Below are 144,179 nucleotides of genomic sequence, written 5' to 3' on the forward strand. Positions count from 1 at the left end.
ATCTGTAATTGGAATATTTTATTTTATTAAAAAATAGACCTAAAGAAAATGATGTACAAGTGTATATAAGCATTGCTGGACTATTCTCTATCTTTTTATTAATGCTTGAGATACTTGGTAATTAAATATATTATAGTGTTAGTTTACTTCTTCACAAAGAACACTGCATTTCCCAGGCTCTTATTTTTAATTCCCTTCATTATTCAATTTTTAGCAAAAGCTTCTATAGCTCTTAAAACTACAGTTTCACTTAATTATGCAAGTCTTTTTTTGGTAATAGTTAGACCTAGTCCATATATGTTATGAATTGATTTTACAAGATAAATATGCAATAATCCCATTACTAAAATATTTACACATGTTAATTAATATAAATATTTTGATAAGTACAGAGCATTGGCTGTAGAAAGATCATTGTTCCATCAAAAAGAAAAACAAAAAAAACAAGTAGCATAGGACATTCAAAACAAGAACTGAAGGGTGCCTGGGTAGTTCGGTCAGTTAAACATCTGGCTCTTGAGTTTGGCTCAGGTCATGATCTCACAATTTGCAAGCCCTGTATTGGGCTCTGTGTGGGCAGTGTGGAGCCTGCTTGGGATTCTCTCTCACTCTCTCTCCGTCCCTCTCCTGCTCTGTCTCAAAATAAGCAAATATTAAAGAAAGAAACAAACAAAAATTTAAAACCTATGGTTTTCAACCTATGGTGAAAAAGTATTTCCTTCACAGCTTCCCATGGTGCCTGAACTGTGCATAAACTCCATCTCTTCTATATATTCTCATTTTGGTAGCCTTTCTGATAGACAAAATAGTCTCTATGGATCCTTCTCAGAACTTGTAATGAGGGGTTTGCTTCATTCAGACAAGGAGTTGGCAAACATTTCTATGATGAGCAAGATAGTAAATATTTTAGACTATGTGATACATATGACCTTGGTCACTATACTCAACTTTGTAATTGTAGGGCAAAAGACAAAGGCATAAACAATATGCACATGAAAGTGTGTTAGAACAAATAGGTGATTGGCTTCAATTTCGAGCTCTGAGTCTAAGTTTCTACAGTGACATAGTCAGACTTTCATACCTTATCAGAGACCAAGGAGAGGTCATTACTTTCCTTTTAAAAGATACAGCGGAATAGATTGTGGCAGTGCTTTATTCCAGAAAACCAACACTATGTTGAGTTGTTCCACTTTGGGAAGTGCCCAAATAAATCCATATTAGCTATGGACCTTATTAACTAATGAATAAGGACCAAGAAGAAAGGTTAACTATCCTTAAACCTTCTGGTCACTGAATAATCTCTGCATCAAGTTTCTGACAGATTCTATTTTTTATTGCTACCGGTGAGAATATACCAAAATATGATCCTTTCCAAGTAGTCGAGGTAGTCATTTTTTATTACACCTATTGCTTGGTGGAATGGCCTAAGATTATCTCTGACCTTGGAAATGAATCCAAATAACCCCATTCACTGATATCTAAGGACTTCAATGTTGATTGTCCCAACAATGATTTTATTTAAACTAGTGGTCCACGAGTTCATCTACAGCCCTTTACATGATTACACAAGCTGAAAGCCTATGCTTTCCACTCGTTCCATTCTCAGCCATGCTCACTCATCCTGCCATCAGTGTAAGGCATCAGTTGTGGCACTGTTGGCAATTTTAGATACCTATCTCTGTGAAATTGCTATGGCAAAATGTAGGGAAATTCACACACTGTTTGTTTTCTTTTTAAATGTTTATTTATTTATTTTTTGATCTCAGAAACTATAAGATCATGACCACAGCCAAAATCAAGAGTTGGAAACTTAACTGACTATGCCACCTGGGCACCGCATACACACACTTGTATAGGATAAAAGACAAACTGCTAACCATTCCAGTAAAAACAAATTGCCTCAAAGGGTCTAAGTATATAAGAACCAAGATAATTGATTAACAGAGTTTATCGCTGCATGTTGTAAAGGAGATAATGTGCTTTAATGCAGTTATTACATAAGGATTACAGCAATGGTTGAGATACTGGTAGTCTATATTACTCTTTAGAGTGTATCTGTTCTTTGATTTGGTAATGAGGGAAGTAAAGTGGTGATAACAAGTCACTTTTCTCCTCGATTTCTTTATTTAATATGATGACCTCCCTAGTTTCACCAACACAAGTGGATTTACAGTTTAGAAGTTGACTGAAGATCTGTGGGCTTCATTTGACTACCAGTTGGTGAGGTTCTCCTGTTCTATGTAAAAGGAAAAAAAACTGAGTAAAGGTTATCATATTCTTCCCGTATCTGAACATTACCCAGTAAAAATGTGATGCCCATAAAATAGCACTATTATTTATTCTGCATTTACTATGAGTCAAATAGGTGCATACCTAAACAATTTATCTGTACTCTCTAACAATTCTTATAACTATCTTTTGAGATATAGCCTTTTTTTGTTACTGTTTTATAACTGACAAATCTGGGAATTAAAGATATTCAGAGAGGGGTGCCTGGGTGGCTCAGTCAGTTAAGTATCCAAATTCAGCTCAGGTCATGATCTCACGGTTTGAGAATTTGAGCACCACGTTGGGCTCTGTGATGACAGCTCAGAGCCTGGAGCCTGCTTTGAATTCTGTGTCTCCAGCTCTCTGCCCCTCCCCCACTTGCTCTCACATGTGCTCTCTCTCTCTCAAAAATAAATAAAAATTTTAAAAAAAGATATTCAGAGAAATATTTAGAACTAGTTCTTCTGACAAGCCCAAGATCTTTACCATTTTTTTCATACCATCCCTATTAATCTTTTAGATGAAATAAAATCTGTTTTCTGTATTATTCAGGCATGCGAAGAATATTGACTATAAAATAAATGTGTTAATGAGAAACAAAATATGCCTCTGAAAGAACTAAGCCTTTGTCAATCCCCCCTTCAGCTCTTGGGACAGTGAGTTCTCAGACATTTAGTTCACATTATACCAGTTGAAATGTCAGTTGTGGGCTTATGAATAGAAAAACAGATAGGACAGAAAAAAGGGTCAATTAAAACTAGTAAGACCTGATGTAGCAGCCAGATGGCTGACCTTTCTCTCAATATCATCTCAGGGTACCCAGATTCTAATGTCCTGGTTTATTGTCCCAATGGCAAGGCATTAGCATGGTTGGATCAGCCCACAGCAAGCTGATGCACTTACAAACTTTAAGCCAGCTGGAAAGAGACACTTATACTTCTGGACCCAAACTCTGTGCTCTGAGTCAAGCTGTGAAGTCAAGCTGTGAAGCCAAGAAACTTCCTGCATTATGACCTCTCAGTCACAAAGGGAATACATTTCTTCTTGCAGCATTAGTAAGCTGTTTTCTCATCCACAGGTATGTGTAATGTTGTTGGGCATGGACAGGACGTCTATTCATTGAACATGTCATCAGACAGAAAGAAATGGTTACCAGCTTGGATTCAACTTGTGGGTTATCTAGGTTTCCTGTTTCTTTTGTTTCTGCTCTTTTTTGAATGATGTTTTTGACAAGTCTTCAGTGTTTCTCTATCACTATTAGAATAAGAAATTTTAACTTACACAGGTCCAGCATCCATTAGAAAGAAAGAAAGAAAGAAAGAAAGAAAGAAAGAAAGAAAGAAAACAGAAAGAAAAGACAGATGGAAGGAAGGAAGGAAGGAAGGAAGGAAGGAAGGAAGGAAGAGAGAGAGAAAGAAAGAAAAGAATTTTTAGGCAGATATGTAGTGAAGAAAGAACTTTACCCAGAGAGGTTTAGCCTTAGTTCTGGCTCCTGGGAGGTAATTTCTAAACCCATGGAATTCCCCAGAGAATGGAATGTCTTTGTTATTCATAGTGGACCTCTGGGGCCACAGCTGATAGTTTATGCTAACAAGATAATAGGTAGTAGGCTAAGCTCCTCAGACCCCAACTGATTATTTTGCTAAAGAGATGACCCCACTGTAGGGGCTGACCAAGATCCAGAAATACCAACCCTGTGATCAGAGTTAGGCTATGTGAAATCAGTCAGATTTCCAGGGCTGGGACTAGAGACTGAATTCAACATGCAGGCAGTATATCATTCTTGTCAACCTAATGAAGCCTCCATAAAATCTTGGGACAGCAAAGCTGGAGTGAGCATCCTAGTTTGGCAGAATTTCATGCACATATTGTTACACTTCAGTGCCAGGAGGGTAACATACCCTTGGGACACAGAAACTTTGTATTTGAAACCCTCTTCCCAGTCTTACACTGTGCCTCATGGGTGTTTCTACATCATGTTTTTTTCCTATAATAAAACTAAGAGTAAGATAGTGCTTTCCCGAGTACTGAGAGGGAAATTATTAAATGTGAGGATGGTCATAGGAACCCCCACATTTTTAGCCAGCTGATCTGAATTCATGCTTGAAACCCCTAAACTTGTGAATGATGTGTAAATTCTTGGGTAGACTTGGCAGTCTGGAGGACTGTACCCTTAATCTTGAGTTTGGTCTAACTCTGTGTAGCAAATCTTATCAAAATAATATTCCTCTAATAAAAATGCACAAAAAATATACATAACCTTTTATACAGTAATGTTAATGTTAAAAATTTGTCCTAGGGTAGTGGTATATAACCATAGTTATAAAATAAAATACAATAATAAAATAATGACAAAAATAACTGAATAGTTCAACTCTTTCTCTCATCAACATTTTATATGGTATTTATTATGGCCTGGTCACTGGGTTAGATACCAAACATAAAATATTGAAAAAGATAGACATACTACTCTATTGTGTAGCAATAATATATGGAATAGTAGTTTATTCATTTAGATGGATAGAAAATTTTAATATTCTATGATAACTTCCTTGATAAGAGATGTTCTATGATGGGGCACCTGGGTGGCTCTGTTGGTTAAGTGTCTGACTCTTGGTTTTGGCTCAGGACATGATCTCACAGTTTGTGAGTTTGAGCCCCGAATCAGGCTCTGTGCTGACAGTGCAGAGCCTGCTTGGGATTTTGTCTCTCTCACTCTCTCTGCCCCGCCACTGCTCACTCTCTCGGTCTCTCCAAACAAATAAAAAAGCTTATAAAAATTTTAAAAAATTGAAAAAAGAGATGCTCTATGATAACTTCCTTGATCAGGGATGTTCTATGATAAGTTCCTTGATAAGGGATGAACACTTTGCCATTGAGTCACATAGTAGTGGCACTGAGCCCAGACCTGAGTCCAGAGTAGTTTATACAAAGGAAAAGATCAAACTAGAGTTGACTATAAATAACTAAATATCTTATTAGCAGTGGTTTACAAATAAAAATAGTTATTAGATCAACAATAATTTAATCACAAAGTAAGAGCTAAGCAATACTAGATTTGGAACAAAAGCTCAACTTTATCATCAAGGACCCAGTGATATCATCACATGTGTCATTCTCTTTCTCCTGCTCTGCCATCTTCAGCATGCTGGCCTTTCAATCCTGGGTAAGGATGTTTCCTGCAGGTCGATGCCATCACATTCAAGGAAAAAGCAATGGAGTAGACCCATGGTTTCCTCCTCAAGAAGTTCTGCCTTTTCATCAGGAGTATAGACTAGAGAATTTGCCAAAATGATGTCATAGGCCTCATTAGTGAGAAGGTCATAAAGTGAGGCTCTGATGTAAGAGAATGGGGCTTCCATAATTAATTTCATAATGATTCATAGTCTGGTACTGGTGGAGGAGCCATATCCGTTCTGAGACCAGGGAACGTCCACCCTTGACTAAGATCAAGTAGGATTTGGCGAGTGGGTAATTGGCAGTATCTACCATAAGAAATAACCTATAACCTAAGCCATGGTGGCTGATTAGGATTAGCTAGAAAAATATGGGGATCAAAGGGACAAAATGAGGAAAAAATTTTCAGACCGAGTAACACGTAATATTTCAGAGACAGAAATCTTGATAATTGTACTGAAATACCAACAATTTATCACAGCGTAAAAGGTGATTATTGAGAAATGAGATGATAAAAACTAAGAAAGAACAAAATAAAAAAATACCAAAATTACCTAAAATGAAATGTTATCAATTAATCAAATGGATAATTAAGAAGTTTATATGAAATAGACATACAGACATACCTGGCAGTTATTACAGGTTTTGTTCCAGACCACTGCAATAAAGTGAATATCACAATAAAGTGAGTCAAATTAATGTTTTAGTTTTCCAGAGCATATAAAAGTTATGTTTACACTAACCTGTAGTCCATTAAGTGCTCAATAGCATATGTCTAAAATATGTACATAATTAAAAAAACATTTTATGCTGAAAATGCTAATCATCCTCTGAGCTTTAAGTGACTCATAATCACTGATCACAGATTACCATTACAAATATAATAATGAAGAAGTCTGAAATATTGTAGAAAATACCAAAATGTGACATATAGACATGAAGTGAGCAAATGTTGGAAAAATGGTGCTGATAGACTTGCTTAAGGTAGGCTTGACACAAAAGTTCAATTTGTAAAAAATATAATATCTGAAAACTACAAGAAAGCAAACCACAATATAATGAAGTATGCACATATTTATGGATAATGTTAAGGAAAATAAAACAAATATATGTACTTGGTAGAAAGTATAAATAAGTATGATAAATATTTAATGTATAAAACAGTTATAATTATGAAAAGATGCTAGCTAGGATTATGGATACTAGATGTTCAATTAATTTATATATGAATAATTTAATTGATTAAATTAAAATGCTGATTAGTTTCCTACCAGCACAATGTTTGACCTTACTGTCAATTTACAAAATAGAACTGTCAAGTGAAATTTTATTTTCTTCAAAGTTCAAGATGCCGCATGTGGTTGCATAGATTGTGCACTGCACAAGGTCACCCAAGAGTCAAGTGTTAATTCTGTTTGCTCTGCCATTTGTCTTAGTGCAGGGCTATACCTGGAGAGGTTCCATTTTTAATTCCCAAAAAGTTATCAAATGAACTAGCTGCAGCACTTGCTCATGGTGGAAGAAGACTTCAGTATCTGCAATGAGATTTGAAGATACTCATTTTCCATATTCTCTTCTCTCTCAACTAGCATGGCTATTCAAAGTTAACTGTAAAACTCATGAACTCACAAAAGGAATGTACTTGAAGTTACATAAAGACAGAACAGTAGCAAAGTTCATGGAATAATGAATACCAATATTCTTATTGGGAAATGAGAAATCTTCTAAAGAAAAAATATATGTCAGGCAACTGTGGTCCCTTGAGTGACCTCTGGGGATTCCTATAGATGCTCTGTGCAGAGAGCACTTTTTCTGTTCGTTATTAAATTATTTCCTAAACTTCCTTCTATTCTTTATGGTGCCGTTTGACCTACAAAAAAGGTATTGAAATAGAAGTTTCTTTTCCCTTCTGACCAAATGAGAAGGGCAAGATTTGTGGAAGTTTTTCAAGAAACGAATGAGCTTCTTATTACAGTGAATTATGTGAGGGAAAGGGCCAAAATATAATTTGGTTTCTGCTCTCCCTATTTAATCCTATTAGTTTCAGTCTTTGTGACATGTCTTCTGTGCTTTCCTGAGCAGTCAGAATCCCCCTTTGGTTTGAGCTGGTGGCATGACCAGCTGAGCACAGTTATAACACAGGGAAAATTCTTTCTTTAGGGTTCATGTAACAAAATAAGAACAAAAAGCTTTTGTCAAGTAGAATGAAAAATACCTTAGAGGGTGTGGACGTCATTGTTCCTGAAGCAGATGCTTTTTCTCCCAAGGTGGTCCTTACCTTATAAACCTGCCTGTACTATTCCTAGAGGGAAGTTTTAACCAAGATGTCCTAATAAGATCAACTTCTTAGGCGATCTGAATTAGAAATTTTCAGAGACTGGCATTTTTCTTAAAGCAATTTAGATTCATCTCAAAAGTCAGCAATCTGTCTAATGGCCTGAGCCAATTCTGTCCCCATATGGAAGAACTAAAAACAATAATTACTACATTTACTAAACAATTACTATGTGCTATGACATATTTGAGTGCTTTACATGTATTTACTTACTGATACTCACAAGACACCATATGAAGTAACTAATATTGTCATCTACAATTTACGTATGGGAAAACTGAGGTATTGAGAGACTAAATAATTTATCCGCAGTTAATGAAATCCTAAGTGATGAAGTTAGATACAAGCCTGGGAGCCCAGCCCAGAGTCCTGACCTGTAACTTCTCTGTGGCGATGGCTCTGTTTGATCAGACTGAATATGATAATCAGGACGAAGAATCATAGAAATGTATAAATCATCAATGTCCATATGCTAACTAGTGCTTGAATTATGTCTGCATTAATCCCACTAAGCATACAGCATCTCCAGAGATGACATATCCATTGTCTTGTAAATCTGGACATTTTAGACTTGGAAAAAAATTTTAAGTGGACTTAAATTTTAAGTGGAAAAAAATTTTACCAGTGGACTGGTAGCTGGTGTCTGTTCTTTTAAATGAAGTGAAAAATTCCAGCAACGTGCTATCCAATTAAATGGCTGCATTCATGCAGCACTTCTCATCCAGATGAAAGGTTTTGTTTCATTATTTGCTGAAAACTTTATTCTCCAAGGCTGCACAATGCTCCCATGTGCTTCAAGTGGTATTTGTGCCATGGGAACAATACCTTGGTTAAAAGACTAGGTGAAAACTCTGATTTTCGTAGGGAAAGAATAAATGATAAGGTTTCAAAACCTATCTGAAATATGAGGTAACTTATGAATTAACGGGAATGTGGTGCTATCTGTAGAGAAGCATGTGCCAGTAACGCTTTTTCTTAATCCTAGAAAAGGGCCTTGATGCCAAGCAGATGGCAGCTATGTTATTCATACTGAATGGAGAATGTGTCTTTTCTTAAATCTCTTCTTCAGAAAGCGAATACAGTTACCTAGCAGCAGTAAGTATGCAGTTTTATCACAGGTATTAGAGTGAGTGGGCAAAATGAAACCCCACATAAGGAAATACTCCTTCCAAAACACACACATGGACTTAAAAGTTAATTTAACAATTTCCCGATTGTCAGTTTCTGTTTTCAATCATCATCTTCCTTCCTTTTACATGGGCTAGTATAACAGCCATCCAATTGAATGTTCTACCTGTGATTTCTGTCATTAAATCCAGCTTCCACACATCTGAGTTGTTTCTGAGTCATGTATCTTATCTGATCGTTTCAGTGCTAAACACTTCCTGTGGAAGCTTGATTGCCTGATACGATCCCACGTTTTTTCATACGAAAATCAAGAACCCTTATTTTTAGCTCCAGCCTTCTCCAGTCTTCAGTATCTAAAGATTCTGAAGGTAATTTTCTTCACTTCATGATTCCTCCAACAATATAAAGGTAGTAGGTAAAGGTTAAGTGTACCAATACTCCTGAGGACCACCACCCAAGGCTGTATGATCACTCTGAGGTAAAAGTGGTTAAGGGGACTTTTTATAGGTAGTGAGTCACAGCAGGATTATCAAAAATTAAGAATTATTGAAAAAAAGTTGAAGGGCCATGAAATTCAAATATAGAAACATGTCACCAGAGCATTTCATAATCAAACATACTTTGAAAATTAGAAATTCTCTATGAATTAACTGACAACTACATGAAACAGGTGATGTCTTTAGGTGATGTCAAAGAGTTCTGCAAAGCTGTCATTTACAATCCAGGCTGGAAGACGTCCAAATAATGAGTTTTACGATACTTTAAAAATCTTTATCTGCATGAAACTGTAATGACTTTTGAAGAACTAAAATGAGGATTGTTTCATTGCCTGCAGATGCTTGATGCACTAATCAGTGTAAAGACTTTTAAGGCTTCATTAGATTTTTATTCAATAAATGTTAAACTTCAATCAAAACAAACTTTAAAATATCAATGGAAAAGTCAACGTTTCATTATTTTGAAACCTTGTCATGTACAATTAAGTACAACATTGATTGCCCTCCATAGAAAATAGATTGATATCCATCAACTCCAGCAATGTTTCAGTGGTCCTATTTCTACACATCCCCCTGAACATAATGTTTTATCAAATGTCTTGATCTTTGCCAATCATACACCTGAAAAATGGTAGCTCTTGACCATTTTAACTTCAAACTTTCTTAATATGAATGATACTGAGCACATGAGGTATACGTTTACGATTCATTTATATTTATATTCTGTGTGTGCTGTTTCCTCATCTTTTGCCTTTTTTGTTTTTAGAGGAAGAATTTTTATATAGTAAGATATTAGTCTATTGTCTGACATGAGTTGCAAATATGTTTTTCTATGGTCCATTACTTGTCATCTTTTTTCGGGTTTTGCCATGTTTATTGTTTTTCTTTAATTTTATGCGGTCAAGTTTATTACTCTTTTTAAATTCTGGGTTTGGGATAATAATGAAAAATACATTTTGACATCCAGATTAGAAGATTTTTCTGTATAGTTTACTTTTCAATAATTTTATGGTTTTATTACTTTACATTTAAATCTTTGATATCTCTTGAAATTTTTATGGTCCAAGGAAGGGGTTAGAAAACTGTACCCCATGAGCCAAACATGGTTCACCGTGAGCCAAATCCAGCCAAATCAATTATTCATGCTGTCTACAGCTGCTTTCACACTGTAACAGCAGAATTGAATAGTGATAGAAACCTGCACAACCAAAAATATTTACTATTTGGCCCTTCACAGAGAAAAACAATAAAAACCACCACAACAAAACATTTGCTGACTCTTAAGTCATGTAATGCCAAATACTGCATATATTTTCTAGGGAGTTAAACACTGTTTATGTCACTTTTATCCACTGCTCTGAGAGTTACTTTTATAATATACTAAATTGTAAAAGATCTTTAGAAATGAAAGACAAACACAATAAATACAGGCACCTAAATTTTAGAAAGTCAGGTTACATGGATCTCTTGTATTCTCTTATATGAATGAGTTTTGTATGTTTCCTTCCAGGAAGGAACCCTGGCCTGACTAGCAAGAAAATGTCATAAAATTCATGTTTTATTGATTCTTCTTCTCATATTAGGAAGATCCCAAATGTTTGTCATGAAGTCTTATTTTCCTTCTTCCTGTAATTTATCAGTAGGGGAGTGTTTAATATATATAATGTATGTATAGCACAGATACAAATGGAAGATTGTATCTCATATATAATGTATCCATCTCATTGAACACACATTATTAGTGTCATTAGCTTTGAATTGAGAGGATTGTATTTTATTCTTGCGTGTAAAAATGAAGGAGGAGTCATTGTTCTCTAAGAAATTTTGTCAGTAATCTTACTGGATTGACAAAGACTTCTAATTATTTTGCCAGTGGCCTGATTGGATTGACAAAGATTTTTTTTTTAATTTTTAAAGTTTATTTTGAGAGAGAATGAGAGAGAGTGCATGTGTGACCTCATGTGAGTGGCGTGGGCAGGCAGAGACAGAGAGAGAGAGAGAGAGAGAATCCCAAACAGGCTCTATACTGTCAGCATAGAGCCCAATGTGGGACTTGATCTCATGAACCATGAGATAGTGACCTAAGCTGATATCAAGAGCCCGCCACCTAATTGGCCGAACCATCTATGTGCCCTTGGATTGACAAAGACATATTAATCAGCCTTCCTCTTGCTCCTCTTGAGATCCATGACATCTATTGGTGATTGTGATTTGAATACCTGGATTTGAAGATAGAGTTGGTCTGTGATGGGGGGAGCATTTTTCTCAGTGCAGCGATGTTTCTCATGAGATACTTCAGAAAGATGAGAAAAAGGCATATGCACATATGGTGAATCTTATATACACAAATCTGCATGATAACCAAGTGAAGATGTCACTTGCCAATCAATATTTGGCCCACTTTTTATTTTTTATTCCCTACAGTATTTAAATAAAATACACTTTAGTGCCCCTGTGACTTAGGGTTTTGACAAACTCACAAACAACTCATTCATAGGCACAGCAAGCCTCACCTCTAGAGGCACTAAATGACTGAATGATGCCCAAGCACCTACTAAATGTCCAACATAGACAGAAAACGGAAGACTGGTAAGTGGACTGACACTGTAAGGCAAAGAAAGAAGACTCTATGTCAAGTGAAATTTAGTTCTTTAAAGGAACGGTTAAATCTGTAGTTTTCAGGTAGCCTAGGAAGTTTTAAATGGCGGCTCATTGTGAGAAACTCATTTCGAGTACATTTGAAAGGCAGAACATCTAAACGTGCGGTGGCCTTTCCACCTCTCAGGAACTTTGATTGGGCCCTGACTGCGAAGGAGAATGCAGAGAACTGAGTCACCAGCACAGCTTCTATAGCACCCTGGGGTCCTTTGGAAACAACTCCTCATCCAACCTCAGTCTAGGATGGGTTAGAACAGTGACTCCTCCAGGCAGGGGTCTGAGATAAACGACCTCCGGAGTCCTCGCTCTGCCTCGCAAGTCTTTGATTTTGAACTGACGAAGTGCAAGCCGACTTTAAGTAGGTCATCCAAAGAGCTCACATCCTGGCATGTAGTTGGCATTCACTAAATAATATGGCAGAGAGAGAGAGAGCGAGAGCGAGCAATGGACGTTTTTTAAAAGCAAATCTTTCTACATAATTTTATTTTTCCTAAGGATTCTATAGCCCTCTTCCTTCTCTGGGAAGGTGTATCTGTGAGTAGTAGCACCAATTAGCATAGGCATGAAGATGAAATTGTATGTGATTGTTCATGGCACCTGCATTCACAAAACTACTATGGAAAAATTAAAATAACAATGCTTCTGCCTGGTCATGTAATTGGTTGGTGAAGCAGGTGGCATTTGGGTGATTTTTACGTTTCAAGCCCAATACGTTTGAACCGATGCAATACATTGCAACCTGTAATTATATAACTGATTTTTTTCTTAATGCATGGGTTTAATTAACCCTAGGACCTTAGCGACTGGTAACCTCTCCATCACTTAATTCCTTGACCTACCAGCTTCTCAGCTCTTGCTCTCTTTCATCTTCCCCACAAACCTTCATATTTACTACGATCTACATTATATACCATAATATAATGTAGAAGAAAAGTCAGATACAGCTGTAGGTTATTGATATCTATGTAACTTCTGTGACCTATATAATTATGCTTCTTTAGTAACTTATATAACCCATGGAATCTTAAAGTTACAAGAGACCTTTGGGACCATCTAATTCAATGCATTCATTGGTAAAAATGGGGAATTTGAGATAATTGTCCGTTTTTCCATCCCATCTCCCAAAGTCAATGTCGTTCACTTAATAATAAAATGTAATAATAAAATGTACTTCTCACCTTTATTTCTGATAAATCATTTTGCCAACACAATTTCTTTTCAAAGCAGAAGATTAGGACAATTTCTTTCATAAATGTTCTTCATGATAAAAGAATAAAGGATAAACATGTTCACCACAAATCAACACAGTTATTTGAGATGATTATTTTTACTATAAAAAATAATTTCAAAATGATGCACCTATTCTGTATTTTCCTTTCCTTTTTGTTATACGTTAGCGAGAGTTGACTTGAGTTGAGCTACTCTCTGAGGTTCTTTCTGAAAGAGAGCAAAGCTCACTGCTCTCTGAGTCAGTATGAAACTCATTTCTCTGGTCTCATTATCTCATTCATTTAAAGAGTCATAGAATCTGGAAATCTGGATCTTCATCTTTTTTTTTTTTTTTATCTCTCACTGACCAGCTGCACTTTGATGACTTTTCCAGGCACTTGACTAATAATGAATATTGTGGCTGACTTCTGGCTGGCTTTCTTCTTATTTGAGCTCCCGTACTATTTGCCTCAATGTGCATGTATATTGTGTGGGATGGGAGAGGCCCCGTCTGCATGGCTGATGTAAACAATAAGCAACATTAAACCAAATTCACACAAACCAATAAATAGGAGAAAGGATTTATTTACAGAGTAGAAAATATCCCTTTATTTTTATTGTAAGATGTTTTTAAAGAGAAGGAAATACAGTGGTTTGGTTCATTTGCTTTTGTTTTCTAGATGTACACAAACAATTTAAGAAAGTTCAGAATTTTGTAATTTGATAGTCTGAGTGGCAATGCATAAGCAAAAATAACATTTAGATTGTTAATAAAACAGAGTGGGATTTAATATGTTTCTTACTTGAAAAAGATTCCATCTATTTAACTGTAGTGACTCTGATGAGGCTTTATGTTTTTCATTTTCTCATTATAACATGTACTTAGAAGTAACAAAATTGTTCCTGAATCTACGTGTGAAATATGTTATCAATTCAGTTAAGTTATTCAGTTAAGTCAAATGTTGTGAAGTAGAGGTGATTTTTGGTAGATCACCTGTCTGCTGCTCATATCCTAAACATAATTTCTTAGAATTCTAAATCCTATTAGTTAATGACGGTGAGAAATAACAAAGTTGAAGAGAGTTGCCCTTCAAAGATAGCCAGCTGTCAACCTACTCATAACATTAGAAAAAACTAGCTTAAGTCTTTTTCGCTTGAAATTACTAAATTCTATTTAAATGATTTTGACTATTTTTAAGCATTTTTTTTGTTTTGACTAAATTTATTCCTGTTGGTAAACTTTAACTAAAAGTTGTATAACCCCCATGAAGACTATCTTGAACAATATAAAGAGCCAAGCTTTCTCCTGAATGAAATAACAGAAAATGTGTACCCAACTAACACATGTTTTGTCTTGTTTTATTGGGTTTTTTTTTTGTTTGTTTTGGTTCAGAAGTGCCAAAGACATGCTGTTTCATGTTTTGTATCTGTGTCGTAACCAGTAGACACATGCTCGCAGAGAAGGTCATTGCCTCCCCCTTACTCATAGTATAAAGATCCCTTGAGAAATACCACAGGGGGGTAGTGAAACTGCCAACAGATACCAAAATCACTTTGTTACTATTTTAATTATAAAATGCGATCAAAAGCCCAAGCATTTGAATATTCAAACCGAATCATTACCATGTGTATAGGCAGCACATTTGGCAAATGCTGAAAAATTGAACACTGAGGATTTGTGATAAACTAGGGTTACAACAAAGCTGTTGGAATTAACGTTTTAATTCATGCTTGCGGGTATAAAGTCATAGCTTATCATGCCGGCCAGGCAGACTTGCTGAGTATTTCTGTTTCTGAACTCTTTTCATTGACATTTAAAAGCTCTTCCAACATGACGATACAGTTTCTCCTTCTGCTATCTATTACATGCTTAAGCAGTGAGAAGAACCCTTTAGGATGGATGATTGATACACATCAATTCACATCAAACAATTTGAGAAGGAAAGAAACCAAACGAAGTATTCTAAACAAGAGAGTAAAAGAAACTTGCACAAATAAAATAGAAATGAATTTTTAAAATGGCTGATTGTTGCCCCAAAACATATTAAAATTCTGAAAGAGAAGGCAAATATCTAAATTCTTTGAATACTTTAGTTTATCCTTCTCAGGTGTGATAACACCTGCAGAAAGAATCTTTAATTCCACAGAGGACATTTGTTGAACGAATTTACGTTAAAACTTACCTATGTGTCAGGTTTTTACTGGGCACTGGGGAGAAAATAGTGAAAAAACACAGTCCTCAAGGAGCTTACACTTTAACTAAAATGAAAAACAATGAGGTTGACCTCAACGAAAAATAGTGTAGTACATACTGTCAAACTACCAATCAGTGGCTTTCCCTGGTGAATAAAACTTAAGAGAGCCGTCAAAATGAGTAGAATTAAGAAGAAGAAATGGGACTATGCTTTGTCTTTGAATCCTGCCTGCCTAGCAGAGGTTTTAGGGGATGTTTGCTGAATTGAAGTAAACTGAAACCATAATGATGAACAAGATAGATAAAATGTGGGTTTTTTTAATTCCCATATCAGATGAGTCTTTAAAGAAAAAAAAATTATACTTATTTATACTTATTTGACTTCCTAGAGCCCAGCATTATTTTTATAAAGTCAGAGGTAAAAGTATTGAACCAAATTGGAGAGGCATGTGAGACAGGCTCAGAGAAAAGTCACAGTTCAATCGTGGGTCATTAAAAAATGGATTTCCCTAGTACTTTGGTTTCACTTATTCCGTAAATCTGGGAAAACTAGTTTGCATGTGATTTTTTTGCCCAAGTCTCCAACGTGGTGGCAGTTCTTGCTTTTTAGAACCAGCAGCAATGCAAAAGAATCCTTTCAAACAGCTTGTAAATATTGCTAGAATTCACTGTTCTTAGATAAAGTCTGAATACATTTGACTCATGCTCATTAATTAAATCATGTAAGAGTAACTGCACTGGAGACACACATTCTCTGTAGGAGAAACAATAGAAGTCAATTTACATCAGAATGGAGCCCTTTGGGCTCAAGAATCAAAGCACCTTAGTTCATTTTGCTCTTGCTCTAGGAAAACACTTGAAGATGTATGTTTAGCTGAGATTACAGGTAAGAAAGAATCTTTTGTCATTTCCTCTCCCTTTTTCATTCTTAGAGGAGCAAAATAAGATAATCAATAGTTATAATTACAATTTTCTTTTCATCAACCTTGCAAATGCCTCTTATATGTCATCCTTACCTTTAAAGATTACAACCTCTGCAAATCCGTGAAACATTTTCCTTATTCTCTGACAAAGTATTTATTATTAATTCCGGTACTCAAATGCTACACAAAATAGCAAAATGGTGACAGTAGTTATAAATAAGGTTTTAACAGTCATTGAAAGAAAATCATTTTACGCAAGGTGAGGATAATTGTTTCAATGCAGTAATTAAAGGTAAAATAATTTGGAATAAAAATTATTTTTTTTTATTGTTGCTTTATTAAAAACAAGATGTTGGATTCTGATTGTTAATTAAGCAATTCATTTTATGCTTCCCAAGTCCTAGTTCTTTTCTTTTTTTCTTTTTTTCTTTTTTTACATTTATTTATTTTTGAGAGAGAGCACAAATGGGGGAGGGGCAGAGGGAGAATGAGACACAGATTCCGAAGCAGGTTCCAGTCTCTGAGCTGTTAGCACAGAGCCCGATGCGGGGCTTGAACTCACAAACCTTGAGATCATGACCTGAGTTGAAGTCGGATGCTTAACCTACTGATCCACCCACGTGCCCCCCTAAGTCCTAGTTTTTAAACACCTGCTGAGAATAGATGAGCTGGACAATGTAAAGCATGACATAGGACACCACATGAGTGGACACTGAGAAATTACTACTTTTTAAATATTTATTTCTCTTCAATATATTCTACCTAACGTGAACACTTACTCATTTATCCATTTCGCTAATATTTATCAATATTGCCTATATTTCAAGTATTGGGCTATGTACTTGAGATTCAACAGTTAGAAAAAATGAATTTGTCATAGTATTTACTAGCCAAGTTGACATCCACATTGTGAGAAGAAGCTGAACATATTGAACCTTAATGGACTCTGATAACTATTTTGTAATTGTAATATTTATCAATGCTGACACAAAATGCCAAAATTATTGTTGGGACTATATTAATGAAAACCATCCATTTGATGTAACTCAAATAAAATATGTAATTACTTGAGTCAGCTTTTTACTTAATTCCTGACCGTTTGGGAACAATACGTAGCGAGGTGTATTGTTGTTATGAATAGCTCTGTAGGTTAATTATTCTAGGTACAGATATCCTCTTTGGGAGGAAGAAGACTTATTAGATAATAGAATGTTATAGATGAAAGAGGTCACAGATAATACTTGTCCAAGATGTAGATAAAGGCCTCAAATATTTGAGGTGAATATCCCTTGTGATCAAGCCAGTTGTTACCACATGCAAACAAAACTCCTGGCTGTCCTGTACGGCTTATTCTTTTGTGTATTATTTAGTTGCTAATTCTGAAAGACTATTATTGTCTGTATTTGCATCTATCTTTTCCAGATTCTCCATAGATAAATTCATTATGCACTCCTGCCAAATTAAATGTGGACCAGAATATCTATATGAGTGTGTTACCTATTAATCAGTATTTTGTGGACTTCCTTATCAGAGCGGTTTCTTTTTTATGTTGGGAAATATTTTTAAAAGCACAGCTCTTAAATGACTTTTTAAATGTTTGGTATTTGAAAATGTCAGGTTTTTAAGCAAATTTTCCTCAGGAATGAAGTGCTAGGAATCCCTGTTAAAACGGAATATTTTTACTGGGCCAGTCACGGAACTACCACTGTTCCCATAGTAACTCGTTCTTAGATGAACAATGAAGCAGAGAGACTAGTATGTGTATTGATAAATCTGACCCAATCGTATTTGATAAATCCTCACTCATATCTAGGATGAGACAGTGTTTTTATCAGGGACTATAAACATATTGATCAATTGTACAGACAGGGAAAATTAGCAATTGTGAGGTATGCTTTTACCTTGTGTCTGAATTTTCACTAGATGACTTCTCTATGATCAGGAGAATTTACAATTTTGATGTAAGGAAGAAAAAAATCCCGTGGAGTATTTTTGCAGAAATCTTCAGGATTTTGGTAATGTCTGGAGTAACTTTTCCTTATTGACACAATTTTACAAATACTGATCAAAAGTCTTGAATATAGCAAATGATTTGATGGATCTACACCAACATTTGGCTCTTTCAGCAAGACTGGAATCCTTAGAGAAATGAGCCAGTTAAAGGTCAGATGCTTATTAATCTGTTGAAAAATGAGATGGGTAATTGTCATCCATCATTTAAAAAGATGTATAAAAACAAAATAATAAATAAATAAATAAATAAATAAATAAATAAAATCTATTGCTTCTGAAGTTTGTCTTGCAAACACCTTAAAGATACTCTGATGTCTGAATATGCCTAGAAACCCATGCCTCCATCTCTTGCAATCTTTTTTGCATTTTTTTAATGTTTATTTATTTTTAAGAAAGAGAGAGAGATACAGAGTGTGAGTATGGGAGGGGCAGAGAGAGAGGGAGACACAGAATCTGAAGCACATTCCAGGCTCCAGGCTCTGAGCTATCAGCACAGATCCTGGTGCAGGGCTACAACCTAGGAACCATGAGATCGTGACCTGAGCCGAAGTTGGATGTTTAACCGACTGAACCACCCAGGCCCTCCCATCTTGTAATCTTTTTTGTTCACAGAACGTTTTTTTTCTTAGAACCAGCATCAGGAAATGCAATATTTAAAAATATTCATTGTCTTGCATCAACCCCTAACTCCCCAATAGGCTTTATTTATTTTGTGCCCCTATTAGACATAGCATCAGGTTTCTATTATCAAATAGGATACTTTTCAACTATATCAGTTTAATTATACAATTGTCAATTATTCTGGCCCTAATTCTTTGTTTATACATTCAGAATGACCTTCCTGTACTTATTGGTGTGAAGGCTTGACTCTCCAGTAGATTTGGAACCCCAAGTGGTCATGAACTTTACTTTCAAACCCCTGGTCATAACACCTAGAACTCAGTACATGCTCAATATGATTCTTGGTGGGGGAGTTGGGCTGGGAATGGGTTCTTGCTGCTTCATAGCTAGCAAGTAGCATGGTTCTCACTGAAGGTTTATGAATGTCAGCTAATGAATGACCACAGATTTTACCATTTTATATAAAAATATGTATGTATTTTGCAAAACAATACATTTTAAACAAACAATTCATTTTGATACTTGTATTTTCTTTCCCAAAACATCATTTAGAATTTGTCATATTTCTTAAGTGCAGTGGAAAGTTTACATCACTGTACTCAAAGAAAAGGAGATAGACTCTATCAGTGAATTCAGGTGTTTGGATTTCATCAAGTAAATAAAAAAAAAACTTTAAGGAAATTGCTGTGTGTGTGTTTGTATATGTATTTATTTACACATTAAAAGGAAAAAAAAACATTTTAACACCAAAAAATTTTGGAAGGATCTAGCTTAGTGCTTTAAGTTTGATACTTCGGATTTCGTGTAAAATCTCATCACATTTTCCTTATTTTTCTTATGCTTCTCTGAATTGATGAAAATGTTTAAGAATAATGCAAACCAAAATATAAGTACCACAAATTCTGGCTTTCTATTAAGAAAATTTCCATAGAGGCACCAGATGGCTCAGTCGGTTAAGTGTCTGACTTTGGCTTAGATCATCATCTCACAGTTCCTGAGATCGAGCCCTGCGTTGGTCTCTTTGCTGACAGCTTGGAACCTGGAGCCTGGAACCTGCTTTGGATTCTGTGTCTCCCTCTCTCTCTGCCCCTCCCCCGTTCATGCTCTGTCTCTCTCTGTCTCAAAAATAAATAAAACGTTAAAAAAAAAATTAAAAAAAAAGAAAATATTAATGTTCAAAATTGATGTTGAACTGTGTATCTTTTTCTTTTTTTAAAGATATAAATTTCACATAAATTGTCCCTTGCTTTAACTATCATTCTTTTCACAATATCTGTAAGAGTTAGTAATATGTTAAGGATATTAATTAACTGCAAGATTATTCTTTATTTATCAAAACCTCTTCAATCAGGACTGCCATGGAAACGGCCTTAAGTTGATGATCAGGTAGATTGACTGGCACACAGAGATTTGAGGGTATCTTTCGCAGGTAGGTCCATGGGAAAATAGTGCATGTCTAGCCTAGTCCAAAATTTAAATATATGACTAGCTTAGTCCAAAAGTTAAATAAGCAGTAGGATCTGCCTATTAGTTTTAGACACCGGCACTGACATTTGTACCATCATCTGCAAAATGAGAATAATATTACTAGCAGAATTGAATGAGTGAATATAGGAAGAATTTTTAGAATACTGATTGATATAAAATAAGTGTTTAATAACTCTTTGATAGACTTAATACTACTAGTGATGGTAATCTTGTACTTTAGGCAAAGTACTTTTACTTCTGTTTCTTTTACATGTTTCTTTTTCTGTAAAATAGAGATATTGCTATTACTTATTTACAAGTTTGTTATGAGCATTAAGTGAAACAATGCATGTAAAGTGTTTAGCACATTGCCTGACATATATAATCAATAAATGTTAGCTTTATTGCTATTTTAATCAGTACATAAATTCTTCTCTACCATACTGCCGCACTTACTCAAGTTATGAACAGCTTGTTTGAGGCTCTGTCCTGTGTGTGTGTGTGTGTGTGTGTGTGTGTATTCTTTTGAGGGAGAATGTTGGTCTGTTCAATCCCAGTTCAGCTCTGTAAAAATGATGGGGGAGGGAATCCATTGTGTGATTCATTTGTCCTGGTCTCCAGATCCCTGGGGCGGGAGGGGGGGGGGGGAGGGAAGGAGGGGAGGTGGGAGGGGGAAGCCCAGTGCATGGACAATAGCATTTTCTCACAAAAAGCATTTGTCCCTCCTTCCCCAGTCTCCTTTTTCATGCACAGTCCTCTCCCAACTGTTGCTACTGTTTGGCTCAGGTTCAAGATAAACAAACATTGTTATCGATTCAGAAGCCTCCTTCTGATATTTGCAAAGACAGAAAAAAAGTGTCTAGATCTTGGTGTGTCAGTTTATTACTTTTAAAACAAAATTGCTTTGCACCATGGTACTTCCCCATCTATTTATTTGAAATTTTCAATTTCTTTCTTTCTTAGACAGTAATTACTCACCACTCATATATGCAGTCATTGACAGGATACTGATTTATTCTCCATTACACCTAGGGGTCTGCTGCTTTATTTTTCTTTCTTTATTTTATCTATAAAAGAAAGTCTATGCTTTAATCTTCCTTGAACTGTGTCCTATGCTTAGTTCTTCCTGCGGGAAGTAATTCATTCCCTATGTGCCCTTACTCTCTGGGGTTTTTCCATTCTAACTTTTTTGTTTTGTTTTGTTCCTTTTTTTCTTGTTTTTTTTCCTTTTGTTTTTGTTTTTGTTTTTGTAATGGGCCCATTTTAACCCTTTCATAGTTTAGATAATCTTGCTTTGATTCTTTGATTACATAATTCAGGCATAAATCCTATGTCTACTATATTATTTCAAATTCATGAACATAGTCCTTTATTATTCCCCCCTCTTTTGCTCCTAAACCACAGAAGAATATTTCAGTTCTTCCCAGACCCACCCTACCTCCCTGATGATGCCAACCTGAAACAGAGTTCTGCCTCTTTCTTTTGCTTCTGAAAGAATCCAATGCAGCTTGACCATGATTTACTAAAGATACGGCTTTAATTGGGCAGGGGCATCACACTGCAATGCCTGTGTCTCTCAGCCATCTCACATACCCACACTTCATGCAGTGCTCCAAACCACTCTTTTTTCCACTTGTCAAAAGCCATCATTCCCCAATAACTCTCATCAAGTATACACAGCCTCCTACAAAGTCTAATAAATTCTATGCCATCCCTCAATTTGCTCTACTATAATCCAAGAAGGTCAAATAATCCTCTAGCCAGACACAGATAAAGTTGTACCTTCTCCAGTTAAAGGTGGTGTTAACCAGCAAGCAAGATGACCCACAAACCTTGAGTTGCACAATATTCACATGACTAGTGGTCTTCTATTATTTGAATATGAGCACAGACGCGTGTCCCTTTCTAATTGTACTTTCACAGGAGCACAACCAGCAACAGAACTGGTTCATCATTCATCTTTTTACAGACACGTTTTACGACCATTCAAGAGATCCAACATAAAACCAGTCAGTACTGCTTTACCACCTCTCTCGAATCACCAGCTCTCACAATCCACAGCTAGTCTGCCTCTCTTTCCTCATCTGCTCTGTCCATTCACTAAGCATTTTATACTAACACCCAGCTGGGGCTATTCTTTTGCTTCCCCTGGTTTTTCTAATAATAGAATCATTAAAGGTCTTCCTTTCCTGATTTTTTCCTGTATATTCATCCTCACCTTCCCAATCTCAAGGTGGCAGGGCCAGTTCACTCCAACCAGGGCAAATTCTCCCAGAATCTACAAGCCTGAGAATATGGTTCAACTTTACCCATGTGCTGAATAGAAGCAAATCTTTTCCTCTTCTAGTCTGAGTCAGACCTAATTTCCTGCTTGAGAATGACAGAAAGAATTCTCATTCAAATGAAATCTCATCCTCACCACAACAGTATGTCATGGCCCCGTGATGGGGACAATTGTGTGCTTAGGAAGTCTAGATTATTCACTTTTAAATAGCACCTGGACAGAGATGCTTGTACTATAGCCCAGGTGACAACACAAGCCAGAGATTTCATTTACTTTTTTACATTCTTTTCTTTAGCTGGAAATAGAAACCAGGACTGCACCTTCATAAACTATCACTGGCTCTGGAACGTCTTGCATAAGAAGATAAAGATATATATCTTGTGAAAAAATAACCTTTGGGCAGAAAAAGAATAAATCTAGATCTAGAAAAAAAGTTATTTAACTTGCATGAGTAAAATTCCACTAAAATTAGTCCATTTTTTCTATTTCTATGTAGAATATTATATCACAATTAAAACAATTTATTTTAGATGTCTTCATTGCTCTAAGGCAAAAAACAAACACACAAACAAAAAACAGTAAATACGTGCCTTCATTTTCACATCTACAGATCCTGTTAAAGTGATACCCTAAAAGAACAACAAAAATGTCAAGATTATGTCAATTGATCAGGATTCCTCATGCCTTGAATATTCAGATGATGCTGTGAATTTCATTAGACATCAGTGCTTTCTTGACCCCTTCACCCAAACAATCTCATAGCAGTCAAGGTATGATTTCCTTCTATCTAGTTGATTTTATAGTTATATGTATTAACTATATTTTATTTATATATTTACACTTACAGTTCCATTATATATACTTATGCATTTGAACTGTTGTGTTTATATGGTTATTATGAGTATGTATACATGTATACACATATTTAAATGTGTATTATGTGTTTATATATACATGTTTGTGTGTATATACACATTTATATGCATACTCATACATACATATGCATATTTGTATATTTACTTTTACACAGTTACATTAAAATGTCATCTTTTTTAGGACATATTATAAAGCCCTCAGTTATGCTTCAATTATCTCTCACATCTTATCAGTCACAAAGAAATACCTCTTAGGTTAAATTCCATTTCTTATTAAAATGATTTCTACTGAGGAAAATTAGATGACTTTTGTGTTCACTATAAACAATTTCCATTTTGATGGGTACTCTACTCCCTAATGCTGCCTCCAGATTCTAGGGCTGAACCTTCTTTGGTATCTACAGTGACACCATGAAAGAGACAGCATTTCTGCCTCCTATTCTCCTTACCCAACAATCAGCCAGAAAGCCAAATGTCTTCCCACCCTCTTAATCACAGATCCATGGACGAGGCAGACGTCCAAACTGCCTGATTCTTTTGTCTAGAATTCTGGGTGCTGGTCCAGCCCTTCCCTTTGGCCCAAGGCTGTCTTTTGTTTTTCTCCATCTGCAGGATTCCTGGCTTATGGCTATCCAGATGCCCACAGTGACACCACAGTCCAGGCTGAGCTCTTACTATCTTTGATGTGCTGTAATCATAATTGAACACTCAGTGTGTTTCCTCCCTTAAAGGGGCCTTTAAAGAAACAGTCATGGCTCAGGAAGGCATGCCATCAGATTTTGACAGTATCCCAACCTCCGTGTTTCTAGGAAGCCAGCAGGACACCCCCTGGGTGTTCGAAGAGACTTCATCGTATTTCCTTTGATCAAATTTCTAGCAAGGATTCAATTTTATAAAGTCATAACAAGAGCAATAAGAGAATATGGCTGTCAGTGGGTTGTCTTAATTGAGCTAGGTCAGTTACTTATGCAGTTTCGGCTTAACATGGTCCTGTTTCTTTGCATTTACTGGTGTTTTTGAAACCTAAGGCAAATCTCTGGACTGGTTATCAATTCCATGACATATGGCATATTTTAAGTAGTAGTTGCTGGAAAATAAGGAATTATGTGTGGGTGGAATTAATCCTTATTTCACCAATAGCATCCTCTTCACTGTCTGTAAAAGTCATCCAGTAGCCAACAGGCTTTCCTGTGCCTTTTGAATAAAACAGAAGCCCACACTAGCAAAATGTAAACGTTCTTACAGTCTACCATCCCTTTCTCCCAGAGTCTCATTTTCCCATAGCTGAGTTAAAATTCTAGACCAAGACAAAATTTTTCTATAAGGGAGTCTAGTAAGATATAAAGTGTCTCCTTGGGAAAAAAAAAAGGTCTTTGTAGATGTCATTAAGGTCAGAGTCTTAAGATGAGATCATTCTGGGTTATTCTCCAAATCCAATGACAAGTGCATGTTTTACAGGTGGAGAATACCCAGGGCACAGGCCACGTGAAAACCAAGGCAGAGAATGGAGTGATGCATCCACAAGCCAAGGAATACCTGGAACCACCAGAAGTTGAAAGACGCAGAGAATGGAATCTTAGAGCCTCTGGAAGTAGCATAGCTCTGATGAAACCTTGAGTTTGGACTTTTAGCCTCTAGGACAGGGAGAAGATAGATTTCTGTTGTTCAGGCCACCAAGTTTGTGATAATTTGTTACAGCAGTGCTAGGAACCTAGTAGAAAGTCTAAATTGTACATATTTTAGATTTTATGAGCCTTGCAGTCTCTGTAGCACTTTGCCTCATAGTGTAAAAATAGCCACAGACAATATGCAAACAAATGACCATGGCTGTGATTCAATAAAACTTCATCTATAGAAACTGAATTTTCCTATGTCAAAAAAATATATTCCTTCTTTGAGCTTTTTTTTAACATTAAAAAAGCAAAGATTGTTTTTGGCCTGTTGACCATGCAAAAAAAAGCAGTAGGCCAAATTAGGCTTGCAGATGGTAGTTTGTTAATCCTTGTCCTAGAGTATAGTAGAATAATGACAAGTGTAGGTGGGACAGCATTGGGAATGCAGATTCTACTCAGTCTGGAAACTGGTTTCAATGTCTGACCCTTTTCTTCTTTGGAGATGCCTTGTACCTCCAAACCCAATTTCTCAATGGATCATCCCAAGCAACAATATGTGGATCCCTGCTAAGAGTCTTAATGGTGCCTGATAGTACACAAAAAATCTTTGATAAACTTTGGGCTCAGCTCCCAGTCTCCTTCATCTCCTATCACACTGATACCCTTGGAAGCCTGGGTGGCTCAGTCAGTTGAGCTTCTGACTCTTGGTTTCGGCTCAGGTCATGATCTCACAACCTGTGAGTTTGAGACCCACTTCCAGCTCTGCGCTGACAGCGCAGAGGCTGCTTTGATTCTCTCTCTCTCTCTCTCTCTCTCTCTCTCTTTCTCTCTCTCTTCCTCCTTATGCCCCGCCCCTGCTTACAATCTCTCTTTCTTTTTCAAAAATAAATAAATAAACATTAAAAAACCTGATATCCTCTTCTCTTTAATGTCCTGGAATAATTGTTTTAAACCTTGCTTATATATTAAAACCATATATGATTTTATATATTAAGATCAAATATTTTATAAATACATCTGTGTGTGTGTGTGTGTGTGCACGCATGTGCATACCTAGGTCTTATCTCAGAGATTCGTATTTTGCTATTCTAAGGTGGACCCTCAAGTATGGGGATTTGTAAGTTTTTTCTACTTAAGAATGGTTACATCAATCTGACACTGAGACTTATTTGTTCCCAAAGATCCTAAACCTGGGATCGTAAGCTTTAACCATCAGCCCCATATGTGTAGCTGCAGAGAAATTTGGTCTCTTGCCTTTCAGAATTCTTATAAGGCCCATTAATTTATCAAAATAATATTCTAACACAGTGTCTTTCCAGTGTTCCGGAAGAGAAAAGCTACAGCTGTCAGAAGTTTGACAGACTGTTGAAATCAGCTATGGAAATTGGGAATTACAAAATGCCATGGGGGATTTTCCTGTGACACTACAGAAATAGCAAACTTTTTATCATGGCTGAAAATTCAAATAGAGAAGAAGTCTAAGTGGTAAATGATGTAGAGGTCTACGATACCTCATTCAAGAATCTGTCCCCTCCCTGAAACATTTAGTCACAGTTTGCTCATGCTCCCTCATGAACCTTCCCCCCACCCAACTTGCTCATATCTCACACAAGGAAAGCCTAACAAGAATCAGATGGGAGATTTGACTCCTCGAGGAAGGAGGCACACCTTCTGAGGCTGTCTTGTTTGTTCATTTTTAATTCCCATTTCTTCCTGCTCTCTTTGTTCTGGTTCTCTCTACCTTTCTCCCAACATATACTGCCAATTTCTGTTAACCTTCTCTTGGGAGTTTTTTTGACAAGTATGGTCGTGGAGAATGGCTTTGAATAAAATATTTATTCAATACTTGATATTGTCTTAGACCTTAGGCCTAAGGCCTTTGATTCCCCTATTTCCCATACATCTATAGGAGGGAAATTAATAAAATTGATAAAAAACTTAGGTAAGCCACTGTTAATTTTTGCAAAGATATACATGTATGAAAAATAAGCATAATCATTTTTTATTATCAGAAATATTTTTGAAGCCATACTTTTTGTGCTAAAAATGTATTCTGTGGCCTTTAATTTGTCCCTTCTTCAAATTTATCTAAGAGATTTTTGGTAAAAAGACACCCCAAACCTATATCTACTGAATGGACTGTGTATCTAGGAGTGATTTAAAAGGATGTACCTAATAGTCACTGATTCTGTAGCTGTCATAAACCAAAATAATAATAGTAATAGTAATAATAATAATAATAATCAACATATCAGTAAAATCAATGACCTTGAGACACCTGGTCCCCCCTCTCTGTGACTAATTTATAATCACTAGCTTCACTAATGACATGAAATAGCACATATCTAGAAAGGATTCTAGACATCAATAATATATTTTATCAAATATATCAAACGTATTTGTTTATTGATTTCTTTATAACATGTCAGCTTTAGTAATAATGATTTATACTTTCAAATAAGCTTTGTAAGTGTATTCACAATTTACTGATTTTTTTTCACCAAATTTTTTGCCTTTGGAGTAGCCATAAAGATTAAAACAATTTAATAGGTAGGTAAGTAACAATATTTTTCACAATATAAAATATGTCATCTGTTTTATATTATGCTAAAAGACAGGGATCATTTTACTTTTTTTCCTCCTCAGTATTCAGAGCTCAGGACAGTAGAAGTTGAATCATGTCAAGAAACAAAGAAGGGTTGAAAGAGGATACTTTTGAGGTCTGAAAGGTATGGATTCAGAATCTTGCCTTGTTACTCTTTTTCCTTTGTAATTTAAGAAATATCATTTGATTATGCATTGATAATATTATCTGAGTATGAGTTTTCTCTGTAAAATAAGCTTAATCTCCAATTTGGGTAGTTGTTGGAATTTAAAAGAAAGGACATAACAACCCATTTGTTGTTTTGGGTACAGAGTAGACTCATCTATAACCTGGGAGCTAATAGTATTCTCACTTTTATACAGTGCATACTTGGGTTTGATAACAATAATAAGGTTCCTTCCCATTTATTGTTCACAATGTTCACTAACAAAGGCAAAATCAATATTCTTCCACAACATGTATGACTGTCCTTTCTCTCAAGAATGGAGAAAAGTACATAACTGTGCTTAAAAAAAAAAAAAGCCAGAAGATAAAATGAGCATCTAACCAAGAAAGAAGAATAAGACAAATTATCATAGCAGAAGAGGATTCACCATTACTTATCTTAGATAAGATAATAAAAGGATATTATGAAAAACACTATGCCCTTAAATTTGCTAAGCTAGACAAAATGGACCAATTTCATGAAAAATACAATCTATCAAAACTCACACAAAGAGAAATAGACAATTTGAACAGGACCACATTAATCAATAACTAATGAGCTTCAAAAACAGAAAGTACTAGGCCTAGACTGGTTCACTGGTGAATTCTTTAAAACATTTAGGAAAAAAAATGCAACCAATTCTCCATAATCTCCTGTAGAGAGTAGAAGCAGAAGGAATACTTTCTAACCCATTCTATGAGGCCCATATTACCCTAAAATCTACTAGAAAATCTAATATCTAATATCTCTCATGAATATAGGTGTAAAAATACTTAATGAAATTATAGCATATCAAATACAATGTATAAAAATAATTATACACCATGGCCAAGTGGGATTTGTCTCAAGTATACAAGTCTTGTTCAACATATGGAAATCAATGAATACAATCCATAATATCAATAGATTACAGAAAAAAAATCATAGGATCATATTGTTAAATGCAGAAAAAACATTTGACAAAATCAAACACCAATTCATAATAACTCTTAGCAAACTAGACATAGAGGGGAACTTCTTTAAATTTATAAAGCACACTTACAAAAAAATCTACAACTAATAACATACCTAGTGGTGAGAAACTAAATACTTTCACCTTAGATTGGGAATAAGGCAATGATGTACCCTCTCACACTCTTTTTCAACATTGTACTGGATATCCTAGCTAAAGCAATATGACAAAAGGAGAGAGAAAGAGATAGAAAAGAAAGAAAGAGAAAGAAAGAAAGAAAGAAAGAGAAAAAGAAAAGAAGAGCATACAATTTGAAAAGGAATAAATAAAATGATCCACTTTCACATATGACATGGTTGTCTATGTAGAAAATCTGAAAAAAAAAAGACAAAAAGCTCCAGGAACTACTTTGCAATTATAGTAATGTTGCAGGATACAAAGTTAATGTATAAAAGTCCATCAATGTCTCATATTCCAGCAATAAACAAATGGGATCTGAAATTAAAAGCACTTTACCACTTACATTAGCATCCCTGCCTCAAACTAAAATACTCAAGTATAAATATAACAAAATATGTACAAGATCTATATAAGGAAAAGTACAAAACTCTGATGAAAGAAATCAATGGAGAGATATTCCATGTTCATAGATAAGAAAATTCACAATTTTCAAGCTGTTAGCTTTTTCCAAGATCTATAAATACAGTGCAATTCTACTCAAAATTCCACCAAATAATTTGTCACTATTGTCAAACTAATTCTAAAGTTCATGTGAAAAAGACAAAAGACCTCAAATTGTTAATGTAACATGGAAGAAGAACAAAGTTAGAGAATTGACTCGACCTGATTTTAAGGTTTACTATAAATCTATACTAATCAAGATAATGTGAAAAATTAAAAAAAATAGAAAAAAATAGAACAATGAAACAGAATAGAGAGCCCAGAAATAAACCCACAAATATAGTCAACCAATCTTTGCCAAAGAAGCAAAGACAATTCAATGGAGGAAGTACGGTCTATTTAAGAAATAGTGCTGGAACTACTTTTCATCCTCATGCAAAGAAAATGAATCTAGATACAGGCCTTCACAAAAATTAACTCAAAATGGATCATAGAGCTAAGTGTAAAACAAAAAAAAAAGCATTATTTTTAGGAAAAAAATCTAGGTAACCTTAGGTTTGACAGTGACCTTTTAGATATAACACCTAAAACATAATCAATGAATAAAATAATTGATGTTACACTTCAATAAAATTAGAACTTCTAAATTGCAAAAAAAAAACAAAAACAAAAACAAAAAAAAAACATGGTTTAGAGAGTGAAAGACAAGCCAGAGAGTGAGAGAAAATATTTGCAAAACATATATGTGATAACAAACTTGTATCTGAAATATACAAAGAAATCTTAAAATTGAGCGATAAGAAAACAATTCAATTTTTAAAAAAATAAGCATAGGATCTGAACAGGCATGTCACCAAAGAATGTATACAGATGGCAAATAAGAATATTAAAAGATGTTCAACATCATATGTCACTAGGGAATTGCAAGTTAAAAAAAAAAAAAACAAGGAGATACCATTATAAACTATTTTAAATGGCTAAATCAAAAAAAAATCTGATAATGCAAAATGCTGACAAGGATGTAGAGTAGCAAAAACTCTCACCCCCTGATGTTGGGGATACAAAATGGAAAAAGCATTTGGATGATAGTTTGGCAGTCACTTATAGAGTGAAAGATAGGCTTACAGTATAATCCATCAATTATGCTCCTAGGTTTTTCTCTAAATGAGTTGGAAAATTTTATCCACACAAATACCTGCCCATGAGTCTTTACAGCAGTTTTATTCACAGTTTCCAAAAACTGTAAGAAATCAAGATGTCCTTCAAAAGGGGAAATGGATAAACAAACTGTGTTGCATTCCTATAATAGAATATTATTCAGCAATAAAAATAAATCTATTAAAGCTATAATAAAACAGGGAAGAAGCTTAAATGCATATTGCTTAATAAAAAATAGTAAAAATGATACATATCTTGTCATTCCAACTACATAACATTCAGGAAGAGGTAAAACTAGAGACGGTAAAGAGATCCGTAGTTATAAAAGGTTTTAAGGAGAATAGAAATGAACAGTTGGCACACAGAGGATTTTTAGATCAGTGAAACTATTTTGTATACTACTGTACTGGTAGATATTATGCATTTGTCAAACCCATAGAACTGGACAACACAAAAAAATGAATCCTATGGACATTCTGGACTTCAGCTAATAGTGTATCATGATTCGTTCACCATTTGTAACAAATGTATTTCAATAATGCAAGATATTAATAAGGCAAAGCCTGAGAGGGGAGAGAAGGAGTATATGGGAATTCTTTGCACTGTTTGTTCAATTTTCTGTAAATACAAAACTGCTTTAAAAATAAAGACTGTTAACTTTTAAAATAAAATAAAACAAAAGCATGGGGGTCCAACCAAAGGCCCAAGTTGTTAGTATATCATAGTCTCATTTCTTCAAAAGAACATGGTTTCTTCATCATGACACTCAGTTACCACGGTTAATCAATACTCTAATGCTACACTCATCAGAAGAGCATCATTTACTAGGAGACCAATACTTTGAAGTGAGTAGAATATACAAGGACTCTGACAAAAAAAAATTATAACATTCTATTCTTTGTGAGATTCCTGCCATGAAATAATTTTCATTTTTAAAGTTCATTTGTTTTGAGACAGTGAGAGAGATAGGGAGGGTCAGAGAGAGAGAGACAGAATCCCAAGAAGTCTCCATGCTCTCAGCAGAGAGCCTGATGTGGGGCTTGACCCCACAAATCGTGAAATCATGACCTGAACTGAGATCAACAGTTACACACTTAACCAAATGAGCCACGCAGGCATCCCGGAAATAATTTTAACTTTTAAAATATTTAAAATATAACCAGGCAAGGAAATAACTTCAAGTCCAATGTAGCTTGAGGTCAGTGCAAAATTACTAGTGGCAAGACTGATTCCAATATAAATTTCAGCTCAGGTCATGATCTCACAGTTTGTGGGCTCAAGCCCATATCAGGTTCTCTGCTGTCAGCACGGAGCCTGCTTTGGATCCTCTGTCCCCCAATCTCTCTGCATCTCCACCACTCATGCTTTCTTTCTCAAAAATAAATAAACATTAAAAAAAACTTTTTGTAGACATAAAGTGAATCACAACATTATGCTGGAATTCTTAGAAACCTCAAGTGAGACAGATGCGGTATACATTGTTAGGTTTGTTTGTTTTTTTTTATCTTCATGAGGACATCTCTATTACCCTGATACAAAATTTAATTAGATGAGCAGTGTTATAAGATTAAAAGCAGATATGCGTGCACATAAAAATGCACATTCCTAGAGACCAACTACTTGCTTTTCAAAGTGACTCAGCCTAGGATATATGTCTCTGGAAAATAGCAGCAATTTGATATGCACCTCATGCACCGCCTTTTATTTTTCCCTATGGCATAAGGACAGTTGTCAGGTTGGAGACCTTGCCATAATGCACAGAGCGACATTAGTATCTGACTTATGTCCATCAGTGATAGCAAGTGAGGTTCCTTTTTGATTTCATTCAAGAAGAGTCTATGTTATTTAGTAGGAAAGTTTCATAGCCTGAGAGAAGAGCTTTCTTAGGTATGGCTCTATATATGCTATCAAGTCTCACAAATATTGCTATCATCTGTACCAAAGGGTTGAGGGCTAAAAAGAAGTCAATTAATTATTTGGCCTCCCTGACCCCTAATTTATAAATTATGATTTTCCTAATGCTGTCCTAGTTTTTAGAGAGGCAGCGTTAGTTAAAAATACCATATAAATCTAACTTAGTTTTATAGAAATAGTCTGCAGTAGAGTTGACATCTGACCTCTTTAGTCTGTAAACTTCTGTAGTCAGTAAGTGTAGTAAACTACACTTTCCCCAAAGGAATATAAAATGTACTTAGAGAACTGGTAAAGCATACAAGAAGAGATGGCAAATACTTGGGATGCCTGTAGTATGTACACTAAAAAGAGAAACTACAGCCAAAAATTATCTCCTGCTTTTTTTAAAGAAAAATAAGACAAATTATAACATTTAATGTGCTCCTACAAAGTATTAGGCACTGTCACATAATTTGCCTCAATTAGAGCCTCAGTATTCCTGTGGAGAAATATCATCACTATTTTACTGTTGAGGAAGCTCAAGCCCAGAGAGATTAAAGAAAAAGAAGAAGAAGAAGGAATAGGAGAAGGAGGAGATTAAAAACAAGATGAAGAAGGAAGAAGAAGAAGAAGAAGAAGAAGAAGAAGAAGAAGAAAAAGAAGGCAGCAATGGAGTAGGAGAAGAGGCAGAAGGAGAGGACAGGTGAAGTGGAGGAGGGGAGGAGGAGGAAGAAGAGGAGGAAGGGAAGGAGATGAAGGAAGAGGAGAAGAAAAGGGAGAAGAAAAAGAAGGAAAAAAAGAAGAACAAGAACGATCATTATTACCACCTAAGTGTGAAGTCTAGATGTCATCTCTTATGAATAAACCACACTGCCTCTGAATGGCATTGAATTCCCAGTCTTCTGTCTTTAGTATCTCTTCAAGATCTAGTCCTCATTTCCTATTAGCCATTTCCTTTGAATTTATTTCCCAGACCCCATTTTTACATCTTTTACTCACTAGGAGAATGGGGTTAGGCCAGTTAATCTTGATCTACTCATTGTCTTAGAGAGGTGACAGGTAAGGGGGACAAATAGAAGGCAGGTGACCAAGTCTAATCTCCTTGTCATCTGGACCTTCAGGTAAATTGACCAATGATATTCTCTAGGAAGAAGAGACTTATGTGGGAAATGCCCTTAATATGATCTCTCTGGATACATATTATCTTTATTAAATAGGATGAAAGAACTATGAGGCATGGCGCTGAAGAGAATGTTGTATAAGCCTACACTTCTCTTTAAATGCCTCCTGCTGTCTGAGGAACTCCATGAACCTGACTTAGAAATCTCATCTTTTCTGGGCCTGAAGCACATTTCCAATACAGGAAGGAACTACGTGGGGATCTGCCTTTGAAGTTAAAGATTTCTTTCTGCTTTGTGTGAGCCTCTTGGTAGCAAATATTCTGGAAATTTTAAGTAAAACTTAATATACATTTCTAATTCGTGTCTGGGTTGGTAATCTAAACCCATGTATTATCTTACTCACCAAATTGACTATTACTTACATATACCCATAGTTGGTAGAGTATAATGGGGAAGAACTAGTAGATTGGGAATTCTAGAGTAGTTGTACAAATTCTATAATTATGGATGACTGGTGTGTCTGCATCTCTGTTTCCATGTCATCCTTCGACACCAAGGCTGGGTCTCTGAAAATTCAATTTATGTGATTCTCTACAGTAGCAACCATTGGATTGTAGGCTGGTAGACTAAGTAAGGGGTGGCATATCCCTATCAGCGGATAGCAGAAGAAAGTCAACATTGTGGAATTAAGCTCCAAGAAAATTTCAGTCAGGCACCTTAGAGCTATTCAATTTTATTGTAGTGGGAATTGGATTCTGGCAAATATGATGTGAGTAGACTGCTCACTACATTGCTCATTGCTCTGGGTCAGTCTCAGCCTATCAATAACCAATGCTGTGGTTGGACCAGCTTTCATGGTTCTTATTTTGATTGCAAGATGTCCTTCAGCACCAACCATCATAAAACTTTGAAAAAAATAAAAATATATTAGTTACAGAACCTGAAAATTGCATAGAACCCCTGGGGCCACACAATGAAGTTGCAGGTAGAGAGAGAGAGAGAGAACGGGCCAGTGGTTGTGATTTTATTGGGGTGGAGGGTGGGGGCCTAGGGTTTCAAGAGTTCATTCTTCATTGGTGAATTTAGAATGTAAGAGTGGTAATTTAAGCTTCAGAAGAGAGAGAGAGAGAAACAAAACAAAACAAGTGATCCAAATGTTCAGTTTTCAAGATTAACCAAGATCCCTAAAACAAAGGAAACTCAGTGAGGACTTGGGTGTTTTTTGTTATTGTTATGTTGTTGTTTTTGGGTTTTTTTAGTTGTGTGGCTGGCAAGTGTTTATTTGAGATAGTAGTTTTTGAAATGGATACCTCTTATTTTTTTTTTTTTATTTTTTTTTTATTTTTTAATATATGAAATTTACTGTCAAATTGGTTTCCATACAACACCCAGTGCTCATCCCAAAAGGTGCCCTCCTCAATACCCATCACCCACCCTGCCCTCCCTCCCACCCTGCCCTCCCTCCCACCCCCCATCAACCCTCAGTTTGTTCTCAGTTTTTAACAGTCTCTAATGCTTTGGCTCTCTCCCACTCTAACCTCTTTTTTTTTTTTTTTTCCCTTCCCCTCCCCCATGGGTTTCTGTTATGTTTCTCAGGATCCACATAAGAGTGAAACCATATGGTATCTGTCTTTCTCTGTATGGCTTATTTCACTTAGCATCACACTCTCCAGTTCCATCCATGTTGCTACAAAAGGCCATATTTCATTTTTTCTCATTGCCACGTAGTATTCCATTGTGTATATAAACCACAATTTCTTTATCCATTCATCAGTTGATGGACATTTAGGCTCTTTCCATCATTTGGCTATTGTTGAGAGTGCCGCTATAAACATTGGGGTACAGGTGCCCCTATGCATCAGTACTCCTGTATCCCTTGGATAAATTCCTAGCAGTGCTATTGCTGGGTCATAGGGTAGGTCTATTTTTAATTTTCTGAGGAACCTCCACACTGCTTTCCAGAGCGGCTGCACCAATTTGCATTCCCACCAACAGTGCAAGAGGGTTCCTGTTTCTCCACATCCTCTCCAGCATCTATAGTCTCCTGATTTCTTCATTTTGGCCACTCTGACTGGCGTGAGGTGGTATCTGAGTGTGGTTTTGATTTGTATTTCCCTGATAAGGAGCGACGTTGAACATCTTTTCATGTGCCTGTTGGCCATCCGGATGTCTTCTTTAGAGAAGTGTCTATTCATGTTTTCTGCCCATTTCTTCACTGGGTTATTTGTTTTTCGGGTGTGGAGTTTGATGAGCTCTTTATAGATTTTGGATACTAGCCCTTTGTCCGATGTGTCATTTGCAAATATCTTTTCCCATTCCGTTGGTTGCCTTTTAGTTTTGTTGGTTGTTTCCTTTGCTGTGCAGAAGCTTTTTATCTTCATAAGGTCCCAGTAATTCACTTTTGCTTTTAATTCCCTTGCCTTTGGGGATGTGCCGAGTAAGAGATTGCTATGGCTGAGGTCAGAGAGGTCTTTTCCTGCTTTCTCCTCTAAGGTTTTGATGGTTTCCTGTCTCACATTCAGGTCCTTTATCCTGAAATGGATACCTCTTAAAAGAAAAAGAACAACTGTCAGGCTGAAAGAGCAGACCTAGGCCAGCCAACTAGTAACTATGTCCCCGACATGGCCTCAGAAAGAAGTTCCCACTCAAACCTCAGACCACGCCTCCTCCCCTTGAGTAACTTATGTTTTCTAAGAAAGCAGACTACCGATTGATGCATTCTTCCGAAGTCTAAGGTGGGAGGAAGGGGAGTGTGAGAGGCATGGAAAGTGTGACTAAAAGAGGGAGGGCATCTCTCAGGTAGGGGCCAGAGGCAGGAGCCCTCAACCCTGTCCAGGCTTAGAATGACCTGGGAGCATTTTACCCCTCCCCAAACCAATTAAATCAGAATCTCTGGGGATGCTGTTTGGTGCTAGGTATTTATATAGCACAGCAAGGCTGACAGCCAATGGTTAATAGGTGACCAGTGAGAAACGTTCTGTATACACCAAGCCCAAACATGTTAGAGACCCTCAGACACAGTGGTTCTTAAACTTCAGGTGCATCAGAATCTCCTGGAAGACTTGTTCAAACACAGATTGCTGAGCCCCACCCCCAGAGTTTCTGATTCAGTGGGTCTGTGACCACCAGGCCCAACATTTGCATTTTTTTTTTTTTAATTTTTTTTTTTTTCAACGTTTATTTATTTTTGGGACAGAGAGAGACAGAGCATGAACGGGGAGGGACAGAGAGAGAGGGAGACACAGAATCGGAAACAGGCTCCAGGCTCTGAGCCATCAGCCCAGAGCCTGATGCGGGGCTCGAACTCACGGACCGTGAGATCGTGACCTGGCTGAAGTCGGACGCTTAACCGACTGCGCCACCCAGGCGCCCCCCAACATTTGCATTTTTAATAAGTTCCAGGTGAGCTGATAATTGCTGATCTGGGACCACACCTTGGCAGCCATTGTTCTATCCTTCCCCAGCCAATCAGCTGAGGCCACGACCCTTCCCCAGCCAATCGGCTAAGGCCAAGATCCCTATAAAACCTTTGTGCTCTTGAAACCCTCTCCCTCTCCCTCTCCCTCTCCCTCCTCCCCCCCCCCCCCCCCCCCCCCCCCCGTATCTCACTGCTGTGTCATTGCAGGTAGGGGATTGAGCTCGAGGTAGCTCGAATAAAGGCTCTCTGCCTTTGCATCGGACACGGCTCCCTGGTGGTCTTTGGGGATCACGGATTCTGGGCATAACAAGGCCTTACACTACACTCACCTTCAACAACTCATTTGTGAAGATTTGGTCCTCACATTTACTGCTTAAGAAGTTCAGATTTCTAAGCCTTGGAGGGAAGTAATGGCTTTGAAAATCAGAAATAGATAAGGACTACCAGCAGCTTATCAGTCTTTTAAAAAAAAAAAACAGATTTACTTATGATTTGACATTTTCTAAAACTAATATTAAAATTAGCTCTGCATTCCTGGCCCCTTTATACTGGCCTCCAAATTAAGCATAGTGATAGTTTATTTAGATATTTATTGCACTATCTATGTCCTTTGGATCCTCTGAGAAACAGATGCCAGGATGGAATTCGATGTGCAAGGTATTTGTTGGGGGAGACACTTGTGGAAGAAGCAGAAGTAAACAGGGAATGGTTTAAGACGGCAGTAAGACTCTAACTCTCCTGAAGGGAGATGGGGAAAGAAGGGTTGCTGAAAAATTCATATGTTGAAGCCCTATCTCTCAATGTAGTAGTATTTGGAGGTGGGTCCTTTGGGAGGTAATTAGGTTTAGAAGGGGTCATGAGCATGTGGTCTCTGTGATAGGATTAATGTCCTTATAAGAAGAAGACACCAGAGCTTCCTTCATCATGTGAGGATATATGGAGAAAGCATCCATCTGTAAGACAGGAAGAGGGCCTCCTCTGGGCACCAAATTGGCTGGCACCTTGATCTTCAACTTCTCAGATTCCAGAACTATAATAAGTAAATTTCTGTGGGTGCCTGGGTGGCTCAGTCAGTTGAGCATCCAACTCTTTATTTCTGCTCAGATCATGATCCCAGGGTTGTGGAATCAAGCCCTGTGTCAGGCTCCATGCTCAGCATGGAGCCTGGTTAAGATTCTCTATCTCTCTCTCTCCCTCTCTCCACCCTTGTGTTCTCTCTCTCTCTCAAAAAAAAAAAAAAAGAAGAAGAAGAAGAAAGAGAGAGGGAGGGAGGAGGAAAGCGGGAAGGAAGGAAGCAAAGATAGAAATTCCTGCTGTTAAAGCCCCCTAGTCTATGGTATCCCTGTATAGAAGACTGAGCAAAGTGATACGATTTAAGTAGGAAGAGCCTCAGGCTGCAGCAAAGTTCTGAGAAAGTTTCAGTCATGGTGATGGTAAATCAGCAAGCAAAACTTGTTCAGTAGAACCTCTCATTGGGCAGTAATGGGCCAGAGGTGTAACCCTGCTGGGCCCAGTTTGGCTGCAAGAGCCTTGGAGAACTGTGGTAATTATTTCTATTGTTTACTTATAATCTTCATTTATAAGTTCCACCACATTTTATCTAATTTTTAATTATATGTCAGATACGTGTGTAAGAGAATTGTAGAACCTGCAGTAATATTATTTTCCACAGGAAAGTGATTTCTTTGCCACTGCTAGCAAATAAGGTGATATGATGGTAACCTTAGCCACTTAGGAGTTGAGCTTAGGTTGGGTTGTAGTTTTAGATTCTGTTCACTTAGGTTTTTCCCTATTTCTCATCCATGGCCTTTCTGGGTTTTTGATTGTTGAGTTCAATGGTTTTTTATCTCCTTAGCCATGAATATTTCCAGATTGGGTTCTGTCTTTTGGATTTAGAGTTTAGCTCCTTAGCCTCCACCCACAGGCCTTTGAGTCTGGCGCATATCTTAAGGAGGCATTTTGTACTTGAAGCAGGTCCCCTTGTCTAATGGGGCTTTGATTCCTAAGCACCAAAGGCTGAAAGGGATTTTACTTTACCCTTTTAAATGTTTCAGACCTAGCCTTCCAGCATTCTGCTCTACCCCAAATCTTAAGAAATCTCTCATGGAGAATGCCAGGTGTGCATCTGGGGCTCCTCTAGTTAGCAGTCTGTTATGCCAGCTTTCACAACCATGGATCCCATTGTTTCTCTGTTCCCTAGCAGACGCCCACTACTTCGGTCATGTCTGATCCTTAGTCCATGCCCAGAACTGACAGATGCCTCCAGTGAAGAAAGCGGTTGGTTATTGTCATTGCCCTGATCAAGTGGAATTTTAATTTATTTAGTCCTTTCCCTAGGTGTGTTTTTAAACGGGTTTAAAATGTGATTTTGGTAACATACCAGTTTTCTAATTGTTACAATGAATCATGGTCTCAGTTGATTAATCAATTTATTATATTATGCTTTTTGGATTCTGAGACATAGAAATACATTTCTCTCTCTCTCTGAGATCATAAAGGAATTTCCCCATGTTTTATTCTCATATGTAAAAAGGTTTATTATTTTTACATTTAAATTTTTAGTCTAGTTGGAATTTGTTCCTCTGTGCCGTGTGAGGCATAGATCAAAATTAGTTTCAAATGCAATTCCAGTTTTGTCAATACTCTTTATTGGATAATTCCAGCATTTTCTTACCTAAGTTGAGATGCTGCTTTTATATTGTAGTAAATACCCGTATATATTTTGGTCTATTTTTGGAATTCTATGTGTTTACACTGGCTTTTCTGTTTGCTAATGAAAGTGTACACTGAGCCTTAATAGGCATGTCAGTCCCCGGAAGATACAGTCTTTCCCTCATTTTGCTTCTACTTCAGAATTTCCCAAGTTTTTCTTATTAGTCTATTTTTCCATATGAACTATAGATATAAAAGAACAAAAATAGCATTTTATTGTGGTCTCATAAAATAACTTAAGGAAAACTGATACCTTTATGATGGTGAATCTTCTTAGCTAAAAATATTATATTTATTTCCATATGTTCAAGAATTCTTTTGTGTCCTTTAGTAGTGCTTTAAAACATTCCATGCATATATCTTTCACTTTTCTTATTTACTGTATTTCTAGGAGTTTGATTTTTGTTGTTGTTGGGGTAAATGGTGAATTGTCTTTCATTTTTCCTTCTAAATGGTACACAGAAAAGCTGTTGATGTCTATGCTAATTTAATCGTTGAGTCTAACTTGTTAGATTTAGGTGCTTCACTTGGATGTCACACCTACAGAATTAGAAATAATTATATTATTATACAAATAATAAGAGTTTTAACTTTTTTCTGCATTTATTTTTAATTTTTAACTTCATTCTCCTATCTGAATGCCTTGTATAATACCACTGATAAAAAGTGATAAAATAACAGTGTTAGGATCCTACTTTTCTTAGGAAATGTTCCATTGTTTTCTCATTAAGCATTCTGGTTTGGCAAGTGAGATAAATATGTTTTACAGGTTTAGAAGGATTTATCTACTTCTATTTCTTGAAAATTTTATCTTTTTTATTATTGAGTATTACAAATATATAAGAAGGTACAAAAACATAAATACATGTGCTGGTAAATGAATTGCCACAAAACAAAACCTATATAACTATCAGCAGGGTCAAAGGAAAAATAATTGCCAACTTTTAAAAGCACTGTTCACATACTCTCTCAATCACTACCCCTCTTTTATTACTAAAGTTGAATACTATTCTCACTTCTAACTGTGTGGTTTAGTATTGCTTATAAGTAATTTTTAGGGTTTACTTCTTTTCTTGACATTAAATTTGTAGGATTCATGCATGTGGTTGAGTTCATTTTTACTGCTCTATAATATTGATTTTATAAATTTACTACAGTTGATATACCTGACTCATTTACTGTTGATGGATATTTGGGACGTTTTCAATTTGAGGATATTATAAAAATGCCACTATGAATATGCTTATATACATTGTCTAGGTAGTCATGTGTGTGAGTGCATGTCTGGGAGTAGAATTGCTGGATCTTAAGGAATACATACACTCAGTTTTAGTTGGTTCATTCAAATATATAGTTTCCTTAGGTGGTTATAAAATATTCACTCCCATCAGCAATTTATGAGAATTCCAACTGCTCATGTCCATAGCAAAACTTGCACTTGTAGAGTTAAGTACATTAAAAAAAAAAAACTTTTTCAATGTTTATTTATTTTTGAGAGAGAGAGAGAGAGAGAGAGAGAGACAGACAGAGTGAGCTGAGGAGAGGTAGAGAGAGAGGAAGACACAGAATCCAAAGCAGGCTCCAGGCTCCGAGCTGTCAACACAGAGCTCTGTAATGATAAAAAGAACACCTGGTCAAAAATATATATTTATCCTATATATGCAGTACCCAACAATACAGTCTTAATCACATGAAGTAAAAATTGACAGAATTAATAGAATTGATAAATTGACATGATAAGGTGATATTTTAACATACTCCTCCTAAACTAATAAGTCATAGAGTCTAAAAAGATGAGTAGGAGTAGAAAAAATTTCAGTAACATGATTAACAAGTTTGATCCAATAGACATAAAATCCTGTTACTGAAATATTGACATACACGTTTTTCTTAAGAACATTTGGAATATTTACAAGTGGATTTGAGGTATCATATACACATACTTCCAATGTAAACATTAATTAATAGTAATAATGAAGAAAAACAGTTTTTAAGTATAAATATTTCTTATATGATTACAATAGAAAATGATGTACAGAAGAGTGAAATGTCAGCAGTAAATATTTTCTGATTCTCAAATTCTCCTTGTTGCCACTCTCAGTGGTAAATAATATGAGTAGTTCCCACTGTATTTTTTCAGAAATGTATAATTTTGTATGCTAAGAACTAATATAACACACTGTAAGTTTTTATTGACTTCCTTTATTTTTATAAAAACAGGTCACTTTATACAAATGATAACTCTATATTTTTTTTACCTAAGATATAGTATATCTATTATAATTATATATGTATGCCTTATATATATATATACTTTATGTACATATGTTGATATTTCAATATATGTTGGATCTTAGATGAAAAAAAGCAATTTGCACAATATGTTTTGTGTATACACACATATTATTGTTTTTATAGCTGAATAGGGATTCATTACATATTTTTTTAATGTTTATTAATTTATTTTGAGAGAGAGAGATTGGGAATGAGCACAAATGGGGGAGGGGCAGAGAAAGAGGGAGAGAATGCTTGTAGGGCAGATCCCAATGTGGAGCTCTATCCCACAGAGAGATCATAACCTGAGACGAAATCAAGAGTGGGATGCTTAACCAACTGAGTCGCCCAGGTGTCCCATAGATTTTCATTACATATTATGTCATAATCATAATCATCTACTATAGAGTAAGGGGTAGGGAGCATCTAAATCAAGCCATTTAGAGAGCAGTTCATCCACTTTGTCACTTAAAATGTTTCTCTCAAAATTCAGGAAATAAATATATTAAGGCAGAAAATCAAGGGGACTGTACAAATGAATTCAGTCTAAAAGCTTAGATGAACTACTTATCTATGAATATATGTGATGTAGTACTTGTATGACACATGAAACAGGACAAATCCACAATTTGCTTATTAATTCCCTGCTTAAACATTGACTTTCTGACACAACTTGATAAAACACAAGCTCCTAATAGATTTTTCAAAATTGAATCTGCATAACTTTCCATCTCAGTCTGTGTTATTCCAGAACCACAGCCCTACTAAATGAATGGTATTTCCCTGGATGCATCATTCTCTATGGCTCCATGATTCCACATGTTCCCCCCCGCCCCCGCCACCCCTGCTACCCCAACTGCGTGGAATGCTTCTCAGAAAAGTTTCCTCTTGACAGACTCCTATAAACCTTTCAATTGACCCCTGTAATATCACCTGCATTGACTCTTTGATGTCCCTTCACAAAGATTTTTATGGTTTTTATTTGCTCCACCTGACCTCCATTGTTATTTTTCTATTATTTACATTATTAAATATTATTATTATTATATAAACCTGGTAAGTAATTAATTATCCTTCCCCTTTATTCTGAATCCTTACAGCATGGGAATTGGCTCTTATTAATCTTTGTATCTATATTGCCCAGCACAGTGCCTTACTAAAAAATTGACAAGACATATGGAATCTGAATGAATAATTGAACACATTTACAGTTCTGGTGTAATATTTCACGTTCCCTGATGTTCTGCTCTTTCCTCAACCAGTATCGATTGGGTGGTCTCATTAACCAATCCTGTGAAAAAAAATCCAATTTCTTAAAAATGCTTCTTAAACTTCTTACTTCAATCATATTAGAAACTCTAAACACTTCTGCAATATCCTCATTTATTCTTAAGAACAATCTTCAGTAATTTCCTTCCTTAAGATGCTAATTGTTTTTCACATCCTATGAATCAGAGTTGCTTTTCTCACCTTACCATCAAAGTTGCTCACAGTTGCTTCCATAAGGAATATATTACCAGCCTAAAAGCCTTTGCATTGTCCCTGCTCTACTTACCATGCTGTGTCTTCAGTGACTTCTGATGTAAGAAGTACCTTGAGTTTCTCCATTCAGTGAGATTCTCCTTCCTTCATAAAGTATTCTTTATAAATCCAAGCTTTAATTTTTCTATGAGCAATGTGTATATTTCATTAATGTAAAAGAACGAAAACATCACTTTGTTTTATAGATTGCCACTGCTACTTGGCAATTCTTAGTAAGAATCAAAAACTACCTTGGACCAACAATCAGCTCAGTAAACAGGATATATGGATAAAGGCATGTATTTAGATGTTCATTATAATAGTAAAAAATTTAGAGATAGCTCAAACATGCAACGTAGGAACTGTTTTAATACCATTGCAGATGTAGTTTCCTGTTTTTCCTGTTTTTCTTTATTTTCCAAATATTCTGTAGTAAACATGTACTTTTTTATAACGAAAAGAAAATCCAATTTCAATTTAAAAATAATAGGAAAGGGGCAGCTCAGTCAGTTAAGCGTTCAACTCTTGATTTCCGCTCAGGTCATGATCTCACAGTTCATGAGTTTGATCCCTGTGTCAGGCTCTGCGCTGACAGTGTGGAACCTGCTTGGGATTCTCTCTCACTCTCTCTCTCTCCGTCCCTCCCCCTGCTTGCTCTCTCTCTCTCTCTCTCTCCCTCTCAAAAATAAATAAATAAATAAATAAATAATTAAAAATAATATGAGAAAAAATTTGTCATTAGTAAAAACACACAAATACAATCTCACTCATAATTTTTTCGGCTTTCAGCAATGCACAGTGTTTGTTTATTCATACCACAGAGTATATTTTTATAGACACATGTATATTATCTGGACTATTTTCTGCAATTATGCAGAAATTGCTTCATCTCTCACTTTCATTGTGACCTCTTTGTCTGTGTAATGCCAATGGCAAAACATCTTTGTAGTGAATTCGCTTTGCATTAAAAATCCAAACAATCCAAACTATCACTAAAGAGACCAAACATTTGCCAGTTTTCTTTATTTTCTTTTCTTTACCTTCCAAGGTATTGTTCAGTTATTTTGTGACAATCTTTGTCGAATCTGTTTTATTTATTTCTTTTTTTTTATTTTTATTTTTTTTTAATATATGAAATTTACTGTCAAATTGGTTTCCATACAACACCCAGTGCTCATCCCAAAAGGTGCCCTCCTCAATACCCATCACCCACCCTGCCCTCCCTCCCACCCTGCCCTCCCTCCCACCCCCCATCAACCCTCAGTTTGTTCTCAGTTTTTAACAGTCTCTAATGCTTTGGCTCTCTCCCACTCTAACCTCTTTTTTTTTTTTCCTTCCCCTCCCCCATGGGTTTCTGTTATGTTTCTCAGGATCCACATAAGAGTGAAACCATATGGTATCTGTCTTTCTCTGTATGGCTTATTTCACTTAGCATCACACTCTCCAGTTCCATCCATGTTGCTACAAAAGGCCATATTTCATTTTTTCTCATTGCCACGTAGTATTCCATTGTGTATATAAACCACAATTTCTTTATCCATTCATCAGTTGATGGACATTTAGGCTCTTTCCATCATTTGGCTATTGTTGAGAGTGCCGCTATAAACATTGGGGTACAGGTGCCCCTATGCATCAGTACTCCTGTATCCCTTGGATAAATTCCTAGCAGTGCTATTGCTGGGTCATAGGGTAGGTCTATTTTTAATTTTCTGAGGAACCTCCACACTGCTTTCCAGAGCGGCTGCACCAATTTGCATTCCCACCAACAGTGCAAGAGGGTTCCTGTTTCTCCACATCCTCTCCAGCATCTATAGTCTCCTGATTTCTTCATTTTGGCCACTCTGACTGGCGTGAGGTGGTATCTGAGTGTGGTTTTGATTTGTATTTCCCTGATAAGGAGCGACGTTGAACATCTTTTCATGTGCCTGTTGGCCATCCGGATGTCTTCTTTAGAGAAGTGTCTATTCATGTTTTCTGCCCATTTCTTCACTGGGTTATTTGTTTTTCGGGTGTGGAGTTTGATGAGCTCTTTATAGATTTTGGATACTAGCCCTTTGTCCGATGTGTCATTTGCAAATATCTTTTCCCATTCCGTTGGTTGCCTTTTAATTTTGTTGGTTGTTTCCTTTGCTGTGCAGAAGCTTTTTATCTTCATAAGGTCCCAGTAATTCACTTTTGCTTTTAATTCCCTTGCCTTTGGGGATGTGCCGAGTAAGAGATTGCTACGGCTGAGGTCAGAGAGGTCTTTTCCTGCTTTCTCCTCTAAGGTTTTGATGGTTTCCTTCCTGTCTCACATTCAGGTCCTTTATCCATTTTGAGTTTATTTTTGTGAATGGTGTGAGAAAGTGGTCTAGTTTCAACCTTCTGCATGTTGCTGTCCAGTTCTCCCAGCACCATTTGTTAAAGAGATTGTCTTTTTTCCATTGGATGTTCTTTCCTGCTTTGTCAAAGATGAGTTGGCCATACGTTTGTGGGTCTAGTTCTGGGGTTTCTATTCTATTCCATTGGTCTATGTGTCTGTTTTTATGCCAATACCATGCTGTCTTGATGATGACAGCTTTGTAGTAGAGGCTAAAGTCTGGGATTGTGATGCCTCCTGCTTTGGTCTTCTTCTTCAAAATTACTTTGGCTATTCGGGGCCTTTTGTGGTTCCATATGAATTTTAGGATTGCTTGTTCTAGTTTCGAGAAGAATGCTGGTGCAATTTTGATTGGGATTGCATTGAATGTGTAGATAGCTTTGGGTAGTATTGACATTTTGACAATATTTATTCTTCCAATCCATGAGCAGGGAATGTCTTTCCATTTCTTTATATCTTCTTCAATTACCTGCATAAGCTTTCTATAGTTTTCAGCATACAGATCTTTTACATCTTTGGTTAGATTTATTCCTAGGTATTTTATGCTTCTTGGTGCAATTGTGAATGGGATCAGTTTCTTCATTTGTCTTTCTGTTGCTTCATTGTTAGTGTATAAGAATGCAACTGATTTCTGCACATTGATTTTGTATCCTGCAACTTTGCTGAATTCATGTATCAGTTCTAGCAGACTTTTGGTGGAGTCTATCGGATTTTCCATGTATAATATCATGTCATCTGCAAAAAGCGAAAGCTTGACTTCATCTTTGCCAATTTTGATGCCTTTGATTTCCTTTTGTTGTCTGATTGCTGATGCTAGAACTTCCAGCACTATATTAAACAGCAGCGGTGACAGTGGGCATCCCTGTCGTGTTCCTGATCTCAGGGAAAAAGCTCTCAGTTTTTCCCCGTTGAGGATGATGTTAGCTGTGGGCTTTTCATAAATGGCCTTTATGATCTTTAAGTATGTTCCTTCTATCCCGACTTTCTCAAGGGTTTTTATTAAGAAAGGGTGCTGGATTTTGTCAAAGGCCTTTTCTGCATCGATTGACAGGATCATATGGTTCTTCTCTTTTTTTTTGTTAATGTGATGTATCACGTTGATCGATTTGCGAATGTTGAACCAGCCCTGCATCCCAGGAATGAATCCCACTTGATCATGGTGAATAATTCTTTTTATATGCTGTTGAATTCGATTTGCTAGTATCTTATTAAGAATTTTTGCATCCATATTCATCAGGGATATTGGCCTGTAGTTCTCTTTTTTTACTGGGTCTCTGTCTGGTTTAGGAATCAAAGTAATACTGGCTTCATAGAATGAGTCTGGAAGTTTTCCTTCCCTTTCTATTTCTTGGAATAGCTTGAGAAGGATAGGTATTCGAATCTGTTTTATTGTAGAAGACTCCAAATGTTTAGAGGCGATCAATTTGCGGGTTCTCTTTATTGCAAAGATACAAAAGCAGCAAAGGAAAGTGCAGTTTGGTGTCTAGACATCATTGTTCGAGGCGGAAGTCCCAAAATCTTTGAGATTTCTGAAATCTATTCCTGTGACTTTAAGAAATCTATTTTTTAAAATGTTAAGTGCCCATACAGAGCTTACAAGCAAGGTATTTCTCTAGCAACTAAAACTCTTATCCTTAGAAATACTATCACTTAGTGATAGCTGAGAGTTAATGGAGGTTAATGAATTATTAAGAGTTATTATTTACTAAAATAAAAACAAATCCCATGATGCACCATTATAAAAGCCATTGATACTTTTTGCATACTTATTAGAAGGAGGATAATATGTTTCTTATCATTAAACATAAGCTCGTTTATATTTGTGTACTCTTCGGGTTCTAAAATAGGTTAACTTCTGCTGATATTATGTTCCAGCTATGAATTTCTTTGTTAGGGTTTTATTGTTTGCTGTAAAATTCCTAAGTTACAGAATTGCTAGGCTGGGATTTGGCCTCCTTGAAACAGTAGAATCCAGATGGCATATAGAGGAATTGATACTCAATTACTGAGGAGAAATAGAAATTCGGTACTCACTGAAGGTCGTTAACAACTAGATTGGAGCCATGTTATTACTCCTGGCCAATGAACTGTGAGCAGAACTAACATGTCACTTCTTGGCAGGTGTGGTTAAGAACCTCTTACATCTCTCTTTTGTCCCTGCTGTCATAAACGTGGAGACGGCAAACTTCAGATAGCCAAGTTAAAAGATGGGGAAAGCCGATCTATATGAAATTTTAGAGGTTTATTTGACTCCACAGCAGACCAAACCTGACCCAATATATCCGTGCTTTAGAATTAATATGAGCCCTGCAATTAACTTACTAGAAGTTGCACATATTAAGGTAGTGACACAGTCATTAAATTTAATCAAGGCTCTGCCAAGAGATTTGACTAGAAAAACACATATTAAGGTAAGATGGAGTCATTTCTCAAAATCTGATGCAAATATAAGTATCCCACCCAAAATTATTAAACCAGTTTTCTTCATTTTCAGTACCCTACGTCATTGAGAGTCCTGAATGAAGGAAATGGAATATAAGAAAGCAATACAGTACACAGATTTGGGTACCAATGTAAATAGAGGAAAACAATAATGTGTCATTAATCTGAAGTATAACTAAAGGAGAATACCAGGAAAGGACACGGTTACAACTGAAAGGGAAGGGAAAGCTTTTGCAAAGTAAATAAACATGAATCGTGCAAAGCAGAGACTACCGTTTCCTTTTCACAGACGAAGGCCTTTAGGATCAGAGGACTCTAGACATCGGCAAGGATCATACAATTATAAAGATATCAGTTGGTCCTACGTATTTAAGCTAATTATACTCAGTGCAGATAAGGATCCAGTTGAATCAGAGCAACCAAGCTCCCTTGAAATAGCAGGTAAAACCTCTGGCAAAGTGATAGTATAAAACTCAGAGGGAGAACAGATGTGCTGCGGGAGAACATGCTGTTTTTATAGGCACTAAAGTTTTTCTTAAAATAAATACAGTCATTTAAAGTGTTTGAGTCATGGCTGGAGAAGTACCACATGGAAGTGCTAGAACAATTAAAGAGTCCTGTGGGAAAAGGAGACAACTGGGAGAGATTATCTGTGGCACAAATCTTGAATATACAAATTAAATTGTCTGTGAATAGTGGATTGAAACCTCTCTGAAACTGGTTCCGTAATAACACAGGGTTTTATAATACACAAATCCTCGTCTATGAGGAAGACTGATCAAAGGGAGTTGGAAAAATAAAAGTCACATTTCAGCTCCCATTCAATACCATCAGTCTTTGTCAATGCAGTATGAGTGGTTGGTTTATTTCTAATTCTGCATGGCTAGTGTCCTCACTCTATGGGCAACCAAATGGGAAAGGTTTTAGTAGGATGGTTTCAAAAATTATAAGGGCCCTTGGGTTTGAACCTGCACTCTATTTGTTATTTGGGTATCTTTGCATAAGTGTCTTAGTGAGTGAAACGTTGTTTCCTTATTCAAACAGAAATAATAATTTCTTACTCATAGAGTTCTTGTGAAAATTAAAAGCAATTGGGTTTATAAACTATTAGCCTCACAGTAGAAGCTCAATATTAGTTGTCTTTCTTCTTTTATGCAAAAAGGAAGCTCATACGGTCAAGGTAAAAGGCCTCAGGAGTTAAGTCCTGAAGTAATTTTACAAATTTAATATTTTGGTCCTACAGATTTACATATTGGATGACTTGTAGAGTCCCTAGTAAGAGATCCTTTAGAGATTACAGTTCTCTTAAGATATTTTAATATTTTATTGAAAATTTAAAACAGTATTTAATGTCATTCATGCTGTTTTTAGAGACTATAGCAATATTTATTTCTAAAATGGACGTATAACCTTTTCAGGATAAATTCAATGCACTGTTGTACTTGTAGGTTCACTTGATGTCTAATATCATAAATCTGAAATGTTTCTACTACTCAAATAAAAACATTCCCCCGCCAGTCTCTGTAAATGTGAACTTCACCCTACCAGTTACTAAGAGCAAAATTTACTTTTCTTTTTATTTCATATTCCAAAACCAAATGAAAAGCTTAGTCCTTTCAATACCTTCAAAATAGTGGAGTCTTACTAATTTTCATCAAATCTTCTGTTGGCTCTAAAGTATAAGTCATCACTGAATTTCATGTGGATTTTTTGCAATTGTCCTGAGTGGTTTTGCTTTCACGTAGACTCCCTCTACAGTCTATTCTCAAATGACAAATCAGGGAAATAGTTTAGAAACAAACCGGATTACATCAGGCCACACGGCATGGAAGACTTCTTAGCCTTCCATCGTGTTCTAAATAACAGCTCTTGTCACTGCAATGGCCAGGGAGACCCCTACTGATCTGGCTTCTCATTACCTCCAGTCCCCATCTGCCAGACTCTTTTCCTCACCCAGTCCAGGCATTCTGGCCTTCCTGATGAACCTCAAAAAGAACAGTCTGTTCATCTATAAATTCCAGAACGTTCTTTCCCAGCTTTTTCTACAGTTCGCCCTCTTGCACTTCTACTCACATACTGTCTTCTGAGTGAAACTTTCCCTTCTACACTTTATAAAATAAAATAGCAACAAAAGCAACCCCATCTCAGGAATCCCTATCCTCCTGATCCTACTTTATTTTCTCCATTGCATTTATTACCGTTTGAAATTCTAATTACTTATTTACTTCCTGACTCCCCATTTATTTTGTGTCTTTCTATATCCTCACTGACTAGAACAGTATTGAGTACATACGTTTTCAAAAAATGTTGGTTGAAAGAGGAAAGAAGAAATTAAAAAAAAAGTTTTATTTCCTTTTCTGTGTCTTTGGATTTCAGAAGAGAAACATGCTTCGGAGGTCATGATCTCTTTCTAGCATAGTCTTTCTAAGATTTCTTGTGTTTTTGCAGAAAGAATACATCTACTGTTCTAATAAAGCCTCAAGACTTTTCTCCCCAAAACATTTAGAGCAAACTGAGCCTTGAAGGAATAATGTAATCTTAGCAGTTTGCCAAGATATTTTGCTGATTCTGCAAAGTATAACCCCTCCCATGAAGGGACCACTGACGGTTCTAAGTCTGGATTACCTCATTGGACATTAAATAACATGTCAAGTACACTAGGAGTCTTGTGTCCCTACAAACATGAGGACCAATAGTTATTTTCTGTCCTGTGGAAATTTTACAGAGTCCTAGGGGACTTATTTATCTTGTCAACAGTAATCAATATTTGTAACAAATTAGCAGGCACAAATATAAATGTGATATTCAGCAAAACAATATTGGACGAAGGAACATTGAAAAGTAGCTATCTGTCTTCCATGTCCTAAGAGGAGAACTAGCATTGTTATAAAGAATTTGCAAATATTAATTTTACAACAACCTTACGAGGTAAGTATTAGCTTTTCTATTTAACAGGTAAAGAAAGACTCTGGATAAAGCAAAGCATTTGATCTGTGAATGTACACAAAGAATATATTAGAGTTGGGAATCAATCCAGCATCAATCTGAGTTCACAGCCCATGAATGCTCTTAAATATGCCATCTTGTTTTGGAAGTCTTGCCTGCAGTATCCCTTTAAACCCAATGAAATAATTGGCCTGACTGTAAGAGACACTCTGAAAGTATATTAGAAAATACATTGTTTTGCTGTTAAAGTGAGACGTGGGTAACACTGGTGTAAAGCAAAATAATCCAGAATAAGGTTTCCCTATGTGGTAACTTAGGTTCAAAAGAATTCAATCTTCTATCAAGGTGATCACTCCCATAACTCCTGAAATGTAACATGATGTAAATAAGCTAGGAATTACCTCTCATCATTTTATAGAACGAGGTTCCGCAGAGTTCATGCTGAATCAGAGAATGAACTCTATGTAGCACTCATTAATTTTAAGGATTATTACAATCATTAGTTTCTGTCAATTCACAAGTGCTTTAAGTGAGTCTAAGGTATCTGAATTTTTCAGGTGGTGTTACATTTACATTTGTCTTAAAAATGTAGTGCTCTATCATCCTACCTGACATGTGTTTGGCTTTGCCCACACACAGCCTTTGGCAGTATGCATAGGATTAGAAAGTTTTTTTGTTTTTTTGTTTTTTCAAAACAGTAGATTATCTCCTGATCTTTTCAGTAGGATACTGTTTTTGCCTATGGAAACTTAATAAACCTTTTTTAACTAACAAGGTTAAAAATTGTAACATAATAGATGGTGCTTTACTCAGAATTGCTTTGCAAACTGGCAGAACTAGTATCCAAATCCAAGCTTGAATGCTCTAAACTTGCATTCACTGCCCTTCACGCAGTTCTTTCTGTGACTCGGTTTTATTTTTTATCCACCAAAATAAAAATAATGTCCATTTCATTTAATAGACAAGACTGTGGTGAGGCTCCGATAAAATGAAACACATCTCTACACGTTTTTTGTTTGTGTTTTACAAATAAAAGATGCTTTCGGTCACAAGGAAACTACCAGTAGATTAAAAGAAGAAGTACCTGGGATGCCTGGGTGGCTCAGTCGGTTGGGCGTCCGACTTCGGCTCAGGACACGATCTCGGGGTCCGTGAGTTTGAGCCCCGTGTCGGGCTCTGTGCTGACAGCTCAGAGCCTGGAACCTGTTTCAGATTTTATGTCTCCCTCTTCCTATGACCCTCCCCTGTTCATGCTCTTGCTCTCTCTCTCTCTCTGTCTCAAAAATAAATGTTAAAAAAAAAAAAAAAAAAAAAAAAAGAGGAAGTACCAAATTGTTTAGGCTGCTTACGGAACTGCCTCTGCAACACCTTTCATCATCCCCAAAACTATGATTGCATTGCAACGTCTTAACCAAGCATTCCAGTGGGAGTCCATATTTGGCAAATGAAACTCCTAGTTAAAAGGCCTTACTTTTGGAGAACAAACTCTCATTACATAATAATTCTCCCACAGCAGGCCCTTCCTCAAAACTTACTAAATTCTGCCTTTTTTAAATTACCATTTTATGGCTTTCACATACATAGCAGAGGGAAGGTGATGGAATTCAGTCCTATCCGTGTGGCTCTGAATGGTAATTGCACATAGTCAATGAATATCCATTACTAGCATATTGCTTTCATTTCCCCAGTAAAGTGGGAAAGCTAAACCCAGGCAGTGTCACATATTGGAAGATACAGAAATACATTTCTTAATATAGTAGAAGTTTGGAGGGAAAATAACTTGACTACTGCACATTCAAGCTTTTAACCTGGGTTAGTACATAATTCGAGACCAGATGTGAGAAAGTTCTTTGCATAATTTATTGTGTCTTTCTAGTGCCAAGACAGGGTAAAAGCATGGAAAGACAAGTAAAAGTGCAAGAGATAGAAACCCTCTATAAAAAAGTAGCACGAAAAACTAAATTTTGAATGAACTTCAACAAGGTATGATTCCTGTACAATGTATTCCATTCATTTAAAGTGCACAGTTTGGGGGCACCTGGGTGGCTCAGTTGGTTAGGTGTCCAACTTAGGCTCAGTCATCATCTCACGGTCTGTGAGTTCCAGCCCAATGGTGGACCCTGTGCCGACAGCTCAGAGCCTGAAGCCTGCTTTGGATTCTGTGTCTCCCTCTCTCTCTGTCCCTCACCCTCTCTCTCTCTCTCTCTCTCTCTCAGTAAATAGACATAAAAAAAATTAAAGTGCACAGTTTAATGAGTTCTAAAACATGTATTTACTCACAGAAAAGTCAAGATATATAATAGTTTATATTATCCCAAAAGCCTCCTTATACTCTTTTACAGTACATCCTTCTGTCTGCTCTCAGACACATACACACACAACACACACACATGCACATGCAACCTGTCAATCTGCTTCTGTCAGTATAGATTACATTATGTTTTTTTATGATTTTATATAAGTGGAGTATTCATTCTCTTGTGTCTGGCCTCTTTCCTTTAGCATAATAAATTCTAAATTTATTCACATTGTTGTTATCAGTGGTGGTTTGTTGCTTTTTTATTGTTGAGTATAATTCAATCATGTAGATATTATGTATTTTTCCATTTAATTCTTAATAGACATTCACCATTTGATAAATTATTTCTACTTCTTAGCTATCATGAACAAAGCTTTGAGGAACATTTATATACAAATCTTCACGTGAATATATGTTTTAATTTATTGGGGGAAATGCCTACATATTAAATAGATTTCAATTTTAAGAAACTTCCAGTTAATTTTCTAAAGCTTTTGACAGTTTTAAATTGGTTCCAGTATTGAATGAGAATTACAATTGTTCTATATCTACATCAATGCTTGGTATACTCAGTTTTTATCATTTTAACCCTTCTAATGAGTATATGGTGGTAACTCACTGTGTTTTTCTTTTATTTTTTAAAACATTTTATCACTGTATAACATACATATTGAAAATGTAAAAGTGTTAAGTACACAGTGGGATTAATTTTCATAAGGTGAACATATAATATAACCATTGACCAGCCAGGTCAAAAAAGTGGATTATGTTAGGGTACATATAAGATAATTTGTTGAAGTGGGGCGCCTGGGTGGCTCAGTTGGTTGAGAGACCGACTTTGGCTCAGGTCATGATCTCACGGTTTGTGAGTTCAAGCCCCGTGTTGGGCTCTGTGCTGACAGCTCAGAGCCTGGAGCCTGCTTCGGATTCTGTGTCTCCCTCTCTCTGCCCCTGCCCCACTCATGCTGTGTCTCTCTCTGTCTCAGAAATAAATAAACATAAAAAAAATTAAAAATAAATAAAAGATAATTTGTTGAAGTGATAAGTGATGTCAGTAAAAAAGAGTAAGGATTTGACAATGATGGGGGTGCTATTTTCATTCAGATAGGGAAAGTCTCTCTAAGGAAATGATGATGGAACAAAGGATACCTGCAATTCATTCTTAAATCTGGAGTAAGACAGTCTCAAGCAGGGGGAATGGCAAGGGCAAAGGCCTAGAGGCTGGCGTGCTCTGGGCATATTCCATAAGCAGCAACTTACACTCTTCCTTCCTTTATGTATATCCATAGTTCCATGTAATAACATTTCTCTTCTGCCCGAAGGACTTCCTTTAATAGTTTTTGTTGTATGGGTCTGTTGTTGATGAATGAGTCCTTCCTTCCAGCTTTTATGTCTGGAAATGTCATTTTTCTTTTCTTTTTAAAGATATTTTTGCTGGGTTAGGAATTATAGGTTGACAGTTTTCATTTGTTTGTGCTAAAATCTTGCTCATTGCTTTCTCACTTGCATTGTTTTCCACAAGAAATCTGATGTCATATTTGATTTTCTGGGTATCTTTTATCTGGCTGTTCTAAAATAATTTCTCTTTATGGGTGTCTGGGTGGCTCAGTCATTTAGGCATATGACTCTTAATTTCAGCTCAGCTCATGATCTTTCAGGTTTGTGAGTTTGAACCCCATGCCAGGCTCCTTGCTGACAGAGCGGAGCCTGCTGGGGATTCTCTCTCTCCCTCTCTCTTTATCCCTCCCGGACTTGCTTGCACTTTCTCTCTCTCTCCCTCTCTCTCTTTTTTTCTCTCTCTCTGTCTCTCAAAATAAATGGATAAGCATTTAAAAGTAAATAAAAATAAAACCATTTCTCTTTATCAATGGTTTTGAAAAATCTGATTATGATATGCCTTATTGGAATTTTCCTTGTATTTCTTGTGTTTGGAGTTTCTTGAGTTTATGGGTATGTGGACTTACAGTTTTATTCAAATTTCTTCAAATAGGAAACTATTTCTTCACATAATTTTTGTCTCCCTCCATCCTTTGAGGGCATTCCTGACATGTCTGTTAGGTCACTTATATCACTATTCACTGATGCTCTATATGTTATTATTATTATTATTATTATTATTATTATTATTTTCATAATTTTACTTTTGTACTGTGTTTGGTTTTAGACAGTTTCTCTTGCTATGTCTTCAAGTTCAATAATCTTTTCTTTTTTAATATTGAATCTACTGTTAATCCCATTCAAGTTATTTTCATCTCACAGTTTTTGGTTTTCATTTGCAGAAGTTGGATTTTTTAAAAAATATTTTCTATGTATTATTTAATTTTATGAGTGCGTAGAATCAATCATAATTGTTTTAATGTTCTCATCTATTAATTCTACCATCTGTAGCAGTTATGGGTTAGTTTCAATTGTTTGATTTTTCTCCTCATTATGAGTCATATTTTCCTGCCTCTGTGTATGTCTGGTAACCTGATGTTGTGATTTTACCTTGCGAGGTACTGAGTATTTGTGTATTCCCATAAATATTTTAAGTTTTGTTCTGATGCACAGTTAATGTACTTGGAAACAGTTTAATCCTGTTAGATTTTGCTTTTAAGGTTTGTTAGGTAGGACTGGAGCATTGTTCCCACTAGAATCAATTATTCTTTATTCCGGAGGCAAATCTCTCCTGCTTCCTCTCCTTAGTGCCCCATAAGTCAGGAGGATAGCCAGTTTGGATGATGGAAACAAGTACTATTCCCAGCTCCCTTATTGAGCTCTGAGCACTATTATCTCTATTGCTGGTTCTTTCCCTGAACTTGATTAAATTTTCTCAAACACAGGCTAATCTGTACTCAGCTGAATGCTCAAGGTTAGCTGAATGCTAACCTAGAATGAGGTATTATGGAAAATAAGGTCACTTAACCCTCTCTTTTTAAATACTCATCTCAACTCACAACATGTAACACACAAACATCCATATATTACGTTAAATAAAATTTCTAAATAATTACATGGAGTGAAATTTATTTTCTAATATACTTTAAAATAACTCATTAAACATTTATTAATTTTTAATATGCAAATTTTCTTTTGGTAGGTTGGAGACAATTTTTTCCCAACTCAGTATTTGTAAGCCTTTGGAAGAATTTAGGTCCTACCTATATGATTAATGGATAGAATACACTTTTTGTGTGATACAAGAGTTTAGGTCACTATCCTGATCTTTAAGAAGTAAAAAGACACATCAAGAAAGTACAAGACATCATAAAACATGGTAGCTACGTGATAGAGAATATAAACCAGATATAAGGGTTGGTTTTCAGCCTGATGAGGTCATTGTAGGTTGAAGTGGTTTCAAAAGAAACGAAAAACATTGAGTGGACTTTCTATAGAAAAGTATGAATGGGAAACTAAAAAAGACAGTTAGAAGGAGGGAGTTCTGTGTGGGTTGTGATGAGTAAGATTGGGGACAGGGTGAGGAGGTAGATTGGGCATCATAATAGGAAAATGCTGGCCTCATCTGAGTGAATAAAATGAGTGGCCTGCCAATCCTATTTTAGCATATTATATAATATAAAAATACTTCTAAAAATAAATACTGCTCTTGGTAGTGTAGTCCAAAATAATGTAACGGTCTAAGAGGACAAGATAGTACAGAAAACAGACACAAAAATACATAGAAATTTGGAGTTTCTTGGAGTCATTTGGTTCAACTTCACATTCAGTGCAAAAAATCCCCACCACAATGCACCAGAAAATGGGTCCTCCTTATTCTTTGTCTGACAGTAGGGGGTTTGCTACCTCACAAGGTAGACTATTCGTGTCTTTGCGATGTCCCATTATTTACAAAGCACTTTTTTTTTGTTTTTGTTTTTGTTTTGTTTTTTAGAGAGAGAGAGAGGGAAAACAAAAAGAACAAGTGGGTGAGGGACAGAGAGAGGGGGAAAGAGAATTATAAGCAGCCTCCATAGAGTGCAGAGCCTGATGCGGGGTCAATCTCACAACCCCTAGATCATGACCTGAGCTGAAATCAAGAGTCAGATGCTTAACTGACAGAGCCACCCAGGTGCCCCTACAAAACATTTTTACGTAGTGGCCTTCCTTGTAAGCCCCTGTTGGGTCTACATCTGACCACTTAGTATGGGATGTTTCTTCTGTCTCATAGTCCCCCTATTTTTGTTTGTTTGTTTTTTAACAACTATCATAATTTTAAATGTCTTCCACTCATTAGACTAGTCGTAACTGTTTTTCAAACCTTGATTGTTCTTTTAACAGTCTACATTTTTTATCTGTCTCTCTTAACATGTATCATAGACCTCACACATAACCCGAGGTATAGCCAGATCACTGCAGAGCACAGTAGAATAGTTGCCTCCATTAATCTGGTCACTAAATGCCTATTAATGTAGCAGAAGCCAGCAATAGTTTTTATGATGATCACATTCTGCAATTGATCTTTATTTTGAGATAGCATAATACAGTGGTAAGGCCATAAACTTTGGAATTATGCAAACCTATCTTGTCATTCTGCTGTGCACAAACTGTAGGGCAAGTACTTTAACTGAATTTAATTTCCTTTCCAGTAAAATGGGGATAATACCCCATAGCTTATAGAGCTGTTCTAAAAATAAATTTAGATAAGATATTTATTATGACAATCATATGCTGAATAAATGTTAGTAAATTTTTCTTCTGCTTCAATGTGCTTACAAACAGCTGCAGTGAGACCTCAAGCAGATCTTGATAAATAGGTTGAACAAAACAAGGCCAATCACAGAGCATTGGAACATGGCACTAGATGGTTTCCACCTGCCCGACACTGATCTATAAATCACCACCCTGGGTATAGACACATAAGTAGGCTCACGTCCATCCAGTGCACTATCAGCTGGCCCACATTGCTCTGGCTCGTCCTCAAAGACAGCTGAGAAAGTTGTCAAATGGCTTTCTAAAATCCAGATGCATTATGCCTAGGGCATTTTTCTCATCTAGCAGTCTGGTAGCTGTATCAAAAAAGAAAATAAATTTAGTTTGTCATGTTTCATTTACTGAGATCACGCTGAGCCCAAATGTTATGTGCTTCCTTTTGCAAGTGTTCACAGACCATCTGTTTTGTAATCTGGACTAGACATTTTCGGGAGTTTACATTAGGTGCCATAATTTTGGCCATCCTTAGTGTTTACCTTTTTAGAAACCAAGGAGTTTCTAAAAAGTTTCCATCTGTAGTTTCCTGGTTTCTTTTCCTGGTTTCTTTCTAGAGACTTCAGACATTCTACTTCATAACTTCTGCAGTTAGTAAGAACTTTCAGATTAAAGGTTATTCTCCTTCCAAAGGAAAATGAAAGCAAAATAGAAGCTCGGTCCCTCCGCTTGATATCTATTGGCTATTAACCTTAACTTCAATCTCTAGATTTATTCCTTTCTTGTTCATTTTAATCTGAACACAGCCTCCTAAATCTTTCTATTTTTCTTAGTGTTTTGTCTTAGCCCATTCTTGGATTTGGAACCCTCTTTGCCTAGTGTTATAGTTCTACAACATGATTTTGTATTTTTTACTACCTGCTTGATATCCCTTCTTTTTGAACTCAAAGCTCACTGGAAAGCTTTCTTCTTCTTCTTTTTTTAATGGGTAAAATGATGCGTGTAGCTCTAACTTTTCATACTCTGATCGCTAGTGATTACATCACCTGCTTTTTTTTTTTTCCTTAGAATGCAATACATTTCCCCTAAGTCTTAGTCCCTTATAAAGTCTCTACCTAAGGGATTACACCTTTTTTTTTTCTCCAAGAAATGACATTTGTTTTTCTAAACTCACAGATACTGCCCCTGAATAGGAGTAGTCCCTTCCTTGGATATTAAGAATTCTCAAATGACATTGTTTTTTTTAAACCAACATTCCCTTGACTTTAACTGTATCAATGAGTTCATTTGTTCAAAGTATCCATGTATACACTTTATACTTGAAACTAATATAACACTGTATGTTAATTATACTTCAACAAGAAAAATAGTCAAGTATCCATATATAAATGTATTCCTTCATTAACATACTGTAAGATAAGGGTAATAATAATAATAATAGTTATAGGAATAATAGTTATAGGAATGTTTCCTTTGTGCCATAGATATTTTAAGCATTTAACATATATTTCTGCACATCTTCTCCCCAAAAAACCCTACCTCTCTGAACTGTACCTCAGTTAGTTATCTTTCAGTCTGAGACTTAGCAAGTTTAAATTATATACCTAAAGTCATAATCAAATAAATGGTGCTGCTAAGACCAAGGTGACTTAGCCTGACTTCAGAGTCCACAGGCTTATGTCTCTATTAAAGAGTTGATCACCTTTTTAGACCTCTAATTTTTAATAGAATAAGATTATAGATATTTGAAGCTCTCATATAACTTTTTTTCTCCTCTCCAGTTTGTAAGGTTGGAAAATTTTGCCCATATTATTTTCCCACATTACTCTGTGTGTGTGTGTGTGTGTATGTGTGTGTGTGTGTGTGTATGTGTTAGTGTGTGTAACACTATTTTCTAAATTTTAACATACACAAATAAAGTACATTAGATTTCCATCCATGTATCACTTTGGTTCTAATTGTCTGATATAAGTTGTCTTATGTTTTCCAAACTTTGTTCTAGATCTCTCCTGTCTGACTTGTAGCCCATTGAGTTTTATGGTGCTTAATGTAGCAGAAGAAAATGTATTTAACTATGACTTTTGAAAATTAAAAAAAATGTTTTCATACTTTTCCCATATCTTCTTTCAGATAGCCATACATGGATGACATCTTATTAAATTTTTAAATCATCTTGGTCAGTTACATTTATATTACTATGTAGTGACCACATTATCTCTAGTATTGCTTCTGTTTTAATGTCTCTTTTGTCCGATAGTAATATAGCTAAATTAACTTTATTTTGGTACATATTTTCCTATTTATGTTTTATTTTATATTTACATATAATAATACATATATTATTATATGTATGCTTCTTAAACACAGTATACAGGAGAATTTTGCAAAGTTTACCTTCAGTTCACCACAATTTTCCAAAATTTACTCTCAGTTCACCACAATTTTGCAAAATCATCCTGTATACTGTATATCTTTGCTATATTGATATCAGACATTAAAACATTTTAAGGTAATTTTAGACTTACAAAAGGCTTGCAAAATATTCTAGAGATGTCCTATATGACTTTCATCAAGAATCCCCTAACTGAAATCTTATATAAGCATAACATAATTACCAAAACTGTGAAATTAACATTAAAATAATGAAATAATTAAATCAATCTGACAACTTCTCAATCTCCCCTTGTATTTCCTATTTCATACTTTTGAAGAGTACTGGTCAGCCATTTTGTACAATGTACCTCAATATGGGTTTGTCTGATGTCTTCTCATGATGAAATTCAAATTTTGTGTTTCTGGGATGCATACCACCAAGGTGAATACCATGCTTTCTCAGTGTCATACCTGGAGGTACATGATTGCATTATGTCTTATTACTGATGACATTCACCTGATCACATAGAGTAGTATCTGCCTGTTTTCTGCACTGCGACTTTATTCATGTTACCGTTCCATTGCCACTAACATTCCTGCATGCTTCCCTTTTCTAGTCAAATCCTACTCCCACCTCTACTCAAATTCCTCACAATCACAGATGATTTTTCTTTCCCTCTGGTTATACCTTTTCCAGAATGTTGCATAAAAATAATTATACAATTTTGGAAAATTCTTAGCATTTGTGTCTTCAAATAGTTTTTCTTTTCTTTTACTCTTCTTCTCAGATTCTAAATATGCATATATTAAACTCTGAATATTGTTTAACAGGTCTTACTTTGTTCTCCACCCCCCTGCCTTATCTTTTTTCTTGGTATTTAGCTTGGGTAATGTCTAGTGACCTATATTCAAGTATACTGTTTCTATTCTCAGTTGTATTGAGTTTACTGATGAATGCATCAAAAACCTTCTTCACTTCAAACACTGTTTGTTTGTTTTTTTAATTTTTAAAGCTTATTTATTTTGAAAGAGGGAGCAGTAGCCAGGAAAGAGCAGAAAGAGGGAATCCCAAGCAGGCTCCGCACTGTGAGTGTGGAGTCTCACAAAGGCTCAAAAGCACAAACCGTGAGATCATGACCTGAGCCAAAACCAAGTCAGATGCATAACCAACTGAGCCACTCAGGTGCCCCTATAACACTGTTCTTAATTTCTAGCATTTTCATCTGATTCTTTCTTATAGTTTCCATCTCTCTGTTGAAATTACCTGTTTGATCTTATAGATTTTCCACTAGAGCTTTTAATACATTATTTATAGTTACTTTAAGTTCCATGTTAGAAATGTCCAATATATATGTCATATCTAAATCTTGTTAAATCTTGTTCTAATGATTACTTTGTCACTAGGGAGTAGTTTTTGGGTTTGGTTTGTGTATGTGTGTGTGTGTGTGTGTGTGTGTGTGTGTGTATACTTATGTAAGTCTGTGTATACACTTATATAATGTATATATAATTTCTAAAAGCCAAACATCTTCTGCAGAACAGAAGAGACTGAGGTAAACAATTTTTATTCCTGAACATAGGCATGATCTTCTTTCTTCTAAGCCTTAAGTATAGCCTGTGGAATTAGTTAGGAGTTGTGCTCTGTTTGAGATTTATTGTTGCTTGTTTATCCTCAATTCACCAGAAACTTCAAGTTTTTCTGACGTTACCTAGTATTTAGACTGATGGCTAGTTTGTTAGAGTTCTTTCTTAACATCTGCTTCACCTTCAGCCTTAGGGACTATAATTCAGAGTGGGTCCCTTCCCATGCTCCTGTCCTCCTTGCCCTTTCTCAGCGCTATCCCATAGTCATTTGTTACTTTCATGCTTATTAACCTGAAGTGGTGTGTGTGTGGTTGAGTAGGTAGGCACTACCTCCATAGGTCATGGGTGTGGCCTGGTCACTTCTCCTGCCTCTCTGCATGTGATTTCTCTGGGCTCACACCTATTTCTTTCCCACTCAGAGGGGGTAAACTCCTCCTCCCTCCTCCTGTTTTTCCCTCTTCCCAGCTGCAGTGGGTTTCTAGGATGAATGTTTGTTACCTGTCCTCCTCCCCCCACCCACAGAGATGTAAAATTTGCCCCATAAAAGAGACAGAGGAGAAGGGTCTTGGGACACCTGGGTGGCTTAGTTGGTTAAGCATCAGACTCTTGATTTCGGCTCAGGTCATGATCTCATGGCTCCTGAGATCAAGCCCTGTGTGGGGCTCTGCGCTAACACTGCAGAGTCTGCTTGGGATTCTCTCTCTCCCTCTCTCTCTACCCCTCCCAGCTCATGCTCTCTCTCTCTCTCTTTCTCTCTCTCTCAATAAATAAACAAATAAACTTAATTTTTTTTTTAAATAAAGAAAAGAAAAGGGTCTTGGCACTTCCTGTGTCCCTCCTTCACTGCTGCATGGCTGCCATTTCCCTCTCCCAGGACAGTACCACAACAGCACATTTTCTTACAACTTTCTCCAATCCTTTCTCTGAGTACTCAATGGGGTTTATGAAAAAAAACCCTGAAAAAGGCTCAGATTCCCCAAGTTATGTGGCCCCCAGGGTTCCCACCTTCTTGCCGGTACATGGAAGGCCTCTACCAAATTTTCCAACCTCTCTACTTAACTCTTGTTATCTGCATCTTGTTGTGTGTACCCCAAATAAGTAAATATGTGTCTCATATGCCCCTACATTGGGTTCCTGCCTCTAGATTTTGGACGAGCTAGCTGCCAATAATCTAGACTCGGGTTCAAGAAAATTCATGGCTTGCATATGTCCAGCTTTTTTTGTTTCTTTGTATGGGTGGAAGTGATATTCTTTCTTACTTTCTAGATCCCTGAGAGGAAACCAGAAATCCTCCCAAAACCCTTGATTTTTTTCATTCCCACAAACGGCTTTCAAGTGTCTTTAAGTTACTTTCTCTGAAGGACTTATGTGTTGTTTTTGTTACTTGTGCTCTTAACTTAAGAAATGTGATTGGGGGGTGCCTGGATGGCTCAGCTGGTCAATTGTCCAACTCTTAGTTTTTACTCAAGTCATGATCTCATGGTTCATGAATTCGAGACCACAGAGCCTGCTTGGGATTCTCTCTCCCTCTCTCTCTGCCCTTCCCCTGTTCCTCTCTTTTTCTCTCTCTCAAAATAAATAAGTAAACTGAAAAAATAGAAATGTGCTTGGGAATTATTATTAGTATTTGTCCATCTAAGAACATTTTTTTCCTAGGTTGCTTAGTTAGATATAGGTAAGAATTAGGGACAGATAACTAGATGATAGGTGATAGGCATTTAAAGACTATATGTTTAGTTGAATCTATGCATAGACTTGGAAAGGAGGACAGGGATAGTACTTACCTTTATCAATTAACCATCAATTTAGTCTTTGTGCCCAGTGATGCAATGAATGGACATTTCAGTCAAAGGTAAACTACTTGCCACATTTTCCTGATTTTGTTGATGTTCATACTTGTTAATGTATTCATGTTTATTTAGTTTTAGTTTTTGAGTTTCTGCTTATTCATCTGTCAAAAGACTTTTGATTGATTTTAGAAATAATGTTTTGTGTTTGTAAATCTGACTTTAGTAATGATATGGCTATAAGCCATGAATTTTAGAACATTTTGGCAATATCATCATAATAAAAAGTTTGTTCATTTATTCAACTAGGTAATGAATGTATAGTGAATATTTATTAAACTCCTCCCTTTTAGCACGTAACATTCTTGGCAAAGAGAATTTGGAAGTGACAAAGAGTCAAGGCTACAGGACTGATAGAGCTTCCATTTTAATTATGTAGAATGATTAAAGAAAAAAAAAACAAATGGATACATAAAGTTTTCTTATAAAGGCTTAGTGCAATTAATAAAATAAATTTGTGTAATAACCTTTGGGATTACTTTTTCAGTTAGCCACAGAAGGACTCTTGGATAGGATAATATTTGTGTGTGTGTATATATATGTGTATATATATATATATATATATATACATATGTGTGTGTGTGTGTGTGTGTGTATGTTATAGACTATGATCAGTAAAGGGCTTGAAATAAGGGGATATTTTTTCTATTTCCACTCTAAGTCATTTAAAACTATTCAAGATAATCATTCATGTTAATCATGGAACATACCATAAGCTGGTGTGATCTATATGATTTGCTTTTATCTTCACATAATTTTAATATGATTCCCATAAAGTAAGGTAAATGGGATTCAACTTCTTTGTGCAATTAGAAAACACAGAAGATGTTCCAATCAATCAAAGCACTTGATTGCTCTTTATTACAAGAGGGGAAAGAGATGTTACTTCATGGTCCATTGCTAATGGGTTGTTCCACTGCGGTGGTTAATAGCATGAGTTTCTTCTACATCTAATTTAAGGTTTCTGAATTAAATAGATTAAAAGATTAGTGGGAGCTCAGTGATGTATTAGTATGTGTGCAACCAATTATGTCTCTTTTTAACTTCATTTTATCACAATCTGAGTTCGTATAAAAAAAACTTTTTGATTTGGTTTATGAAGGTCAATTTTCAACCACATTGCTCATAGTACAACAGAACTATTTCATGGGATCAGTGTCCTCTGGCACCTTTGATTACCTGGGTTGGCTATCAAGAACAGTAAAGATTAGTTAAAATAAATAACATACAAATAGACACGCATCATTTGTGGAGGTTGGAGTTTTAAATTCTAATCCCACATATATTCCCAATGAATTAAGTGTCTCTAGTTACATTATTTGATATTTCCCATTTATTTTCTACATTACTTATTAAAACTACCAGAACTCATTACCCCAGGAGCCTGCTATAATTTAAAAGATTTTCAGGTTCTAAGGCTAGTCAAACACTGGGGAAATTTGTGATATCGAAGACCTTAGGTCTTGGGAAATAGGTAATATTCTTATCCATTCCTGACTTTACAAAATTTTTTATAAATTTCCAGTTTATAATAAAGTCCCATTGCTTTTTCCATCTCACCACAATAATCAGAACAACATAAAGGTGGGTGGGTGGTAAAATATTTTAGTAGGTAACTTGCTTTTGGAAACATTACCTGGGAAATTTGATATTCCACAAAATGATGGTCAGATTCCTTGGCACCCAGGTCATAGTAATCCGTTTTTAATCTTTCTCAATCCATATTCAAGTAGCTCTAAGTGAAAGTAACATAGAAAGGCCATTATGCAGATATACCCATTAAGAGTCACCTTTCTTTAAAGGCCAGTGTACATGTGTATTGGAGGGGGAGGGGTTCAAAATGCTTGTTTAAATCGTCTGATCTTACAGTTCTGTTTATAATTAATGTCAGAACTCTTGTTTTTACTCATATTATAACTCAGCATCTCAAGATCTGAGATTCTGTGCTAGTACAGTTCTGTCTTTACCATGATATTTACAGAGTAGCTATTATATGTAAGTCCCTGTGTTTATAGAATTTGTACTTGTAATACTCAAACCATAAACAGTAATCCTGGGATATAAAAATGTTTATTTATCCAAATAATTATGAAAGATATCCAGGTGTATAACAGTCCTGAGGCAATTACTTATTTTGTAAACTTCAGTTATTTGGATCTGAGAAATTTTAGGGAATTTTAGCCTAGAATATTTCAAGAAGTTTTTTAACTCAATAATTTAGGAAAATTCCAGTAAAAAAAGAATTATTTGAGAAGATAAAACAATTTTAGGAAGATTACATATAAACTTGCTTAACTGACAACTTGTTTCATAATCATATTAATTGATGACACTAACCTGACAAACAGGCTTGCTTTCTTCAGTTAACAGATCTGCTCTTCAAAATATTGGCTATTCTTCAGTCATGGGTTCACAGAGTTACGTACTTGGTTAACCTAGAGCATGAACCGCTATTTTCTGATTAGAGTAAAACCTTAGTTTGCGAGAATAATTTGTTCTGGAAACATGTTTATAATCCAAAGCACTCATATACCACAGTGAATTTCAAGAACCATTGACTCAATTGTGATCATGTAACATTCAGCATCAACTACTTGTATTGCAAGACGTCGCTCATTTATCAAGTTAAAATTTATTAGAAATGTTTGCTCATCTTGGGAACACTTGCATAACAAGTTACTTGCAATTCAAGGTTTTATTGTTCTCTTTTGAGTTCATTGTTATTCTCAGAGGTTCTCAACTTCCTTTGAAGGCTCTTCCTTCTCTTCTATCACCCTGCAATATTAAATATTTTACCAGTTTCTTTTTTCTCTCAGTATTCTTGAAAGATTCATCCACTCACATGTTTTGCCTATCACATATGTGTTAATGACAGAACATGTACACTAATCACTCTCAAAACTGCATCTCCAGACTAGATCTCTTTTCTTTAAATTTTTTAAAAAAATTTTAATTTATTTTTGAGACAGAGACAGAGCATGATCAGGGGAGAGGGAGAGAGAGGGAGACACAGAATCTGAAGCAGGCTCCAGGCTCTGAGCTGTCAGCACAGAGCCTGACGTGGGGCTCGAACTCACGGACTGTGAGATCATGAACTGAGCTGAAGTCAGACGCTTAACCGACTGAGCCACCCAGGCACCCCTAGATCTCTTTTTTGATATCTAAATCCTTAGTATTTTCTACATATCTTTACAGGAATATCACACAGACATTTCAAAAAGGACTATGCACAAAACTCTACTCATGGTCTTTCCCCAAACCTCCATTTCTCCTCCATTTCTTATCTTGGTGAATTCCTACTAACAGTCATTTTCAACTCTAAGGCTTCACATTCATTCATACCCAAGGCTTAAAATAGATTTCTTAGGCACTTCTATATTTCAAATGTTATTCTTTTTTGAGACTCTAATTTACTTTTGTTTGGACCATTGCAATAATCACCTAACTGGTCTTCTTGCTCTTAATGGCTGAAGATACCACAGTGCTGCTAAGTTGATCTTTACTAAATAAAAACCATCTCATGTTATTCATCTATTTTAAATCCTTCAGTGATTTCCTGTTTTCTATTGGATAAATTTCAAACTGTTTCTACAATGCCTTGGCTTATTAATTTGTTTTTAATAAAGCAGGCATTTTCTATGTTTAGGCACTGTCCTAGATTCTGGGGACATAGAAATGAACAAATCATGAATCTGACCGTTACTTACATCTCTAGACTTCCTTTTCCTGCATTTTTCGCTCCAGCCATGCTGAAATCTCTGCTATCCCTGAAAAGCAACATGATCTGCAAAATGTCTGTGGTCACATGCTTCTTCTTCATGTGATATTTTTCTCATTCACAGATCCATCTACCTACTCAACCTCTAATTATATTCTAAGACTTGGATTAACTAATACCTTCTCCAGAAAATAAAAAAGGGCTGATAAATTGCACAAAAAAAAAAGTGGTGGAAGAATCATGGAGCTCTCAGATTAGTAGAATGGATAACTCCATCTTCTATGTTTCTCTAGTATTATGAACTTTCCTCTATTGTGGCACCATGTTTCAGGACAAAACACCATTCCAAAGATATTTATAGAATTAAGTTTATGACATGAAATCATGCAGGTATAGTAGGAAAAAGCAGAATCATGGCATGTCTTGATTCCCAAGAGAATCACTCATTTAGGTACCAGAAAAGCTCTCCTTAATGTGTACCAAAGCCAAGTACACAGTGTGCAGAGAGTACACTAACAGAACATCTCTGTGGCCCTTCCAGATTTGTATCAACAACTGAGCATATTCACATTAATAAAAGCCATGTAGTAAAGGCTAATATAAAAATGACTTAGCTTTGAGTGTGCATTCTTAATTGAATTATATAATTTTTTATTATTGTGCACTTTCACATCTCTAGTGTAATGTCATTTTGGTCTTCAGATGACCGATTACAGCTAGGCTTCTGTACTTGTGGTTGACCTTGCGAGGCTTCATTGCTTCCTCTGTACTCCACACACCTGCAACACTTTCTTCATCTTATGTGTTCACATATGAATCTATCTTCTACTCTTAAGCTTTTCACTCTTTTTAGGCAAAGACAATATCTTGTTTGTTTATGTGATTATGACACTTAGAAAAAGTCTTAAAAATACACAGAGCTTAATGTTTTATGTTGAATAAATGACAAGTCATCTGTGAATATTTATTGAGCACTCATTATATGGCAGTCTCTGTATTAGGTTCTAGGGATACAACAGTAAAGAAAAACAAAGTTCATGCCCTCATGGGTATTAACACTCCAGTTTTTAAAGAACAAAGTGGGAAGTTTGCAAATTTGCAAAACAGAAGCTTTGCTACTGCTATTCTTTCAGTATCTTGTAAACTGCCCTAGATCACCCCTTGAAAAATTTATGTTTTTATTACTTTAATGTAGGATTGGTTTTGCTTATTTACATGCTACTCCATTTGTGATCTTCCTATGGTTATTGTCTCATTGAGAAGCCTTTTGGTTCGGGGCTCCTGAGTGGCTAAGTTGGTTAGGCTCCTGAGTGGCTAAGTTGGTTAAGCATCTGACTTCAGCTTAGGTGATGATCTCATGGTTGGTGGGTTCAAGTGCTGCATTGGACTCTGTGCTGACAGCTCAGAGACTGGAGCCTGCTTCGGATTCTGTGTCTCCCTCTTTCTGCCCCTCCCCTGCTTGTGTTCTGCCTCTCTCTCTCTCTCGCTCTCTCTCTCTCTCTCTCAAAAATAAATAAATATTAAGAAAAAAAAGAGAAGCCTCTTGGTTCTTCATAAACAGGGCCACTGTTTATTGCTGTGTACATTGTGCACTTCACATTCACAAAGACTGTGTTGTGATTGGCACTCTTGAAGTTGTACAAATCAACATTTAAGCTTACTAACTTAGCAGACTATCAGAATCACCAGGAGAACTTCAAGTTACAGATCTCTTGACCCCATCTCTTAAAAATCTGATTTGGTATGTCTGGAATATAACCTGATACGTGATGTATTTTAAAGCCATGCCCCCTTCCCTCTATCCTTTCAATCCCTCCATCCCCATCTCATGATTTTGATGACCCACTGTGTCTGGAAACCTCTACTTTAAGCGGCTGATGGTCAGCTTTATGGGGACTCCCTAGAAGATCACTGTAACAATTCTGGCTATATTGTGTAATGCTCACTCTATTTCAAGCCTAAAATGCCTCTAGTATGAATTTAAATTAGCTTTGATCTCCATACATCTACCCAAGATAGACTACTCAAAAACAACTTTAACACATTTTTATGCCCCAGTCTCCATATTTAGTCATGAAGCCATTGATTTGGCCACCATCATGAATTTCAAATTCTCCTTTTATCTCATTTCTCATAGCCCCTGCCCTAGTTAATTCTGATTTGTGCCTTTCCAAAACTCTTCCAATTATTTCTTAACAGTTCTCTCTGCTCTACTCCCAGGACATCTCTAATCCAGTTCCTACATTTCCTCATGAGTGATTTATCTAAAAAATAAACCTCATCGCCACCCCCAAGCTTAAAAATATTAATTGGTTCCCCATTGTCTATAGCATTAAGTCTAAACTCTCTGACATGAAATCTAAGGTCAGTCTAGTTGAATCTCTTTTTCTATTATGTCTCTAAATATTATATTTACCCTCTATTTGGTCTAGTGCAAGCTATTAGCTGTTCCCTAAATACATTATGCATTCTCCTCATTCTTTGTTTATGTTATTTCCTCTGCCTGAATGCCACCTTCTGTTTTACATTTTCCCCTCATCCATCAAGGGACAATTAAAATGTTACTTCCACTTCTTGGCTCCACTGTGACTTTTCTTGGATTTTTTTTTTTTTTTTGTAGATTCATATAGAACTTGATGGCATGGGCACATGCTCATAATTTAAGTGTTAAAATAAAAAAAAATATCCAAAGCTATAATTACTATACTAATCTAATTTTATAATAATTTTACACATACCCACAAATATAGATACCCAGTGTGGTGGACTGTGCTGTGACAATTTGGCTTAACTGGGAACTATGTGGTTCTAGTTTAGTATTTGACGAAGAGGAATTTAAGCAAATTTGGAAAGCACAAATGAAGTAGCAGTCATTCTGCTCTGAAATTCTTTTTTGAGGTCATATGCAGTGATGGGCAGGCACAGATTGCTTGGCCATTTCCAGTTTGTCCTCATTCTCCTCTGCTTTTCTTATAGGTCTTCTGATAACAGACATTTGTTTGTAAACCTACTACAAACAGGTAATGAGTTTATTACCTCCCATTATGGAACTTTAACTCCATAACGTCCTCCCTGTCTTATTTCACTCATATTGACTATGTTCCAAAAGTGACCTTGACTAACACATACAAGAAGAGAGAGAGGGAGGAAGACGGGAAGGGGATGCGGAAGCAGCTCTGAAGAGTATATATACAAGAATACTAAATGTGTATCTCTCAAAAAAGGCAACAGACACATTAATTCAAAAGTGACTTTGTGACCCAGGTTGATCTAGTCTTATAATTCGCAAGAATTCTGTTTCCCATTAGGCAGTCTATATGTGACTCTTTGTTTTTGATTACCAAAAGGAGAGTACTTCCACCAGAGGACCACCAATGATTCCTCTTAATGGGAAGTTCAGTCTTCTTTCTGGCCAGTTTGGGATCTTCCAGAGACAGCATGAATAGTCAGACAGGAGATCACCGCGGGTGGAGGTGATTGACTATGATCATCAAAAAATTGTACAGTGAGACAAAGAAGAGAAATAAGATGTGAGCCAAAGTGATCTTCAGTGTACCTTATTGTGCCACACTCACCTACAGAGTGAAGACTGTTCAATGTCTGCAACCCTCATCAATTAAAGTTTGAGTCACTCACCAAGAAGAGCCCCCAACCCACTGAGATGCTAACTGAAGAGAAGGCAACAGATGCATGGAAAAGGATGTGGTGAAGTCAAGACATGGACAGACCCGCAAGACCAGTTGTGGAAATAATGACTTCAGCCACTACCCACTTTCATTTTATTTTCAATGCACTTTTCCCCTTGTTTCCCACGGTCTTATATCAGGTGTATTGATGATTATTTCTACAATGTAGCCAGAAAATAGGTTACAAAATTTGAGATAGTATCATGAAATCTAAAGAGAAATGGACATCTATTCCAGAGCTAGTCCAGAGACAGTCCAGAGAGTCTGAGCACTGAGTTGTACAAATGATCTGATTAGATTTTGGGTTTTGTCTCATTGGAGATATGAAATATTAAACATTTAGAGGCTCCCATCAAAGTAAGACTGTTTCTCCAAATTAAATGTTTATAATTCTAATAGGAAAAAAGCATTTAATGGAATATAAAAGAAATGTTTCAACTTTTCTCTTTAAAAAAAAAATCTCGTTACAGAATTACAGTTCCATTTAGGTTTCTTTTAATGTAATCTTTAAAGAATATTTTCATAGCCTTCTAGTATTTGTAACTATTGACAATACTACCATCCTCAACTCTCTCCCTTACCACATAAGTATTGTCTTGGTATTTTTAATTATTTTTCTAGTCTACTGGCAACTTAAAACCCTCTCCCCTCATTGGCAGCAGATACTGGATTAAAGTTCTTCAGGTAGAAAAACTGCTTTCATTTGTGTCACTCCCCAGTGCTGAAGACTCTAAGACGTCTACCCTACTCTTGCTGCAGAGATGGTTGGAGTTGTTTTAGTGGCTTCAGTCTTAGGGTAGATGACACATCCTTCAGCAGAGAGACCAAGCCCTGGGTTCTGTGAAGGAAGGAAATAAGACATACAAACTAAGATTAAGTCTTGTGAAGACTGCTTTGCTGAACAAAGAATTATTTTATTTTTAAAGTTTATTTATTTATTTTGAGAGAAAGAGAAAGCAAGAACACACAAGCATGGGGAGGGGCAGAGAGAGAGAACTCCAAGCAGGCTCCGCACCATTAGCCTGCCCCAATAAGGGGCCCAAACTCATGAAACTTGAGATCATGACCTGAGCTGAAATCAAGTCAGATGCTTAACTGACTGAGCCAGTCAGGTGTCCCAAAGAATTGTTTTGAAAGAAGTAGCAGTTGAAAACCCTTTAGGGCAGTATCTTATCTGACATAAAGAGAGGGAGACAGTGTGGCCCACCCAGAAATGGAAGACCACAATCTCAAAAATAAATCTGACCATGTCTTTTATTTCTTCAAAATTAAACATTATTAATATGTACCAAACCATAAAAGTATGTGTGCTTTAGGAAGATGAGATACTCCCTATGCTTATGTAACATCTGCACTTCACAGTCTCAGCAGCAAGCACCGCTCTGACTTTGAAGTCTGGAACTTCGAAAATGTGCAGTCATTTGATACTACCACCTTCTTTTCTGAATCTGCCAAGCAGTTTCTTCCTAAAGGTAGGTGCATCATATATACATTGAAACAGTTTTTTAAAAGTGAAGTTAGGACAAGAGTCAATTAGAGGTTTTTGCTTTTGATTTTTATTTCAAATGCTTATTCCTATTTCTGACCCTTGTTCTTTACTTTTTACTTAGCTTTAGGGAAAAATGAGCGCGGGAGTTAAAATTGAAATTGCACTAGTAAAGTCGCTCCGACCTTAGAGCTTGAAAGGGATGTTGGCATTTAGTGACACTGACTTTGGACTTATCTGTCTCTGTTCCCTTTTATTCATTTTTGGAAGTGCTCAATCTTTTTTGAGACTTTCCCTTGAAAAACTCTCTCCTGCTTCCCCTATTCACTTATCCCATCCCCAAGTATAAACACAAAACTCCACCATATTAGACCTATCCTTGACCATGAAAATGACTTTTGAAACATTTTCACAATTCCTGAGTATTAGCAGAGGTTTACCTGAGCCCTGAAAAGTGGCATTGGCTGTGACTGCTCTCAAGTATAGATCTGATTATTTTCAGTCATTAAAAAAAAATTCTTCTAGACAAGGGCAGATTCTCTTTCAAATCCTACCTGCTGTGCAAGCATGACAAAAGATTGAACGGATGGGAATGCGCTGAAGCAGTCCAAATTCATCCTTTGACCTCTGAGCTCAACTGGCTGTCATGCACAAATTTGATTTTTGCTAGAAAGATCCATTTTTCCATCCCTCAAAGGAAAAAACTAATGAGACTGAATGAGTTGAGGAATTATTTCTTGAACGATTTTTCACAAGTGATGTATAGCAAATCTAGAAGTTTTCTTTTCAATACATATTTTTGTTGGGCAATTTGGGGACTGAGGACAAACCATAGAACTTTTCCTGCTTTAGAAAATAAAATACATGTTATAGAACCCAACCACATGGGCAGCATGGTATAGTGGAAAGTGTCTTAAACTCTTGAGTTTGAAGACGTAGCCTAAAATCCTAGAATGCTGACTGTACCACTTCATAGACATGTCATCTTTTTCTCAGCTTGTTTCCTCTTTTTACCCTAAGAAGGTATAAGAATCCATCCTGCCCAATCTCTCTCCATACAGGAATTTTCCTGAAAAGGGAAGTGATTTATTCAGCCACAAAGGGTTAAGCACACATGAGTGAGGCTCTTACTTTATTCTAATGAATTTTAATTGAGTTAAACATTACAGCATGCACATATGAAATTTGTACAAGTTGTCATATAATATTTGCTTAAATTCCATAACAAGGAAATTTATTTGCAAGGTAAAATTGTAAAAAAAGGACAAGTCTGAGCTCAATAAATGGGGGAAGACTTCATGAAAGAACAGGACTTAGTCTGTGTTTTTAATTCTTGGTAGAATTTTCTGAGGTGAGACTAGAGGCCATTGTGAGATGATGAAAACTATACTGACATTGAGGTAAACACTGGTTTGAAAACAACTCTTCCATTTGCTAGCTGTACAGAAAAGTCATTTAAAACTATTTGATATTCAATGTTCTCATTTATTAAAAGAAGAAAAGATAACTACTTCACAAAATAATTGAGAGTATTTAACAAGATGATGCATACAGAAGAGGCTAGTGCTGTGCCTGGCACATATCAGGTACTCAATGCTTTGTTCAATTCAGGAGGAGGCAAACATAGAAGGAAAGACATGACAGTGGTAACAAGAATATCATACTTAGAGAAGAGTACAGAAGCTAGACTGGCTCAAGAAGAAGAATCATCACTTGAGACAGTGAGCTATAGTGAGGAGAAGACATTTTCTTTTGCATCATAGAGACCCAATATGACCTGCCTAAACTGATGCTCACGTCTTTGTGGAGTTGCCAATGGAATCTAAGTTTCTCAATTTTTCTACCTAATTTTGAATCCTTAGTTTCTTATCTGTTGAATTCACTTGAGCTGGTTGTGGTGATGCCAGCATAATGCCAGACCAACAGATCAATCGAGCCAAAAAATTGATAAAGACAGAGAAGAAAAAATACAAGTGGCGATTGATTATGGGTTGTTGAATGAATAGATACGTGAATTCAGTAAGAGTGTTTGATATATTAAAGGCATACATTGGTTCAGTATACATTTATTTTTATTTTGAGGTCACGTATTAATTAGCTTTGCTAAACCATGCTGCGGTGACAAATGGTCCCCAAATCTCTAGACTTACAATAGTATTTATTTCCCACTCATATCTATCCATTGCAGTTTGATTTCAGTTCACTTTATTTGTGTTCTAATTCTGGGGCCCAAGTTGTGGAAGCAATCTGGTGGCAGAAAGGCAAAGAGTTAAGGCCATTCAATACAATTGCCCTTCATGTTCTACTAACAGGGGTGTTTTGGGCACTTCTGCCTACATTGCACAGGCCAAAGAAAGTCATGTGGAGCAGGGACATACACTCCTGCCACAAGGGGACACTTCAAGTCAATGGAGCATGAAGTATGATCCTCCTACAAAGAAGAAAATGAACAATCAGGACCAAAAATGCAATCTAGACAGACCACAAATTTCTGAATTAAGGTTCTTTAAGAATTAACCTACAATTATTTTGCCCCCATTCTGAAGTGGAAAATAGATAGCCAAAAACCAACATGCTATTTGCACTTTTCTCAGGCCACCTTTATTTCACAGATGTACAAAATTGCAATTACCTTTCTTACCTGCTTGCCCTTCTATGGGGCACATCAGAGGCTAATGTCCATTCCTAGTCCATCTTTCAGTCAGACAAGGGGGCAGGCATGTGCTCATTCCCTGAGATTGCGTCTTGGATATGCATATTATTGTTCAGAAAGTTGAGTGGGCTTCACAGAATCCAGATTTATTGGTAAATTCTAGATGCTTCACTTAATATATTTTAGAATGCATTGTGGCATGCATTGTAGTGGCCATGTATTTAAAGAATTGACTCAAATAAGATGCAAAGAGTGTAATGGGTAAATCAGTAAGTGTCCAGGGGCTTTGGAAAGTGTGACTGTCATTATTTCCTGAGCAATGAGTGAGCTAGGTTTGTTTTTATTTTCACATATCCTTTTGAGCAGTCTCCATCTGTAGCTAATGTTATAAAGCCAGTGTCTGAGACATCTTTGTTTTTATTGAGGCAATATATCTGAGTCCTCTCTTTATCTTAAGTAATCCAGTACCCCTGAAAGATGATGCTGGGACTCTGAAAGAAAAAAAATCTGATAAGATAACAGCTTACAATGACATTTATATAATTGCCCCAGTCAGAACTCATTTCTGGCTGCCTATGTGAAAGCTTACTTCACTGTTGTAGCTAGGAAACAGGGGAAGCAAATAGCTGCTTCTCTTTGGCTCCCACTTTCTGAACTACTTATGCATAAAGGAAAGCTTTTCATCCAGGAATCCTGTACTTAAAATCATACATAGATTTGCCTCCTAAAATCCCAATTTTCTTTGAAACATAATTAGAAGGACCTGTCATTGAGACCAAATTGTCTTTATTTATACCCAACAAGTTTCTCTATAACCAGTAAAACCCCTCATATATTTCTCCTTCCAATTTGTGTATTATAGAGGTCCTCAAACATTTTGACTGAATTTTTAATTTCAAGTCAGTTGGGTTCACACTAGAATGGTAGATGACATGTCCCCCACTAGAGCTAGCAGGAATTTTCTGCAATTTGCAGGACTTATCTAGAAGCAGTTGCCATGAATCCCCATCTGAAGATTTGAGGCAGCTTTTCCTTGTTCCATTCTCCAATCCACACTCTCTATGTTCTTATTCCAGGGACCTCAAGACTCTATAGAAATTGAGAGTCTGCCTCAATGCTCTATCTTTGAACTAGAAAGACCCATCTATATATTATGTGAGAGATGACCAGTAAGGAGGAAAAAGATCCGCCCAAAACTGTTTCTAATATTCTACCTAGTTCAGTCTGATTTTGTTCACTGTAAAGTTTAATTTTATTTCAAAGTTTTGTTTGTCTTCTTATCCCCTGAATATTGTTTGTTTCCATGACTCCTGCTGGAATTGAGGTCTATTTACCTCTGGTTTTCACTTCCTAGAAGGCTTGGGGAAGCCATATTTATTCTAGACTCTGAGAAACACACCTAGCACCAGTCCACATGGTATTTGACCAGTAGCCTAGTTAGGTCAACTGAAAGCAAGACTAGACAATATCATTCCTTAAAAAGTTGAGGTCTTGAAGAAAAAAATCTCGCTTGCTTTCATTCATTTGGTCTTCATTGTGTCACATTAAGGTCAGCCAAGCAGTGAATTACTCAGGATAATCTTGCAACCTCTGTGTGACTTGGACAAAGTTAGCTTTAAGGAGTTTTCACTGCACTTTGGAAAAATATAATATTTGGGGGAGGGTCATCTAACATGGTCAGACAAAGGACACATACTGGTAACTTAGTTCCCCCATGAAATATTTTTCACTGTGATGAATGAGATCCCAGAGAACAAAGACTGTCTTACTCATTTATAGTCACAAACTATAAAACACTTTCTGGACTACAGTGAGTACTTAATAAATGCCTGTGATATGAATAATGGATAAATGAATAAATTCAAAAAGAATACATTATTATACATTACTATAATACCATCAATATTTATCATTTATTATTATTATTTTTTAAAACTGAGTTGAATCCTCAGCAGCTTTTTTTTTTTTAAGTTTATTTATTTATTTATTTATTTATTTATTTTTTTTTTTAAGTTTATTTATTTTTGAGACAGAGAGAGACAGAGCATGAACGGGGGAGGGGCAGAGAGAGGGAGACACAGAATTGGAAGCAGGCTCCAGGCTCTGAGCCATCAGCCCAGAGCCCGACGCGGGGCTCGAACTCACGGACCTCGAGATCGTGACCTGAGCTGAAGTCGGAAGCTTAACCGACTGAGTCACCCAGGCGCCCCTATCATTTATTATTTACTAAGCTAACAAACTGTGAAAATGGGGCAAGAAGCCTGAAATCCATTATTCTTCATGGAATTGAATATTTTCAACCACCTTACAAGATGAGAACTATTTTATCTTCATTGTGTCAATAATAAAAATAGAGATTTTTTATTTGCTTGTGTGAATCTTATTACAAGGCCTCACATACTGTTATTATTCTGTGAAGTAAATATTTCTGAATGGAAAACAAAGGGAAGCAAGGAAGCAGGGAAAAAAGGAAGGAAGGAAGGAAGGAGGGAGGGAAGGAAGGAAGGATGACAGAAGTAGAAGGTAGCAGAGCCAGTGTACCAACCAGATCTGCTTTCAAAGCTTTTTCTCTTGTGTTTTTTTTTTTTCAAAGATGTACATTGACTCAATATATAATTTTAGGTATATATTATTTGCAAAGATTCTGGAAACTGGGATTGTAATGGTATAGAAAATGGAACTTCTACCCTGAAGGAATTTCCAATCTACTAGGAAAAACGGTCAATCAACAAGAGGAATAGAATAAATTCAAAATATATTCTTGTATTTTGGAATAAAAGGAAAAGCAGACATGAGATCAAAAATCAAGGCCTTTTGCATGTCTAAGTGTATATAAGTCAACCCTAAGGAAAGCTGTAAAGTCAGAAATCAGCGATAGCTGTCTTAGTGTCCAGCAACTTCTCTTCCTGCTTTTTCTCCCCTTAGAGGCAGGTTCATCATCCACTTCTCTCTGCCTTTTTCAAAACTCCCCTCTTAAAAAGGGATATATTATTAGTATTGACACACAATTTGAATTTAAGTCATTATGCTCCTTCTTCATAGTGTATAAATATTTAAAGCCCATCCCCATCTGTGGACTTTAAGTCATCTGCAAGAAGGTGGATGGGATTTCTATGCAGTGAGCACCTTTCTACTCCACTGAAGATATCATAGTGCCCAAAGAGTTATAGTCTCTGCCAATATGTAAACCTAAAATTAGTTGAGACAATACTATTAAAAAACAGAGGATCATGGCCCTACAGTTCTGATTTGTTGTTTAGCTGATATTTATTCCTCAAATCCTGATTTTAGTGTGGCAAAACTCAATTGCTTTGGAAAATACCACATAGGAAACACCCCTAGGCATCCCCTGAAAGTAACTACTATTTAGGTATGCACTTCCTTCAAATTTTATAGGTGTCTATAAGAGGATATGATAAAATTGAGGTTATGATATAGACATGAATATTTTTACCATTTTATGGCTATCAATATTTGATAACATGAGTATATATTAATTTATTTAACTGTTCTTCAATTGATGTTCTCTTAAATCATTTTCATAATTACTCTCATAAGTAGCACTGAAATGAGCATCCTTATTTATGAAACTGTGTACATGTGCCTGATTATTTCTTTGCCATACATACCTAGAAGCAGTTCTCTCTATATGTTATGCAAACCTTGGATAAACCTAAAATTATTTCAAAATAAAACGTTAAAAAAGTTATGTCAAATTACATGTATATATATATATATATATATATATATATATACACACACACACACACACACACATAATTACTTGGGTGTTTTCTTACACTTTTCTGATTATTTCTTTCAATAAATGTAGTTAGTGTCCTACAAGAACACTCCTAAAATAAGTAAATGAGTAATGTTGTATTTGGCTCATAAGAAATATTCAGAACTATTTCAGGAATAATTAATAAATGGATATAGAAAGAAAAGATTTTGTTCACAATGACTGGTCAGAAATTCATACCATCTTATATTTTTTCTTTTTCTCTGTCACCTTCCACATCTACCTGTATTGATGCATGACTCTTTTTTTTTTCCACATAATTTACAGATAAAGTCAATAATATGAGAAATGTGTTCCTTCTGCTTGCAACCACAGCTCCCTGAATAGTTCCACTAATGGAAAATTAGTGACAAAAAATTACTGCTTTGGAAATAATAATACATCAAAGCTATATGACTCCTCTGTTGGGACAAAATCCTATGTCATATGTTAGATTTTCTCTGTTCTGCCTAGAGTTCCTATCTGAGAATTTCTTATGTTCATCTCATATTAAAGAAGATTTAAAATAGAACCTCTGGCCTATTCTATAAGAAAAAAGTGTGCATTATCACCACTTTTATGATACTTCCCAAACTTCTGTGGGACTCCAACATGTGAGTAGCTTGCAAAACACTTAGAATGCTTTCTGACAGTGTCAGATGAAGAAAAGAAACACTAAGCAATGTCTCTGGAAGCCAAAGGCCAAGCCCCATGGTTTCAAAATCTGTCTCTCTGGCTCTTGAAGCCCTTGAACTCTGAGAAATATTTCATTTTTGCTCCTTGTTCCTCTCTGAATCTAAGCTGTTGAACCCGCAGTCATTGTACAACTACTTTCCTTCTTTCCTTTGCCTGTTGTTATTAAAAGACCAGTTACTTTTCATTGGAAGGAGTTTCAATGAAATGTGACTGTTTACCATGGAAAATAATAAGCCATATATACATTCCTCTTCCTCTTTGTGCCTTTTTAATAAAGATGAGAGTCAGAATTTCAGATGCTCTACAAGCCAGGTATAAGTTGTTGACTTATTTAACTCTTCCTGTGAAGAAAATGTTCTTGTAGGATCAAGGCAACTTCCTTCATTTCTGATGACTATCAGGCAGCAGCAGAAATCCAAATAATAATCTAACAATTAAATGAATTATGGGGCGCCTGGGTGGCTCAGTCGGTTACGTGTACGACTTCAGCTCAGGTCATGATCTCATAGTTTGTGGGTTCGAGCCCCGCATCGGGCTCTGTGGGGACAGCTCGGAGACTGGAGACCGCTTTGGATTCTGTGTCTCCCTCTCTCTCTGCCCCTCCCCTACTCATACTCTATCTCTCTCTCAAAACTGAATAAATATGAAAAAAACTGTTAACAGTTAAATTAATTAGAATGTAGATATGCCCAGAAACAGAGAAAGGGCCTTCACAGAGATACACTGTGATGCATTTGAATAGACTATCTCCCTAGATTATTATGTTGTGTGTGTGTTTTTTTTATTGTTTGTTAAACATAAACACCTTTTTCTTTTCTCCTTCAAGAATCCTAGGAGCAAAATGTTACCCTCCTTTCAGTGAGGTAATAGTCCCAGAGTGACTCTGCATAAGAAACCTGACTGAAATACTTAAACTACTTTTTTTCCTGACATATCACCTCTTTCTTACATTTAAGGGCCTGAATTCTAGTACAAGTTGAGCTGTAATTCACTAATATGAATATGAACCTTGATTTCCAATGTTGAAGCTACCATTATCAAACTTCAAGGTTTATTTATATTTTAATATAGCTTAATTCGACGTGATAGTACCTTTAGTAGATTTTTTTTTTCCTTTCCAGAGTTCATCCACTCTTCTTATCACCATATCCAGTTTTCCTCTGGAGAACTTCTCCTTCCCCTTACTTTACACTTACCATGTTCGGCTGAGGAAGTTCACTCTACACTTTGCTTCAGAGGCAGCCGTTTGACTGAGCAGCATATCTTCCTATTTGCTCTGATTGTACAGTGAGAGGTACAAGATGCAATCAGAGTAAACAGGAAATAATGAGGCATTGCCTAGGAATTCTGGGCAATGTCCCATGACATTGTCTTTTCCATGGGACTTGAGACTAAGAACTTATAAAATCAATAGCAATCTACTGAGTTTCCAGGGTCTATTCTTGAAACCAGAAAATGAACCCAGCTAAGCAAAAGAGAGACTCAACGGAGACAAAATAAATCCTGATGTAATCATTTGAGTTCCTATATCCCGTCATGCTTGAAGATAGAATACTTTGGAAAATCTCAGTTGTGTAAGCCAACAACTGCTTTTTTATGCTGTAGCCAGGGTATCAGTTTGGATGTTTTTCAATGGGAGTAAAAAAACTATTGCTGCAAATAATTTAAATAATAGATACAACCTATTGACTCATTTACTTTAAAAGTATAAAGGTAGGAAGAGTTTTAGGTTTGTTTCATTTTGGTGGTCAGTGGTGTCAAAACCCACTTTCTGTTGATGTATCTTATCTCTTTTCCATAATAACAGGTTCATACAAACACTCTCTTCCTTAAAATAATAAGATGGACAGTGAAATTTGATTTGTATGTTTTCTTGTCCAAGGCAAAAGTGATCTATATTTCTAGTAAATCTGTCAGAAAAGCATTTTTTAAAAATAAAATTCCACATTTTTGTCCCATTGACCAAGTTTTGTGCAATACTTATTCTCAGACAACCCCTGTATCCAAAGGAATACCAATACTGGTAGGCTTAGAAATAGATTTCCTAAAGCATTAACTGTGGTTTTGTGGTTTTTAAAAAAAATCTGATCTCATCCACCCAGTTGCTGGAGTGGATCAGTGTACCTTCCTTACATGGGTATACATAATGAGGTGGGAGGGAGGTGAAAGAAGTGTTGGAAAGACAACCACAATGCTCCTCACAACCAGGTGAATATGTCACTTACAGTTTCACTTACCTCTTCGAGAGCTGTAGATAAAATCTGGGGGGCAAACTGGACACCCACACTTGCTCTATATCCTTATTCTCCTTGCTCTGACCAAAAGCTTCAGGCAACTCAGATAAACTTAAATGAGATAAAGGGGGATGATTGTATATAGAAAGAAGCTTTCTGGATAGTGGACTGGAAGCCAAATAGGATAGGAAAAGTTTTTGGAATCTGAAAGCTGAGGTCAATCCTGGGATCTATTTTCTACCCTGTCCCTTGGCCAGCCAGAGTCCGATAGATCTTGAAGCTTCATTAGGGTTTCAGGCAGTCTCGATCCTAGTAAGGTTTGAACATCCCTCTTTAGTAGGGAGGGATATTAGCTTCACCCTTAATCATCATCTACAATCCTGCTTCTGTGATGTGCAGTGTTCATCGGAGACCATATCGTACCAGTTAACCTTAATCCCTGAACAGAATAGGCTGGAACAAGAATACTTTATCCAGCTAATAAGTATTGGAACTAAGGGACCACGTTCTATGCCGTTAGAAACCAGATTTGTAAGTTACACCAAGTAGAGATGCTGAGGAGCTAAAGTCATGGTACAGCAGAAATTACAAACTTGGTGGAAGAAATTTATCTATCAAGAAAACAATAAAGAAGAGACCATAGAAAAGTAAGGAGAAGGGATCTTGTTATCTTGGAAGAAAAGGTGGAGAAAGGGGCTGTCCAATGATTTTCTCCTTCCTACAAAATAGAATTGTACTGAGGTCTCTAAATTCTTAAAATACCTCTACCCTTACTCTATACATATTTGCTAAAGCTCTTCAGCTAAACTGGATGACATTTTCTTTTAATGATGAATAATCTTAATTTAGACAAACCTCCTCATGACAAATTCCAAAAGTAAATATATAGAAGATTGATGCCTCCTGGGGACAGCTCTCTGACAATCTTAAAGAAAAAAATAACACTGACAGAATCATAAAAGCCTTAGCTGGGAAGAAAGTCAGAAAGCCATATAATTGATGGTCTGGAATGAAAACAAAAACTAGTAGTTACTTTGCTTATAACATTTCATATGACCTTATCTTATCCTTGTAACAACCATATGACATATATATTATTATCTGTTTTTTTACAGATGAAAAACTAGATTCAAGAAGCTTAAGAACTTGCATGGAGGAAAGTGGTGAAGTAAAAGTTTCCTCCATAACGTAGGGGGAGCCCGAGTCTGTACTTTTTTCTTTCTCTTTCTGCCTTTCAGAATAAAGACCAGGAATCTTCCTAATTCTAAGTATCTTTGATTTTGCCATTTTATTATTCACACAAAAAGTATGAAGCATTCCAGGCAGAGGCAAAAGTAAGTGCAAAGGCATGTCTGTGTGTGATGGCCAAGCATTTGAGAAAACTATAAAATCGATTTCTAGAATAAATGGTACCAAAAAAGTGTAGTTGCCGATGAAGCCAGAGAGGTGGGGAGGAGGTTTAGTTCATGGGTTCCTTTTATGGTGTTCTAATCTTCTTAGATTTGTCTGTAGATGATATAAATCCGCTCAAAGGTTTTAGAAAGGAGAGTTCTGGAAATCACCATTAAAAGCATGTGTGTGTGTGTGTGTGTGTGAGCTATAAACTCACATTAAACAACCATACATAAATCTGGAGAGACAAACAAAACAGCGCCTTGGAATTTTGAGGTAAGACAAAAGAAGCTAAAATGATGCAATGCTATTTCTATGTACTGAACTTTATTTCCATACATAGAGATTTGGGAGCAGAGGCTCATACACGTGTGATAACACTGCAATCTTCACAAGTGACTCCAGGCCTTTTTTGGATAAATTTTTTGTATAATTCCAATAAATTTCCCAGCAAGTTTACAAAACAAAATTGCTTAGAGAACAAGCGTCCACTTGATGAATACATGTGAAAATATCTTGCTCCCAAGACCCAGGTAACTTGGGTATTCAATTCCCATTTAACCTGCAAGCTGACTCCTTGGGCTCTGCCTCTCTAGACACTTGCCAGTATGTAGATGGATGGATTGGTTTCAGATGGGGAGATCCAGTAATGCTGTCCTGAACTCTGCAAACAAGGGCAGACATTTGTAAGAGGTGTAGCCCTCCAGGAAAACATGCGCCTCTTTATCCTGTCTGTGACTCTCAGCAACTGAAAAAGCAGAACGTTTCCTAGGTTTGGTTAGAGAGCAGATTGTCATTTGGCTAGAAGGTGTCAGCTGTTTGCGGGAGAGCTATTGATATGCTTTCAGGACAATTAGTCAGAGCGGTATGTAAGCTCTTTAAGAAGATCCCATTCCAATAAAAAACTGCAAAATAGATGACACATCTTTAAACACCTCCTGATTTCTTTTCACTCCTCCATACCCTCCCCTCCCCCTCATGTTTTTATTCTCTTACATAACTGGAGGGTGCTTGCCCTCGCGCTATCATCTAATCAAAATCAACCAGTATTTCTTAAGCAGCAGTTATGCACAAAACTGCTCTAGTTACTGTGGTAAAATAAGGTCATTTCCCTTAAAGAGCTGTTAGTTTAGATGAGGAGACAAGACATATAGGAAAGAAAAGTATAATAACAACAGGAGGTTTAATAATACTGTCAGGTAGCTGTGTGGCAGCTGGGCTCTTGCCCAAAGTCTGGATGATGTCCAGTGAGAAAGGACAATGTAAAACAATCAAAATTTATAGCTAGCATTATATAGCCTAATCCCTCTGTCGCCAACATGGAGACAGATAGAAGATTCAGAAATGACCCCAAGGTATTGGGTTTGGATGAGAGACAATTATTGCATTCTTTACAAAGAGGAAGAAGACAAAGGAGGTATTTTTGACGGGAAAATGAATTTCTAATAAAACTCCTCAAACAATGTTTCTCACTCATCTACTCAAAAAATTCCCATGACTTCTGCTGCCTGCTTATTGCATTTAGGGATAAACTGTTACCTGTATCAGCCGTCATGCTAAAGAGTGGAGACACAAGATTTCATAAATCATTTTCTGCCCTTGAAGTCAGTATAAGTAGAGGAAGTCCATGAGAGTGGATGAGTTCCTTGAGGAAAAAACGCTACGTATCAAGCAAATGTGAATTATCAGGAAGCAAACACAGCAGCCTTCTGGAACAGCATCAGAGGAGAAAACTCACTGAAATGAGAGTAGAAACAGGTGTGCAGGGCTCTGGGGCTTTTTGCATTCTGTGGCAGCACACAGAAGTCTGAACAGGCTGGGCAGTAGACTCCTGGAGAGGGACCCTGGCTGTTGGTTGTGGGTGCTTCTAAGCTCCTTGACTGGGGAGATGCCAGCACTTCTGTGGCATGATCAGGGACTGAGGTCCAAACACAGTGTGATATGGTGGAACCTTGGCTCCAAGCCTAATCTAGCATCTGAGCACTCATTGGCTGAGGAAATACCTTGGCTCCCTCCCTCTGGGGTGATCACAAAACAGAGGTCTGAGTCTTGAGGATACAGTTGTAAGTCTAGTAGAATTCTGTTCTATCACTCCAATATTTGTGTTTGTGGGGATTTTAACTGCTCCACTGGTATTACTAGGGACAGAAGTTCAAGCCAGTGAGCATGTATGTGGTTTTAACTATGCACCTTGGCGGAGTCGTTGCCCTGAACTTACCTAGCAGCCCTCTTCCAGGACTGATTGCCCTTAAGTATTCAGTGTCTCCAGTTTCTATGAAACTTGCAGCCGCCAGTGTAGACAGAATCTATCTTGTAAAAGTTAACCCTAATCTTCAAATGTCAAACGGACAGATATCTGATTCGGGAAATGCTTAGTTTAGGGGTCAGGAGAAGGCAAAACTACTCAAAGAGACAGAAAGATGATCCAGAGAAGTAGAAGCAGAATGGCCATGTTGAGGGCCATGGAGGCAAAAGGAGATTAATTTCAAGTAAAGAGGAATATTTAAAATGCTAAATGCTACCAAGCTGGTAGAGAAAATGAATTATAAATCAAAGATGTAAGACTTAGAAAGGAGGATATTAGTGGCTATATTTCAGTAGAGTTGTACAATCAGAAACCAGATTAAAAGTTGTTAAGGGGTACCTGGGTGGCTCAGTTGGTTTAGTATCGAACTCTTGATTTTGATTTTGGCTCAGGGCATGATGTCATGGTTTGTGAGATCAAGCCCTGGGTCAGGCTCTGCACTGACAGTGTGGAGCTTGCTTGGGATTCTCTCTCTCTCTCTCTCTCTCTCTCTCTCTCTCTCTCTCTCTCAAAATAAATAAATAAACAAACAAAAGTTATAAAGGGGCACCTGGGTGATTCAGTCATTAAGTGTGGGACTTCAGCTCAGGTCATGATTTCCTGGTTTGCAAGATCCAGGTCTCTGCTACCAGCACAGACCCCACTTCAGATCCACTGTCCCCCTCTCTCTGCCCCTCCCCTCCTCTCTCTCTCTCTTTCTCAAAAATAAATAAACATTAAAAAAAAAGTTGGTAAGAAATGAAGGTGTGATTAGAAAGGTAGAAAAAGGCAGAGGGATGAGAGTGCAATAGCTTGAGATATGAAGAGGTTGCAAGCAAAGATTCTTTTTTTTTCTAACACAAACAAACCCTGAGTATATGAAAGGATCTTCTGAGGACGGAGAAAGGTAAGAGGGTTGGAAAGAATTTGTGTTCTCTGCCAAATGAGTTCTAGTTCTTATGAGTTAGTATGTGTTGATGTTCAAGGATATCAATGGTGACTTATATCGGGTGATCGTTTTTATTTGATGAAGGCTACTTTTATGATTCTGTCCTCTAATTTGTGGGAATATCCCTAATGGTGGCTTCTCAGTCAAGTGAAGCTGAGAGCTGCGTTCTGGCTAAGCTACTTTTTAATCACCATTCACATTTCAGCTTTCTCTTATATACCAGACAGCTCTATTTTTTCCAAAACAGCACTTTCGTGCATCTTTCCTTCTCCCCAAAAGCATCAGTCAGAACAATTGTGGCCAGAATCAGTGCTGAATAAACCAGGCGGGGATTTCCCTCTCTTCCCAGAAAATTATATATCTAACTTCTATTAGTTACAAAAGGAAGAGCTAGGGAAAAAAATCAATTCACTTTTTTTTTTCTTGCTAGAGGATCAGCACAATCCAAATAAATGTATTTTATCTTAGTAAGACATTTTGAAGTATAATATTCGGGTACCAAATGAGGAAATTGAAGTACAGAAAATTTAAGAACATTTTCAAGATCACAAGAAAGCTGAATGACTCTAACAGTGCTAAATAGCCAGATGTTGCTGATTTTTTTTCTTTTTTACAATTCTAAACTTCTCTGTTGATACCATGTGGCTGAAAATGGCTCGTTTTCAAAATGCAAATCATCTTATCCCAATATTTGGACATGCAATCTTTGGTGGATTTTTTCTATTATGTATATTTCTATTTTGAGACTCAATAACCATCTTTAAGATACGTCTAGGCAATACCATAACAACTAGTCAGCCCAGGTAATTGAGTGCCAGTGACATCAAAATAATAGCCTGGTATCATGTAGAGACATTAACCAGTTGAATGACGGTTTTTCCTTTCCTTTATTTTTCAACTCATCATTCAGAAACACATGTACACCCTAAAAGATCATTTCACACATAGGATAATTGTTTAATTTCATCACACTGAGCAGAGAGGGCTAAGGCTGTTTCCTTCTTCCTGATTCAGATAGTTACACCTTTAGGAAGTTTCTCAGCACATGCTGAGGCTATAGATCTTTATTAGTTTATATCTAGGACTAGGGGATATTAACTAGAGCCTGTAATAACTGCATTCAGAGAACAAGCATATGGTCTTATTCACACTATCACTTTTTTCTCAAGATTGAAAGATGCTGGGTTTTTTAAAATACATGACCAACTCATCTTTTGGTGGTCTGCCTGCCAGTTTGAAGGTGACAGGTTCCTCACACACTAAAGTTAGAACTCATGAATACATTGTTGGACATTCCTTTGGAGGTAGAGATGAGGGTTCTGGGACCAGATGGGCCTTTATTCATCATGAAACACAGGACTAGGAAAACCATCCACTCTCTCTCCCATCCTATGGTTCTCATGAGCTTTTCCCTAACATTAAACGAAGTGCTAAAAATAAAGAAGTGCTGTCCTTAAAAGCCCATTTGATGCAGTTTTTTTTTCTTTTTTAAAGAAACATGTTTATGCTGCAAGGAGAATTATGATTTGAAAAATTCAAACATCTGTTCTCTTCAACTTATTACTATATCCCACTGATTCTACCTCAGAAATGTCTTTCCAGTTGCACTGCTAGTATAAACAGACCCTCAACACTTCCTGCATGGATTACTGCAAAGGTGCACTTCCGTTTCCCTCCTCGCTTTGCCTCTGCGCATGGATGTCAAGGTGTGTCACTGAAGTGGGCTCCATGCCTGGGACAACCTCTTTCCTGGGTTCAGATTTTGTATATGACTAAAATGTTCACTTTCCCTTTTCCAGTTGAGAATGTTTCTATTAATTCTTTAGGAAACAGCTCGAATATTGGGAAGCAAATTCATGAGATTTTATCTATAGGAGCATACATATTACCAACTCCATTTTAGCATTTGGCCCCAGAAAATGATTATTTCCTATTCCATTTTGTGATTTTGGTAAGTACTCAAATAATGTAACTATATACTAATTCCTGGATCTAGAGAAAATATTTCTAATACCTATACCCTTATCAAGTGATTGAACACATGCATCTCTGCTTTAGGTACATACAAAACCACATTCTTGGGTGGCACCTTGTTCTGCAATATCATTCCCTCCCCTCGTGTACCTGGTAAAACTACTCTTGGATATATTGTCTAAGAGCCCAGGCAGAGTTAGTTACCTTTTATTTTAGGCACATAAGGTATTTTTTTTCATACCATAATTATATAAAAAAGATAAACCTTCTGAATTTTTAAAATTAAAGTTTGTTACTCTCCTCCACCACAGCCTATGACTGTTACCTTATGACTCTCATATTGGGTCAGGCACACAGTTGTTTCATAATAAAATTTTGATCATTGTATTAAGTAAATATTCAAACCGATATTATGGTATAAATTTGTAGCTATTCAGGCACTTTAAAGAGGTCATAAGCACTGAATAAAAGTTTAAAACACTGCCTATGTGGAAATGAAATTAAGGATTTAGGCCCATCTTTATCAGGAAGGACAATGAGAACATTGAAATTGAGCACAAATTGTGAAGTTTAATCTAGGAGGCTAATGAGGCAATGCTCTCTTTCTCAATAATAGGAAAAGTTCTTGTTCTGAATTTGCATATGTGTGTGTGTGTATACACATATGTATACACACACATGCGCACTCTACAGATACAGACCTTGGCCTTCACTGCCTTTTGGTCTCTTGTGTTCATCCATAAGCTCCAATATCATATTGTTCACATGCAGGGAGACAGAGCTGCATAATGGTTAAAAGTATGGATTTTGGAGTCATCCTGTCAATGTTCAAATTTGGTTCAGACACCTAAGTATATAATTTCTCTGATTTAGTTTCCTTGTGTGTAAAATGGAATAGCAATAACATTACAGCAGAGTATGTTGTTAGGATTAAAATTAAATAATATATAAACCTAGTCATTCTTGAAAATGAAGGACAGGATTGGAGGACTTTACTACCTGATTCCAAAATTTACTGTGAAGCTACATTACTATATTCACATAATGATAGACATCAATACCAATGGAACAAAATGGAGTCCACAGAAATAGACTCACGCTTAACACAATCAAATGTATTTTGACAAAGTTGACAAAGCAATACAATGGGGAATGTATATTCTTTTCAATAAATAGTGCTAAATATCTGTAAGGAGAGAAAAAAAATAATGAACCTTGACCTGTACCTCAAATCATACATAAAAATTACATGAAGTTGATCATAAGCTTAAAGAAAAGAACTAAAACCATTATACACCTAGAAGAAAGCATAGAAGAAAATCCTTGTGGTGGTAAATTAGGAAAAAGAAATTGAGCAGGACCCACAAAGTACAAAATATGAAAAAAAAATGATAAAATTATAGTCATGGTATCTATCCAGATTAAAACCCTTTAAAAGACACAGTTAAAAAAAATGAGAAGAGACAGACTTATCGAAAATGTGTACACTGCATATAAGTAAGTGATGGGCCTGTATCCAATCCGAAATATATAAAGAACTTTTATAATGTAATGTTAAAAAAATAACCCAGTGAAATTTAAAAAAAAAAGGAAAAAACAGGCAAAAGATGAACAGACATTTCACAAGGAAGATATATGAATAACAAGTGGAATTAAAATAACTAGTTGAACACCACTTTTCACTAGAGAAATGCAAATTAAAGCACAATAAAAAGGATTACACCTCTATCATAATTGGCTAAATTTAATAACACCAAGTGTTGTTGAGGATGTATAGTAACCGAAATTCTTAGGTGCTATTGGAGTGAATGCAGAGTGGCCCATTCTCTTTAGAAATCAGTAATACCAGGATCTTATATAGTTAAACACACATCCATTACAGGACTTCACAACCCCTTTCTCAGGAATTTTCCCAACAGAACTGATAATGTATGTTCGCCCAAAGATTTATTTCCTGAAAGACGTGCAGGTAAATGCTCAGTATCATTATGCTTAATAGCCCCAAACTGTAAACTACCCGGATGTCCGCAGGCTGGCAAATATATAAGCAAATTGTTTTATATCCATATATACAATACTGCTCAACTGTAAGAAGAACAAAATATTGATATATACAATATGGATAAATTTTAAACTCATTATGCTAAGTGGATAAAGTCAAACATAGTAAACAATATACCATAGTATTAAATTTGTATGAAATTCTCTAAAAGGCATAATTATAGGAACAGAAAACAGGGTAGTGGTCATCTAGGACTTTGTATTGAAAGAGAGGGACAAATGCAAATATGTTTAAGGGAACTTTTTACAGTGATAGAATTATTCCATATCTTGATTTTGGCAATAATGACACAACTATACACAATTAAAAAAATAGAACCCAATTGTATGCTAAAATTTATTTTATTTAAAAAAAATTTTTAAATATTTATTTTTGAGGGAGAGAAAGAGAGTGGAGCTGGGTAGGGACAGAGCGTAAGCTGAGAGGGAGACACAGAATCCAAACTAGGTTCCAGGCTCTGAGCTGTCAGTGCAGAGCCTGACGTGGGGCTCACAAAGGGCGAGAACATGACCTGAGCCCCAGTCAGCAACTTAACTGACTGAGTCATTCAGATGCCCCTATTTCTTTTATTTTTGTAAAGTTTATTTATTTTTTTAAGAGAGAGAGAGAGAGAGAACAAACAAGTGGGGAGGGGCAGAGAAAGAGAATCTCAAGCAGGCTCCACATTACCAGCACAGAACCTGATGTGGGGCTCGAACTTATGCACCCTGAAATCATGACCTGAGCCTGAAGTCAAGAGTTGGATGCTTAACTGACTGAGCCACCCAGGGGCTCTGTGTGTCGGACTCTTGATTTCAGCTCAGGACATGACCTCATGGTTTGTGAGTTTGAGTCATGCATCAGGCTCTGTGTTGCCATCACAGAGCCTGCTTGGGATTCTGTCTCTCTCTCTCACTCTCTCTCTCTCTCTGTCCCAACCCTGCTCACTCTCTTTCTCTCAAAATAAATAAAAATAAGCTTTAAAAATGGTAACTTAAAATATTAAATATTAGTGTTTCCCCTATCAAATAAACAAATTTGATCTTGATTTTTTGCAGTTGAAAAATTTTGACTTAAATTAAATCTTGGCATATACCTTGTGTGGGGAGCATACATGTAGAACAGCCATTCATAATTAAGGAAATATCATGTCACAATCAGCGCTAAGCCCTTTGAAATATTCTTTTACATGCCAGCGTAATATAAAACCATCACCAAATTTTCTGCATTCTGCATAATGTGTTGATAATTAACCTTATAAACTAATTTTCTGAGCAACTCTCATAGTTGATAAATGCAGTTAAGGGCAAAATCCAACAAGGTTATTGAATAACAATCAGTGCATCCAGAATGAAAAATAACCCACCTTCTTCAGAAATAAGATATGAATAGACCTTACTCTTATAATTAATGTTGCTGCATTTTGCATGGAGATGAGGTATTTTTCATTTAAAGCCCATGTGTTAATTTTCCTTCACAGATAAGCCAAAAACCTTGACTCTGTCATCAGACCTTTGGCATCTCCTTCTGTTCCAATCTTGGGCCTTTGCCAACACAGTTATTCTGTATGTGGACTTCCGTGCTGGGGTTGAGGGATAGATATTCAGAGACATTCATTTTGTTTTCAATCAGATCCAGACTTTAGAAAGCCATATAAAAAACCAAATGCTACTCCTATTAACAAAACATTTGCTAAGTTTTCATCTGAAAGACAAAAAGCCTAAAAGCCTGTATTAATAAAACCTAAGATAAGAGCTATTGGAGGGCAATGATGGTTGGGACCAATCAGTACCCAGGGTTGGTATTTTGCAAAAATCTTTCCAAATCACAATGATTTTGATTCCAAAATAACTCTGGACAATTAATTGGGGAAACCTGTATTCTAGTCCAGGTCTTTATCTGGTCAGTGCTAAGACCTTAAAAATCTCATTTAGTTTTGAAGAAGCACAATTTCTTTCTCTGCACAATGTGGAAATTGGTCTAGAAAATCCCTATGGTGATTTCTAAAAATAAAATTTATGTCTTTGAGAAGATTCAGTTGTTTTCTTTTTTTCTTTTGGAAATACAAATTAAATAATGTATTTTTTTAGATTTTTATTTATTTATTTTGAGAGAGAGAGAGAGAGAACGAGCACAAGTTGGGGAAGGGCAGAGAGAGAGAGAAAGAGAGAGAATCCCAAGCAGGCTCCATACTATCATGGGGCTCAAACTCACAAACAGTGAGATCATGACCTGAGCTGAAATCAAGAGTCATACGTTTAACCAACTGAGCCACCCAAGCGCCCCTTAAATAATATATTTTTTAAGATGACAAGTAGTGTGTGTGAGGTGTGTGCTTGTGTGACTGTTTTTACCTCAATTTCTAGCTTTAATTATTTCTCAGTGGCTTGCCTATATCCACAGGATGAAGGAAAGTATTAGCACGGGTCACAGAATCCTGTAGAATCAGATCATGTCTACATTCCAGACTCATCTACCCCCTCCTGCTGTAAATCTGCATTTTGTACTCCAGGTTATTGAACTACATATGGTTTCCTGAATGGCTATTCTACATTTTTCTGTTGTCAACACCTGTTTTTCACCATCCCCATTTACCTGAAAAATTTCTACTTATAATCAAAAGCCCATTTCAAGCAAGTCTTCTTCTGCAAAAACTGTCTGGTCTCAAGAACAGTTAATCGCCTCCTCATCTGTACTATCCCTTTGTCTCATACCTCTTGGTTCTGTCATTTGTATTTATCAGGCTTATCATATTTGATTCTCCATGAAACAAGGTTTATATGTCCTTATATACATTACCTAACACCATGCCTTACGCATAAGGAATCTTCAATAAGTGTAAATGAATTTTAAATCCTTGAACTTTGTGATTTTTGGATGGCCACACTTTAAACATACACCTTTGTTCTATCTAACTTAATAAACTTATTTGAGAATGTGCATAGGATTTGGGCCAGTCAACTTAGTAAATACTTTTAAACAATCAACTACTGTTTGACTGTTAAGTATCAGCCACTACAGTCAAAACTGCAAGAGTGGTAAGTACATTTCTGTACTGTAATTGGATGACATAATATATTTTCTCAGTAATCTTAAATAAAGTAAATAAACATCCAAAAATTTTAATGCATGGTCAAAAACAAATATTTTTCCTTCACATTTTTAAAAGTAAATTTTTTGATGGATAGAGAAATATAAATGAATAGATAAGTAGATAGATACAGAGATAAATAGATCTGTATGAGATACACACACACACACACACACATATATGTTTTAAATATTAAAATTCAATTGTTAAACATAGATGTGCCTTTTTTGGTGTAAGTACTATGAAACAGTTTTAAAGTTCTTCTTGATCTATATGATAAACTACAGTTGTTTCTAAATTGACTCATAGAGGATAAGCCTATCAAATTTAAAATTTTTAATTCCAATAATTTAAAATTTAACATGAGAAATTCAAAGCCTTATAAATAATAACCTACAACATATTGAAAAAATAGTCCAGTTCAAAACTATGAATGCATCATTTTTAGTCACAAAATTCAGTGACTAAAAGTGTGTCTTGTACATCATTGGTATTCAACATATACTTATGAAATGAAGAACCGTTTCAAAATGTATTGCTATTGTGGTGCAACATTTTAAATTTTACTTACTTTTATTCATTTAATTTTTACTTGTTTAAATATTTCCCTTTTTAAAATTTTTTTTTATTTTTTTTATTTTTTATTTTTTAATATATGAAATTTACTGTCAAATTGGTTTCCATACAACACCCAGTGCTCATCCCAAAAGGTGCCCTCCTCAATACCCATCACCCACCCTGCCCTCCCTCCCACCCCCCATCAACCCTCAGTTTGTTCTCAGTTTTTAACAGTCTCTTATGCTTTGGCTCTCTCCCACTCTAACGTCTTCTTTTTTTTTCTTCCTTCCCCTCCCCCATGGGTTTCTGTTACGTTTCTCAGGATCCACATAAGAGTGAAACCATATGGTATCTGTCTTTCTCTGTATGGCTCATTTCACTTAGCATCACACTCTCCAGTTCCATCCACGTTGCTACAAAAGGCCATATTTCATTTTTTCTCATTGCCACGTAGTATTCCATTGTGTATATAAACCACAATTTCTTTATCCATTCATCAGTTGATGGACATTTAGGCTCTTTCCATAATTTGGCTATTGTTGAGAGTGCTGCTATAAACATTGGGGTACAAGTGCCCCTATGCATCAGTACTCCTGTATCCCTTGGGTAAATTCCTAGCAGTGCTATTGCTGGGTCATAGGGTAGGTCTATTTTTAATTTTCTGAGGAACCTCCACACTGCTTTCCAGAGCGGCTGCACCAATTTGCATTCCCACCAACAGTGCAAAAGGGTTCCTGTTTCTCCACATCCTCTCCAGCATCTATAGTCTCCTGATTTCTTCATTTTGGCCACTCTGACTGGCGTGAGGTGGTATCTGAGTGTGGTTTTGATTTGTATTTCCCTGATAAGGAGCGACGTTGAACATCTTTTCATGTGCCTGTTGGCCATCCGGATGTCTTCTTTAGAGAAGTGTCTATTCATGTTTTCTGCCCATTTCTTCACTGGGTTATTTGTTTTTCGGGTGTGGAGTTTGATGAGCTCTTTATAGATTTTGGATACTAGCCCTTTGTCCGATATGTCATTTGCAAATATCTTTTCCCATTCCGTTGGTTGCCTTTTAGTTTTGTTGGTTGTTTCCTTTGCTGTGCAGAAGCTTTTTATCTTCATAAGGTCCCAGTAATTCACTTTTGCTTTTAATTCCCTTGCCTTTGGGGATGTGCCGAGTAAGAGATTGCTACGGCTGAGGTCAGAGAGGTCTTTTCCTGCTTTCTCCTCTAAGGTTTTGATGGTTTCCTGTCTCACATTCAGGTCCTTTATCCATTTTGAGTTTATTTTTGTGAATGGTGTGAGAAAGTGGTCTAGTTTCAACCTTCTGCATGTTGCTGTCCAGTTCTCCCAGCACCATTTGTTAAAGAGACTGTCTTTTTTCCATTGGATGTTCTTTCCTGCTTTGTCAAAGATGAGTTGGCCATATGTTTGTGGGTCTAGTTCTGGGGTTTCTATTCTATTCCATTGGTCTATGTGTCTGTTTTTATGCCAATACCATGCTGTCTTGATGATGACAGCTTTGTAGTAGAGGCTAAAGTCTGGGATTGTGATGCCTCCTGCTTTGGTCTTCTAAATATTTCCCATTTTTAAAAATATTTACAGGATCAGTTCATACCTTCTCATAACCACAGGTATAATTTCAGAGAGAGTGAAAAGAAGTAATGATTTTGAAAGAATACAAAGATTTGTTTCCTCTTTTTTTTTTTTGTACTACAAGGTACGCTAAGTAGAATTGATCATTCTCTACTTTGTGATTCCATTGAATACAACAAATTTTTCTATATTTTTTCTTATAACACATGATTATGCTTACATGTTTTAAAAATCTTTCTCATAAAGAAGGATAGTAGGAGATAATTATTTGTCCTTTATTACTAGCAAATAGGACAGAGCTGCACATAGGGAGGATACTTAATAAGTGCTCATTTAATGAATAGACAAAGGGGCAGATGGATGGATGTATGGATGGATGGATGCATGGATGCATGGATGAATGGATAGTTGTATTATTAAACAGATAATGGGAGAAATAAATTATTACATAGATAACTAAGGCACAGGAGTAATTTAGGGATGGTTGACTAACAGGTAATATATATAGCATCCCAAAGTCTATGTGTTCACAATATTTCAGGTTTCATTTTTAGGTTTTTCAATCTTTCCCAGATGATCTCATATTAGCAAGGCTCATAAAAACTAAGCAAAACTGAATGCTAATTTAATAAATTACAAAAAGAAATGTAACTGCTAAGCAGACAAGATTTATGGTTTCTTTGACCAACTTATTTTCTTGCAGGAAGCCACATAGGAAGCCAAGACATAAAGACAAGCTTACTTACTAAATATAAAGAATTAGTACAAAGAGCATAAGGTGAATAATTATAATGTCAAATCATATCATATTCAGAGTTGGCACTGCTAAATTTGCTTTCTGTTAAAAACTCATTTCTAGGCTTACCAGTATTATTCTGATCAACTCACTTCCCTATTTCTCAGTTAGTATCAAATGTCACTTAAACACTCATTTTCTTTAATATGTTGTTTAAACATTTATTATTTGTCATTTGTTTTGTCTAAAAAATGGCATGACATCACAAGAAACATTTAAAAAATGTGGTAATGTATTTGAATGTTAGGAAAACAACAAAGTATCTGCATACCCAACATAAGATTTGTTTTCAAAATTTCAGAGGAAATACTCAATTTAATCAGTGGAAAAGAAGAGCAATAAAATCAATTATTTCATATTACAAAAATTGAGATACATTGGTTTCATCAGTGTTTTGGGAAGAAGAGTCTCTAACAATAAAGAATGATAAGTTCTTGCTAATTTTTATTCTCTAGATTCATGAAAGAAAATAATGCAAATTATATTTGAAGGAATAATTGAAAATGTTAACTTTGAAACTGTTATTTAGAATTGTTCTGGCAATATGGCATCCTCGATGTTAGAAAAGTATGTACTATTAAACATCTACAAGTGCAGAATAAATTTTGACAAACATATCTTTAAATGTATAAGAGCTCTCATAGGCTAAAGTAAGATTCAAAGAAAGCAAAGATGAATATAAAGTTGGAATCAAGGTGATATACAAAAAATAAACCACAGCTATCTTATAGACATATGATAATACCAGGAACCTAAGACTGTGAGTATTGATCATCATGTAGGGAGAGGAGAAAAGGGCTTGGCCAACAGAAATGAGATCCTACATATATCTGTAATCCTTAAACCCCTATATTTTCAGTAAAAAGTGTAATTCAAAAAAAATCTACCAGTAAAATAAACAAACAAAACAGAAAAGTAAGATAATAAGGAATTTTTTTTTCTGCTTTAAATAAAACATTTGAGGGAATGTATATGCAATTCTTGGCTTAAATTAGGATTGGGTGCTATTAAAAATGAACAGGTTAGAAAACCACAGGCCAAGATATCACTTATATGTATAGGGAGAGTAAGACAAAGAAACAGAGAGAGACAGAAAGAGAGAGAGGGAAGGAAAGAAAACATATGTGGAAAAATATAAATAAATATAAAGGCATGTAAAGCAGCAAGAAAATAATACTTATAATGAGAAAATAACAGAGGTAATAAAATTAGTACACCAGAACATTAAAACAGCTGTTAGAAAGGGGTTTCATATATTCAAGAATCAGAGGAAAAATTGAGCATGGTAAGCAGAGACATAGAAGAGATAGAAAGCAAGAAAACAAGAAAGCAAGCAGGCAAGAAAGAAAGATAAAAGCTGCCATGAACTGTGCAATAAGTTCAAGCGGCCAACTGTATGTGTAATTGGAGTGCACAACTGGAGGGGTAGTTGAGATAGAAAAAAATGTACTTAGAGGGCCTGTGTGGCTCAGTCAGTTAAGCATCCGACTTCAGCTCAGGTCATGATCTTTCAGTTCGTGAGTTAAATCCCATGTTGAGCTCTGTGCTGACAGCTCAGAGTCTGGAGCCTGATTCACCTTCTGTGTCTCCCTCTCTCTCTGCCCCTCCCCCATTCACGCTCTGTCTCTGTGTCTCTCAAAAATAAATAAACATTAAAAAAAAAGAAAAATATATTTAAAAATTGCAGAAAAAGTTTCAAATTCAACAAAAATTAAGAACTTTCATATCCAAGGAGCTCAACAAACTCAAAGGACAAGGAATGACATGAAGTTACATCATATTCAAATTGTTTAAAATCAGTGATCAAAAGAAGGTCTTAAGAAGAGCTGGAGAAAAAGACTCATTCTATACAGAAGACAAAGATGAGAATGGAAGCAAATTTCCTTTGGGAGAAAACACTAGCCAGGAAACAGTGGAACAATATGTTTAATATTCAAACGGACGTGTGTGGGGGAGAAGTCACTGTCAACCTGAAATTCTATACCCAATAAAAATATCTTTCTAAAACCAAGATTAATAAAGACATACAGAAATATGAAAGCTTATATTTTATTTCTTTTTAATGAATTAGTGAATTAAATAATTCATTACTGGCAGGCTTTTATAACAAGATAATATTAAAGAAAATACTTCAGGGAGTAGAAAATTGGTATTAGATGGAAATCTGGGCCTACAAAAGGGACTTAAGAGCACTGTCAATGGTAGTTATGTGAGTAAACAAAAGACTTTCTTTTTTTTTTCTTTTTAATTATATAAGTGCCTTTAAAAGAATGGGCAATTTCAATGAAATTTATATAAATATATTTTGGAGTTTATAACATATACAGAAATAAATTATATGGTAACAATAGCACAAAGTTTAGGAGAGAAGAAATACAAGTATACAAGTCTTAGGTTCTTATACTGTCCATGAAATAGTATAATATAACTTAAAAGTAGACGATGAGAAGTTAAAGATGCAAAACCCAGAGCAAACCTAAAGTAACAACAAAAAGTTACAGCTAGTAACCTAACAAAGAAGAAAATAAAATCATAAAAAATATTTAATTAATCCAAAATATGGATGATAAAATACAAAAAAAGGGAAAAAAACCCAGAACCAATAGAAAATAAATAGTAAGACAGTATTTTAAAATCACCTATATCAATTACCACATAAAATATGTCTTAATACTTGAATTAAAAGGTAAATATTGTCCGACTGGATAAATAAGGGAGACCAAACTCAATGCTACCTATGAACGACCTATTTTAAATGTGAAAATAAAATTGGTTTAAAAAAAGAGAACTAGTAAAGATATAGCATATTATCACTAAGTAAAGGAAAGCTATATTAAAATCAGAGAAATTAGATCTCAGAACAAAACAAAGAACATTTTTAGAAATAAAAGGAATTATTCCATAATTTGAGAAAATTCATCTACATTCCTATTTTAAAGTAGCAGAGAACTAAGAAAGAAGGGAACTTCTTAAAGCTGATAAATTACAGCTAGAAAAGCAAAATAAAAACAAAACAAGCACATAAGACGAACAAAACCCCAAATTATTTCTAATATCACACTTAATGGTGAAAAACTAAGTGATTTTTCCATGAGTTTAGGAATAGGAAAAAATGTTGTCTTTCACCAGCTGCATTAAATATTGTGCTAAAGTTTCTAACAGTATGATCAGTTAGGATAAGAAATAAAAGGCATTCACATTAGAATGGAAAATGTAAAAATCTATTTATTAGTAGATAATTTAATCATTGATGTTGAAAATTTATGGAATCAACAGATTACTGGAACTAATAAGTATGTTTAGTCATGTTGCAAGTTATAAGGTTAATATACAAATATCTATTGTATTTTCATACACTACCAACAATTAGAAATTAAAAATTTTAATGCCATTTGTATAGCAACAAAAAAGAAATATTTAGAGATAAACTGTGCAAAATATATTCAAGTCCTATACACTGAAGCCCAGAAAACATTACTAAGGGGAATAAAGAAAACTAAAATTGTTGGAGAGTTATAGTATATCCCTGGACCAGAAACTATAATATTGTTACAACATTGATTCTCACAAAATCAGTAGATAAATTCAGACTAATTTCAACCAAAATCCCAGAAGGCTTTATTGTAGAAATTAACAAACTGATTTTGAATTTATATGGAATTTCAAATAAATTCAGAATATCCAAAACAGCATGAAAAAACAATAGAGAACTTATATTGTCTGACTTCAAGACATTTTTATGGAGCTATAGTAATCAATAGAGTTTAGTATTGGCAAGAGACATTTAAAAAGGTCAATAGAATAAAATAAAATATCAGAAATAAACTCATACCTAAATGGTTAATGGATTTTCAACAAAGATGCTAAGTCAATTCGATAGGGAAATGATAGTCTTTTGAACAGATGGCAAAGTAATATATCTATCTGCAATAATAAAAAATAAAATTTGCTCCATAACTTGAATCACATACAAAATTATTCAAAACAGAACAGAGAGCTAAATTTTAAACTTAAAATAATAAAACTTCTGGATGGAATACATAAGAAAATTTTTGTGACCTTGGGCTAGACAAATATTTTTTAGTTATGATACCAAAACTATGACCCACAAAAGCAAAACATGGCGAATTAGACTTCATTAAATTTAAGAACTTATGATCTTCAAAAATTACTTTTGGGGAACCTGGGTGGCTCAGATGGTTGAACATCAGCTCAGGTCATGATGTCACAGTTCATGAGTCTGAGCCCTGCATCAGGCTTTGTGCTGACAGCTCAGAGCCTGGAACCTGCTTCGGATTCTGTGTTTCCTTCTATCTCTGCCCCTTCCCTGCTCACATTCTGTCTTCCTCTCTCTCAAAAATAAATACACATTAAACATGATAAAAATAAAATAAATACATGTTAAAAAAAAAAAAACACCTTACAATTCTACTGCTCATAATCTTGGAATTCTGCCTCAAAAGCACAAATAAGCTCATGCTAAGATGCCAGACAGTGAGAGACTAGAGTGAGGAGAAGCCCCAGTATGCTAGCTGTTCCAGCCATGGCTATCATAAAATGGCCAGCACTAATTGACCCTTCAGTTGATTGCAGCCACATGAACAAGCATAGACACAATCAGCTGAGCCCATCCCATGTGAGTAGTACCAACCAGCTGAGTCCACACTAAATCGCTAAGGTACAGAAACTTGAGTTGAATACATTATTCTTCCAAGCTCAGGGTACTTTGATCAACAGTAAAAGCTAACTAACACAAATGTGAACAAATTACACAAAGTGCAGCACAGAGACAAGAAGACGTAGAGAGGGAGAATATGAGGTTGGCCATGAGACTTCAAAGATGGTCTGAAACGATCTCACACTCATTTAACTGAAATTTCAGAGGAAAGCAATAGAATAAGAAAGAGACAATATTTGAAGAGATAATACTTGCATTGGGTTGAATCATGTTCCCTGTCCCAAAGATAATTCCTCTCAGAATCTCAATATGTGACTTCATTTGGAATAAGGATCTTTGAAGATGTAATTAAGGTAAGGATCTCGAGAGATAATCATTTTAGATTACGATAAATCCAATGATGGCTGTCCTTCTAAGACACAGAAAACAAGTAGACACAGAGAGGAAGGCCACGCAAAGACAGGAGCAGGAACTTGAGTGATGTGTCTACAAGCCACAGAACATCAAAAATTCCTGAGCTTTACCAGAAAGTAGGAGGGGTATTGAACAGATTTTCACTGAGAGCTTCTAAAGGAAACCAATGTGTTGATATGTTAACATCAGACTTCCAGCTTCCAGAACTGTGAGAGAATATATTTCTATTGTTTCTAGACATTTAGTTTGTGGTAATTTGATATGGCAGCCCTATGAAACTAGTGCACTGATTACGAATTTTTCAAAATTAATGAAATAATTTTTTAAAACTATGAACTCTCAGATTTCAAAAACATAACCAATGTTAGACAGTGAAGAAAAAGAAAACTAGGGGCACCTGGGTGGCTCAGTTGGTTGAACATCTGACTTCAGCTCTGGTCATGGTCTTGAGGTCCATGGGTTCGAGCCCCACGTTGGGCTCTGGGCTGACAGCTCAGAGCCTGGAGCCTGCTTCAGATTCTGTGTCTCCCTCTCTCTCTCTCTGTCTCTGACCCTCCCCCCACTCACATTCTGTCTCTCTCTCTTTCAAAAATAAACATTAAAAAATTAAAAAAAGAAAAAGAAAAAAAACTATATCTAGACAACTAAACAAAACTTTATCTAGGCAAACAAAATGATTAAACTCATTGTCCAAAATAATAGTGTAAGTGAAAACTGTGTCTCATAGCTACCCACCTCTCCTCCTGGAGACCAACTGCTTTACCGTGTCATGTGCATATATATATATCCTCTCATAGATTTTGTATTTTGTAATTTTTTTAATATGAGAGAGAGAGAAAGAGAGAGAGAGGGGAGAGAGAGAGAGAGAGAGAGAGAGAGAGATCACTCACTAACAGGGGAGAGGGGCAGAGGGAGAGAGAGAGAGACAATCCTCAGCAGGCTTCACACTCAGTGCAGAGCCCAACACAGGCCTTGATCCATGGCCCCCAGGATCATGACCTGAGCAGAAATCAATTATTGGTCACTCAGTCGACTGAGCCACCCACATGCCCCTATTATTTTTTTGTAAAGATGTATTTCAGTAGTAATTGTGCAACTCTAAAAAATTTAATAGACTAAAAACAGTTTTAGGTCTTAGGAAATACTCATTTCTTTTTGCCTCTTATTTAGGGTAAAATGGGGGTATCTGGGCATTCTATACTTGCTTAATTTTGTTCAATTGTCTTTTATCCATATAAATTTCTATAATTAGTTCATTAGTCACTTTAAAGGGTGACAAAGCAATAGTCCTCAGGCAACATTTAACCAGTGATGAATTTGGTGGTCTGGCATTGTGATTTTTATTGCTGTTTTAATTTTAAATTAAAGTTAAAATCCATTAGGCTAGGCTTATGTTCTGCTTCCCAGGCCCCTACTGTCTTATTCAGAGATTTAAATTACTTGCTTGGGCCCTCTTGGGCATTTAAATTTCTCTCTCTTAGGGCGCCTGGGTGGCTTGGTCAGTTAAGCATCTGACTGTTGATTTCAGCTCAGATCATGACCCCAGGGCCCTGAGATGGAGTCCTGCGTCTGGCTCCACACTGGGCGTGGAGCCTGCTTAAGATTCTCTCTCTCACCCTCTGCCTCTCTCCCTTGCTCACTCTCTACCTCTAAAAATGAAAAATGAAAATAAATTTTCTTTCTTAATATAACAATTTAATAACTCATTATTAATTCACAAACAGATTAATAAAACACTATTACAAGCAATAATGGTGGGCAATTTTGTAATAAGAAAACACGTTCTTGATATACGGATTAGTGGAAAGAAAGTAATCTTTCCTAATCTTATAAAAATATTTATTTAAGGGGCGCCTGGGTGGTGCAGTCGGTTAAGCGTCCGACTTCAGCCAGGTCACGATCTCGCTGGTCCCTGAGTTTGAGCCCGGCGTCGGGCTCTGGGCTGATGGCTCAGAGCCTGGAGCCTGCTTCCGATTCTGTGTCTCCCTCTCTCTCTGCCCCTCCCCCGTTCATGCTCTGTCTCTCTCTGTCCCAAAAATAAAAATAAAAAACGTTGAAAAAAAAATTAAAAAAAAAAAATTAAAAAAAAAATATTTATTTAACTAATAATATGTAATAAAAAATCTGGGAGAAACTTTACTAAATGTGAATAATAGTTATCTCTAGAAAGGAACATAAATTTCCCAATTTTTTCTTGGCTTATGTAAATTTTTTATATAATATTTTTCATATTTTTATATAATGAAAATGTATTAGTAACATAATTAAGTATTAAAAAAGTTAGAGGGATACAAAGATAGCCATCTTTCCTTTTTTCAGTGAACTCTGAAATGTATTTTTATTTAATTACCTTCCATTCTGTGTTCAGGATGACGTTTTGATAATTAAAACAACCAATTTAAAAAAAGAACTGCAAACTGAAATACAATACTTCTTGTAACATAGAAGACAGATACAGTTACTGACACAATTTTTCATTTCTGATAGATATTAAATGAAGAAAATCTGAGTGTTATAAGAGACTTCCGTTTCTCTGGATGTTTAAAAAGAAATTATCATTCTGTGTGATAGATGAAGACAGTTCTCAAATGATCCTGATGACATGAGTATATATTGCAATTTTTACTTACTTTCTCATATATTTTCTTATTTTTAAAGGTTGGAGACCATGTTTCTCTTTTTTCTGCTTTCCCATACATTTTATACATATTAATACATGGGGAATTTTTACCCATATGGTAGGCATTATACTGATGTAGCATGTAAGCACCTCTCCAGAGTAAGACCTAAATTTCCCTCTCCCTTTATTCTTTGTATCTACAATATATGCATATCCAATAAAGAAAAACATTTTTAATCATGAAAACATTTATTTACTTTCTTCTTGGCTCTATCTACGTGGACTTTTCTTCTCTTCTGCAGTTTAAAAATCTCATATTCACGGCAAAGCGTCAATATTTTGAGTCACACTCTTAGAGGAAAACCAAGAAGCTCATATTCAGTTATATGTACAATCTGGTTACTGGAACTCATGAATACCCATTCATTAATGATTAAATTGAATAATCCCTGTGACATAAAAAGACATATATGTTTGGTATCTGTCTCTGGTTCCTGCCACAAAACTCCTAAAATCCTTAGATTTTCCTAAGTGATAGGGGTGAGAAAAATATTTTTTCTTATTCATAATGAACCCCTTCTAACCACATCTGAGTGAATGCTAATGAAGTGACTGTTTGAGATTGGGGACTGGTTTCCAGAGGAAGCAACCATGAGATTAGAGGGTTAGAACTTTCAGCCCCACTTCCTGACTTCTCGGAGGGGAGAAGAGCTGAGATTGAGTGAATCACTGAAGGCCAGAGATGTTAACCAAGTATGCCTACATAATGGAACTTCCATCAGGGCCCTAAATGAGACAGGTTGGAGAACGTCAGTGTTGGTTAACATGTCTAGGTGCTGGGAAGACAGCTGTGTAGAGAAGGCAGAAAGTGCCACGTTTTCCACCCATACCTTGCCCTATGCATCTCTTCCATTTGACTCATTCTGTGTTGCATCCTTCAAAATAAATAAGTCATATCAAGAAAAGTGTTTTCCTGAGTTCTGTGAGTCACTCTAGCAAACTATTGACTCTTAAGAGGGGGTCGTGGGAACCCCTGATTTATAACCAATCAGTCAGAAGTATAGGAGGTTCAGAGTTGAGGTTAGCATCTGAACTGGGGGCAGTCCTATGAGACTAAGCTTTTAACATGGGGGGGGGTCTATGCTAACTCTAGGTAGTTAGTGTCAGACATGTGAGCACAGGAACATGTTTTTCTTCTGGCCTTTCATAGCTGGTAAGAAAGAACTGTACTAATACATAGTTCTTAAATTTTCACCTACCCTTTTATACTAATTTGATTCATGCTGTGTTTGACCTTCTATGATTTGTTCATAGCCTCGGCATTTTATTGTACAAAGAGCTAAGCTATAAGTTCCTATTATGTGCTTGACAAATTCATCATTTGATGAGGGCAAAGATGCTTTAAACAAAACCCTTGAAATAATTAATAACCTACAAAGTTTTCTATTCTATATCTACCCTACTAGCTAGGTACCAGAACCAAGAAGAGAGGAACCATCAATATGTTTTCTCAAATAAATGAAACTACATAATAGTTTTAATGGTACCACAAAGAGTAATTGAGATTTAGTAGCACATTATGGTTTGAACTTTTATTGACTTTCTCCCAACATAAACTGGCAGAGATATTTCTTCATAATGTTCAAATGTGCTGCTCTTTTTTTTTTTTTGCAATTTTACTCTAAGCATTGATTTCAGCTTACAGACAATATGTTGGTAACATTTATGTTATTCAAACTATTGTTGCTTTAATAAATACATCTTTAATCTGTCGCTCTTTCTACATAAACCCTGAAAGAATTTCATTCCTTTGATTTGAAAATCCTAGAAACCCTATGTCTTATTTATATAGTATTGGCAGAGGTCATTCCCTTCCTGGAATCATGGACATCTATAAATTATGGTAAGCACAGGGTGTGTAATGAGTTATGCTGAGAATGGGGATGTTTAATAGGAAACTAAGAAGAGTTTGCTGAGAAAATCAGGTCAAGCATTTATAATGAAAGAAACAATAAATATTTTCTTAAAACTGTAAATGTATTTTTATTTTCTCTTGAATTCTCACTTTCACTGCTTTGTTTTATTGCATTTTAGGTTTGTAATTGAAAGTTGAATTGCAGGATCCTAGTCAGGACAACATTTTGGTTTAAAAGGGTTTGTTATAAATACAAGCAGTCAAGACCAGAATTTTGCAATCTCATTTTGAACCTTTACTAAATCATACACTTGTAGTGTGACTTTGGCAAAACTTATTTCTTAACATGGGTTCCTCATTTGCAAATAAAACATACAGTCACTTCAAAAAGGGTTAAAAAGACAGTCCTGAGAAAATGTCAGGCATATTGTAGATGCTCACTATGTTCAACTTCCTTTCTTCTGGTTGGATTTATTTCAGGTTAATTAGATTTTATTGAGGACATGGAAAAGACTGATTTCCAATTATATCAATCAGTATTCCATTCATTTCAACATCCGAGCATTCTATCCCCTGAAGCCCACCATTCCTTGCCTAACTTACTCGAACCAATCTTTTAGTCAAACCAGAGCATAAGTTTTTCCCTTTAAATGGTGAAGTCTGCAAGGCTAACAACTGTGTCTTATTCACGGTTACTACTCTGAGATCTATTAATAGTACCTGACACATAGCTAGCACTCCTTATTCAGTTCTCTCTCTTTCTGTCTCTCTGTCTCTTTCTTGTTTACTCTTCCTCCCCCCCTTCTCTTCCATTCAAATTAGGTATTCATGATAAGTATTTTGGTAGCACTAAAATTTCAGTGGCACAATGCCATGACTCTGGTAGATATCTATATATCTATATCAGTATCTATATCTATATCTATACCTATATCTATATCTATATCTATATCTATATATAAAATCATAGGGCAGCAATTGAAATTTTGTGATGTTGCTGTGTTGAGCCCACTTGCACTATTGAGCACACGATAGACATTCAAAACGTAGCTATTGAGTGAATGGAGAAGTAAATTAAAGAATGATCTATCTGTTAGTAGGATTTCAGAATTCAAAGAAGCTCAGGCACTAAAGAAAACATGTAACAAGTTTAGCAATAACTAGAGATAGGGGAATGATTATTTTTGCCATCCATCCATCCATCCATCCATCCAGCAATCAACCAACAAGCAGTTATTGAGAACCTGTTTATGTCACTAGTACTGGGCTTTGAAAGATACAAATGAAATATATAAAATACATGGGAAGTAGTTCCTTACAGCAAATTATTCATAATACTTACAAATATAAACATTGCATCACTTATCCAGAATTTTGAGGACTGCAGGGCATTCCTTGCTTTTAGACCACTCTTAAGTAAGTAAGTATGAAGAAGTCACATCAGATTTGTGCTACAACCCTTGGGTTTCACTGTAATGAAATGCTCTTGATTATAGTTATTTGAAATAACAGAATTGTCTATAAACTAAGACCAATTTTAGCACCGACGAGCATTCCGGTACTCATTGCTTATATAAAGAGACCAAATTCAGGAATAAATAACATAACTAAGTAAATGTGATTTAAGATAAATAATTGACTAAATTTACCATTTAATAAATAATTGATACCCATTTGCTTCAGGAATATGCCATCCCTCAGAAATGTGCCAGGTCAGTTCTGACTCCAATTCTAAATGTCACTCTGCTGTCAGAATATGACAGTCACCAGTGTTAGATGTTCCTTCCAAGAACAAATTATTTCCGGCAATAAAAGCCCATCTGTTTATCTAATTTGTGGATGTGCTCTGCCTACATTATCATTTGCCCAACTAGCCTTGAAATGATCACTCTCATATGACAAAGCATTACAGGCACTGCATGACAGCATTTCTCTACATAGCCATTGGAAGAGACCAAAAGCTTCAGCTTAGAGAATGAGACTAACAAACTAGCTTTTGAAACTAACAAACACTCTACAAATATTAGGTGCCAACTTTGTCTGAAATACTATGCTAAGTAACCTGGAGGATTTCAAAGGTGAAGGATATAGCCTAAGCCTTACGAAGAATGCAGTTTTCTGAATAATAATAATAAAAATAACATGTAAATCTTAACCGACTGAGCCACCCAGGAGCCGCCTAAATAACATGTAAATCTTTCCAATAATTCAACTGTAAGAAATGGTCCCATGGGGATTTAAAAAATGTTAAGTACAGCAAAGATTTATGGACATTATACATAATAGTAAAAAACTGGAAATACACTACTAACTGACCAATAATAGTGATAAGTCCATAAAATGGAGCCTTTTGAACTCATGTCAATGAAGGTTAGAATAACACACACAAATATTTCATTTGTAAATAGTACCAACTAATATATAGACACTAATTCACCTATCTATTATCTATCTATCTATCTATCTATCTATCATCTTTATCTTTAAAATCCAAAATATAGCAAATGGGAAGAGAGATTGAAAAAAACCCATATTATCTTTAATTGATAGGTCTACAGATCAATGAATTATTTTTTTAAATTTCTTCTCTGAGGTGCCTGGGTGGCTCAGTTGGTTGAGTGTCTGACTTCAGCTCAGGTCATGATCTCACAGTTCGTGGGTTCGAGCCCTGTGTTGGGTTCTGTGCTGACAGCTCAGAGCCTGGAGCCTGCTTTGGATTCTATGTCTTCCTCTTTCTCTGTCCCTCCCCCACTTACACTCTGTCTCTCCATCTCAAAAATAAATAAACAACAACAACAAAAAACTTTTAAAATTTCTTCTCTTCTGTGTTCTCCAAACTTTTAAAGTTTCTATATAATAAAATATCAGAGTATTATGCCTCACATGACCTTAGTCTTGACCTGCCTTCATTGAATTTTTTATAAGCTAGGACCAAATGCCTCCATACTAGAAGAAATGTATGAAAACAAAAAGGATTTAAATAATTATAGATGGAATTTTTTTTACAGAGCTTCTCAAATAAAAACCAGTATCTTATAGTACTTTATACTGTACCATATACTTTCGGAAATATTACATCATTTTTTTCCACATAATCTTCCTGGACAATAGACCTATTCCTTGTTTTACAATAAGGAAATTCTGACTCAGAGAGTTTAAACCATTTGCCCTGAACCAAAGATTTAGTAAATGTCAAATTTGAGACTCAAATCCCCACTTTATAACTCAGGGTCTAAGATGCTTTTTCTGCACATATTGTCTTGCACTACAAGTATAGCCTCTGACTTCACTTGAATGTTGAGACAAGTTCTTTGGGAAAAAATATTTTTAATATTAGTTGGCAAGCATGCTTTTCATCATCAGCTATATGCAAACGATTTGCTTTGCCTTTAAATTGAAAAATTGCTTCATTTAAAATAGTGTATCACAAAAAATAATACGAGTATTACAAAGAGGCTGAAAGACAAAAAGTAAAGGTGAGTGTACGTTTTCATGACTGACAAAGTTCAGTCTTATATAAGGCATTTATGTTAACTACACCCACTCACCTCTAAGCCAAAACAGAAATGATCTTCCAACAAATTCATATAAGGCATGTATTTTGGGTCCTGCTAATTAATTACTTCTGTATCTGCATCACCTTATGCTTGTGCCACAGAGGATAAAAACAGCCAATTAATTTTACATGATCTAAATGGTATAACTTTAATCAAAAGAAGTTGCTCAGTGGCCAATATACAGCTAATTTTCTGACTTTGATTTCCCAGAGTTCTTTCTAGGCCAATGATTAGCAAACTTTTCCAGACAAAAGACCTGAATGTCACAAATAACTATAGAAACAAGAAATCAAAGCATTAATAGTATCACTTTTTCAGGTTTTAAGAAAATATTAATGATGGTGTGCCTTGTGGGCCATAGTCAAGCCCTTTATTTGTCTTTGGCCTGTTTTCTCCAATATTTCTTCATTTGTGTTCTAGACTTCTATTTCCCCACCCTCCTACACAGCAAACAGAAAACTGAATCAATCATGTATCATGTTTCTCAAATACAAAGCCTCTCCCAGACTATATTTTTTTCTCTTCTTTTTTTTTAAGTTTATTTACTTATTTTGAGAGAAAGAGAAAGAGTGTGAGTACAAAGGGGCAGAGAAAGAGAGAGAGAGAGAGAGAGAGAGAGAGAGAGAGAGAGACTCTCAAGTAGGCTTCGTGCTGTCAACACAGAGCCTGAGGTGGGGGACTCGATCCCACAAACCTTGAGATCATGACCTGAGCCAAGACCAAGAGTCGGTTGTTTAACTAACTGAGCCACCCAGGGCCCCCTATTTTTTCTCTTCTTAACCCTTTTCTTCATTTCCAGACATTGTCTTCCTGCTATTTGAAGGCAATCTACCCTTCTCTACCTAGAGCACCTGACTCCACTTCCTAGGTCTTGCTTTTAGATCGCTCTCTCTCATTGCAGTTTATAAACATCCTATAAAATTGTCCTTCCCTGAGCTAAAGTCATCTTCCAATAACTGAATCTCTGTTCCACGCTTTTCATCTAAATTTGTCAAAAGAGCCATCTATTCCCATTGATACCACTTTTTCACCCCATATTCGCTTTGCAATCTGTTAAACTCCAGCTCCTGCCCCATGACTCTGTTAAAGTTATCTCTCACTAAAATCACAAGGAGCTTTCAAATTCCAAATTCAGTGGGCATTTCAAAGTCTTTATCACACGTGATCTCTTCACTGAATTTCTTTTTAATTACTTATTTTTTGTTTAAAATGTCATACCTTCTTACTTCCATGGCATCATACTCTCTTTGTCTTCTTTGTGATCTTTAGGTATTACTTTCCCTTAGAATGTCAATGCCTTTGTAATTGTTAAGAAGTAATTTACCAGAAGCATCTCATCAGTACCATTAAATAAAGATCTATAGAATCAGACAGTCTAAAAGTCTTCTAGGAGTTTAAAATGGAAACATGATATAAGAGAATTTATTGAAAACCAAAAATTCTTTTAATATAAATTTTGATTTTTGACACTGTGCTTATGTAATAGCCTACAAACAACAGGATAGATGCATTTTGATTGTTTTATTTATTTTTCAGAAATTTTATAACTACATTGGTTGGCTGCATTTCTTCACCTACCTCCAGGGTTTTACAACCTTGGTTTTAATTCCAATATTGCCGCTAGCCTTGTGGCAAATATTTAACCTTTTTGTACTATTTTCTAGATTTATAAGTAAAATGAAATACTATTCATGATCATGTAGATAATTAACAATAAAATAAATTATCAAGAAAGGAGGCACTAGGATTAGTAGAGACTGGAAAATGGGCTAACTTCTAATTTTAATCACTTTAAAGAACTAAAGCATGTTCTGCCTCCCTCTGGGAAGCTACTTTCTTGTCTTTATTTCCAGATAGCTTACTGTCTATGCAACCCATTTATCATTTATTACCTTGGTGTATTAGGCTTTAAATCTGTGTAGGTCCTATTTTTTTTAAACTAGATTGTAACTTGCTCAGGAACAGAACAATATTTTATTCTTATTAGCATTTCTCGGGTTGCTTTTCAAAATTAGATGTTCAAGACTATTTTCTTACTACTTTATTATATAATCGATCTATTAAAATACAGTAATTTAGATCTCCATTTCAGCATTAGATTTTTTTTTCTGCCTGAAGAAAATTACTGCCTGATTATTCTCTCTAGGATGTGGAGGTAGAGTGGAAATAGCTGTAAGAAGGCATTTGTAAATAAGAAGACATGCGTTAACCACAGAAACTAATGTATTTTTAAATATCCTGGAGAAGGACCATTCAAATAGAACTGTTTGGGAAAGAAAAGTGTGGTGTGGATAAGTTTGCATTAGTTTTCTATTGCTACATAACAAATTACTCCCAAACTTAGTGGTTTAACCAAAAACTCGGTAACATTTGTTATACCACAGTTTCTTTTCATCAGGAATCTGGTTCACAATCTCTGGCTTTGTGTTTTTTACATAGCAGAGACTAGAGTCATCTTAAGGCTCAACTGGCGTTGAGTTCGCTTCCAAGCTCAGTCAAGTGATTGTTGGCAGGATATAGATCTTCATAGTTTATTCGACTAAGGGTTCTGTTTCTCATGAGCTGTTGGTCATAAGGGTACCTCAGTTCCTTATGGGTTGAGATATTCCAAACAGTAGCTTTCAAAATGGGAATTGATGTCATCAGAATGAGCAAGCCAGAAGAAAGGAGAGAGTGGGACAATATGGATTCACCAGTCTTTTGTAGCCTAATCTAGAAAGTGGCATCTCTGTTGAATCACTAAACCGTACCTGAAACTAATATTACACTGTGTGTTAAACACCTGGAATTTAAGTAAAAGCTTAAAAAAAAAGTGACATCTCAAAACTTTGACATATTCAATGTTTTACAGCCAGCCACTAGGTCCTACCTATATTTAAGAGGAGGAAAGGATTACACTGGGGAGTGAATACAAGGAGGAATTATTAAGAGCCATCTTAGAAATGTGCCTACCACAGTTATTTCTTTATTTCCTTCTAATACCTTGTATGAGAGAGACATCATTTGGGGATGATGAAGCAAGGAGGAGATAAATTGGAAGAGACTCTCTCTTTATGTGGAAAGTTGAAATGGAGAGATAAAGAAAAATGAAAAAAAATACCTAAAATAAAGAATAATAAGAATAATAACCACCACTTTATAAAGTAATGATTATATCCAGGCTTTGTGATAGACTTTATATATGTTGCTTCCAAGCCTCTAAAATTCTTTGAAAGTTAGACAACATAATTCATGTTTTATAGATGAAGAAATGGTAGGAAAGAAAGTGGCTTCTTAAAACCTCATAACTGTTAAGTGGCAGGGGCACAATATTAGAACAATATTGAGAATTTTTCTGGTCTTCAAAACTCACAAATTCAAATTCAAAACTAATTTAGAGTTAGAGTATTTCACTTTTTATGAAATGTGAAAAGTCCTATTATTCAAAGATCAATTGCATCCTCTTTTTCTTTTTTATAATTATAACTCAGATTCTTTAAAAAAAATGAGATTCTTCTGGAAAATGCATTAATCTCTCATTACTCTACTTTGATTTTTAAATCATATTTTAAAGCCAACTTTGTTTTGAAGGGACTACTGAGATGCTGCTTAGGATGTATCTGCCCCAGATGTGTGTGTTTGTGTGTGTGTGTGTGTGTGTGTGTGTGTGTGGTGGTTGTCAGATTCTGACTCCCACAGTGGGAAGACACAGTACAAAAATGAAATTCATGGTTCTAATTCACTCAATTCACTATAATTCTGGCACATTGATCTATCTGGGCAGGGAAGATATACATCTATATCTATCTATATCATCTATCTGCCTGTATAACCAGCCTCATCCCACATTCAAATATTGCCTTAATAACCTGTTACTTTATTAATATTAACTGTCATAAAATATTGACCTTAAGCTCAGTAAAATATATTCTTTTCTAGGTTCACCCTTATTTCCAGAAAGTGAGTAAATTTGCATAGCATACTATTACTTGTGAACATAATTAGACATCTAAAAAAATTGTATTGTGCAAGCTACTGCATTCATAATTGCCTAATTGTGCTTGCATGTATCCAATTATCAGCATGATCGGCCACTTACCCTATCAACAGCAAAAGTGGTTAGCTGCATGTACAATTACCTATATGGTTAATTCAGAATGTTCAGTTGCCCCTACATTTAGGTTTCTTGAAACTGTAACTTCAAATAAGGAAGCAGTGCAAACTGCTAGAAACAGGTCAATAGCAAAAAAGTAAAAATAAATCTGGAATTTAGTCGTTTTATTGGTTTTGGTCATAGTATGATTAATTAACTTGTAATTTGTATTATACTAACAATACTCATTGTATTACAGATTTTTTAAAATCACTCTTCCTCACATCATCTTATGAAGAATTAATAAGGGAAGTTTACAAATGCAAAAATAGATTTTTAATGGTAACTAATGATAAGTAATTAAGTTACTTGGGTATCTAGTATGTAGTATGTTGTTTGTGGTATGATTTCAGAAATCTTAATGGACCAGGATAGAAAATAGTCTAGGAAATACAATAGACTAAGGGTAGTTGAAGATGCAAATAGGTAAAACTAGGCTTAATTTCTGTATTGGGATTGACACAGGTAGAACAGATACAACGATGGGAAGAATTTTATATCTGTAGTGTATTCAGGCACAGGACTAATGAAAATCGGCAGAGTGTTTGGCAGGTAATTAGAACTTGATAAGGACTTCAGGAATAATGATTTTCATCTATATAGGGAGGTAATCAAAAAAGGTTGAGAAGTCAACAGTAGAAGAATATGGGATTCTAAAGTGGAGGTTTGTTAAATAAAGCAGCCTATCTTTTAGAATGAAAATAAAAAATTACCATTTTTTAAAAAATAACAGAGTGTGAAACAGCAGGTACCAACAGAGGACTCATGTTATTATTATTATAAACTTGGTTTGTTTGCTTTACTTTATTTTCTACAGGATTTAAAATGTAAACGCAGAAAAATAATTATAAATTTATCTTAATGATTACAATATATAAAAATATAATTTGTGACATAGTTACCAAAAGTAAGGGCGTCTGTGTTGTAAAAGAGTACAGTTTTGTATGCATTTGAAATTAACTGGGTATTGATTTAAGAGAGATTGTCATAATTATGGATGTTATAAGTAATCCTCATGGTAATCACAAAGAAAATATCTATAGATTATACACAAAAGAAACACGAAGATAATCAAAGCATCTTGCTGAAGAAATCACCTAAACACACACAAAAAGCCATAATGGAAGATATAAGAATCAAAAAGGAATAAGACATTAAAAAGAGAAAACACACAAGCTAGCAAAGTAAATGCTTTCCTACCAGAAACTACTCTAAATGGAAATGGATTAAACTCATAATCAAAAGACAGAGATTGACAAAATTAATATAAAAAGTAAAGGAGTTGTGTAGCGTATATTACTTTAGGGGCGCCTGAGTGGCTCAATTTGTTGAACGACCGACTTTGGCTCGGGTTATATTTCATGGTTCCTGCATTTGAGCCCCACATCAGGCTCTGTGCTGACAGCTCAGACCCTGGAACCTGCTTTGGATTCTGTGCCTCCCTCTCTCTGCCCCTCCCCCATTCATGCTCTGTCTCTCTCTCTCTCTCTCTCAAAAATGAATAAACGTTAAAAAAAAGAGAGAAAGACCTACTTTAGATCAAAAGGCACACATAGATTGAAAGGATAGAAAAAGATATTCCATGCAGAAATAACCAGAAGAGACCTGAAGTGGCTATAATAATATCTGACAAAATATACTTCAAGTCAAAAATTAAGAGACATACAATGGAATATGATCCCACCTCAGAAAGGAACATCTGACACATACTACAACAAGGATTAACCTTGAAGACATTATGTTAAATTAAATAATTCAATCACAAAAAAGACAAATACAGTTGATTCCACTTAAAGAAAATACCTAGATTAGTCAAGTTCATAGTCAGAAAGTAAATTAGTGGTTGCCCAGAGATGGGAAGAGGGGATTGCCAAAGCAACCGAAACTGGAAAAATCAAGATTTCAAAGAGACAAGAAACACAGAGAAGTGAGTCAATAATTTGTCAGCCACTTTCTCTCTATGGGCATTTCATATTTCTTGGCCATGATGTAAAAAATAAGAGCCCAGGTAGAAGCAAGGGAGAGAGCACTTTTGCCAATCTCATGGAATTTTCTTATCAAAAATTAAAGGTTATCACTGCGATGGAAGCCAACAGATGAGAAGCAAAGACATTGGTGAGAAGGGAGGAATAGAGAATGAGTCCAACATTCAGTTATTTCTCCTTGTAGCATCTGCTGGCATAGAAATGAGCTAAGAAGTTAAATGGAAAACTGTTGAAACAGAAAAGCTTTTTCTTTATTCTTATGATATGAAAGAGGCAAAAACTGAAGTTCAGGATCTACAAAAAATAGGGAGCCTCTATTAAGCACACTAAGCTCTCTGCAGGGATCCTTGAAAAGTTGAATTTTAAGAACAGAGTAAACCAGTGGTAAATTGGAGACTTACAAAAACTACAACTTAATTTGAAGAATTTTAGATTTGGTTAATAACAGAAAAGTGAGCAGTATGGTTTATCACAGTAAATGATTAAAGTAGAAAATCACATGATTATCTTAACAAATAACCAATATTTTTTTTGAAAAATTTAAATACCAAATCCTGATAACTACTTTTATCAAATTAAATTAAAAAAAATTCTTTAATCTGTTTAATAGGACCTATGAAAAATCGGCAGCAAACTTCAGGTGAGCTATCAGCAACTTTTCTCTGACATGAGGAATAAGTCAAGAACACCTGTTATCAGCACATCTATTCACCTTGAATTTGAGATCTTAGGTCTATGCAGTAAGGCAAGATTTAAAAAAAATGTAATATGAAACAAGTAATAATTGGAATGGGAACTAAAACCTGTAATTGTTTATAAATGACATAATGATGCATATGTGAAGCCAACAGAATTAATTTGACTATATTGAAAGGTCAGTAGACACACTGTTAAAATAGAGAATTAATTATATTGCTATGTATCAGTCACAAAAAGGAAATTTACTTTTAAATGATATCACTTATAATGCCAAAAGAAATAAGACTACTAATTTTCCAGTGAAAAGTATGAGCCATCTACACTGAAACAAACTAACAACAACAAAAATGCAGCCAGAAATATAACTGAGATTAACTGAAGAAAACCTAAATAACATGAAAGGAAGTGCCATGTTCACAGGTTGGAAGGTTCAATATTGTAAAGATGCCAAAATCCCACAGATTTACTTATAAATGCAATACAGTCAATCAAAATCCCTACATCATTTTCTTGGAAATTGACAAGCTTACTTTAAAATGTACGTGACAATATAAAGAGCTAAAAACAGCCACAACAAACTTGAAAAGAAACAAAGCTGGAGCACTTACGCTACCAGAAATCAAGATGTATCATAAAGCTACATTAATTAAGATAGTATAATATTAGCACATAAAAAATACAATAGAACAAAGATATGGGGAGGAAAGGGGGAAGGAGGGAGGGAAGAGGGAAGAGAGAGAGACAGAAAAATAACCCAGATCCACATAGATATAGTTATTTGTTTTATGATAAAGTCACTTGTATTAGAACACTGCATTGTATAGGGATAAGGATGACCTTTCAACAAAGGATTGCCACATGGATGGGGCACCTGGGTGGCTCAGTCGGTTGGGTGTCCGACTTCGGTTCAAGTCATATTCTCACAGTTCGTGGTTTGAGCCCCATGTTGGGCTCTGTTCTGACAGCTCAGAGCCTGGAGCCTGCTTCCGATTCTGTGTCTCCCTCTCTCTGGCCCTCCCCCGCTCACGCTCTGTCTCACTCTCTCTCTCAAAAATAAATAACATTAAAAAAACAACAACAAAGGATTGCCACATGGAAAAATAATTTAAAAAGTAAGTCCTTACCCCTACCACACACCATAGATGAAAATCAGTTCTAGTTGAACTGTAGATCTACACTTAAATGGTAAAACAATGAGCTATTTAGATAGAAATAGGATAACATCATCCTGTGTCTGAAGAAAGTAAAAATGTCTTAAACGACACACAAAATGTACTAACTATATTGGAATATACTGATTAAGTGAACTTTACTAAGACTAAGTCTTATGCTCATAAAGGACAACACTGGGAGCATAAAAATTCAAGCCAGTGTGAGAGTGGATATATATATATATATATATATATATATATATATATATATACACACACACACACATATATATACCTCACAAAGGACTCATGTCCAGTATATTTATAAAAAAATTTTACAAATCTGTAGGAAAAGTACAGACCATCAAAATAAAAACTGGCAAAAACTTTACCAGACACATTCAAGATATTCATGACTATTAAATACATGAAAATGCTCAGCCTTAGACATCAGAGAAATATAAATTAACAGTAGAGGGAAATACCTATCAGAATTGCTAAACATTAAAGAGACAGACATTATGAAGTGTTGCTGAGGCTGTGGAAAAACTGAAATTCCCATACACTTATGGAGATGATGCATCTTTTGATACTGTGCAGTACTGTCTCCTAAAGCTGATCATAGGCAAAAGTTATAAAATGACCTTCCTACTCCTAAGAATATACGCAACAGAAATGCATGCATATGTTCACAAAAAGACACATAAAAGAATGTTTGTAAACTGCCTTAATTATAACAATTACCCATTGTTTGTCAACAATAAAACTGATTGATAAATTGTGATATATTCTTATAATGCGATGCTATATATTAGTGAGAAAAAAACAAACTATTGCTAGAACCAAGGATGGATACACTTGAAAAATGTAATACTGAGAAAAACAAAGTAGAAACATACTCTATGATTGCATTTATAAAGATTTCAAAGTAGGCAAAATTAATTTATGATGTCAAAATACAGAATAAGAGTTGTCACTAAAGGGGAATAATGATAGGAACAGGCATGAGGGGGACTTGTAGAATGCTGGTAGTATTCCAGATCTTAATCTGGGTGTTGATTACAAGGTTTCTTCACTTTGTGTGAATTTATGAGGCTGTATTTTTATGATATGAGCATGTTTACCTAGTATGTGATATTCTAATAAACTGTAAATGAAAAAGGAAGATGTTACACAAGCAATCTCCCTCTTTCTCCTTCCTGCTACTTGCAATGTAAATATGATGGTTGGAGGCCAGGCAGCTGTTTTAAGCCAGCAGGCATGTGACAACGTTCTCAAGAGGGCAGAGCGAGGAGAGAGGAGCTCCATATCCCAGATGCCATGGAACAGCTACACCAGCCCAAAACTGACCACTTCTGGGCTTCTCTTACATGAGAAATGTATTCGATCTTCTTACAAAGTAAAGCACGGTCATTTCCTGAGCACCAAACAATATGATGAAATTAGTGCCCATACTACCAAAGAGTTTTGGCTGGATAAACTTCATGACAGAAACAAGTAACAACAGGAATTTAAAAGTTAACCATTCTGCAGACTCGTTCTTGAATGTCTCGACCATTTCCCTTAGAGATAAAATCTCCTAAACAGATTGATAGGAAATATATAGATTTAATTCTTTTCTCATGTACATGCACAAAAGCGGAATAGTGTGTTTTATTTATTGGGGCTGTTCTCTGCTGTCACAATTCTTTGGAGGACTTTTCCTCATCAGCATTCTTTGCCTGAGAAGAGTGATGACTTTTCTGCTAAAGTCAAGGTAATTCCACAACTCAGCTTTAGTGAACACCCCTTAGCACATTAATGAATAATATTTGTGCATTAGCAAACATGCTCCAGAGACAAAATCAAATCAAATGGGCTTGGATGTTCATAAATTCTGACACTTCTAAGCTCCCGGTAAGAAACTGCTTTATAATGAATCGCATGGGTTACATGCGTTCCACAGGGAGATTTAGGCTCAACTTTGCTTAAATGGAGTGAAATTTAGCTAAGGATAAAACAGCAACAATAATTAAGAATTTTCACAAATCCATGAGGATTCTAATTAAAATCTGACTTTCTAATCATCAGCTGTGTATATTCAGTGCTGATGTAAACTACCCAAACTTTGGCGTTGTTCTAGGTACTGTGTTATATACAGTGATCACAGTCTTAAAAGCGTCCTATCCCCTCCCAGTTATGTGAATGCCTTTTTGGTGCTGTGATGATGGTAGAAGAGTCTCCACAGGGTGGCTTTGAGATTCAGTTAATCTCACAATGAGTAGTTTGCAGTTCTTATTGCTTCCTAAGAGGAACACATGAGATTTATAAAAATAAAAATAAATAAATAAATAAATAAAAGAAGCCAATAGCTGAATACAGGTCTAGGCACATCTGTGGTTTTGATTTCTTTTTGTATATTTTCCCTCCCACTAATGATCTCATCTTTTCAAAGCCTCTTCTTCATATCCTTTCCTGTTCCTGTCTTAACTTCTTCTCTGTCCATCCAAACTTCTTGCAGAAGATGCTGATATTTGCCATCCTTTTTTTCACACCTGCCATTCCCATTTGGATTACAATCTTATTTACTTCCCTACCACTTGCAGAAATCTAAATTTGCTGAAGTCTTCCATACTCTCTTGCTACTGAGCATGATAGATACGTTTCAATCTGACTCAAACATTTGATACTATGAATACTCTTTTAGTAGAAACTGCAGTCTCTTGGCCTCCTTATGGCCTTTGTTTGCCATGGTTTCAATGAACCATATTTCCTTGGCTCTGTGAGTTCTTTTACTCCAGATATCATGTTAGCTTTTTGTTACTTAAGTTTCTCTACTAAGCTCTTTCACAGTCCAAGTTGGTTAACATGCCTAGGAGAAGCTCATCCACTTTCATGGCTTAACCTGTATTCATGCCATTAATTCCAAATTTTGTGCTCGCTTCGGCAGCACATATACCAAATTTTAAAAAATAATTTGTAATGTTTACTTTTGAGAGAGAGAGAGAGAGGAACAGAAGATCCAAAGTGGGCTCCACACTATAACAGTAGAGATCCCGATGTGGGGCTCCAACTCAATGAACTATGAGATCATGGCCTGAGCCAAAGTTGGACACTTAACTGCCACCACCACCCCGGCAACCCACTAATTCCAAATTTAAGTTCCCCATGTAGCCCTCTCTTATTATTATTATTATTGTTACTATTTATATATAGAGAGAGAGCCAGGAAGAGGGGCAGAAGGAGAGAGAGAGAATCTTAAGCAGGCTCCACACTCAGCGCAGAGCTCCATTTGGGGCTCAATCCCATAACTCTGGGATCATGTCCTGAGCTGAAATCAACAGTCAGATGCTCAACCGACTGAGCCACCCAAGCAACCCTAGCCCTCCTTCTGTAAGCCACACTCCTAGATACAACAAACTAGACACCATTTAAACATTAAAAATCCCCCCAAAAGAAGTTAATTAAAATCTGACTTTCTTGTTTTTATCTGAGTATATTTGGTATTGATTTTAAACACCTAACCTATGGCAATGTTCTTTTTTCTCAAATATCCTAATCTAGTATTGCCTATTTGAGAAAAAAAATACTATATCAGACTGAATTCTACCTATAAATCAGGTAGTTACCTTTAATTTTCCTTGTCCCCACCACAACATCCAAACATGTCATCACCAAATTCTTTTATCTTTTAAGTAGCTCTTGAATATATCTACTTATTTTTTATCTGTTGACCTACTTCAGTTCAACTTACCACTTTATCTTTTCTAAATTGTATAGTAACACATTATGATATGTACTGTTTTTAAAAAATCATTCTAGGGGTATCTCTGTACTTTCTAGATGGAATGCTGCCCAATTTGTGACTCACTTAATAAAGCCAATTACATCTTCAAATTTATATATACATATATATAAATATATATATAAATGTATATATATGTATAAATATATATGTATGTATGTATGTGTATATATGTATATATGTATAAATATATATAAATATATTATATATAATGTATGTATAATGTATGTATAATGTATATATAAATATATTATATATATAAATATATATAATGTATATATATGTATAAATATATATAAATGTATATATATGTATAAATATATATATGTATGTATGTATATATATGTATATATATCTATAAATATGTATATATATGTATATACACACACACACACACACACACACAAACACACACACACATACACAGGGCACCTGGGTAGCTTAGTTGGTTAAGTGTCCAACTTCCACTTCGTGAGTTCAAGCTCCTCATTGGGCTCCACAATGACAGTGACAGCTTGCTTAGGATTCTTTCTCTCTCTCTCTCTCTCTGTCTCTCTCTGTCTCTCTCTCTGCCCCTCCACTGTGCACACGTGTGTGCGTGCTTTCTCTCTCTCAATCTCTCTCAAAATAAATAAATAAATAAATAAGCAAAAAACATTTACACAAATGTTAAAAAATAAAATAAAATAGCACCTGGGGGATCAGTTGGTTAAGTGTCCAACTCTTGACTTCAGCTCAGGTCATCACCTCATAATTCCTGAGTTTGGGACCCACATCAGGTTTTGCGCTGACAGCATGGAGACTGTTTGGTATTCTCTGTCTCCTCTCTCTCTGCCCCTCCCCAGTTCATGCATGCACATGCACTCTCTGTCTCTGTCTCTGTCTCTGTCTCTGTCTCTGTCTCTGTCTCTCTCTCTCTCAAAATAAATAAACTTAAAAAAATAGCAAAATGAAAACAATAAAATAAGTTCTACTAACCATATCGGATATGGTTTCTCTTCCTCCATGGATGCATCACTTCATTTTGTTCCTCACTCTACAACAAGGGTGATTATTCTAAAACTATATCTGACCATGTCACTCCTCTAATTGAAATTATTTATTAAATTATTTTTTTTCCTTAAGAACTGTTAGGAGTTGAAGTCTTTCTGTCCATTAGTTCTGCAGATACATTTCGTTTGGCATCCTTTAGCTTTTTAAGAATATTGGATTTGAATGTATTCAGTCAGTGACCTCATTCACCCAGCTCTGTACTGCCAGTATGGTTTACAACCCTTTGTAATTTTGCCCCTGCTTAGGCCTAGTCCTAACTATTGCTTCACTTTTGGTATACTTTATAATCAAGCCAAAATTACATTTCCCTTCAAAAGGATACACCAGTTCATAATGCTATGCTTTTGTATATACTGATCCCTCTGTTTCGAATGCATCCTGACTCTCTTTCATATTTAAGGAATATGCACTCATTTTAATGCTCAGCTCACATCACAGACCACCAGAAATATTTATTTCTACCTGAGAGGTACATGACCACTTCCTCTTTTGTGCCACTACTGTGGCACACTTCATCAACACACTTCTGATTTTGTTCTTGAACCATCGTCATGATGTTTAAAGATATGTCCATCCATATACATCTAACCATAAGGTTCTTGAATTTCTTATAGTCTCAGCTCCTAACACAATGTCGGGCATACAGTGGGTGCCCAATGAGAGTTTGTGATTAAATAATATATAAATGGATCATTTAACACCCTTTTCTGCTAAAATTTTATTATTCCAAGCTCCAACTTCTGGTCACTTCCTCAAGCTATGGGTGTGAATCCCTGGAGCTTCAGAGGAACTATTAAGAATTGTCTTTGTAGAATCAACTTATAATGGATTTATCACAACCACAAAGCTCCCTGTAGGAACTCTGAGTGCAAGGATGAATGCCACAAAATTAAATCACTCAAATGTCTCTAAAACTAAGCTTTTCCAGCAGGAATGAGTAATTATTTAAACTCTTCAAAATGTGGGCCATAGACAAATTTAGTAAGTTAGGATTTTACAACTTAATTGGACTCAGTGCTGGAAAGCAAGTCTTAGGCTCTTTCCCGACAGCTGTTAGCTAATGGAGGAGTCATATGGATATCATTTGCATTGTTGAAACGGTGTCTCTTATAGCATCGAATGGTACACAACTTTACGACTTCCAGACACTTTTTTTATTGTTTTCCCCACAGGAAACATTATCCATATCCAAATAAATGCCCTGCCTTCCACATCTGATTGTTAATCGGGAAAAGTGTAGATTTACAATAATTGCCTAAATAATCGTTTCTTAATTAGTTACCTGTTTTGTGTGATTTAGTGTGAGCTTATGTTTTCCTGCAGAAATAATGTTTTATGCAGTCTCTTCTTGGCGTTCTAAAAAAGCAGCAGGCTATGTAAATAAAAAAATGTTCTGTGCATTTTGGGTTTCACCTGACTATGAACATTTCTTGGTGCTTCTTAGGTATACAAGACACAGGAGTCAGTTTGGGCAACAAAAATAAGTACAATCCTTCTTCCTAAATACATCTGGAATCTACTCACTTTCCTGTCTCTCCTGGCAACTACTCTACCCAGGCCAATTTAATTTCCTGCTTGGACACCTGCTATAGCTTGCTAACTGGGCTCACCAATTCCTATTTTCCTGCAATCCATTATCCAATAATCACAAAGTCCTCTTTCAGACATTTTAATGGTTCTTAAGATAAAGAGTATTGTTCTTTACCTGAACTCTGAGCTATTGCAGTATCTGGCTCCCACCTCGTTCTCTAGCCTTGTTGTGATGCCCACCAGCTGCTCCCTCTGCCTAAGTTCTGCCAAATTCTACCAAAAAACAAATTGGTGTTTCTGAGATGGGTCCAAGTTCTTTCCCATTTCAGGCCTTATACCTTTACTCTTCTTTTTCTTAGAACGCTCTTCTCACTCCACCCCTACCAGCGTGGCCATCCTTAGCTACTTGTCATGTTTCAGTTTAATTATCACACATTCAGAGAGCACTTCCTGTTTGCACACAAAAGGCAAGGCCACACTGGCATTTGCTTTAATAACAGGCCCTGCAATCATTCAGATGACTAGAAAAAAGTTAGTTAAGCAAGTGACATGGACTTAAACATTAATATGACAGTTATCCAATACCAAAGCCCTTGTTAAAATTAGCAACTTCTGGGGGTTCCTGGGTGGCTTAGTTGGTTAAGTATCTGACTCTTCATTTCAGCTCAGGTCATGATCTCCACAGTTCGTGGGTTCAAGCCCCATGTTGGGCTCTGCACTGACAGTGCAGAGCCTGTTTGGGATCCTCTCTCTGCCACTCTCTCTCTCAAGATAAATAAATGAACTTAAAAATTTTTTTAAATAAAATTAGCAATCTCCGGAAATTAGTCAAAGTAACACATAAGCAAACATTTTAAACCTTTGCAACTTGTTGATTTACATGATACAGACTTTTATTCTCATAATTTTGGATGGAGTACATTTTAAATTAAATTATACTGCATGTGCTTTAAAATAAACCATATTGAGCAAAATTAATTGCTGCAGTAATTTGGTGCTACAATATGAACTGTTATAGAGAATACTAATAGTTGATAGGATCTCTTAGGGATCCTCCAAGAACTATTACTCTTCCTTCTTGACAAGGTCCTAAAAACTTGAGTAAGAAAGCAGAGACATGAAAGAAAGCCTGAAATATCAACCTTATGACCAATCATTGCTAAAGTATCTGATGTCAATTTGTGTTAGAGCCAGTTGAACCTGCTTCCTGACCCCCAGAATCCGGTGTGCTTATTAACTCTCTCAACTAGGATTTTCTCTAGAGCTTCAATGCTCCCAGTTGGAAACGACACTGAGAAAAAGGACAAAGCTGAACCCAACATGGTAAATTATTCTCCCCCAGTTTACCAATAGGTAGCTGTTGGGAAATAATTCTCCATGGGTTTTTCATGTGTCTTAATAGTTAGGGACTCCTCAGAGAAAACATGTTTGAATAACAAACAGCTTTGGAAGTCAGGTTCTTCCAGAAGAATTTGAAGACGTACTTCCCCAGAAACATCCCAGGATAATAATTATAATGTTTCCTCATTCCCCTTCCCAGAGCCATTCTTTTTCATTCCAGGGTGATGAGTATTCTCTCTCAAGGGCCGAAAAGGGTGGATGTGCCACCAGCCCCATGCAAGTTCAGCCTCCTCACGTCAAGGTTCCTGTCCTGAAATGCACTTCCTGCCTTCCTCACATTGACCTTTGGGAACCAGGGTGTGAGGAACACGTACTGCTCTGGATGTTCTTCTCTGTAATAAGTGGTCTGTCTCTCTGATCCAGGGATTTTTTTTATCCTTTTGTCACAATTTCTGACTTAACAATAAATCATCCCAATTCCCCAAAAGTGGAGAGAGTAAAATCTCCATACAATGTACTCGGGGACAACTCCTAATTCTAGGAATTAGGAACAAAGTAAAAAGGTGTTTCTCCTTCACTAACTATGATGGCTTTGGTGATACGGGTATCAGTAAGAAGAACAACAACAGTATAGTACTTACCCTTTTTTTAAAGGAACTTTTATAAGGAACTTTACTGTTGTTATATCTCTTTAACAATTTCATGGGACAAGTACTGTTATTATCTTCATTTTATAGGAGAAATTACAGTTTAGAAAGCTTAAGAAACTTGCCCCAAGTCAAAATAATATGTTCAGAAAACAGAACGAGAGTCAAAGAACGTGTGCCCTTTTTTTACTAAATAATAAGGAAAACATCATTAGGATAGAAAATGTGCCAGTCTTGCTTACCTCTAAAGTTCCAGTCTACCACACCCCCAGACCCTCGAAGTATATTGGGGAGATATATATGTGAATATATATTCCATTTTTAAGCTGTCACATTTTGATGATTTCCACTTGCCTCCACCTACCAGCCCTGTATTACTCAAATGTGGAAAAATCAACTGTGAACCAATTTTAATCATATCTAAATAAGTGCAAACGGACTTTGAGTGAGACTATGAGGAATTTGTTGATCCTTGGGTTTATTCTGAAACATTAAGAGTGACAAATAAATGAGATGAGGTTAAGTAAGGGATTATGTATTTATCACTTCCTCAGAAATTCCCTGCAAAGAGCAATTGCTTCTTGAGTATAAGAAAATTTTCAAACCAAGCCACTCTCACTTTGTAGTACTTCTTAGGGAATAGCAATTCTCACTTTTGTCTTCCAAATACCAGAAGCTTATAGCAAGTGAAATTTGAAAGACTCTTTATATGGACGTGGTTAAATATTTCTGTTAGAACACCCAGTGAAATGTACTGTTGATGCAAAGTTACATTCTTTCTTTTGCATTGCTTCCAAAAAAAATGTTGTAAAAAGTGGAAGTAGGAAGGTGATACTCTTTCTTCTCTAAGGCTTGTCTGGGTGACTCTTCTGGACCACATGGCACAAGCATATTGACACCATACAGTATTTGTCCCTGGCCTCACTAAGTGTTTACCCTCTAACTTTATGCAACTGAAGTCCTGTGTTAATGGCATTTCCTTCTCACAGAGTTCCTGTAGGTAAGGGATCTTGTGGCTTAGCTGGTTAGGGTCACTGACAAGGCTGCCAGCTGTGGTCACATGACTGTCCTGGGGAGGATTTGCTCCTAGCCTCACCCATGTGTTGATTAGCAGGATTCAATTCTTCATGGGCTCCTGGAATGAGGGCCTCAGGTCCATGGGGGCTGTTATCTAAGATGATGCTCATTTCCTTGTCGGGTGAGCCTCTCCATAGGACAGCTTCTAATTCGGCAGCTTTTGTCCTCAGAGTGAGTGAATGAGAAAGTGAGAGAGGATGCCCCAATGAGAGACCACAGTCTTGTTATAACCTGTCTTCATCTGTTCGGGCCGCTATAAAAAAATAACACAGAATAGGTGGCTTAAACAATAAACATTCATTTGCCACAGTTCTGGAGGCTGAGAAGTCCCAGGTACTAGCAGATTCAGTATCTGGTGACAGTTTTCTTCCTGGTTCATAGATGGCCATCTTCTGGATGTGTTCTTACAGGGCAGAAGGGATGAGAGTACTCTCTGAGATCTTTTTTATAAGGGGTGATGTCCACATGAGCTAATCACTTCCTGAAGGCCCCACTTGCAAACACCACCACTTTGGGGATATTAGGGGGACATAAATACCCCATCTATAACATAACCTAATCTTGGAAGTGAAATCTCATCATTTTTACTGAATTCTAATAGTCAGACTAATATATGCTATGTATAGCCAGAGGAATGGGATAGATTACACAGGATATGAATAAATGGAGGCAGGGATGGTGGGGAGCCATTCAGAAGCCGTCTACCACAGGTAGTAACAGCACACCTTCCCATTACTGAGAGGATACTTGGTTCCTGCTGCAAAGCAGAAGGCATCATACTCCTGGCTTAGTCTTCTGCCCCCTGCTGGAGAGAGGTAGAGGCACCCATTATCTCTGGGCACTTCTCTATTCTCCCGCTTTCATAATGGACTCAGAAGCCGCAATTTTACCACTTTAACCATACTCTCCTCTTGCATCCTTCTTGGCTGTCTAAAAATAATTTCTAAGAAAAAAAATTATAAAGAGTGCACAAAAGTTGTATTCATTCTATTTAAATTGTACTCTCACTGGACTAACCTTTCAACCATTTCTTTAAAGAAATTTATTTAACTTGATTTTTTTTTTTTTTTTGAGAGAAACACAGTGCGAACTGGGGAGGGGCAGAGAGAGAGAGAGGGAGACACAGAATCCAAAGCAGGCTCCAGGCTCTGAGTTGTCACAGCCAAACTTGTCCACTTAACCAACTGAACCACTCAGGAGCTCCTCAGTCATTTCTTTAAAAGCTTAAGCACATTCAGGGGCACCTGGGTGGCTAAGTCAGTTGTCCGACTTTGGCTCAGGTCATGATCTCATGGTTCGTGAGTTCAAGCTCCACGTTGGGTTCTGTGCTAACAGTCCAGAGGCTGGAGCCTGTTTTGGATTCTGTGTCTCTCTCTCTCTCTGCCTCCCCTTCTCATGCTCTGTCTCTCTCTCAAAAATAAATAAACATTAAAAAAAAAATTAAAAGCTTAAACATTCAGTAATTAACCAATAGTGCTTGCTGCAAGCCGTAATATTTTTACTTTTTAATTTGGTGGCAATGATCCACAGAAAAACTACATATATTGCTACTGAGTGCATGTGTGTGTACGCCTTTGTATATAATAAATGTGGGACGATGAGCTAAATGAAATTACACCACAAATTCTTCCTGGTTGAAGACTTCTAACTTGTTCTTTCACCCTAAAATAGAAGTTTCCGTTTGATTTTCTTTTTCAAACACTTCAGTTTTTAGAATAATGAATGTTGGTATTTATTTAAGTAATCTCTTCACCCAACGTGGGGCACGAACTCACAACCCCGAGATCAAGAGCCATGGGCTCCACAGACTAAGCCAGCCAGGTGCCCCAAATGTTGGCATATATTTAATGCCAGTTCATGATTTGGTTTGACTTTTTTCGTGCCCAATTATGAAGCTGTCCCTTACCGAACAGAAACAACAAAAGTGCAATAAAATAAAATAAATAAAAAGTACTCTCGGTGGGAGAACTGTATTTCAGTTTTGCTTTTCAAGTTTGCTCTTTTATTCTGTTGCTTGCTTTCAAATGAAAACATGCCTTATGCAACCAGAAAATGGATAATTCTGGGAATTCATTTGTTTTGGTTTTAAGTAAATTACCAAGAGCTAGAGGTGCACACTAAAAACTGAGGTTTGGGGAAGTTCTAAATTGACATGAGCCTCTAGTCTGTGTTCAGTAAGGGGAAGTCTGTCAATCAGCCTGAGTCCCTAGTCACTCATGAGCAAAATTCATCAGAAGAAAAGAGGCTGGGTTACCGTCACTGCAGTCAACTTGGCAGTCAACCTCTCTTTTCAAAGGAAAACAAAATTCAGTGAGTTTGGGGCATGTAAATGGCTATATAAACAATTATTTTTAAATGCTTTCTGGGCTTTTTTTCAGACATGGAATACTTCTAACATATTTAAGATTTAATTAAGCAAGCAACTATCTTTCCTCTGAATGTCAATGACTTTAATAGGACATGAGGTCTCATAGCTGCTTTAATTGCTTTTATTATCAGAAACTAACCTGATAATTCAGATAAAATCCTGACAATCTTAAAATAAAGAAGAATAAAATTTTTTGAAAGCACTAATTCTGTATAAGCTAACTACATTCTATACAATGTATTATGCTTGGTATTGGAAAAAGAAAGATAAACATATACTTTTAAGAAGCTCGCAATCCAAGGTGGGGGCAAGAAATATACACATATAACTCTGCTACAAACTTCTCTTCTTCTGGAAAAAGCCTTGCAGAAAGTTTTTAGTTCCATCAATCTCAAATTCAGACCTATGAAAAGTGGGACTTAGAAATAGTTTAGGTCTTAATTTTTCATTAGAATTTTGTGACTGAAAATTTTAAATTCTACTGTGTCTCACTTATTACTGTGCTTTTCTAAATCATTCTCTTTGGAATCAGTTGGGTTGGCGGAAACTTCCAAGGTCCGCTAAATTAATTAGAAAGGGTAATGTGGAAAGAAGTGGTAGAGGATTGGGTGGAGTTCTAGTCAGTTTCATCTAGATAGTGGGTTAGACAACCAAGATTTGTCATCTAAATCCAGCCAGCTATAAGTTCTTGTAAATAAACTCTTATTGGAACACAGCCATGCTCATTTATTTACATACTGTCTGTGGCTGCCTTATGGTTCAGCAGTACTTATGAAAAGTTGCAGCTAAGACCATTTGCAACAGAAATCAACAATATGCAAATCCAAAAATGTTTACAACTCGTCTCTGCCCAGAAGAGCTTTGCCCACCTGTGACCTATACTCAGTTTCACTCATATTTGGTGATTTTACCTGTTTTACATATTGGATTTAAATATATAAGTACAGGAAAAAATATGGGAAAAGAAAATACACTACATTTGCTTCCATGATCAAGAGGAATTGTAATAATTGCCTTAGAAGTAGAAGGTGCTTATTTTAGAAAATACCTTAGTAAGTTATTTTGGTTGACAAAGTGAGGGCAGTTGGGCCTGATCTAAATGAGAGTTTTATACAAAATATGCAAATTACACTGCATTATATAATACAAGAAGTGTTCAGTTTCCTTCTGTGATGGCTGTGAAACAGGATGTGGCCTGTATGGTGGGGGGGAGGGTGCATAAAGAGAATAAAAGGATAAATGGAAGGGTAGACATAGGAAGTTTACTCCACGACATCAGGTATCAAGTAGAACCAAGTAGAATCTCAGAAGTTGACCAATAATTTCCTGGTGGTGGAAATGGTCAGTTAATTTCAAAAGTCATGTTATTTTTTTTAATCAATTTTTTGCTAAAATTATCCCACCACCACCAGCCATGATCTGAAAACTTCAATAATAGCTTGATTCTAACAGCCACATTTATGTTAGAGGGGAAAGAAAGTAACAACTGATCTAATTTGGGTGAAATGGATGTATGGAGTGGATATTTCAGAGGTGTTGAGGCAGTGTCTATGAGCTGGGCAATTGCAGAAAAGTAAACTGCAGACACTCAGGAGGTAGACTCCAGGCAAGTCCACTTTTCTCCCAGGATAGCAAAGAAGAAGATAATCAATGGGAGTTGAGATAGAGAATATAGATCCTAATTTTATGTGGGGCAAACCTTAAACCTTTCCTTCATTTTTGCTTCTTTATTTTCTTTCTTTCTTTCTTTTTAGGTGACAGGATTTTGAACTATAAATGTGAGAGACTGAATATACAAAGGGAAAATGGTCATATTATATATAAAAATAGAACTCTGACCCACAACCTGTAGCAACCTGACCAGGAAACCGACCTCCTTATCTACAATAAACAACCCAGGAAGGCATTCTGCTATAAATGAGAATTACAGGCTGCTATAAATGGGAATTACAGGAATTCAAATTGTTATCTCTAATGACAATCCAAGAAGCTAAACCACAACTTCTGTAACAATTGGTCTCAAATGTCCAGGACTTGATTAATAACTAACAGCTTCCCTAATTTTTGTCTCTGTATCCAACTCAAGATCAACTTGTACCCCTAAGCAATCACATATGATGCTCTACTTCTAGTTAACCCCACCTATAGCTTCTCCAGAACAACGGCCTACAGTTAGACTGCACCTGAAGCCTCCCCTTTTTCACTCTAAAGCTTTCCCACTCTTCTGCCTGCTCTTGAGTCTTTACCAGAATTCAAGTGAAGGTGGCTGACTACCTTGCTGTACGGCAAGCTCAGAATAAATAGCCTTTGATTTTTCCATTTGATTGGTCTTTGTTTATTTCCACAAATTTAACATTGCGTTTGAAGAATAAATTGAGATTTATGGCTCTCTCCCCCAAAATATTGAAAACCATTATGTAAACCAACATTTTAGTTATATAGATGAGAAACTTGATTTTGGAGAGTATAAGTAACTTGCCTTAGACCAGTGATTCTCCACCTCCTGAATTTTAGAATCACCTGGGGATTTTGACAATATCTGATGCCTAAGCCATATCCCTAGAGAAAATGAGATGAAGCCAAGTGTAAAGCTATATTTTGAAGCTTCCTGGATAATTCTAGCGGGCCACAAGAATCTGGAATCTCTGTCTTGAAAGTTGGTAAAAATCAGATGCAAATGCAGGAAATGGAACTGTTCACCTATTTCCAACTCTCTTGTGGCATTTAAAACCTTTCATCTCAACGTGAAATAAGAAAGGCGATCCAAGGAAATATGGTAACATTCCTCCTGGCTAGAATCTACATCCCAAGCAGCTTCACCTGTCTAACAAATATGACAAAGAAAAGCGAAAATGACCTCTAGGTAGTCAAAATAGTGTCGCTTAGTCATAGAGGATTCCCTCAAGCCTTCACTCAGAAAATAGGTATTCTTATTTTACACACACTTCTGACAGGTTTGGAAATCTCGTTTTCAGATTTACAACTTCTGCGAAAGGGGTGATGTTTTCTACAGGTTATTTCATTGCCATGAGAAATGACACCCAAGAGCAATCAAGGAATTGGGAAACCTACAAAAGCCACGAAACCCAGGCCCTGCATAACCACTAATGCTCCACATCACAGTACGTCCTGGAGTCACAAAACAACCAGAGATCCTATATCTGGAAAAAAGAAAAAAATCCCAACTGTAATGATTGAGATATATATCTACTATAGCTTGACTAAAGACATCAATTCCTAATTATTCAGAAACCTGGGTATTTCAAATGGCACATTTCTTCAGATTTTTGCACAGCAGAGAGCTTTCGAGTTTTACCAATACAATGTTACATTTAAACTAAAAGAAATGAGGAAAACTGTTCCAGCTTTTGATCCAAAAAATGCTCACCCACTGAGGTATATATTGCAAAGACCAATATGTCAGTTAAAGCTATATGAACTTTGCTCCTTCTTAATGTTCCATCTTTAGCAACTACCACTTTTGCAAAATGTTTTTCTCCTAGAAGTATTTCTAAAATGGGTTTTAGCGATCTACAGCAAGTAAAAAGCCCTTGGTTATGACAGTCTCACTCCCTCTGTTTAAATAAAATCCTTAAAGATAAATCACAACTGAAGTCAACAGTTCGTACAGAGAAAATGTCCTCTACTGAGACTTGGGTTTCTGTCAGTTCTAATCTTTGCAGTTTGCAGCCTAAACTAATAAACCATTGCCCTTGACTATCCTCCTTGAACAGTGTTCATCTGAATGACACAAAGGCAAATGCAGACAATATGTATGTTCATTTAATATTTAATGTTCCTTCCTGCATATACTTTAGGGAACACTTAGCATACTGCCTATAATGGTGCTTGAAATGAGGTGGCAACTCCAGAAATAATAAATGTAAAAATATATGTTTTCATGGAGATAAAAATAAATTTGAAACATTATAAGCAATGTTTACAAAATCCCTCAATCCAGGTATGGAAAATATTTGTGTTAGTGTCTCTCTTCATTCAAATGTCTCCCATCAAAAGACACCTCTGAGACTCTGCAATTTGTAGCATTCTAAGATAAGCATCAAGTGTCACCCTTCTTAGCCCATAGACCGCTCCCAGGCTAACCCAGAGGAATAAAATTAAAAGGTATTAATTATTTACATTACTTACTTTAAGTGACTTTCAAAGGGATAATTTAAACTAGTTTGAGTGGCACCTTCTACTTGAGGAGTCCTGTTCCTGGTTAAAAACCTTCCCTGATTTTTCAGGCCTGACAATAGGCAAGTACAAAGGCTTTACCTGACAGATCTCAGGATGGAAAGCTTTCTTCCCTACACAGACTTTGTGCATGGCCAGTGGGCCAGTGCTTTGCAGTCTCTCAAGGGAGATACGATAAAAGGCACAGGACCTCTCGGCCAGTCACACTCCGACACATATGGTGACCCTGGAACAATGGGGGTTGGGACGCCAACGCCCTACACGATCAAAAGTCCTTGGATGACCTTTGACTCCTCCAAACTTAACAACTAATAGCCTACCATTGATTGGAAGCCTTGCCAATAACATAAAAAGTAGATAAACACATACTTTGTATATGTATTATATACTATTTTCTTATAATAAAGTAGAGGAAACAAAATGTTATTAAAATTATATGAAAGAGAAAATACATTTACAGTACTGCATTGTGTTTATGAAAAAAAAATGGATATAAGTGGACTTGTGCAGCCCAAACTTATTTTGTTCAAGGACCAACTGTATTTGCATTCTTAATCTTGAGGTCCTCATTTCTAGGTCTTTTTATCTGAAGCTTTTGGCAAGGGTCCTGTTCAGGTGCCTCTGCTGAGATCTCCTTATGGGGGTGAGGGAGAAAGAAGAAAACCTTGAAGACACTTGCCCCACTCTGACCATTACCTTTTATTTTCCCACTTCTAGCCTTCCCTCTTCCCCCTATTTCCCACCTCAAGGTCTTTAAAACAGCCAGAACTTCTGTTTGTGGCTCCCTCCACAGCGATACTACCCTGCGTCTGTGGTAATCCACTGACCCTCACCTGGTGCTTCATTCCATAGGGGAAAATGGAAGAGGAGAAGCTGGAGTCATCTCTGGTTTTAGTCCTTTTCTTATACCATCATACTAAACGATTAAAGTGATTAGGCTCTTTCATTTTTGGCTTGTTTCACTACTCTGACACCAAACAGCTCAGCTGAGCTCCTGACTCTAACCTGTATTAGTTGCAATCCATATTGTTATCCAGTCCCTAGAGAAGGCTCATGACAAAACATTTCCACACTATTGATAACCTTTGAGAATTTAGTGTTGGTGTGCTTCCTTTCTATAATTTTAGGGGAACACATCGTATCGAAACCCATAATGCTTGAAGAGCAACTGGATGCCTGAAATGTGGGATTTCTCCAGCCTTCACTGAACAGCTTTATTTTTCTCTTTTATTAATCCCTCCACCGCATACTGAGTAGTCTAGTGTAACCCCTGAGCAAACCAAGACTTGCCACTCTTACAATCTACCATCTTTGGCATTGTCGAAGCCTGATCTTTGATTAAGTGTGTCATTTCTGACACAACTTTCCTCTTTAATCTATGCTCTTCTCTCACTATATACCCATTGTGTGACAGCTTAATCTTACTGAGCCACATAGGACAGCCTGGTGGAGAATTTTATTTCAGCAGCCTTTCAGCAATATTTGCATCCGTTTCTATAGACAAATACTCCTCATCTTTCTATAATCCCTATATTTGGATCCACACCTTCCTGGGAAAACCTCCAGCATGGTTTATATATAATGACTATTCCAGATTGACAAAAAGCTGTTGGATTCCAGGGAACTCATTCCCAGGGCTCTGAGTCTATAACAGAGAGGCTGCTCCACACATTTGGGAATCAGAAATTGATTATATGGAAAAGCGAAAATAAAATACTGAAGTGCTGATGGTGTTGGTGGTAGGGAGCGTTCGTGTTAGATGCTAAGACCTGACAATGAGTACTTTGTATCAACAGGCAATTTCTGCTGATAGCTTCATTTGCAAACACAAAAATAGTTTCACAAAGCTCTTATAATAAAAGAAAATAGCTTCAAACTATAAAGAAGCAGCTTACTTGCTTAAGCAGAGATTTTCTCAGGACAAGAGATGACAGAGAAAAGGCCGTGAAGCTTCCTGGTCTCTGAGACATGTCCTCAGTTGTTTTCCTCAGTTCTGAGAATTCATTGGGAAGGGACATCATCATGTCAGGGTTGAGCATTTTTTCGTGGGGTAAGTGAGCCAAGTCATGTGTAGTACAGCAGGATCTTTTGAGAAAGTAGTCATTGCTTGTTGTTCCTAACACTCCATCCACTGGTATTATTGCCTCAAATTGGAGTGTACATCAGCTTACAGCATAGAGGACACAGTAATTTCGCAGTTGACTTTTTTTGAATGCATAGGGAAAAAAAAGTCACAGCACTTTTTATTAGCAAGCGCCTGGTTTTAATAGAGTAAAAGATTTTTGGAATTCTCAAAATGTGGCTTTGAGTATTATGAGGAAATTCTAAAGGAGTTAGAGTTTTGAAATGATGCCATAAAGAAGAAAGAAAAAGTTGTTGAGTGAAGAAGAAATTGTGATGATAGAAGAGCAGTTTTCCCAACCTCAAGCGAAGAAATGATACTTTAAAGATCTCTTCAGGATTCTGCATAGAGAGGTGACTCAGTAAGATTGAGTGATAAGAGGTAAAGAATTTAGAAACCAATTAGGGAGTTGTATCAATACCGATGTGTTCTCTGTACTTGAAACCTTGTTTAAAATTTCATTAAAAAAACAAAAAATGGAAATGGGAAGACAAAATTATCTGTCATTGGACTAAATAGTGCCTCACAGGTTAGTTTGAATTTAATTATAGTGACATAAAACAAGTTTCCAAAATACACCTGACTCTGGATGATATACCTATTTATATTTAATATATAATTAAGTATATGTTTGTATGACATTTTATATATTTATATTAAATACATTAAATACAGAATATTTAATATAAATTATAAAATGTTATAAAAACCTATAACTACACAAAATAAATATATAAATATAAAATCTTATATAAAGTATAATTAATTATATATTATATTATATTATATTATAATATAAATTTATATGTATTTAAGTCCCTATCAGATATTATACTTTCACTTTGGGTGACAGAAACAAGGGAATAATTTGTCAGGACTTGTGTCTAATGACCAAAGAATATATTCTGTGAAAGTTTTCCAAGGATAGCTACATGTATTGGTTTTCTAATGCTGCTGTAATGAATGACCACAAACTTAGTGTCTTAAAACACATATTTATTTGGCATGTCAGAAGGTCTAAAGTCAAGGTATCAGCAAGATCTCATTTTTTCTGGGGGCCCCAGGGGAGAGTCCAATTCCTTGGCTACTGATTCCTTTCATGCTCAAGGTCCCCAGCTTAGCCTCTTCAAATCCTCTGTCACTCTCTGAGTTCTGCTTCTATTGTCATATCTCCTTCTTTGAATCTGATCCTTTTGCCCCCCTCTCACAAGGACCCTTGGAGGCTCAGCCTCATGCTCCATGATCATCTGCCTATCTCAATATTTCCAAAGTCTGAAAAACACTTTTCTCATTTAAATTAACATACTCACAGGTTCTGGGATGGAGAAGAGGCATATTTGGTGGCCCATTCTACCTCAGTATACTTCAGAGCACAGTGCATAACCCTCATAACAAACCATTGATCAGAATCAAAGGTGTATATTTGGCATCTTACAGCAAAATCTAATGTCTTCTTAGAGAACATGAGGTTTTTGGAAAACCCAATTAGTCATTTCTAATTTAATTCTTATACCAATTTATGGTTTTATTCCTCCCAAACAGGCACATAAAGAAAATTAGCTATATTGGTAATCATTGAGGAACAAAAACATTTTCCTCCATAGATTTAATTAATGTGAGAGAAACTTTGAAATACAGGGCTGAAGAAGAAATTGTGATGATAGAAGAGCAGTTTTCCCAACCTCAAGCCACCCTCATGCCATTGATACACTACTCATTTATACTCACCCCATAAACGATACTCATTTATCATTCACCCCATTTGAAAGCAAAAAAGGTAAAAGGCAAAACGATCTCCAAGTGTCATTAAATATATAGTTTTTGCTAAAATTAAATCATTTTAAAATTAAACTTCATAAGTTTACATGTTTTATATAAAAGATTATTTTAAAACATTCTAGATAGTTACATGGTAAGTCATTAAATAGAATGATTTACGCTTTTACAAACTTATTAAATTTTTGACAGCCAATCTTTTTCCATGAAAGCTTAAAGCAGACCATACGTTCCGTTGGGCACATGACAGTCCTAACTATTAACAGTGTCACCTTTAACTTTCAGAATGGTTTGATGATAAATCATATGGTCACCCCACTATTAATTCTTCCTATATCAAAACACAAATGGGAGATGATTCCATTCATTGTCTTTCTTCTCCACATTACTATACATAGAGGATAAAAAGGGAAAATGTGAAAATGTCTATAAGTAAAAGGGGATGTCTTGAGCAACAGGTGTTGTTAAGGACACGAGAGACTGCAGGCAAATGCGGTCTGACACAGGAAGAGAAAAGCAGCCTGGGACTCTTGCTGACACCTGGGTGAGGCCTTAGTACTGAAGGACTTCTTTCTTTATTTTTTTTAATGTTTATTTCTTGGGAGAAAGAGAGAACACACAAGCAGGGGAAGGGCAAAGAGAGAGGGATACAGAGGATCCCAAGCAGGCTCTGTGCTGACAGCAGAGAGCCCAATGAAGGGCTTGAACTCATGAACTGTGAGATCTGACCCGAGTCAAAGTCAGACATTTAATTGACTGAGCCACCCAGGCACCCCAAATACAGAACGATTTCGTAACTGTAAACATTAATGAAGAAAAGACCAACAGACATCCAAGAAACACCAGCACCTAAAGAAATTAAAAACAGACAGAAGACATCATATCCAAGGAAACAGATGACTGAGTAGCCAGAATAGGAGTCAAAGTAAATGAAACTGATGATATCAGAAAAGTGAGAAGAGGTACTTAATCAACAGAACATCGGTAGGAAATGTCAGCAACAGTAAATAATAAATATACAAACTTTTCAGAGATCTTAAACAAGAAAAAGATACCATTTTAAGTTTATTTTTTTTAGTAATCTCTACAATCATTGTGGGGCTCAAACTCATGACCCCAAGAACAAGAGTTGCACACTCCTTTGAATGAGACAGCCAGGTGCCCTGAGAAAATGATAACATTTTAGTTTAAAAAATAATCAGTAGTTGTGCTAAACAGTAGACAAAGCCAAATTTGGATTTAGGTATTACTTTTCAAAGTATCATATCAGAAAAGAATTGTGAGATGAAAAGTATAATATAAACATTAGAAGGAAGAAGGTAAAGAAGTGGAATTTATTTATTTAAAAAATTTTTAAGTATTTATTTATTTATTTATTTACTTTTGAGAGAGAGAGAGAGAGAGAGAGCGAGCATGGGAAGAGCAGAGAGAGAAGGAGACAGAGAGAATCCCAAGCTGGCTTCTCACTGTCAGTGCAGAACCCAGTGTGGGGCTCAAACCCAGGAACTGTGAGATCATATCATAACCTGAGCTTAAACCAAGAGTCAGAGGCTTAACCAACTGAGCCACCCAGGTACCTCAGGAAGTGGAATTTAAAGACAGAAAAGAAAGAGTATAAAAGGAATTACTAATACAATCACTACTACTTTTAATATAATCATCTTGTATTCAGATACCCTGTTAAACTTTTGTTGTTGTTTTTGTTTTCAATGTTTTATTTATTTTTGAGAAAGTGCAAGTGAGGGAGGGGCAGAAAGAGAGAGGGGACAGAGGATCTGAAGTGAGCTCTGTGTTGATAGCACAGAGACAGATGTGGGGCTTGGACTCAGGAACCGGGAGATCATTATAGGAACCAAAGTCAGATGTTGAACCTAATGAGTCACCCAGCTGCCCTACCCTGTTAAACTGTTTAAAAAATAATTCTTATTTACCTAAATTTACCCATTTATTCTTTGGATTATCTACATAGATGATAATCTGGAAATAACAAAACAAAATATCTTCACTTCTAATTATTATACTTTGACTTTCAAAATAATATAAGACGATATTCACAATAATCATAATAGCAAAAAAAAAAAAAGAAAAAGAAAGAGCCTCCTTTCCATTAGTGAGGAGATAAATCGACAAAAGTATGATGAAATGCGATATAAACAGTTAAAATAATAAACTGACTTGTAAATAGCACATGCATGGATTTAAAAAAATATGATATTGAGGACAAGAGTTGCCAAAGGAAACATGTGTTGGGATACATTTTAATATAACATCTTAGACTAAACATTAAGTATTATTATTCATGGTTTGTGGATTTCACACATATAAGTAACAGCCAGAGAAAGGATGAGAAACATTTACTTTAGATATATTATAATGGATGTTTGTTGGAAGAAAGAGAAAGAACTGGGAATGTGGGATAAAGCACATAAAAATCAAAAGTGGGGCATTTCTTGGACCAGTGTAGATGTTATGCTACCAACTAAGGAATATTGATTAAAACAGTGCAATCCTTCCCATCTAGAGCTTGGTGCCTCAAGACAAAAAGAAACCAACCCCAAACTAACAAAATAGAAATACATACATACATACATACATACATAGGCAGATTCATTTAAAAAAAAAAGGAAAACCAATGATAACACATTGACTGCCATTTCTAGGAGACACTGGCAAAGAAAGTGATATATGTGATTCTCCACGCTTTTATAACTAGAAAAGTGGCTACAGTGGTCCCTCCTCAGAATAAACTCTAAGAAATGCATGCTCTATGGGCTCATACCATAGGGATGGGTGAACACTTTCTCATTAACACCTCCAAAGCATAAAGAAATGGAACTCAAAATTAATACAAACTTTGGATAGCAATGTGATTATAAATAAATCTGGATTATTATGATAGATGATGTTAAATGCTGGTTCTTATAGTGCTGTCTGATAATTATCAACGTTTTGACCATGAAGCATAATGTAGTGATGGTCATTATGTGAGCAATAGCATGAAAGGTGCCAAGCTGACTCATTCCCAAAGAAATGTGCCTTGTTGAAGATTACCTATAATGCAGCAACTTTAAAATACTGGTATGCAAATATTTATGAATTTAGAGGAAAAAGGCACCCAAATCTCATAGAATTACCTGAAACTAACAAAAGCAAATGACTTAGTAGGGTGACCGAAACTTGTATTTAAGTAACTTAAAGTAAGGTTTATATCCAAGAATTGGAAGGAGGGAGTTCTAAATGTGAAGACCTGCTTAGAATAAACTTCATTTCAGATCTAAGATACATGACTTTTAGAATAGGAATTTTATCATATTTGTGGTTTAGCCCTCCTCACCTTCTGACTCCACGGAAAATAATACTGTAGTGATCGGGAAAGTCTGAACACACTACTTGTGTTCAGTATTAGGAGTACCAATATTCAACATGCTATAGAGTTGTTTGCTCCCAATTTAACTTCTGTCTTTCAAATAGTGTTTGTATTCATTGGCTCATCTGATGATTTCTGGGGATTTAGATGCCAGGCTTGATTAAGTCACTGCCAAAGCTCTGCTCATAGACAATCTGGACTGGGACTATTGTTTCCCCAAGGGCTTCTCCTCAGTGTTCGCTATGTGAATCCAAGAGGAAAACAACAGGTCTTGTTGATCAATAGATAGAATCAAATACAGCTGAATGGCAGCCTGTGGGACAAATCCAGGCGACATTTTGCTTAGATAACTAACTGGCTGCCTCTTTTTTTTTTTTACAAACTCCACTTGTCAAAATCTCTGACCTGGATAAAATCTCCATGATGCTCAGAATTAGGGAAAGGAGATTGAAAAATTCCCTTCGGTGTTACAGGCTGTGTTTCTTAAATTTCAGTCTGTGAACCACCTACTTTGGATTCACAGAGACATGTTTTGTTTTGTTTTGTTTTGTTTTTATTAAATATTCAGTTTCCTGGGCATTAAGGCCAAATAAATTATCTGAAGTAGACACCAAAAACATACATTTTAACAAGTTCCTCACATTCTGAAATCATAACTTAGAAGACCTTAATTTTAATTCAGTAGTTTTTGTTTTTTTGTTTTTTGTTTTCTTTGAAAGAGACAGAGAGAAAAAGAGAGAGAAAGAGAGCATGGGGAAGGGCAGAGAGACAGGGAGAGGGCGAATCACAAGAAGGCTCCATGAACCTTAAGATCATGACCTGAGCCGAGATCGAGAGTCAGATGCTTAACTGACTGAGCCACCCAGGTCCCCCTAATTCAGTGGTCGTGATAATTCCTTATCATTTCTTATTAGAAGTTCTGTCAAAGTCATTGTTTATTATAATGCAATGAGTTCTAAAATTATAATGAATTTTCCTGAATAGAAATCTACCTTTGAATCATTGCTCAATTGTGCAGCCATCTGTTTTCATGTATTAAAGAACAATGGGTAATTCCACTGGGTACAAACTGGATCTAATCCCATAGCTCTGTGTAAATGACTAAATGTTTTAATATGTGAGAATTAAGAAACTTTTCAACAAATCTCATAAAATGATGTTTTGGTTGAGTCTACTATTAGTTCAGAGAGAATTTTGGTCAGGTACTTGATTACATTATCAATCTCATTAGGAGATGAATTAATGGTTTAGCTTTGGAAGACTAGGAGACTAGGAGCATCCTAAAAGAATAATTGAAGGAAGGAAAAATACACCAGTCTTGTTGTTCAAGATATGGTTTAACTCTTAGGGCTAAATTGAACATGCCCAGGTGTTCTACTTACCTCATTATTAAAAACAAGAAGAAGAAGAAGAACAATAAGTTTAGACTAAAAAAGAAAATGAATTCAAACAAAACTTTATAGTTATAAAAAGTTAATTAGCTAGGCTAGTCTCATAATCCTAAAAAATAATGTAAAAAAAATCTAAAAGGTAGGAGAAAAAAAAGAGAGGAATAAGATAAAACAAGATAAAACCATTAATGAATACTTAAATTGGAATAGGGTTTTTAAAAAGGACTAGAAATCTGAAGAATAAAATAACAGAATAAATATATAAGAACACAAGAACTGCTTAGAAGGATCCGAACTAAAAGAAAATCTCTTTTGTTGATCTCTCATGATTTAGGGCTTCCCAGGAATATTTCCCGGAGCTCCAGACTTGAATATCAAAGACTTCCTGGCAACTTTGACCCCCAAATTTTATCTCACATTAGGGGACAAAGTGGGTAGATACCATGTTTTCCACCCTCTGATACTCCAAAGTGAATCTTTTCCATCCGCTCTGTCCCTGGGATCCTTATATTCATGCAATGCAAAAACCTCTATCTCATTTAACAGTCCATCTGGAACAATGGTCTCACAATGAAAACTTTTAAAGAGATTTTTGCCAGTATTATTAGAATCTGATATTAGTATCAGAACTATTTGACATTATTTGATTTCATTTCTTATTGGACTACAGCTATATATGAAGCAAATATATACCCAAAATAATTTGGCACTGCCACCATTTCAAATCTTGTACCATTTGTGAGATATCAATCAGATCATGAGTCTCAATTTGGGGTTATAAAATATGAATGCCATAAACAAACACTAAAAATTAAAAGTAAAAAATTGGGTACCTATTATGTGCCATTTATTTATTTACTTACTTATTTACTTATTTTTGAAGTATAGTTGAGATGCAATATTTTATTACTTTCAAGTGTACAACTTAGTGGTTCAACATTTGTATTCAAATAAACTAAGACTAAAACACGAAATAATGCTATAAGCTACATATTATTATTTCCATTGAATATATGAGGAAATGAAGACATAAAGAGGTTAACTAACATGTCTAAGACAGCATACCTAGAAAACACTGGCAATCTGAACTTAATTTTAGGTTTCTATGACCACAAACGCATGTTCTCTTCTCAGTAATGCATCTTTCTAGGCTTGTAAAGGCAGGCAGCCTGGGCCAAGCAATGCTAATTTCATTCTCCATAGAGCATTTCTTAAATCCTTTTCCTTCTGTGCTACATAA

At 36.0% G+C, this 144,179-nt stretch overlaps 1 long non-coding RNA gene across 1 annotated transcript; it reads left to right on the forward strand.

The window, feature by feature from the left end:
- Window positions 1-27,932: 27,932 nt before the first annotated feature.
- On the forward strand, window positions 27,933-83,713 carry LOC109269692 (uncharacterized). The gene is made up of 4 exons (XR_002081221.2): window positions 27,933-27,991; window positions 70,910-70,953; window positions 72,982-73,091; window positions 83,585-83,713. It is a non-coding gene; the product is annotated as an uncharacterized LOC109269692 (long non-coding RNA).
- The last annotated feature ends 60,466 nt before the right edge of the window (window positions 83,714-144,179 follow it).

Source organism: Panthera pardus, unplaced genomic scaffold (assembly GCF_024362965.1).
Source record: "Panthera pardus isolate Hobbes unplaced genomic scaffold, ASM2436296v1 HiC_scaffold_10, whole genome shotgun sequence".
NCBI classification, from domain to species: Eukaryota; Metazoa; Chordata; class Mammalia; order Carnivora; family Felidae; genus Panthera; species Panthera pardus.